This window comes from Elephas maximus, chromosome 1 (genome assembly GCF_024166365.1).
Source record: "Elephas maximus indicus isolate mEleMax1 chromosome 1, mEleMax1 primary haplotype, whole genome shotgun sequence".
NCBI lineage: Eukaryota > Metazoa > Chordata > Mammalia > Proboscidea > Elephantidae > Elephas > Elephas maximus.
Genome location: NC_064819.1, coordinates 17,374,586 through 17,518,764, shown reverse-complemented (window position 1 = coordinate 17,518,764; position 144,179 = coordinate 17,374,586). Strand labels below are relative to the sequence as shown.

The following is a 144,179-nucleotide window of genomic DNA, read 5'->3' as shown; positions in this document are numbered from 1 at the left end:
GGGTTTCTTGAGTGAGTTAGCTTGATTATTTTCACCTTTGGGGCTCTGACATCCTGTCACCAGATGGCTAGAGCTATTATCAGGTATATGAGCTTATGAGCCCATTAACTTTTCTTGTGTGGATTCAGCTCAGGTGTCCAGGTAGCTGGTCATCAACTATGTGGTACAGGCTCTGTCCTAAAGTCTTAAAGGGGCAGGGGTGTTTGGTGTAGGTACCGGTATCTGGTTGCAGCAGGTGGTCACACTCTGAACAAGGCAGGGGGCTGAGAATTGTCCCCCAAGTGTCTCTGAGAAAAGCACGTCCCGGTTCCCTAGAGCGTACACATGGGTGGGTTCTGCAGACGGACCATGGGCACCCAATGCTTTTGGTATCAGTTATCCTTGTGTAACGGGGAGAGCTTGCACTGGGGGGGGAGGGGGCAGGGGGAAGACAGAGAGGAAATAGTCTCTACAGGGGTCCCTGACTTGGCAGTTAAACATTAACAGGGGGAGGTAGGAGAAAAGGGTATAAAGCCCTAAGAAAACGACTGTATCAGGGCACTCAGATTCTCTCTCTCTGAGTAGCCTGCTTGTCACTCCCTGGTCAAGTGTGCTTTCACTACTAACCCTCTGCTAGCTAATAAACCTCTGCTTGCTTGGCAGTATTGTCTCTGTTCGAATTCTTTCCTACACCGAAGACAAGAACTGAGGGCATTTTCTCTGGTAACACTTGGACCCCTGTCACGGGTGGCTCAGTGACCTGAGTGGAGCTACCAGTCCTTAGGTCCCTGATGTGGGTAGGTGAGGACACTGTTTAATAGGCAAAGCAATGTCAAACATCAAACACCCACCTCTCCACCGCACAGCAGAAATGGTTGGAGTTTGCCAGCAAGGACCCATTCCCCTGAAATAGGCCCACACAGGTCCTTGCAGAAGGGAAACGTGCTCAAAATCCACGGACCGCTTATGCCTGGACAGGAGCTGCTTCTGTCCTGAGCTCCCCCGGTTAGTGGAGCTAGCAAATTGTCTTTTCCCCCAACTGTGAATTTATTCCTTCCCCAAGGTTGGGAGGATGGCTCTAGGTGCTCAACAGGGCCTATCTCAGGCCCAGGGATTCAGCTGCTGAAGCCGGCTTGGGGGTGGGGGGTGCGGTAAAATATATGCAAGTCCTTAGCTTTTGCTGAGAGCGCCGCTCTCCTCAGGTTCTGGAGGTGTGAGTGGGCTGTGTGACTGCTGCTTCTCCCTGAGGAAAGTGCGGCCCAACGCTAGGACCAGCCCGCTGCCACCACTGCCACTCTGGGAATGGTGCCTGAGGGCTCCCCGTGATTCAGGTCAGGTAACTCCTCTCCACTTCTGAACGGTCTCTTCCTTCCCCTGCCCCTCAGTTCGTTGTCTAAGCTTGCCTTTGAAGGTCAGAGCTCCTAGCTTGTCACAAATATACTCGTTTCACTTGATTTTTCTGGTCTTTGTTGTAAGAGGGCTCACTGGAAGCATCTGGCTATTCCACCGCCTTGGCCCTGCCTCTCTGCTTATTTACTAATTTGTAGTGAGCAATTTCACACGGGTTTCACGACATCACTGTGAAATTGTTCACCACAGATGATCTGGTAAGCATGGTACTTACTTGCTTACTGGATAATCTACCCCTGGTGTGTAGAGAAGAAATGCGCAGCCCAATTGCATTTGTCTGATCCTCCAAAAAGCAGACGCCAAGATGGATTAAGCGCACAAAGGTTTCGTTAGGGGGAAGTGAGTGTGTGTGAGTCTGAACCCGGGTGAAAGAGACAGGAAGGGAAGGTTGAGTGAATTGTTCTCAAAGTTTCAGCAAAGTCTCGAGTCCTCAAACTGGCATCTCCCAGGAGGGGTTGGCTTTAGTATCCCTGCCACTACCTGGGAGCTGCCCTGGGAGACGCTGCCTCAGCACAAACACAACGATGGATTCCACAGGGCGACAGCCTTGTCTTGGCCAATTACAGCCCTGTAGTTGAGGTCTGCAAGGCATGGCTTAATGGCCACCTCGCCGATGTCATGGCTGGGAGTGTAGGCTTTGAGCCGTGGCTGCCTGACTCAAATCCTGGCCCCATCGCCTCCAGGGTATGTAATCTTGAGCAAGTATCTGCACATTCTCGGGCTCAGTTTTCTCATCTGTTGATTATAGACAAAGAGCCCTGGCAAGGCAAACCATTAAGTGCTTGACTACTAACTGAAAGGTTGGCAGTTTGAACCCACCCAACTGTTCAGCAGGAGAAAAACCTGGGGATCTGCTCCCCTAGAGATTACAGCCTAGAAAGCCCTATGGGGCAGTTCTACTCTGTGATATGGAGTTGATATGAGTCAGAATTGACTCCACAGGACCTAACAATTACAGACATGACCAGAGCATTCGCCTGAGAGGACCCTTGTAATGATAACTCAAGTGCTGAGCACTTGTTAGCAAACCTTTCTTTTGCTAACATCGGAGGCCTCACAACTTTAGTGCATTGTTATGCTAAGAGCATCTCTCTCTCTCTCTCTTTTTTTCTTCACTCAATTTTTCTAAAGAACTGCTTCGAGGAAGGGTGTGGAATGAACACAGTGGTCTGTCACATTGTTACATAACGAAGTAGCAGGAGAAACACCTGGGAAGATGTCTCAGCATGGTTCTCCAGAGAGACAGAACCGGTAGAAGATACACCGATTTGTCTTTGTTGTTAGTGGTTACGGAGTTGATTCGGACTCATGGCGGCGACCCCATGTATTTCAGAGTAGAACTGCTTCGTAAGGTTTTCATGACTGTGACCTTTTGAAAACAGATCACCAGACCATTCTTTAGAGGTGCCTCTGGGTGGGTTTGAACTGTCAACCCCACTATATGCGTGTGCGTGTGTGTGTATGTGTATATATATATATACATATATCCAAGCCCAAGCCCGCTGCAGTCGAGTCGAGTCATAGCTTAGCGACCCTATAGGACAGAGTAGAACTGCCTGATAGAGTTTCCAAGGAGCACCTGGCAGATTCGAACTACTGACCTCTCGGTTAGCAGCTGTAGCACTTAACCACTACTCCACCGGAGTTTCCGTATATATATTTATATATACACACACACACACAACGTAAAATATACGTTGTATGTGTGTGTATATGTATATAGCATATATATACATATACATGACATATATATGTTGTTGTTAGGTGCCGTTGAGTCCTTTCCGACTCATAGCAACCCTATGTACAACAGAAGGAAACACTGCCCGGTCCTGACCCATCCTCTCAATCATTATTAAGCTTGAGCCCATTGTTGTAGCCACTGTGTCGGTCCGTCTCGTTGAGGGTCTTCCTCTTTTTTGTTGACCGGCTACTTTACCAAGCATGATGTCCTTCTCCAGGGACAGGTCCATCTTGTAACATGTCCAAAGTACGTGAGACAAAGTCTCACCATCCTTGCTTCTAAGGAACGTTTTGGCTGTACTTCTTCCAAGACATATTTGTTTATTCTTTTGGTAGTCCATGGTGTATTCGATGTTCTTCGCCAACACCATAACTCAAAGGCATCAATTCTTCTTTGGTCTTCCTTATTTATTGTCCAGCTTTCGCATGCATATGAGACAATTGAAAATACCAAGGCTTGGATCAGGCACACCTTAGTTCTGAAAGTGACATCTTTGATTTTTAACACTTTAAAGAGGTCTTTTGCAGCACATTTACCCAATGCAATACATCATATGATTTTTTGACTTCTGCTTCCGTGAGTGTTGATTGTGGGTCCAAGTAAAACAAAATCCTTGGCAACGTCTAATTTCACTGTTTATCATGATGTTGATTATTGATCCAGTTGTGAGGATTTATGTTCTCATTATGTTGAGGTGCAATCCATTCTGAAGGCTGTAGTCCTTGATCTTCATCACTAAGTGCTTCAAGTCCTCTTCACTTTCAGCAAGCAAGGTTGTGTTATCTGCAGGTCTCAGGTTGTTGATGAGTCTTCCTCCAATCCTGATGCTACATTCTTCTTCATATAGTCCAGCTTCTTGGATTATTTGCTCAACATACAGATTGAATAAGTATGGTGAAATGATACAAATCTGTTGCACACCTCTCCTGATTTTAAACCATGCGGTATCCCCTTGTTCTGTTCAAATGACTGCCTTTTGGTCTACGTACAGGTTCCTCATGAGCACAATTCAGTGTTCTGGAATTCCCATTCTTCGCAATGTTATCCATAATTTGTTTAGATTCAAAGAGTCAAATGCCTTTGCATAGTCAATAAAACACATCTTTCTGGTATTCTCTTCTCTCAGCCAAGATCTATCTGATATCTACATCCTCTTCTGAATTTAGCTTGAATCCCTGGCTGTTCCCTGTCGATGTACTGCTGCAACTGCTTTTGAATAATCTTCAGCAAAATTCTACTTGCGTGTGATATTTATTATATTGTTTGATAATTTCCACATTCTGTTAGATCACCTTTCTTCGGAAAGGGCACAAATATAGATCTGTTAACATATATATACATATCTATAATATAAAGGTTATATATATGTAAATGTTATGTATGTACTTGTATATAAGAAATGTATATATATGCCAGAAAACCAAACCCATTGCTGTTGAATCGATTCTGACTCATAGTGACCCCATAGGACAGAGTAGAACTGCCTATAGGGTTTCCAAGGCTGTGGTCTTTACAGCAGCGGACTACCACGTGTTTCTCTCAGGGAGAGGCTGGTGGGGCCCTGGTGGTGCAGCCGTTAAGAGCTCAGCTGCTAACCAAAAGGCTGGCAGTTCGAATCTATGAGCCACTCCTTGGAAATCCTATAAGGAAGCTCTACTCTGTGCTATAGAGACGCTGTGAGTGGTGATCCACACCATGGCAATGGATTTTTATATACTCGCATATGTAGTCTCATTTCAAGGAAGTGACTTATGCAGTTTTGGGATTGGCAATCGAAAGCTATAGGGGAGGCTGACAGGTGGAGACTCTGGGCAGAGCTGATGCTGCAGTCTTGAAGCAGAATTTTTTCTTCCTCAGGGAAACCTGTTTTTGCTCTTTAAACCTGCAACTGATTGGATGAAGCTCACCCATATTATTGAGGATAATCTCCTTTACTTAAAGTCAGTTGATTTTAGATATTAACCGTGTCTACAAAACACCTTCACAGTGACACCTGGATTAGTGTTTGATTGAATAAGCGGGAACTGTAGCTCAACCAAGCTGACATATAAGACTGACCATCCCAGAAGGTAAGTTTGAGGCCAACGCTGGACAGCAGAGCACACTGTTGTGTAGGGTTGTTGAGCAAGAATAAGGCACCATGGGTTGAGGGGTGTGTGAAGGTTGACGTGGTGGTTGGTGGGGGTGAATCAGAGTGAGGGAGTGTGGGGTGTGGTCAGCCCTAGGATCAGACAGAGGGCCTGAACCAAGGTGCCAGGGAGGAAGTGTGTTGATTTGTGACAGACTTGAAGGGGAAGGAAGAGTTTGTGCAGGACTTGAACCCCAGGGCAGCCAGTATTTTTCTCTCCTCTGGATGAGTGGGCACATCAGGCAAGTCACCAATGGACCCCCGCACCCAGCACCAGCCTCTGCTAGACCTGTTGCTGACCTGTGCTTTCCTTTCTTTCTACAACAGGCTGAGCCTTGGTCATTCCAGGATGACCCTGGGCTAAGTCTTTGCTCCACAGCCTGGGCTTTCTCCCTGTCCTCCTGATGACCCCATCTCTGCCATCCCATGTTCTTTAAGCCAGTGACTAATGCACAGAAATCTCCCCAGGAAGAGCAGAGACCAGGCCAAACTCTGAAATGGAAACCAAGCCCAAAGGAGTGTGGATGGCAACGCAAGCAGCCATTCATCATTGCCCATGGGTGCTGGGAGAAAAGTCTGAGGCCCAGGGAGAGGAAAGAAGGGGATTAAGAGTAAGAAGAGGGGCAGGTGGAGGGAATATTGAGTGGGATGGGGAAAGATTTCCCCATAGACTGGAATCCTCATGAGGGTGGGAACCAGGCTTGTCTCATGCTCCCAGGATCTGACAAGTAACCGGCACGCAGTAAGCATTCAATATTTGTTGATTGATTTTGAAGAAACTCATCTAGAAGGGCTACTTAAACATGAGCACTTTAGATATGACTAAATCAAATTGAGATATGCCGTAAGTATCAAATACTCCCTGAATCTCAAATATGAAAAAAAAAATCTGAATTATTTTTCATATTTAATTATGTGTTGACATGACAATATTTTTAATATATTGGGTTAAGTAAAATTTATTATTAAAATTAATTTAACCTGTTTCTTTTTACTCTTTTAAATGTGGCTATTAGAAAACTTAAAATTATTTACGTGGCTTGCATTATATTTCTACTGGAAGGCGCCGCCCTACACTCTATTCTAAAGCTTGCTTTTTTTCACATGATGTACTGTGGAAATGATTCCAAATCAATACACATGGAGCTGTCTCATCCTTTACGATGGCTGCACAGTATACAAGGTCATAGGGATGCTGTCATGAAGTTTAGACATGGTGAGTTTGCTGCGATTACAGAATCTCCAAGTATTCGTTGCTAGGAACTGTGAGTCTTTCATCACAGAGTTTGAAGCACAAAGGGAATTCCAAGTGGGACCTTCTAGGTTGCAGGCAATGGGAGGTTTTAGGGTCAGATGTAGGGACTTGTGAGCCATCTACACAGAGTGACCTGAATGCAGTTGAAGGGGAGCTTTATGTGCTGAAAGCGAGAACTAAAAACCAGATGTTGGAGAAAGCCCCTAGTTGGGAGGGGAAGAAGGAGGAAGAGGAAACAGGAAATAAAGGACCAGCCAGAGAGTGAGAGAAGAGCCAGGATGGCCCAGGGTTGCAGAGGCCAAACGGTGAAGAGTTTCCTAAAGGAGGAGGAGGTCAAAGATAGGCAAGTGTCACAGGGATATGGAGCTTTGAACTTCCACAAAGGGTCTCGAGATCTGTGATTTTATTATTATTATTTCATCATTATGTGTTTTACAAAATAAAAGCTATTTTTACATTAAATGTGTATTAGTTATTTAACGTGTAGTTATTGAATCCCTTCTGTTCAATTAAGGAGCCCTGATGGCACAGTGGTTAAAGTGATTGACTGCTACATGAAAGGTCAGCAGTTCAAAACCGCCAGCTGCTCCATGGGAGAAAGACGTGGCAGTCTGCTTCCGTAAAGATTTACAGGCTTGGAAATCCTATTGGAGCGCTATGAGTCAGAATTAACTCGGCCAAACCAAAAACCCTTTGAGTTGATTCTGACTCACAGTGACCCTATAGGACAGAGTAGAACTGCCCCACAGGATTTCCAAGGAGTACCTGGTGGGTTTGAACTGCTAACATTTAGGCTAGCAGACGTAGCTCTTAACCACTACTCCACCTGGGTTTCCAAAGCAGTGGATCTTTCGGGTTTTCTGTTTAATTAAGGGTTGAGGTGAATAAGACAGTCATGGCTCCTGCCCTCGGGGAGCTTATATTTTAGTGGCAAAAACAGGTAATAGACAAGCAAACAAATTAATAAGATCTGAGATAGTTATGAGTGCTAAGAAAGAAATGTGGTATTGGGTGACTGGGGTGGGTGGCAGTGTGGCAACATCAAGGAAGGCCTCTCTGTGGAGAGGACATTGTGACATTTGAGTGGAGATCTGAACAATGAGGAGTCAGCCAAGTTACCACTTGAGAGAGAGGTAAATACGAGAGTGCAACAAAGCATTAGAACTGTCATGGGGAAGCATGTGTGGGGTCTACTCTACTCAGGTTACAGGGTGGGAAAGAGATTAAGAAGAACTTTAGAGGGAAAGTGGCCACTGAGGTGAGTCTAATGGGCGAGTTGGGACAGAGACTGGCTGGTCCAGGGAAGTAGTGTTCAGTGGGCTCAAGTATGGGGTACAAGATGAGGTTGACAGCCAAGCAGAATATATGTCCCGGAGAAATTTATAAGCCATGATGAGGAATATGAACTTTCTCCTGAGGGCAATGGGCAGGCATCGAAGGGTTTTAAGCAGGATAGAGACATGATCAGCTTTGAAATAAGGAAGGTCACTTCCACCATGCGGTAGAGAATGGATGGAGTAGATAAGGCTGGAGACAGGTGACAGTTTAAGGGACTGGGAGAGTCATCCAGGTGAGAGAGGAAGGTGGCCCGAGCTAGAGTAGGGTTTGTGAAGACAGAGGATAGGGGTCAGGGAGGGGAGATTTAGTGCCGAATGGGATTGACAAGACTTCTATCTTGTCCAAGTGATTGTTGAGGGTGAATAAAAGAGAATGGTCAAGAAAGGTGTCTTAATTTTTGGCTTGGAACACTGGATGAAAGGTGTTACTCTGTAGGTATAGAAGACAGGAGCAAGTGTAGGTTTGAGATAAACAAAACATGGTATATCCACATATAATGGAATATTATTCAATATTTAAAAAGAAATGAAGTACTGATACATGCTACAACACGGATAAACCTTGAAAACATCATACGAAGTGAAAGAAGCCAGTCGTAAATGGTCTCATATTGTATGACTCCATTTATATGAAATGTCCAGAATAGGCAAATCCATAGAGACTGAAAGATTAATGGTTGCCAGGGTCTGGAGGAAGAAAAAATGGGGGGAGAGACTGCTTAATGGGTACTGGGTTTCTTTCTGAGGTGATGAAAATGTTCTGGAATTACACAGTCGTGATGATTGTGCAACACTGTGGATATACTAGAGACTACCAAATTGTACACTTCAATGGTTCACATGGTGAATTTATGTTATGTGAATTTTATTTCAATAGAAAAATTAAGTCAATTTTTTTTTTTTAAAGAGTAGGTTTGGGATACAATGATGAGTTTGGTTTGGGAGATGTGAGTTTGGAGTGTCTGACAGTGCAGTGTAATGGATCACTTTTGTGTGTGGGCCTTCCAGCCATGGTCTTGTAACTTGCACCCAAGTAATAGGGTAATTGTGGTCCACCAAAGGAATTGGTCAGTTTTGCCATCTCCCTGGGTTTGAAATGAGCCATTACAGGCAGGAAAGAGGGGATACCACCACTGCCAAGGAAGAGCAGCCAGGAGCCAGCACAACCTTTGGACCTGGGATCCTGAGCTGAGACATTCCTGGACCTAGGAGACAGAGAGCTGTAACCTTAAAGGCAGTGAGAAGTGGTGGCAGAGACCCTGTGGCAGAGACCTGGAAGCAGAGAACCAGCAGCAGGAGAGGGCACGGTGGGCTTCCCAGCTCACAGAGAGAGAATGCTGAGTGCCTTTGGACAGAGGCCTAGGGCCAGGGAGAGGTGTGCCTGTGAGCACGGAGGGGAAGAGGTTGTCCTGATGGAAGTACTGTATCCTGAGTGTTCCTGAGCCTGAATTGTAACTGTTTCTTCCCTAATAAACCCCACAACTGTGAGTACAGTCTGTGAGTTTTGTGTGGCCATTGCAATGAAAAATCGAACCCAGCAGAGAAATAGAGATTACTGTGGGAGGGACAGTTGGTGTCAAAATTGGTAAAGATGGCAGAGAGAGGGGGCATGTTTGACTTCTGCTTCATAGGAATCAGCCTTGGGCTGTTGATCTTGATTTTCCTTCCCCCTTGTGAAGAGAGGGGAGGTCAGACACTGTCCCCACACCATTTTTACAGACAGGCATCCAAGTGAACCTACCTAGTAGGTGGTTGTATGTGGCACATGGCCACAGGAACAGGGCCTAGGATGGAGTTATCAACACATGGAACCGCAGAAATACCAACTTCAGCTTCAAGGTGCTCCTCTCCTGCTGGCCTACTTCCACATCAGGAGCCCTCACTGGCTGCATTTCTAGTCCACTAGATTTGTGCCGACGTAGACAAAGGTCAGGTCACCCTTCCATGTTAATTTTTGCTCTTCTTTCCAATGTGAATTTTTGTATTTTCATTTAAGGGATAAGAGAGAAGCAAAGAACGAAGGCTTCCTTCAATCTTCTGTCTAGTGTATGTGGAGTATCACAAAATGAGCTACCAAGGCAGGCCCAGCACACTAAGACTTACAGTTTTTTTTACTGGGCACAACCTCAGTGTCAATCCCCTGGGGCTATAGGTCCAGGCTGCTTCCAGTGTCAACATGCTGATTTACTCTGTTTTTTTCTCTGGGGTCAAATTAAACCCAAAGTCCATCTGAAGGTCTTCCCACATTCACTATATTCTCCAGAAGTGTTTTTACTTTGACTTCGTTGATATTTATGGAATGAGCTTCTTTTCCACATTTCATATCTCCATTTACAATCCTCTCCCCTCGCCAAATGGAACAAAAGTTTACAGTCATTCAGTTAATCACTTACCACGTACTTGAAAGCACAATAAATGTAAATATTTGATCTACTTGTGCGACTCTCATCTCTTTCAGTTGAGTCAGTATCTTATTTACCTAGGGACTACCATAACAGAAATACTACAAGCAGGTGGCTTTAAGGAACAGAAATTAATTTTCCCACAGTTCTGGAGGCTAGAAGTCCAAATCAGGGCATTGGCTCTAGGAGAGGGTTCTTCCTTGTTGGTAGCCCAGGATTCCTTGGCATTTCTCCATGTTCCGTGACATTCCTTGTATTCCTTGACATCTGTCCCCTCCCCTGGCCCGTGTGTGTGTGTGTGTGTGTTTATTCTGCAGTTTTTATAACTCAGACATGATTAGGTTTAAGATCCACACTATTCTAGTATGGCCTCACTAGCATAACAACAGAAAACTCTATTTCCAAACAGCATCACATTCACACGTACAGCGGCCAAGACTTCAATACATATTTTGGGGGGACACAATTCAATCCGTAACAGTTGGTAAAATCCCTATTAGTCATTTCCTCTTCCAAGTTTTACATTTTGATAGAATTGTTTCCTTGTTTCTCTTTACCATTTATCAGGCTATAAGTGTGTTGGTAAATATCCCGCTAGGCTGTGAACTCCTTGAGGGTCAGTGTCCCTGTATACTGAGCACCAGTCAAGGGTCTGGCATAAGGTATGGGGTCATGAAATTACCCAGAATCACACTGGGCTACACCTGATGCCCAGGGTCATATGCATAGTTTTTTCCTTCTTCCCCCTTCAACTACGTGAGTCTGCTTAAAGGCTTTGTTTTGTAACCATGGCTAACTCGCTTTTTCTTTTCCTCCGCCATCTTGTCCAACTAGCTCCCAAAGTGTCTAATGCTGCCCATTCAGAGCTCAGGAGGAAGGACCCCCTCCTAATGCTTGAGTGGGGAAGCGTCAAGAGACAGATCCTAAAACCAGCCCAGGACTCAGAACCAGACAGAGGGGGCTTTGAATCTTCATTCTTCCCCGTTGTAATGAAGTGGCCGTGAGCAGGTTATTTGGATCAGTGCTTCTCAAAATATCTGTGGTTGAAGGATCAGGTTTTTGTTTTTAATCTTTATCTTATTGTGGACTGATATTTTAACAAAATGCAATACCTTCTGGGAAAGGCAAAATTATAGCAGTGGTAGAAGGATCAGTGCTTGCCAGGGGGAAAGGGAAAGGTGAGCGATGAATAGATGGAGCACAGGGGATCTTTTTAGGGCAGTGAACTATTCTGTATGACACTGTAATGATGGATACATGACACTATGCATGTGTTAAAATCCATAGAAACTTACAACATAAGAGTGAACTTTAAAGTCATTGAGTTAAAAAAAAAATCATTTAAGAAACCAAGGAATCCCAGGATAGCACATAGAATGTCACAAAGCAATTAAACTGTATTACAAAGGTATCCAACAAGCTCATTGTAGGGAGTAGAGGGCAATGATGCTGAACAAAGTAACTTTGTAAATGAGTGGAGCCTGTAAGGCTAAAGGCAAAAGAAGGTTTACATAATAAGCGCTGTACCTTGGGCTTGTTTCCCATGGGCATACAGGTTAAATGTTCTGATACTCTCATATATATATGCTGGAATTGAACAATTAGTAAATGGACGACAGATGATGGCAGCCAGGTTTGTTGGAGTGGGAGGTTGTAGAAAAGCAAGGAGAGGTTACAATGATTCATGTGGAAATTGATTAGTATTGGAGACATCAGTATGAACTCATGTTTAGCTTAATCTAGATAAGAAGGGTTGCATGAAAATATTTATAGCTATATGTACATGTATAGGTTAACATACACATATTTTTTTTTTAAGTAACTTTTGTTAAGCTTCAAGTGAACATTTACAAATCCAATCAGTCTGTCACATGTAAGTTTACATACATCTTACTCCCTTCTCCCACTTGCTCTCCCCCTATTAGTCAGCCCTTTCAGTCTCTCGTTTTGTGCCAATTTTGCCATCTTCCCTCTCTCTCTATCTTCCCATCCCCCCTCCAGTCAAGAGTTGCCAACACACTCTCCAGTGTCCACCTGATTTAATTAGCTCACTCTTCATCAGCATCTCTCTCCCCCCCGCTGACCAGTCCCTTTCATGTCTGATGAGTTGTCTTCGGGGATGGTTCCTGTCCTGTGCCAACAGAAGGTCTGGGGAGCATTGCCGCTGGGATTTCTCTAGTCGCAGTCAGACCATTAAGTATGGTCTTTTTATGAGAATTTGGGGTCTGCATCCCACTGATCTCCTGCTCCCTCAGGAGTTCTCTGCTGTGCTCCCTGACAGGGCAGTCATCGATTGTGGCTGGGCACCCACTAGTTCTTCTGGTCTCAGGATGATGTAGGTCTCTGGTCCATGTGGCCCTTTCTGTCTCTTGGGTTCTTAGTTGTCGTGTGACCTTGGTGTTCTTCATTTTCCTTTGAACATACACATATTTTTCCTTGCTCTGACACCCCAGTAGCAATGAGCACACCTAGTGCCCAGATCTTGGTCCCTAATACCATTTTCCAATAAAAAGGAACCAAGGCTCCTTGGAGAAATGGCTGATTCTAGGACTGGGACAAGAAATATTCAGGATGAGCCTGGAGCATCTTGTAGTGGCAGAAAGTAAGGAAGTGCTTAAGAAAAAATAAATAAAGCCACAATAATGGGGATATGTCAAAGAGACATAGGAGCCAACTGAAAGAGCTTCTAATGGCCAAAGCTGGAAGAAACTGAGCAACAAAATAAGTGAAGTAGTATTGGATTATAATACAAAGTATAAAATAAACATCCATGGGACCATACTGGTATAAACTATTGAATAAATGACTAAATGGAAGAGAAAAGACAAATCTCTCATGCAGAATTTTAAATAATTTGCATAGATACTGCTCCTGCAAAGAAATGAAGCATAACTCCCCACCCCTGAAGTGTGAAATGTGCATAGTGACTTTCTTCCGAAGAGTACAATATGGAAAGGATGGGGGGAGTAACTTTACAGTAGAGAAATCTGAAAGGAACTACCTTAGCCAAGTGATCAAAGTCAACATCAAAGGCGATAAGTCATGTTGAACTATCAACAGGTAGTCCCTGACGACAGGGTTCCGTTTCAATGACTCCAACTTAAGTCAGTTCTGACCTAAGTCAAATACCTAATTTTTTTTTTTTAGTTTTTATTATTGTTGCCTTTTATTATCAGTATCTTTATAAATCTTATTTTTATTTGTCTTTGGAGGTTGGAAGCATTACATATAAACTTACACATATATTTTAACACTGTATGTAGTACATATTGCTAATGATAAGATATATAAAAAAAGACAGTTGTAAGTTACGGTTTGTTGTAACTCAAATATGTTGTAAGTCAGGGTCTACCTGTATATACCCTTGATATGATGTTGTGAGAATGGCATTTTATCTTTGGGGTCTTCCTCCCCAGATCCCATAACCCTAGTCTAATCATTAAAAAAAAAAAAAAAAAGACAAATCCCAATTGAAGAGATGCTACAAAATACCTGGCCCGTACTCCTCAAAAATATCAAGATAATCAAAGCAAGTATGAGACTTGTCCTAGTCAAGAGGAACCTAAAGAGACATGAGGACTAAATGTAATGTGATACACTGGATGATCCTGGAACCAAAAAAGGACACGGGGTAAAAATTTTTAAAAAATTGGATAAAGTATGGATAAATACTTTAAACATTAATAAAGTATTAATTTTAGTTAACGTGTCAATATTAGTTCATTAGTTATGACAAATGTACCATATTAATGTAAGATGTTAATAATAAGGTCACTGGGTGTGTAGCATATGGCTCTCTGAACTATCCTCGCAATTTTTCTGTAAACATAAAACTGTTCTTAAAAAAAAGTTACTAAAAAGAATTACTAGAAATATGAAATTTATAAAAACCAAAGATATACGAAATATTAAGCCCCGATTTTTAAATTATAATAGGTTTATTTTACCTTTTACTTATCAAATTTTAGGGTATAATTGCAATTATTCTGTGATTATAAATACACAATGATTAGAGGTGTTTTTTTTTTTTGATAAAAATAAATTATAACATATACACGTTAGGTGTTGTCAAGTTGGTTCCTATTCATAGCAATCCAGTGCACAACAGAAGGAAACACTGCTTGGTCCTGCAACATCTTCACAATTGTTGCTATGTTTGAACCCATTGTTGCAGCCACTGTGTCAGTCCATCTCATTGAAGGTCTCCCTCTTCCTCTACGTTGACCGTCTACCGAGCTTGATGTCATTCTCCAGGGACTGATCCCTCTTGATAACATGTCCAAAGTATGTGAGACAAAGTCTCGTTGTCCTCACTTTTAAGGAGCATTCTGGTTGTATACTTCTTCCAAGACAGATTTGTTGGTTCACGTAGTGTTTAAGTGCTACAGCTGCTAACCAAAAGGTTGGCAGTTCAAATCCACAAGGTGCTCCTTGGAAACTCTATGGGGCAGTTCTACTCTGACCTATAGGGTCGCTATGAGTTGGAATCAACTTGATGGCAACAGGTTTGGTTTTGGTTTGGTTTTCTGGCAGTCCACGATTCAAATGCATCAATTCTTCTTCTACTGTCCTTATTCATTGTCCAGCTTTCGGACTCATATGAGGCCATTGAAAATACCATGGCTTAGGTCAGGTGCACCTTAGTCCTCTAAACGACATCTTTACTTTTTAGCACTTTAATAAAGAGGTCTTTTGCAGCAGATTTGCATAATGCAGGAAACCCTCGTGGTGTAGTGTTTAAGTGCTACAGCTGCCAACCAAAGGGTCGGCAGTTTGAGTCCACCAGGTTCTCCTTGGAAACTCTATGGGGCAGTTCTACTCTGCCCTATAGGGTCGCTATGAGTCGGAATCCACTCGATGGCACTGGGTTTCTGGGTTTTGTATAATGCAATTTATTTTTGTTTGATTCCTAGATTGCTGCTTTCATAGGCTTCAGTGACCTACTTTCCCCCAAAAGGGCAAGATACTTCCTCATCTCAACTTTAAAAGGCCACATTGTAATTGTATAAACTTGAGCCCCTCACCCTTTTCACTTTGGGTGCTCCCTGTGATATAACAGCTCCCTGTGTTATTGAGCTTCTCACTCAATAAACCCTGTTAACTCTAGCCGATAGCTTAATCAGATTTCTTGTTCAACAACACCCTTCACCTAACTTTTCATTTATTCTAATTCAATTATATAGAGCAGAGGTTGGCAAACTTTTTCTGTGAAGGTCGTTATGGACTTTTCACAACTGCTCAACTCTGCTTTTGTAGCTTGAAAGTAGCCATAGACAATAGGTAGAGTGAATGTGCATAATAAACTTTATTTACAAAAGCAGGAAGAAGCTGGATTTGGCCCCATGGGCCATGCTTTGCCAATCCCTCATCTAGAGGATCATTTTAGCCAAAAGTTTGTGTGATTTATCAATTTCCTCAAGAGTATCTTGGTTTACACATCATTATCTTAGGAACCAATCTACTTGTTTTTGTTTTTTTTCTCTTGTGGAATTTCTCTTAAAATATATATATATATATATATTTGTTTCCAATGAATATTTATTGTATTGATAAGTTCTACAAATATGGAAGTGTTTCTAACTATACTATGAAGTAAAATAAGCATCCGTAGAGACATGTTCTATCATCCGTCTCAGTTTGTTGTACTGTGGTGGCTTGCATGTTGCTGTGGTTCTGGAAGCTATACCACTGGTATTTCAAAAACCAGCAGGGTCACCCATGGTGGACAGGTGTCAGCAGAACTTGTGGACTAATATAGACTAGGAAGAAAATCTGTACTTATCTCCTTGTGGAGCAGCAGCAGGGTTGGGTTATCCACATCATCTGTAGTGAACAATTTCACATGAGCTTCACCACATCTTTGACTGATTAGTAAGTAAGCACAAGTCATCTCATGCTTACTTTGCTTACTGAGTCATCTGTCACCGTCAGGGATTGTAAATTTAAAAACGGGCTTTGATTCTGTACAAAGATGCTGTGGTGTTGGGAGATAGACAGATGTCAGCCATATCTAGAAGCCGGATCTTTGATGTGGTGAAAATATGTGCAATTGTTCACTACAGATGATCGGCATTTCTCAAGCTGAAAGAACTGGAGAAAAAATTCAGGCCTTGAGTTGCGATTTTGAAGACTTCAGGGAAAATATTGAACAACGCAGGAAGCATCAAAAGAAGATGGAAGGAATACACAGAACTACTGTACCGAAAAGAACTGGTCAACATTCAACCCTTTCAGGAGGTAACATATGATCAAAAACCAATGGTATTGAAGGAAGAAGTCCAAGCTGCTCTGAAGGCATTGGTGATAAACAAAAGTCTCCAGGAATTGATGGAATACCAATTGAGATGTTTGGACAAACAGATGCAACACTGGAAACACTCACTCATCTGTGCGAAGAAATTTGGAAGACAGCTACCTGGCCAACCAAATCCACATTTGTGCCCATTCCAAAGAAAGGTGATCCAATGGAATGTGAAAATTATTGAACAATATCATTAGTATTTGTCTTAGTTATCTAGTGTTGCTATAAGAGAAATACCACAAGCAGATGGCTCTAACAAACAGAAATTTATTCTCTCACAGTCCAGGAGGCTACAGGTCTGAACTCAGGGAGCCAGCTCCAGGGGAAGCCTTTCTCTCTCTGTCAGCTCTGGGGGAAGGTCTTTGTCATCCATCTTCCCCTGGTCTAGGGGCTTCTCAGAACAGGGACCCTGGGTCCAAAGGACATGCTCTGCTCCTGGTATTTCATGGCCTACCCAAGTTGACACACATTTTTGGGGGACACAATTCATCCATAACAATATTACATGCAAGTAAAATTTTGCTGAAGTTAATACAAAAACAGTTTCAGCAGCACATCGACCGGGAACTGCCAAAAATTCAAGCCAAATTCTGAAGAGGACGTGGAACAAGGGATATTATTGCTGATGTCAGACGGATCTTGGCTGAAAGCAGAGAATATCAGAAAGATGTTTACCTGTGTTTTATTGATTATGCAAAAGCATTTGACTGTGTGGATCATAACAAATTATGAATAACATTGAGAAGAATGGGAATTCCAAAACAGTTGTGCTCCTGAGGAACTCGTACGTAGACAAAGAGGCAGTAGTTTGAACAGAACAAAGGGATACTGCTTAATTTAAAGTGAAGAAAGGTGTGCCTCCAGGTTGTAGCCTTTCACCATATTTATTCAGTCTGTATGCTGAGCAAATAATCTGAGAAGCTGGACTATATGAAGAAAAACACAGCATCAGGATTGGAGGAAGACACATTAACAACCTGAGATATGCAGATGACAACCCTGACTGCTGAAAATGAAGAGGACTTGAAGCACTCACTGAGGAAAATCAAAGACTACAGGTTTCAGTATGGATTACACCTCAACATAAAGAAAACAAAAATTCTCACAGCTAGACCAATAAGCAACATCAAGATAAATGGAGAAATGATTCAAGTTGTCAAGGATTTCATTTTACTTGGACCCACAATCAACACTTACAGAAGCAGCAGTCAAGAAATCAAACGATGTATTGCATTGAGCAAATCTGCATGCAAAAGACCTCTTTAAAGATTTCGAAAGCAAAGGCGTGCCTGACCCAATCCATGGTATTTTCAATTGCCTCATATGCATGCAAAAGCTGGACAATGAATAAACGAGACTGAAGAAGAACTGATACCTTTGAATTATGGTGTTGGCAAAGAATATTGAATATACCATGGGCTGCCAGAAGAATGAACAAATCTGTCTTGGAAGAAGTATAGCTAGAATGCTCCTTAGAAGGGAGGATGGCAAGACTTCATCTCACATAACTTTGACATGTTATCAGGACAGACCAGTCCCTGGAGAAGGACATCGTGCCTGATAAACTAGAGCACCAGCAAAAAAGAGGAGGACTCTTAATGAGATGGATTGACAAAGTGGCTGCAACAATGGGCTCAGGCATAGCAACGACCGTTAGGACGGTGCAGGGCCAGGCAGTGTTTGACTCTATGGTGTACATAGTGATGCTATGAGTCAGAATCAACCTGATGGCACCTGGCAACAAACAACAGATGATCTGAGTCTCAGTCTCCTGTTTTGTACAATAATGTCATAATACCACCTTCCTGTGCATCGGTGGTTCAATGGTAGAGTTCTCACCTTCCATGAAGGAGACCTGGGTTTGATTCCCGGCCAGTGCACCTCATGCACAGCCACCACCCATCTGTCAGTGGAGGCTTGCGTGTTGCTATGGGGTCGAACAGGTTTCAGTGGAGCTTCTAGACTAAGATGGACTAGAAAGGAAGCCCTGGTGATTAACTTTTGAAAATCAGCCAATGAAAACCCTATGGATCACAACGGCCTGATCTGCCACCGATGATGGGGATGGCAGGATCACACAGCATTTCATTCTGTTGGGTGTGGAGTCACTGTGAATCACGGGCCAACTTCTCAGCAGCTAACAACTGCCACCACCATCCTACAGGGTGGCTATGAGCGAAGGTTAAATATGGTACCTCAGGGAGATCACTCTGCACAGTGCTGGGTACAGAGGAGGCTCCGAACTGTGGACCCTTCCATGGTCATTTCACATGGCTGTCACGGGCTGCTCCTCAGGCCCCACAGGAGGCCTCCCTGCTTGGCTGAAATCCCCCATGCTCTGCAGGAGCTCCCAGCCGCTTTCCGTCTTCCCACTCTCCAGTTCCTCTTCCCACTTAATGGCCTCACTGTCCCTGTTTTCAGGTTTAACCCTGAAGCCTTCATCCACCTTGTGTGTGTGGTGGGAGGGTGGCCCTTTCTATTTTCAAAGAGAGTCCTCCTTCCCTGTGTGCCAGCTCTTGCTGGGGGCAGTTGGGATTTGGAGACCCACTTCCCGAAGTTGGAATCCTCCTTTGTTCTTGCAATGGCAACTCGGTAGGATTAAGTCTAAAGTGACTGACCTGCCTATAACCAGACCCCTGTTGACCCACATCCAAGGGCAAGTCTGGAGCAGGTGTAACTTTCCTTGTGGGTTTGATGTGACACCAAGAACTTTGGCACCGAAGCTCCTTGACAACTACTGTATTTTCTAAAATCTACGCCAAACTTTCACTTGTCCAATATCTTCCTGTGTCCTTTCTCCCTCGCTCCCACCCCCTTCTTCTTCCTCTGCCTCTCCACTCCTCAGGCTGTGCTGTCTTCCTGGCCTCCCTCCTCTGTTACATCCTTAGAGCCGTCTCTCCCCCTTCCCTCCCTCCTACTCTTAAAACCAAAAAACCAAACCTGTTGCTGTCGAGTGACCCTATAGGACAGAGTAGAACTGCCCCGTACAGTTTCCAAAGAGCACCTGGAGGATTCAAAATGGCAACCATTTTGTTAGCGGCTGTAGATCTTAACCACTACACCAACAGGGTTTCCTCATACTCTCAAGGCTTCTTTAATTGTTGGTTGTCATTCTAGGATTCAGGAAGCGTCAGCATATTTTTTTACCTGCTGTTTTAGTTATCTAGTGCTGTTGTAACAACAATAACGGCAAATATTGCAAATGGGTGGCTTTAAAGAACAGAAATTTATTTCCTCACAGTTCAGGAAGCTAGAAGTCTGAATTTAGGACATGGCTTTAAGGGGAGGTTCTTCTTTTTTGGTAGCCTGTGAGGTCCTTGGCATGCCTTCATGTCTGTCTTTTCCCTGTCTGTGTTTCTGTGTCTATTCTGCCCTTTTTATAACTAGGAGTGATTAGATTTAGGACTCAAACTACTTGGTATGACCTCATTCACATAATGAAAGAAAATCCTTACCTCCAAACAGGGTCATATTTACAGGTACCCAAAACCCCCAAACCCATTGCCATCAAGTCGATTCCAACTCATAACGACCCTGTAGAACAGAGTAGAACCGCCCCATAGAGTTTCCAAGGAGCACCTGGTGGATTCGAACTGCTGACTTTTTGGCTAGCAGCCATAGCATTTAACCACTACACCACCAAGGTTTCCATTTACAGGTACAGGGGTTAGGATCTCAACATACATTTTGGGGGGACACAATTCAACCCACAATAGCCTCCCCCCCCCCACTTTTTGTCCTTCTCAGTAAGAAGTTGTTCGTGCCATCACCACCCTTAGCCTGTCCATACCTGTCCTCTGCCTCTTTCCCCTCCACTTGCCTTGGGTGCTGCTGTAGGCTGGCAGGCTCATGAGCATACCATGCTGCTGGCACTGTAGATAATTGGACCTCTCACGATGTCCCATCATTTGAAGCTTATCTTCACTCACCTTGAACTTAACTTCCCAGCCTGTTCTGGATTTCCCCAGCTTTTGCCCTTGTGTCTTGTTTCCCTCAGACCTTGCTCCTGGCCCTGCCTCTCTGCATTTGTCAGCTTCACGCTCTCCTGCTGGCTGTGCTATGTATGATCAGCCGCGCTGCCTGCACCGAGCCTCAAGACTTTACTCTCCTTAGAACTACCTGACAGGTGTGTATTCCTTGGAGAGGGGATCACAGACCATCCTGGTTGTCAGGGCTGCACAGGCTTCACCTCCTTCCCTTTCAAACACTGAGGTTGAAGATGCCAGCCTCCTTGTTCCTGGTCTCCACCCCTCAGATAGTTTGATCCCATCCTTCATTTCTTGAGGGGTGGTTAGTAACACAGAATCTTCCACAGCTGGCTAGGGAAGGTGTCATAGATTGAATTGTATCCCCCAAAATACATGTCAAGTCAGGAACCATTCCCAAATGGTCTCCACTAACGTGCTTCACCACCTTGTCTGGTGCTTCATATCACTTAGTCCAAGTAGAAGATGTCCATCATCATATTCTGTGATTTTGTTCAGTTCAATTACCGAGTTACTGATTGTCTCAGTTTCCTAGCACTGCTATAACAGAAATACCACAAGTGGGTGTCTTTAATGAACAGAAATTTATTTTCTCACCATTTAGGAGGCTGGAGGTCTGAATTCAGGGCGCTGGCTCTGGGGAAGCCTCTGTCTTGTCTGTTCTAGGGAAAAATCCTTGTCTCAGCATCTCTAGTGTTCTCTCGTTCCTTGCAGATATTCATGTGCATCTATGTTCCCCCCATTTGTACTTGCTTCCCTGTACTGAATCTGTTCTTTTTATATCTCAAAAGAAAGTAGGTTTAAGACACATCCTACACAGATATGGCCTCATTAACATATCAAAGAAAACCCTATTCCCAAACGGAATTACATCCACAGGTACAGGGGTTGGGATTCCAACACACGTTTTTGGGGGACATAATTCAATCCATAACACTCATCTCTTCTAGGAACTGTGCCAGGTGCTAGGAATACAAAGGTGAGTAAGGCAAAATCCTACCTTTGGGGATGCTCACAGTTTGTGTGGGAAGGTGGAATCACCAGTTGGCTGTATTTCAACCATCATTGGACATCTGTGTAACTTGTGTCTCATCTTATTTAGTAATTTCACTGTAAGATAAAACAAAATGCCTGCAAGCAATCTTGTGATATTGGCTGCCTTCAGTTTCAAACACATTTTCTTCTTTTAAAAAAATGTATTAGCCCACCTTGCAGGATGTTTCTGGTCACTTTGTTTGCCATTGGGGGCCGCTGCCAAAGGTTTGGCCAGATCGCCTTCAGGATTTGAAGAGCTCAACTGAAAGGCTAACAAATTCCAGAAGGTTTACCTCCTCAGATTGTTTGATCCCATCCTTCATTTCTTGAGGGGTGGTTAGTAACACAAAATCTTCCACAGCTGGCTAGGGAAGGTGTCATGGATTGAATTGTATCCCCTAAAAATATGTGTCAATACAGGAACCATTCCCAAAGCCAACTCTTCAGACAGAGATTGGACTGGACTATGGGATAGAAAATGATACTGGTAAAGAGTGAGCTTCTTGGATCAAGTAGACACACGAGACTATGTGGGCAGCTCCTGTCTGGATGGGAGATGAGAGGGCAAAGGGGGTCAGAATCTCCCCGAATGGACACGAAAATAGAGAATGGAGGGAAGGAGTGTGCTGTCTCATTAGGGGGAGAGCAAGTAGGAGTATATAGCAAGGTGTATGTAAATTTTTGTATGAGAGACTGACTTGATTTGTAAACTTTCACTTAAAGCGCAATAAAAAAATTAAAAAAAAAATGTGTCAACTTGATTAGGCCATGATTCACAGTATTGTACAATTGTCCTTCATTTTGTGATATTCCTATGTGTTATAAATCACAATCTTTGCCTGTGGTAAAAGAAGATTAGGGTGGTCACATCTGATCCAATGTAAAGGGAATTTCCCTGGGGCATGGTCTGTACCACCTTTCATATTACAAAAGATCTTAGAAGCAGATAAAAGGGAAGCAAGAGACAAAAGGAAGTAAGCAGAGAGTTCGGGACTTCATACCACCAAGAGAGCAGTGCTGGGAGCAGAGCGCATCCTTTGGACCCAGGGTTTCTGCACAGAGAAACTCCTAGTCCAGGGGAATATCGATGACAAGGACCTTCCTCCAGAGCCGACATACAGAGAAAACGTTTCCCTGGAGCTGATGCCCTGAATTTGAACTTCTAGCCTAATAGACTGTGAGAAAATAAATTTCTCATTGTTAAAGCCATCCACGTGTGGTATTCCTGTTATAGCAGCACTAGATAACTAAAAAGAAAAGGCTATATTTGTCCCAGTTATACTTGCCAAAACAAAATTGTTCTACACTGCCCACAGCCATGCTCACCTGTCTGTCTGGCCAGGTCTCCTCAGCACACCCATACTGGATATTTGCATACACTTCTACCTCTGCCCCACAGCCCTCTCCTTTTTTTGCCTTTAAAGATTCAGCTGAGGCATCACCTCTGGCAGGAAGCTTTCCTTGATGCTTGCCTTCCTGCCAGGCTGGCACAAGATGAGACTACCATAAGGACAGAGACATTGTCTTAGTTAAAGCTTAGACAATATTTGTTGACTGAATAGAAAACAACTTACTTGCAATTTATTTGGCCATTGGTCGGTCTCCTTCTTGGGTCCACAATTCCCTCTACCACATATATTACCTACTGAAGAACAGTTTCTTTGGTTAAATTTATATATTATGAGGATAGGGAGAGACACTCTGAAGTTGTGACAGCTGTGAAAATATGTCGCTCAGATGCCCACTGTGGGCGGTATAATTGACCGACACCCCAGCTGCCACCCTCTATGTCCACCACCACCTTTGCACAGAGACCACACTTGCCCTGCACTGCTCCAGCCAATGACAGAACCAATTGCCGTTGAGTTGACTATGACTCATGGCAACCCCATGTGTGCCAGAGTAGAACTATGCTTTATAGGGTTTTCAATGGCTAATTTTTTGGATGTAGATCATCAGGCCTTTCTTCCATGGCCCCTGTGGATGAACTCGAACCTCCAACCTTTTGGTTAGTAGCTAAGTGTGTTAACCATTTACATCACCCCAGGACTCTGATGAGTGAACATGGTGAGGATATAATGCAGGTACATTCCAGTAAGACATGGGACTCCTCCAATGAGTGACTCTGGCTTGAAGACTCCCTATTGTCCTGGCAGAAACTCTTAGAAATGCACTGCATTCTAAGACTTTTTGTGCCCAGTTTTTCCTTTCCTCTTTCCCTCACAGGGGTCAGATCTGCATCATGGTCTGAAGGTTCTTCCCTCTTTCTCTGGCTTCCTCCTTGGCCAGCCTCCACGATGGCCCGCAATGATCCCACCTCCTGATATTCCAACTCTTATGTAGCCCTTCGTTGTGACAGATTTGGTCTGTGTGATCAATGACAATGGCACAAGTTAGGTTACAAAAGACATTGCAGCTTTCATCTTGGTTGCACTTCTGGATCATTCACTCTGGGGAAAGCCAGTTGCTATGTCATTGAGCAGGCTCGTTTGGGGGCCTACGTGACGAGGAATTGACACCTTCAACCAACAGCCATGTGAATGAGCTTGGATCTGACTGAAGCCCCAACTAGCAGGTTAAAAGCAACCTCATGAAAGATCCTGAGGCAGTACCACCCAACTAAGCTGCTCCCAAACTCTTGACTCTCAGAGACTGTGTAAAATAATAAATGTTTGTTATAACAATAGACAACTAATACACTCCCCCTTTTTCTTCAGAAGCATTTCCTCCAATAAATCCTTTGCATGTCTAATCCTGTCTTGGCCTCTGCCTCTCAGAGGACTGAAACAACACAAGTGTAAACAGAAATAATAAAAATAGCCAACCTTTATTGAACATTTAGTTGTGACAGGCACTTCTAATCATGTATCATTTCAGTTAATCCTCACAGCAACCTGGTGAGATACTATCGTTGCCCCCGTCTTGTATCTTATGGGTGAAGAAACTGAGATGCAGAGACATGAATTTTTTTATTGTGGAAAGGCAACTTAAAATAGCAAAAAGAGCCAGGGTTACTGCAGGGAATTCTAGTTCTGGCTTTGCTGTGTGGCTTTGGACAAGTCACTTTGCCCCTCTGGACCTCAGTTTTTTGTATCTACAATGAGAGTGCTGAAACAACTGGTCTCTGAGGCCCCTATTGCAGGGGTAATGAAGATATAGTAAGTGAGGTGGGGCCAGACACTTCCCATGGTCCCTCTTACAACAAAGACCTGAAAAAACAAGTGAATCAATTATATATGACAATCTAGGAGCCCTGAACATCAAAGGCAAAGTTGAGGAATTGGACTGAGTGGTGGGGGAGGGAAAGACGTTCGGAAGCAGTGAAGAGTTGACAGACCTGACCTGGCAGGAACCAGCGTTCTGTAGGCTGGATTCACTGGCGCGAGCATGGTGAAACAAGCAGTAGTGTTCAGGAAGCGTTTTCCACGTTGGTAGAGACCTAGTAGTGGAGAGTTCACTCATGCCTCCAGAATCAGTGAAAAGCGGCAGTCTCAGCATAAGATAAGTACTGTGTCTAATCTACCATGTGGACCAAAAAACACCCCTTTGGAAAAAACTCTCTCCCAATTAACTGACCCCTCCCCTCCTCGCACCGAGTCCTGAGCCAGCATCAGTGATAGCTGCTTTCCCTGGGCTGGAAGTAAGACCTGTCGCATGCCCTGAGCCATCCTCCTGGCTTTGGAGAAGAAATAAACAAACAGGGGGAATAAATAATCTGCCAGCTCCCCTAAACTGGGAGCTCAAGGCAGAAACAACTCCTTTGCCTGGGGGAAGGCATAAGTGGTCCACAGACTTTGAATGCCTTCCATCCCTGCATAGACCTGTGTGGGCCCATTTCAACAGTGTAGGCCCTCATTAGCACAGTACAACAAGGTATATACCTGAAGTGTAACTTCAACTGTTTCAGCTGTAATGTGGAGAGGCAGGTCTGTGATGTTTGACACTGCTCTGCCCATTAAGCAGGGTCCTCCCTACCCACATCAGGGGCCTGAGGACTGGTGGCATCACCCATGCCACCTAGCCACCCTTGACAGGGGTACAAGGATAAGTGGTGCCACCCAGTCCTTACAGCCAACAGCACTGGGTGCCCATAGTCCAGCTGTAAAACCCACCCACCTAGGTGCTCTAGGGAACAGGGACATGCCTTCCTCACAGACACTCAGGCATTGTCAGTCCTGCCTTGCTCAGTGTGTGTCCCCTTACTGCAGTCAGATACCTGTGCCTACAGCAATCACCCCTGTTCATCTAAGACTGTAGGTGAGAGTCCATACCACACACTTGGTGACTGACTACCTGGACACCTGAGTTGAATCTATACAAGAAAAGTAAAGTCTCCTGGACTTATATACCTAGTAACAGTTCTAACCACCTGGTGACAGGACGTTAGAACTTCAAAGGCACCAATAATCAAACTAGCTCACTTGAGCAGCCTATTTGGGCATATCAAAACAAAACAAAACAAGAAGCTAGGACACAGTAAGCAAACAAAATAAATAAATACAATAACTTGTTGATGGCTCAGAGACAACGGTCAGTATCAAATCACATAAAGAGGCAGACCATGATGGCTTCAGCAAGCTCCCGAAACAAAGACTCAAGGAATATTCCAGATGAAGATAACTTCCTGGAACTACTAGAGGTAGAATACAAAAAATTAATATGCAGATCTCTTCAAGAGATCAGGAAGGAGATCAGGTGAAATGCAGAACAAGCCAAGGAATGCAGACATAGCGTTAGAGGATCTTAAGAATATTAGAGAAAAACATAATGACAAATCTAATAAACCAAAAACCAAACCCACTGCCATTGAGTTGGTTCCAACTCATAGCAACCCTATAGGACAGAGTAGAACTGCTCCTTAGGAGTTCCCAAGGAGCGCCTGGAGGATTCAAACTGCCAACCTCTTGGTTAGCAGCCGTAGCACTTAACCACTACGCCACCAGGGTTTCCAACAAATCTAACAGGCTACAAGAATCTGTAGAGAGACAGTAAGCAGAAATTCAGAAGATTAACAGTAAAATTTCAGAATTAGACAATTCAATAGAAAGTCATAGGAGCAGAACTGAGGAAATGGAAATCAGAATTAGTGAGATTGAAGATAAAGCACTTGACACCAGCATATTTGAGGAAAAATCAGATAAAAGAATTAAAAAAAAAAAATGAAGAAACCCTAAGAATTAGTGGGACTGTATCAAGATAAATAACCTGCGAGTGACTGGAGTACCAGAATGGGGGCGAGGGGGTAACAGAAAATACAGAGAGAATTGTTGAAGATTTGTTGGCAGAAAGCTTCCCCGATATTGTGAAAGATGAGAAGATATCTATCCAAAGGTATAATAAGACAACACTAGGATTCTGAGCGAAAGACTAGTAAAGCTAGCATGTAATGGGTAAGGTTGTACACAGAGGCACATACACATATGTATGTATGCAAATGAGCAGCCCCAGTGGCACAGGGTTCGGCTGCTAAACAAAAGGCTGATCCAGCAGCTCCACGACAGATCTGCTTTCATTAAGATTACAGCCAAGAAAACCCCATGGGGGCAGTTCTACTCAGTCACATGGAGTTTCCATAGGTTGGAATTGACTCAAAGCACCCAGCAACAGCAGCAACAACATGTATACAAGTATATGTTACCCAGAGCTCAATTGGAGTCATCCTTTCCTTGATATCTAGAGATAAGATTGTATGTTCCCCCTGGGTGGGAGGGAGGATGATTTCATGCCACCCTGGCTTCAATTTTCTGCCTCGTGGCTTCTTGGGCACCACAGTCACAAGGCAGTTCTGCCTTATCCTCTGTCAAGGCGAATGTGAGACACAGCCCTTTCTCTCCTTGATCCCTGCCGTCACCTCCACCTCCCATGAGGCATTCACCTACAGCAAAGCACTGACTGAGGTCTCCAGGTCATTGGCCACACTGCAGAGCAAAAGAGTCACCTGTCCCAGAGCTGTGGTCCTTCAACCACCTGCCTCAGGGCCCCCGCTTCCCTGGCACCTTGGCCCTTCTCTTTCCCTGGCTTCTCTTGCCACTGTGTAGGATTGCCAGATAAATACAGAGCTTTAGTCAAATTTGAATTTCAAATAAACAACAAATAATGTTTCATAGGGAGCCCCACGTGTCTGTCAGTTTGTTATACTGTGGTGGCTTGCATGTTGCTGTGATACTGGAAGCTATGCCACCAGCATTTCAAATACCAGCGGGGTCGCCCTTGGTGGACAGGTTTCAGATGAGCTTCCAGACTAAGACAAACCAGGAAGAAGGACCTGGTGGTCTACTTCTAAAAAAATTAGCCAGTGAAAACCTTATGATTAGCAGCAGGACATTGTCTGAGGTAGTGTCGGAAGATGAGCCCCTCAGGTTGGAAGGCTCTCAAAATATGACTGGGGAAGAGCTGTTTCCTCAAAGTAGAGTCAGCCTTGCTGGCATGGATGGCGTCAAACTTTGGGGACCTTCATTTGCTGATGTGGAATGACTCGAAAGGAAATAGCTGCAAACATCCATTAATAGTAGGAACGTGGAATGTGTGAAGTGTGAATCTAGGAAAACTGGAAATAATCAAAAATGAAATGGAATGCATAAACGCCAATATCCTAGGCGTTAAAAAAAAAAGCATTAGTGAGCTAAAATGAACTGGCCACATTTTGAATCAGACAATCCTATGGTTTACTACACTGGGAATGACAAATTGAAGAGGAATGGCATGGCATTTCATTCATTGTCAAAAAGAACATTTCAAGTTCTATCCTGAAGTATGACGCTGTCACTGATAGGATAATATCCATATGCCTGCAAGGTAGACTGTTACTATGACTATTTATGCACCAATCACTAAGGCCAAAGATGAAGAAATTGAAGATTTTTACCAACTTCTGCAGTCTGAAATTGATCAAACATGCTGTCATGATGCATTGATAATTACTAGCTATTGGTAATGCAAAAGTTGGAAACAAAGAAGGGTTGGTAGTTGGAAAATGTGGCCTTGATGATAGAAATGATGCCTGAGATTGCATGACAGAATTTTGCAAGACCAATGACTTTGTTGCAAATTCCTTTTTTTCAACAACATAAATGGCGATTATACATGTGGACCTCACCAGATGGAATACACAGGAATCAAATCGACTACATGTATGGAAACAGAAGATGGAGAAGCTCAATATCATCAGTCAGAACAAGGCCAGGGACCAACTGTGGAACAGACTATCAATTGCTCATATGCAAGTTCAAATTGAAGCTGAAGAAAATTAGAACAAGTCTGTGAGAGCCAAAGTACGACCTTGAGTATATCCCACCTGAATTTAGAGATCATCTCAAGAAAAGATTTGACGCTTTGAACACTAATGACTATAAGACCAGACTAGTTGTAGGAAGACATCAAGGACATTATACATGAAGAGAGTAAAAGGTCATTAAAAAGACAGGAGAGAAAGAAAAGACCAAAATGTATGTCAGAAGAGACTCTGAAACTTGCTCTTGAACCTAGAGTAGCTAAAGCAAATAGAAGAAGTGATGAAGTAAAGGGGTGAACAGCAGATTTCAAAGGGCAGCTTGAGAAGACATAGTAAAGTTTTATAATGAAATGTGCAAAGACCTAGAGTTAGAAAACCAAAAGGGAAGAACACGTTCGACATTTTTCAAGCTGAAAAAAAACTGAAGAAAAAATTCAAGCCTCCAGTTGCAATATTGAAGGATTCTAGGGAGAAAATATTGAACGACTCAGGAAGCATCAAAAGGAGATGGAAGGAATATACAGAGTCACTGCACCAAAAAGAATTGGTTGATGTTCAACCATTTCAGGAGGTAGCATGTGATCAAGAACCAACAGTACTGAAAGGAAGAAGTCCAGGCTATACTGAAGGCACTGATGAAAAACGAGGCTCCAGGAATTGACTGGATACCAATTGAGATGGTTCAACAAATGGCTGCTAACCAAAGGTTGGCAGTTCAAATCCACCATTCACTCCTTGGAAACTCTGTGGTGCAGTTCTACTCTGTCCTATAGGGTCACTGTGAGTTGGAATGGACTCCATGGCAATGGGTTAGTTTTTTGGAATGTTTAGTAGAGCTTCAGTCATTTCAAATAAACAACAAATAATGCTTAGTATAAGCATGTCCCAAATAGGTAACCGTGTGGTGCAAACAGTTGGTGCTCAATTACTAACCTGAAGATTGATTGTTCAAACTCACCCAGCAATACCATGGAAGAAAGTCCTGGCAATCTCCTTCCATAAAGATTACAGCCAAGAAAACCCTATGGAGAAATTCTGCTCTGTAATGCTTAGGGTCACCATGACTCAGATTCACCTCTACAGCAATGGGAACAATGAGACTAATATTATACTAAAAATTTATTCATTGTTATCATTGTTATCAGAAATTCAAATTTAACTGGATGTTCCATATTTTTATATGCTAAATTCAGCTTCCTCTCTTTTTCTAAGACTTCTCCTTGCCCCTCCTCCCAGATCACCCAGACACCCGAAGTTCTGTTCATCGTATTAAAAAAAAAAAAGAAAACCAAACCCGATTCCGACTCATAGTGATCACATAGGACAGAGTAGAACTGCCCCATAGAGTTTCCAAGGAGCACTAGGTGGATTCAAACTGCCGACTTTTTGGTTAGCAGCTATAACCACTATGTCATAAGGGTTTCCATTCATTGTATAAGTCAGAGCAATGCCAGTCTCCCCAGACTCCACCCCAAAGTCTGCCCAGGTCCACACCTGCATTTCTAAATCCCTCGAGGACGTTTGCTCCTTTACTAGCTCAGGGAACCTGCAGTTTATGGGTTTTTCTTTAATTCTGTCAATCTGTTCTTCTAAGCACCATTTCCCCCCTCTGTTGGAGTCCTTGAGTGGTGCCGCTGGTTAATGCGCTCAGCTCCTAAATGAAAGGTTGGAAGTTTGAGTCCACCAAAGTCCCCTCAGAAGAAAAGGCCTGGCGATCTACTTCCACAGGTCAGCCATTGAAAACCCTATGGAGCACAGTTCTACTCTGATACACACGGGGTGGCCACGAGTTGGAATCGACTCAAGAGCAACTGATTTGGTATTTTGGGTTGACGATATAGAAGTCATCTTTAACACAAAAGACTTCTCAAGTTGACATCTGGGTGTAGGAGACCTGCCAGTACCCAGGCAATGCAAATAACACAGCTAAAGAAGGAATTCGTCAGCAGATGCTGGTCAACAAGGAGAACAAGAAAGGGGAGACCAAGAGGCTTAACCGGACAGGGCAGACTGATGCGAGGAGAGAGCCCTGGATGCAGGGACACCAACTCTCCATTCCCCAGAGAAGTATTCTTGGTGGGAGGCCTGGTAAACCACCCTGCAACAGCATAGCATTATCCGTGGGATAGCATTAGGGAGTGTGGGGTCAAATAAATCTGGAAAATTTCTTGTAAAATGCTGTTCATTGAATAAACTGATCCACACAGTGTATTTCCAGGAGGAATTAGCATTCTTCAAAAGTATTTGGCCACAGAGTCCTTCTTTAAAAAGCACACATAGAAGAGTGTTCTGCTTTGGGAATGAGATCTTACCCTCCCCTCTCACCTAATTCTGTATTCAGCTTCATCAAACAATCTAACTTGGGTCTTCAGATACCCAGAAGTTGGAAATGGGGTGCCCTGTCATCAGACACAAGGGTTCAAATCTTTGCAAAGGTACAGCCCCGCTGAAGGCTAATAAACCAGGACCAAAAAATAAAAATGAAACCTGTTGCCGTCAAGTTGATTCAGACTCATAGAGACCCTATAGGACAGGGTAGAACTGCCCCACAGAGTATCCAAGGAGCGCCTGGTGGATTTGAACTCCTGACCTTTTGGTTAGCAGCCGTAGCACTTAACCACTACACCACCAGGGTTTCCAGCCAGCACAGGGGAGAATAAATCAATAGGTAAAGGTAAGCATTCAGCCAGTTTGGGAGTTCTATTTTGTATTTTAAGTTCATAAGCCAGCATTTTGATTTATAAATGAGCAGTTTTCTTTGGACTTGGTAAACAGGAATCACTTTCCAAGAGGTTGGTCATCCCCGGGGCTGACAAGACCTTGCTGCTGGCCTAGGGGTTGAGCGGAGGCACCCGATCAAAGTTATCCTCAGGCTTCCTGCCGCCTCCAGTGGAGTGCCTTCCTGCTGTGGAATTACGAGGATTTAGGAAACACGGATGGCTCGTAAACGCTAAGTTTGCTGAGGGTCCACGGAGTCACTTGGGTGAGTATCTTAGCAATGGGCAAAAGGTCAGTACTGCCCAAGGTGTGTGAGGGAGGAGAGAAGAGAAAAAGGTGACAAGTGACAAAGGAGACGTGAGTCAGGGAAGTGAGAGGTCAGATGGGACAGGAGGCTCTGCAGGTGACCGATACCGGAAGGCCATGAGGGACAGGAAAGGTGTGGGAAGCAGGAGGTCAGAGGAAATAGCCTTCAGAGCAGCTTCCAGCTGAGCCCAGGAGAGCCAGTCAGGAGGGGATGTGTGGCCTGGGGCCTGTGGGAGCCAAGGGACCCCAGGGAGTGGGCTCTGGCTTGGCCGCAGCTGGGGGGCATTTCTGCAGGGGTGGACGGAGCACAGAGAACGGCCAGAACTGAGTCATTATGGGGGAGGCACACGTCCCGAGCTCTCACACCTGGGGAGGAGGGGACAGATGATGGGGCCGGGTTCTGAGTGGTGGCAAGAAAGCTCTGGGAAGTGAAGACTCCCAGCTTCCTGTGCCCCATCTTCCCATGTGGACGTCCCTCTTACCAGCCACTCCCCTAGTCCTGCTCCTCTGACTGGTCCTGGTTGTGAAAAGAGGGCCTGTGGAGTGGGGAGAGACCCATTCCTGAGAGCCCCCTGCTCTGCCAAGACACTCACGGCAGCCAACACCATTGCTTTTGCCTGGCCCAGGGCCTGAGTCCACAGCTGAGGCCTTTCCTCCCCAGCTGACGGGTGCTGGGCAGGCCTGTCACACACAACACTCCCCCCCGCCACCCAGAACACTGTCACGGCAAGTTCCCCACCCAGCTTTCAGAGCAGTAGGAATTGAAACTTAATTTGAAATACCCCCTGACTTCCTTGTTCCTCTTGGCAGCCAAACCACCACAGTCCTGGCCCAGAATGCCAGCCAGGCCAGCGCCCTCCGGAATCAGAGACCCACCCAGGCCACCTCAGAGTCCAACAATGCTAGAACTGGAGGGGATGGCAGAGAAGGGCTAGTTCACAGGTAGGAAACCGAGGCACCTAGTGGGGAGTAACTGCCCCAGGTGACATAGCAGGTGGACCCTGAAGGTTTTGTCATCTTTGGGGCCTCCCTGAACCAGAGCAGTGCCCCCACAGATGTGACAAAAACCCAGAGAGCATTCCTCCCAAGCTCCTGTCTCCAGGGGATCGATGACAGCAGGAATCACTGCTCTCCCATAGCCTGTGGTGCCTGCGATGAACACCCAGCCTCCCGGGCTGCCCATCGACAAGCCCAGCCCAACTCCTCCCTGGGTCCTGGTGCACCAGCACATTTTCCTACTCACTGACATGGGCCGTTGGGTAATGGCTTCCCTTGCTGAGCCTCAGGGTATGCATCAGGGAAAGGAGGAGGACCATCCCAGTGGGATCTGCCTCACAGTGGTACTGTGAAGCCAAAATGAAATTCTAATGCAAAAGCATGTAGCGGAGGGAACGTATGAGGCCTCTGCAAGGTAACCAAAACCCAAAAACCAAACCTGTTGCTATCAAGTCAATTCTGACTCATAGTGACAATACAGGACAGAATAGAACTGCCCCATAGGGTTTCCAAGGAGCAGCTGCCGACCTTTTGCTTAGCAGCCAAGCTCTTAACCACTCCGTCAGCAGGGCTCCACAGTAAAGGAAATCTCTATTGAAGACACTTGGGTCCAGTCAGCCAGTTGGCGTCATGGTTGCTGTGTCCCTACCCGCCTCTGAGCCATGTAAATTCTGGCTCCACTGGCCCATTCTCTTGTCTGGAGGGTGCTTCCTCTGGCCCTCTGTGTACCCACAGCCATCTTCCTTTCAGATTCTTGATAGGCAGTTTCTACCTGCCACAGGGCCTTAGCACATGCCGTTCCTTCTACTGACCGCGGTCTTGCCCTCTGCCTTGCCAACTCATGCTCCTTAGCCCCACCTGAGGTGTCCCTCTGCAACTCTCCCTTCTCCAGCTATAGTAAATGCAGCTGTTGTGTAGCCCTAGAATACTCTACTTTTTCTTTGTAACGCTTATCACGATTGTCATTATTTGCTAGCTTTTCTGTTTAATATTTGCTTCTGGGTCAGACTAATGAGGGCAGAGTCTGGCAGTCTTGCTATGCCTGGCTTTCATCTCTGCTTCCAGCCCCATATCTGGCACAGATAAGGGCTCAATAGACATTGAACAGAAACCTAACTTCTCTGTTTGATTTTCTCGTCTGTCAAATAGAGTAACAGCTACCTCGAGAAGGTTCCAATGACTAGAGATAATATACCAAAACATCAAGCATATGGTGGAAGCTCAATAAAACGTAACTTAAAAAAATAAATAAATAAATAAATAAGACAAATGAGGTGATCAGCACTACAGGCCCTGGCATAGAACGTAACGGTTTGCAGCAAGAAAATTCTCTTGGGTGTATGGTTCCGCTTTGTTCTTGGGTGAGGGGGAAGAGGTTAGTGTGGCCTCGGGCTGCCTGCCAGAGGGACATACGCCTTGTCTGGGAGTCAGGCAGGGCCCAGAGGTGCTGGTGGGCAAGTGGCAGGCAGCCTGGGCGGTGCACAGGGGTCAGTTTATCTCGGCTCCAGCAGAGGGGACTACTGCCAGGGAGTAGACTGTGAGTGCCGCCGCCCTCAGCCAGCCCCATGGGTGAACACAGCTGGCCCATGACAAAGACAACCCATGTCAACTCTTCTCACCCCACTAGACGGGGGCACCCAAAGGCAGGCGCCTCGCCTGCACCTCCATAGTGCCAGGCACAGAGCGGTGCTCAGTTGATGATCACCAAGTGAAACCGTGGATTAATTAATGAGAAAAATGGCCTGGCATGTTGCCCTCAGTCCTGGGTGTATGTGTATGTGTGACCCTTTATCAGTGACCGGGTGGCAGAGAGGAAGGGTATTCTCCGTGGAGAATGAGGGCCTCAAAACCTGGAGGTGGAGGGTGGTTAAGGGGCTGGGTAGGGATGGGAGGAGGCAAGCCTGGATTTGGGGGTGCCATGGCAGCTGCCTTCAAATGTCTGAAGTGCTGCCCCGAGGAGGTAGGAGTGGGGGCCTCCAGAGCGCAGAAGCCAGGTCAATGCCTGGCTATGATGACAAGCCAGAGCTTGTGCCACCAAAAAGCTGCCCGAAGGTAGTGAGTTTCCCGTCATTAGAAGGGCTCACCCAGGGCCAAGCAGCACTTGGTGAGGCTAGCGTAGAGCAGTATTTCGTGAACTTTTTTTTTTTTAACTACTAAAAAAACCAAACCTGTTACCATCGAGTTGATTCCAACTCATAGCAACCCTATAAGACAGAATAGAACTGCCCCATAGGGTTTCCAAGGAGTGGCTGGTAGATTTAAACTACGGGCCTTTTGGTTAGTGGCTGAGCTCTTAACCACTGCACCACAAGGGCTCCTTTTTTGTTGCTTTTAACTACAGCCCATGTAAAAATACATTTCATATTGTGATCCTCTATACATACAATGTTCAAACTGCTAGTGCCGACCTCTGTGGATTTGAGGCCCCACTGTCAGGTGCTTGTCATCAGCCTTGGGGAAGGCATTGCATCTGTTGACCCAGAGGTCCCTTCAAGCCCTTCCCTCCTGGCCCTCCTCTTCCCTCCCAATATCCCTCTTACCCTTTTACCAGCAGTGGTCATCTTCTCTAGCAATTCAAATTCCAGCTATGACTAACCTGAGGAAAACTCACTTAAGGAAATAAACCTTAAACAACTCAAAAAACTTTCACTTTTGTTAATCATAAAATAATACTCAATGTTGAGGTGGTTCAAATACACCCAGAGGTATCTTGAAGGAAGACCTGGCAATCTACTTCCGAAAGGTCATAGCCGTTGAAAACACTATGGATAGCAGTTTCACTCTGAAACATGTGGGGTTTCCATGAGTCGGCATCAACTCGGCAGCAACTAGTTTGATTTTGATTTATTGCTGAAAACACCAACAGGAAAAATAATACAATGAAAGTCACCCATAATCTCACCGCTCAGAAAATGCCAATGTTAACATTTTGGTATATTTCATTTCAGGCTTTTTGCGTATTACATAGCTTTTTAAAAAAAAATTGAGATCATATTGCATAAAACATTTTGTAGACGTTTCACTTCACAATGCTTTATTAACTTTTCCCTGATTGCTATATATTCTCCCACGAGACCATTTTTAATGAATGTATTATATTTCGGTCTGGGTTTGAGTCCACTTGGGCACTTTGGAAGAAAGGGCTGGTGATCTACTTATGAAAAATCAGCCATTGAGGGCCTCTGCACGAAGTCCCCTCAGCACCTTCTAGCACAAAGTGGGAGATGCTGCCCCTGACAAAGCAGGTCCCTGGGATGCTCCGTGGAGCCCCCTGGGATGCTCCGTGGAGCCCCGTGGGATGCTCCGTGGAGCCCCCTGGGATGCTCCGTGGAGCCCCCCAGGGCTCCTCCCTGCAATTTTACTCCTTTCTGAGGCTGCCTCAGCAGCTATTCTGGACTCCAGCTAGACACCCAAAGGATTTTACCCAAATTCGGTGGAATTTTGGGGAGTCAGCCACCAGCACCTCTCGTATTTCTCATAGTGCCACGCAGGTTGGAGCATTAAACAAGGACCAAGCTCTGGTTTTACACTCCTTCTGCCCCCAGGCCTGGGTTGAGTCCGAAGCTGCTAGATCCACCTGGGTCCACCTGGATCAAAATGACTGTTTTTTGGTGTCCGCGGGGACTCTACTCATACCAGCCCCTGGCAGCCTTTCGTGTGTGCCAGGAGTGCAGGGTCTGGTCCGTGTGCTGGAATGTAGCCTGCAGATTTGCTCAGCACGTTTTCTCCTTGTCTCCCTCACTCTCTGTATTTCCTGATGCAAAAGCAGATTTTAGGGCCTGAGAAGGGTAAAGCAAGTCCTTGTTGATCTTCAAATGCACTGATCATTTATGCAGAAATACAGATTCACAGTCTGGATACAAAACTTTAAACAAGTCAGCTTTAATCTTGTCTTTCATTCCTGCCAAGGACTGGTAGGGAAAGAGGAGAGACTCATCAAACAGCAGAGTTTCAGTTTCATGTTCTGAGTACTTTAAGCAAAGTACTCTTGGCAGGGTAGGGGAGGAGGTAGGGGTGTCTTCCAGACAGCAAAGGTCCTCAGAAAGCCGGGTCCCTGCAGGCTGAACGTCAACACCCCATTGCTTTGAAAAGCCCGCCTTCAGGCTGGGCTGCCAGTGGGGCCCGGCTGGGTATGGGACTGCCTTTTGGCAGGAGGGGCCAGAGGTTTGGGGTTTGGCTGTTCCAGCACAAGGATCAGGCATTCAGGGACTCCCCAGGCAAAAACTGCTCATGAAACCCTTTAAAGTATTTTTGAAAAGCCAATCTCACACTTAAACTAGGTTAACATAGTAAAACCTGTGAAAGCTGACACTCATGTAAGGCAGAAACCTGTCAGAGAAGGAAAACGCAAATATTTTCTACTAACAGACAGCAACAGAAAAGTGGTAAGATGCACCCTGTCAAAGGCGGACAACTTGTGAGACTCAGTAAAACAAGGCAGTCCCCTCGAGTTCTGACTCTCACAGGTTTCACTGCAATAAAATAACTATATTATGTAATATGCTATTACATGCTGCAATAAATTTTTACATAACATATATTGATTATTGTAATATAGATATTGGCACCTAAATATGAACTCCCAACAGTCAGGTTGCCCTGTGGGCTCAAATACTCTGGGAGAGATAGCCTAGAGTCAGAATTAAAACAAAAAAAAAAGAGCCCTCAAACAAAAAATGCCTCAGAGACCCTTCAGGGACTCCCCTTCATCCTTAGATGTTATACTTTTTGGTAGGTGGGTTCAACCTTATTGCTTCAAACTTGCTTCTCTCCCCCAATCTCTAAACTATAGTCCCTGAAGAACTTACCAATTTGCACAACCATTGAATAAAAACCTGTTGCGGGTTCAAACTCATGGCAACTCCAGGTGTGTCAGAGTAGAACGGCACCCAAAGGGGTTTTCGGTGGCTGTAATAGGTGGCACAAATGGTTTCCAGTCAACTGCTAAACTAAAGGCTGGCAGTTTGAACCTACAAGTAATACCAGAGAAGACAGGCCTGGTGATCTGCTTCCATCAAGATTACAGCCAAGAAAACCCTATGGAGCAGTTTTGCTCTGTATCATACGGGGTTGCCATGAGTCAAAATCAACTCAGTGGCTATGAGTTTGTTTCTTTTTGGAATCTTACAGCAGTAGATCACCAGACCTTTTTTCCACAGCACTGCTAGATGGATTTGAACCGCCAACCTTTTATTTAGCAGCCAAGCTAGTGTAAACTGTTTCCATCACCCAGGAACTTTAAAACCCATAGCTGTTGAGTCGATTCCAATTCATAGTGACCCTAAAGGACAGAGTAGAACTGCCCCATAGGGTTAAGGCCCCAGTAAAACAAGCTTATCAGCATTTGTTTAACACCAGCTCCAGCCAGGCTAACCAACCCCCAATGTACTAGGCCCCTGCTGGTGCAGTAACCTCCTGCGGCTATACCTGTCCCCCTTTCCCTGAGCTATCCACTCACCAAGAATGGACACTGGTAGCCCCCTCACTTACATGAGCTGCTCCTCCAACCCCAGACTCTGTTTCCAAACAACATCCACCTTCCCTGCAGGGACTAACATTTGTTGAGAGCCTATTATGTGATATGCTAATAGGATTTACTACCATATCCATAGTACCGATGGAAAGACTGAGGTACGGCCAGAAAGTAAGCCTTTGCTCTTCTCCCTAGAGCACACACTCTACCTTCTGGGGCTCAACAACAGACCCTGTCACAAGCTCTCTCCCAGGAGGAAGAGAGGCCAGCGGTTCCTCCCCGCAGGGTCATCTCCCAGACTCATGCTGACAAGACCCCCGGAAGTGGGGCTTTCATTTCAGTGAAAACTTCTTGATGTTATTGTAATCCTAATCCTTTTGCCTCCCTTTTCTCCCACCTGCATTCCAGCTCTGAAGAACTCTAGGGAGTGTGGGTACAGGAACCAACTCAGTGCGTAATGACAGACGCAAAGCCGCACCCTGCTAGGTAGGAGCCGAGGGGAGACATGCCAAGCACGCCTAAAGAAGAAATTTCAAGGGGAGGGGCAGGGTGAGAAGTCACTTTTTCCTATAAAGGGGAGTCTGAGATTGTGTAGGAGAAAGAGAACATGGTCTAGTTCCTCCCCACCCTTGGGGGGCAGTCCTGTGGGGGAGATGGGGCTGACCTGCCCCCGCTGTGGAATGCCCGAGGGCAGGGTGGGGTTTATTTATTCTTAAATACACACTCCTGCTGTCATCTCCCTCGCCCACCTTTGATCTCTTCTTGGGCTCAGAAAGAAACTAGGAAATGTGATACATTCACTCAGCTGTAAAAAGTCAGCCTTTGGGAGAGCAGGCCTGAAATTAGTGAGGGGCGAGCCTGTGTCACAGATACCCTGGTGGCTTAGTGGTTAAGTGCTACGGCTGCAAACCAAGATGTCAGTGGTTCGAATCCACCAGGCTCTCCGTGGAAACTCTATGGGGCAGTTCTACCCTGTCCTATAGCTTTGGTATGAGTCAGAGTCGACTCAATGGCAACGGGTTTGGTTGTGTCAAAGGAGCCCTGGTGCCACAGTGGTTAAAGCACTTGGCTGCTAACCAAAAGGTTATCAATTCAAATCCACCAGCCTCTCCAAGGAGGGAAGATGTAGCAGACTGCTTCTGTGTAAAGATTACAATCTTGGAAACCCCATGGGGCAGTTCTACTCTGTCCTATGGGATCACTATGAGTCAGAATCAACTTGACGGCAATGGGTTTGTTTGTTTGTTTTTTCCAGCCTGTGTCAGCTCCACACCTCAGTCTCAGGACCAGGACCCTCCAACTGGGCCTGCTTTCGTGCCGTCATGACTTCTCTGCCCTCCCTAAAGAGACAGGGCTCGGGACTGTGGGATCTGCTGCTGCCCAGCTTCCAGGCCCTGGGAAGTTTGATCAAGGGCTTAATGCAGGGATTGGTTTCCCTTGTTAGCCTAGCCTGCCTCAGGATGCAGTGGTGACGAGTGCTCATGCCAGGGGATTTCTAGGGCCAACCAGGGAGGCCTGGGCTCACTGGCTGGTCTTCTCCCATAGGCAAGAATCATCCATTGTAATGACCCCTACTCCCCAGACTTTCAAGGAGGACTTCTTGGATTGCCCTCACTGAGCCTCCCCACACTGCCCAACACACACCTGTACCTCAGGGCCACAGACCCAGAGGGCCTCCCATGTCTAGATCCTTCTAGACTGTGACCCTGTGAGGGTGGGGGTATTTCTGGCTCATCTCACCATCCCCTGTTCCGAGCACAGTGTCTGGCACGCAGGTTCACGCAGTAACTTTGCTGTCAAGTTGCCAGGCCGACCCTTTGTCTGAGGCCTGTACGTACATTGGGGTCACTGTACACCAGGGAAGCAGGGCCTGCTGGAACTCCCTGGGTCTGTTCCCCTCCTGTCCCCTTGACCTCTGTCTCCAGCTTCAGCTGGTCCCTCTCCACAGGGACCAGGGAGAGGAAAGGAGAGCCTCAACCTCAGCTAAGGTTTAGATTTCCTCCAGGGCCATTTCCATTTTCTTCTGCTCTAACCCTCTTGCTCTTTCTCTTTCAAATTCCTTTTGCATCGCTTTCTTTAGAAAATTCACCTGGGCTGTGTCAAGGCTCAGGTATTCAAATGAGATACTTGACAGCTGATCACACATGGCTGGAAGCCCACCCAAGAAGGCATCCTGGAAGGACTCCACCCAACCCACCTGCAGAGTCTTTAACCTACCCCATGGCTTTTAGCTCTCCTGAGTAATCATTGTGTTCTACTGTTGATTTTGCCTTTGCTGTTAGGCTGTCAACATTAGGAGATTTAATGGACCCCAAGTGACCAAGAATACGCCCCATGTCCTGTAGATTTAGCTGGTTATGTGCTCTGGCTTCCTGCTGCAGGAGAAGGAAGGTCAGGGCAGCCGGGGAAAACACACCAGGCCTGATTCTATCTTAAGTAAATCAGGCTCAACACGGAAGGAGCTTTAAGCACAAAGACTCCTCCAGTCTCTGTGACACTTGTAATGGGGACATTGGGAACAACCAGAAAGTCTGAATTAAATAAGTTATGGTGGCAGTCCACTCAATGGTATATTATACTGTCTTTAAAAATATGTGAATGGAATGTTGGTAGTAACAGGAGGAAGTGTTTATGTTTTAATGTTAGGTCAAAAAGTAGGAATCAAAATTATATGCATCATATCTATGAGCTGTTCATGGGGGAGTGAAACACTGAAGATACTTTTCTCTATTTTTAGGCACAGTCAATCCTCATTATTTGCGAATTTCTATTTAAGGATTTGCAGACTTGCTAAACGTCAGTCCACCAGTCATTTAGTCTACTGTCAATATTTACTGAGGTTTAAACTAGAAGCACAGATTCTGGGGCGCCGTTGTTGTTGTTAGATACCATGGAATCGGTTCTGACTCATAGCAACCCTCTGTACAGTCGAGGTGTTGGAGTAGGCAAAGACAAAAAGTATGCGGAGGTAGAGTGCTCAAGCAGAAAGAGGGCTGGAGACGTGGGTTCAAGGCCTGCATCTGCCACTTACCAGATGCGTGAACTTGGACACTTCCTGCTTTCTAGGCCTCAGTCTCCTCGTTGGTAGAGTGAAGAGTTTGGATGATTGTCAAGGTCTCTTCCAGTTCTAAACTTGTGAGTCTTTTTTTTTCTTTGAGGATTTAAAGAGGGAAGCCCAACTGTAGGAGACAAATGGCAAATCCAAGGCCTGGGTTACTGAGTTTTTTTGACTTAGTGCTGTTGCTAATTTCCTGGCATTGGTTTTCTTCCCCTTGAAGATGAGAATATAGTTCTTACAAATGGAGTGAATCCAGATTCCTGGGCCTCGAGCCAACACAGCCTACCCCCACTCCCATCTGTGCGCCCAGGATGGCCCCTCCTTGTTGGGACCCCATGCCCGGCATTATGCCCACCTCTGTCTCAGGCGTAAAATGAGAAGGAAAATGAGCTAATGGGTGTGAAAATGCTCAGCACTTGGAGAGAAAGAGGCTGAGAAACCCAATCCTGGGAGAATGACGAGGCCTTTGTGTGGCCCAAATGTCAGGGCCCCTGCGTTTACCACGGCCTGGGGGCTCCTTCTGGAAGCCAAGGCCTCTGCAGTTGGCACCCATACCAACACCCACCTGCTGAGGGAGCAAGCCACTGGGCACTTGGGATCCATCCATCACTTTGATCTTTATCTTTTTTCTAAATAATGTTTTACTGTGTTTTTGATTAAAGTTTACACAACAAATTAGGTTCCCATTTAACTACTCCTACACTGCTCAGTGACATTGGTTACATTTTTCACAATGCGTCAACATTCTGGTTAATTCCACCCTGGATGTTTTGCTTCCAGTAATCTGGTTTCCTTGTCTACTTACACTTTCATCTTTGCTTTAGAATAATTGTTGACCATTTGGTCTTATATAGATGATTTTTTTAGAGTGGCAGTATTCACAGGTAATATACTTTATTATATGAGCCAATCTGTTATTTAGCTAAAAGGTAATCTCAGTTCAAGGTTTAGGGAGTATCTCAGGGTGATAGTCTCAGGGAGTCTTCTAGTCTCAAATGGTCCAGTGTCTGGACTTTTTAAGAATTTGAGTTTGTTCCAGTTTTTCTCTCCCCTTCTATCAGGATCCATCTATTGTGGTCCTGATCAGAATGGCTGGTAGTGGTAGCCAGGCATCATCTAGTTCTTCTGGTCTCAGGGTGGATAAGGTCATAGTTCTAGTAGACTGTTAGTCCTGTAGACTAGTTTCTTCTGAGTCTTTGGTTTCCTTCTTTCTCTTTTGCGCCAGATGAAAGGAGACCAATAGTTGTATTTTAGATGGCTGCTCACAAGCTTTTAAGGCCCCAGATGCTACTTACCAAACCATATAGAAAATAACTTTATGAACTATATTATGCCAGTTGACCAAGTTCTCCCATGAGACTATGGTCCTAAGGCTCCAAACTCAGAAAACCAATCTAGCGAGGTGTTTGGTTATGTCTAAGATGTATCCATAACTGTACCCCCTATGTGCTTTATTATATATATGACTATATATGCATGCACATACTAAAACATAGGTATATATTAAAAAAAAAAAAATCACTGCCGTCGAGTTGATTCTGACTCCTAGTGACCCTATAGAACAGAGTAGAACTGCCCGATAGAGTTTCCAAGGAGCACCTGGCAGATTCAAACTCCTGACCTCTTGGTTAGCAGCCATAGCACTTAACCACTACGTCACCAGGGTTTCCCATGTATATACATATACATATAATACCAAACCAAACCCATTGCCATCGATTATGACTCACAGCGACCCCTATAAGGCAGAGTAGAATTGCCCCATAGGGTTTCCAACCAATGGCTGGTGGATTCGAACTTCTGATATTTTGGTTAGCAGCCATAGCACTTAACCACCATGCCACCAGGACTTCACATATGCATATAAAAAAAAAACCTGTAGCTGTCGGAGTTGATTCTGACTCATAGCAACCGTATAGGACAGAGTAGAACTGCCCCGTAGAGTTTCCAAGGAGCACCTGGTGGATTCAAACTGTGATTGACTTATTTCACTCAGGATAATGCCTTCCAGATTTACCGAAATTATCAGATGTTTTGAGGATTTGAACATTCTTTTTATGACTGCGCAGTATTCCATTGTAGGTATATACCACGTTTTGTTCATCCATTCACCTGCTGATGGGCGCTTAGGTTGTTTTTATCCTTTTGCTATTGTGAACAGTGCTGCCATGAACCTGGGTGTGCTGGTCTTTATCTTTTGTAGTGTGAGGCTCTTGTCTGCCCAAGCAGATCACCCACTTCTCGCAGGCAAGGACCATGTGTAGCAGGGTGCCAAGCCCACCAAGCCCACATCCTTCCTTGCTGAACTATTGAGTATGACAGAGTAGGAAGAGGACAGGCTTCAGAGTTGTGTAGACCTAGGTTTGAATCCTAGCTCCGAGGGCCAGTTTCTGTATCTGTAAAATAGTGATCATCTTTCTGGAAGCAAACACAAAGCTGGAGTTAGGGCTACAAAGGTTTATTGGGGAGTAACACCATTCAGTGGTAGAGTTCTCTCCTTCCATATGGGAGACCCAGGTTCGATTCTTGGCCAAAGCACCCCATGTGCAGCCACCACCCGTCATTGGAGTTTTATGTGTTTCTATGATGCTGAACAAGCTTCAGCAGAGCTTCTAGACTAAGATGGACAAGGTGATCTACTTCCGGAAATCAGCCAGTGGAAACCCTGTGGATCGCAATTGTCCGATCCACAACCCATCATGGGGATGGTTTTGGACTAGGGGGCATTTCATTCCATTATGCACAGGATCTTCATGAGTTGGGGGCTGATTCTAAGGCAGCTAACAACAATGCCTGTGAAAGGGAAAGGGAGGACGCAGGACTAGGCAATTGTGGTGTGGGGGAACCATGATGGAGAACTGACAAAGTCACAAAATCTCTGCCAGCCCTACAGGGTGCTCTGGGGCACAGGTGCCTGTCAGAGGAGTCCATGTTATGGGGAAATGTCTGGGTCCCAGCACCACTGCCTCTCTCAGTCATTGGCCTAAGGTTTACCCCAGAAGAGTGTGATCTCAGCTTGGAAGGTGAGTTACACCCTGAAGGAGCTAACAGCTGGGGAATGTCAACCACCTACTCTTCTTGCAGCTGGGGAGCGAGTTGGTTCTTGAAGGTGCCCCTCTGTGTCTGTCACAGGGAAATCACATGTGTAAACGGTCTGGCATACAGTTGGCATTTGGCCAGTGTGAACTCCCTTCTTTTGCTTTGAAGCCAGGCTGGTCTGGGCTCCAATTCCAGCTTAGTGACTTGCTCTGTGGCTTAGGGCCAGTGTGATCAGGGGAGTCAGCTCCTTCGGTTTCACCTGATCACCCAACCTAGCACGTGGCTCAGTGTGGCTGGAATATATGTTCATCTCCCTGAACTTCCGTTTCCTTGTGTGAAATGGGGAGGGTGATACACAGGCAGAATTAAGTGAAATGAGATACACAGGTCCTGGCCCTCCAGTCACTAGTCTTTTATTAATGACTTAATAGATCAAACTTAATAAATGTCTGACTTCCTGCCTACCTTCTCAGTTCAGGCATCTTAAGTCTGACCAGAAGTAATTTACTAGCAGCATGGGGTTCTATTGGGGCATAAATTATATGGAGATAAGGAATTTAGCAAACCCAAAACACTAGGGATTCCCATTTTGGGTAACAGAAATCTCTTCAAGATCTTGACTTCACTGTCCAGAACCCAGGCTGAGTCTGTTGAAGCCACGTCTGTTTCTTCCTATTTACTTATACCTCAAGTCCAGATTGAACTCTCTTTGTCCCCTATGGATATTAACTTGAACTTGATTTCCGATTCCCCCCAGCAAACCTGGCAGTCTGCAAGCCTAGGTGGTCTCCACCTGGGGATCTGACAGAACTCAAGGAATCCACTTGCCTCTTCCCCTCTCTCTGTCCCCTTCAAGGCCCCTGGGTGGTACAAAGCATTTGTGCTCAACTACTAACCTAAAGGTGGGCAGTTCCAGCCCACCTAGTGGCTCCACGGAAGAAAGGCGTGGCTGTCTACTTCCATAAAGATCACAGTCAAGAAACCCCTATGGAGCTGTTCTATCTACTCTGTAACACATGGGATTGCCCTGAGTTGGAATCAACTTGACAGCAACAGGTTTGGTTTTGGTTTTCTCTGTCTCCATCAGATGCCTTGGGAGGGGAGATGGATATCCTACGACCCACCACAGATAAAAAGAGAGCCAACTTTCACAGAGACCTAGAGGCATCCTGAAACTCTCAAAAATGGGCAAATTGAGGAACTGGGCTCAAAGAGAAACTAAGAAGGGAATTGGAGGTGGGCAGGGAGAAGACGAGTTAGTATCAAGCATGCCCTCATTAACAAGTTCTCATACTCCTAGTCAAAAAAAAAAAAAAAAGTATCTTAAAATTCCAGGGGTACGGAAAGGTCCTTTGTATGCAGAGGCTCTAGAAATCCATTTCCAGATTCCTCTTCTTAGTTGATTTTGAGCAAGTTACTTAACTTTTCTGAGCCTGGCTTCCTTCTTTGTATCTACCTTTTAGGGTTGCTATGAGTTGGAATCCAGTCAACAGTGATGGGTTTGATTTTGGTTTGATCAGGGGTGATGCCAGGATGAAATGAGGAGCCAAGTTCCCTCTACATGTATCTTAACATCTAGAAGGCAACATACATTAGCTCATTTCAGCCTCACCACCTTGTGGGTAGGTGTTGTTATCCCCATTTTACAGATGAAGAAGACTCAAAGAGGCTGTGACTTGCCTCGGGTCATACAGTGGCAGTGCTGGGGATTCAAGTCCAGGTATCTTAAGATCCCCTTGGAGTCTTGGCCACTCCAGCAGCCTCCAGAGAACCCTCTGGGTCTCTGGTCTATCCTTGCATTGGAAAGTGGGAGGTTATCTGTGTTAGGTTGACAAGACAACTCTTAGTTTGCTTAACGTGGAATGCTTTTCTTTTCTCTGTAGATGGATTCTCTGCAGTCCAGAGAGTGTCACCAAAAAAAAAAAACATCCAGCAAGTTAATAGGAGAACTCATGATCAAGAACTGACACATAAAAATGATCAAGAAGGCCAAGTTGGGCCTTAGTGTCTATATAATCCTCTTCAGTGGTGTCTTCCTTCTCTGTGCCTGAAGTCCCTCTTTACCTTATGACTTTCCTGCCCCCCCGGAAAGAATGGGATAAACTGATAAACTAACTCATCCACACAGGGGTGGAGGGACAGTAGGGGTGCCACTCTACTTCTCAGTAGTATCTGCATCATAACCAGAAGGGCTAGCCTTTTGACTTCAGCCATAAGTGGACTTTTAGCTTCAGAAAGCCAGTGGCCAACACGGTGGAGTGTTACTGGGTGGTGGGGCCTTCGTGATGCTCTGAGATGACACCATAGTGCTGGCTGCCTACTTCTCCTTGGGCAAGGTCGGCTGTGCCTGGGAGCGAGGTAATGCGATTCCTCTTCTGGGCTCAACGGCACCTAAGAGCCTGATCTCCCTGCTCTGGGACCACTTACTACACAGACACCACACACCCAGGGGATCAAATCTTGAGGAACCAGAAGCAGAGATTCCGGCTATGGCAGAGGGTGGGGAAAACTTCCATTGTTTTCCTTTGCAGAGCTCCAGCAACTAGCTTCCTTCACCTGCAGAACCCCACCCAGCACAATGTGCCTGGGGTTCCTGTTCCTGCTCGATTGTGCCTGCGAGTCTCAGGAGGTCAAAATGGGGTGACCTTAGCCCCAAGGTCTCCAAGAGCAGCCCCCACTTCCTCCTAGGTCATGGTTACTCATGTCCACCTATGTTCTGCCTTCAACCCCACTACCCAGCCCAGATCCCTCGGGCTACTTTCCCAGCTTGGCTCAGGCTCTCTGGACCCTGACCCTGAGCTCCCTCTTCTAGAAAGAAGGAATCTATCATTTGGTGAGCGTCTTAGTCATTTAGTGCTGCTATAACAGAAATACCACAAGTGGATGGCTTTAACAAGCAGAAATTTATTCTCTCACAGTTTAGGAGGCCAGAAGTCCAAATTCAGGGTGCCAGCTCCAGGGGAAGTTTTTCTTTCTCTGTCAGCTGTGGGAGAAGGTCCTGGTCATCAATCTTCCCTTGGGTCTAGGAGCTTCTCAGTGCAGGGACTCTGGGCTCAAGGGACTTGCTCCACTCCTGGCTATTCTTTCTTGGTGGTAATAAGGTCTCTCTCCTCTCTGCTCGCTTCTCTCTTTTATATCTCAAAAGAGATTGAGTCAAGATAGAACCTAATCCTGTAGATTGTGTCCTGCCTCATTCACATAACAGCTCACTCCCAAATAGGATCATAACCACAGACATAGGGGCTAGATTTACAATGCATAGGATAATTACATAAGATCGTAGAATGGATGACAACCACATAATACTGGGAATCATGGACTAGCCAAGTTGACACATAGTTTTGGGGACAATTCAATCCATGGCAGTGAGGGTCTTAGTAGTTTGCCTGGTACTGAGCAAATATTCTAAGCGTTTCAAAAGACCTCATACAGGGTATTTCTGATTCCTACCCCTTACCCAGTCCCCATCTGCCCTAGGGTGTCCTCAAATCTCACTCCTTTCTCCTATTTGTGCAGTCCCAATTTCACTCCCCTTCAGCCCCTTTTCTCCCCATTCTCCCCTGCCCCTCTTTCTGAAGAGACCCAGCTACTGCCCCCTCTAGCAGCCCCCTCAGAAGTATAGGGGAGCCCTGGGGGAGGGAGGAGGGCCCAGGGGTCTGGGCAGGAGAGTGGCCCACTCATCTCCTGTGTGTCCCAGTTTCTATTTCTCAATACCCCCTTTCTATGCCTCCCCACCTCCCCCTTTCTGAGCTTGGCTCAGGGTGACTAAGAACAGAGCAATGGGTGTATTGGTATTTTTTTTGTTTTTGTTTCACTGGTGGGGGAAGGGGGTGGAGATGGAGGAAAGAAAAGACGGGGCAAGGATGATTGACACGGGGCCCCGCCTTCTTTTGTCCTCCTTCTCTGGTTCTCTGGCCCCTTCAGGGAAATACACCTGTTTCAGGCCAGCAGCCAGTGGCGACAGGTTCACCTCTGCTCCTCACACACGCTGCATCGGCTGAAGAGCCTCCCCGGGAGTCTGAGGGACTCTTTCCGGAGCCATGAGGGGGGCCTGCTGGAGGAGGATCACCTGGGTGTCCCTCCTTTGGCCAGTGGTCCTGGGTAAGTGATGCCCCTAGGGACAGCATTCTGGGGCAGGGGGTGGCTGGGCTTTGGGGAGCTTGTTAGGAGAGGGGGACAGGGGAGTTAGAGAAAGGAAGGGAGAGAGAGAGAGAAGTGTGGACAGGAAGAGATAGGGCAAGACGAGGGAGAGATGGGGGAGAGGGAGAGTGTTAGAGAGACAGAGAGGGAAAGAGGATACAGGGACAGAGAGAAGCAGAGAGAGTTCTCGGAACAGGTGACCTGGTTTGGCGGACTCATTGGAGAGCCAGGGCTTATTTTGTGGAGAGGAGGGAACAGGCGGGCAGAGGTGGAGAGAGAGAGAGTTGAGGAAAGAAACGGAGACAGAAAAGCAGAGAAGCTGAGGAACAACAACAGAAGAAAAATAAAGATAGAGAGTTAGAGAAAAAGGCTGGCTAGAAATAGAGGAGCCAAAGCAAAACGGATATGCACAGGGAGAAAATCAGAGGACGTCATGCAGAACTGAAAGGAAGGGATCAAGGAAGCCAAGAACAGGCAGGCTCAGAGAGTGGTAGAGAGGAAAACCAGGCAGGGATAAGAGAGCAAGGGAGATGCTGGGAATGGTCAGGTTTTTTGCCTTTGGCCTTAGGTTTGAAAACCTCCTCTTGGGTTGATGCCCTCAGGGCATGACTCACAGCCCTGGAACTGACCTTGGCTTCCTTCCACACTCCCCTTCCCCCTCCATGTACAGAGCTGGGGTGCAGAGGTGGGGTGGGCAGGGCATGGGAGCAAGGCCTGTTGGAGAAGTGACCCTCTGGGGTTCCCCAGACCTCTCCCCACCACCTCCCAACTGCCCCTCTGACTCCAGGAACAGGTCTCATTCTGAATTTCTGGGTGTCTGAGTCTGCTGGGGAGTCCCTGGGTGCTTGGCTGCTACCTGAAAGGTCAGAGATTCAAGTCTATTCTGAGATGCCTTGGAAGAAAGTCCTGGCCATTTACTTCCAAAAAAAATCAGCCATTGAAAACCCTATGGAGCACAGTTCTACTTGACACACGTGGGGTCGACATGGGTCAGAGTATATTCAATGGCATCTGGGTTTGTTTGTTTGTTTTTTAGTCTTCTGGGAGGGTCTGGAGCCTGGGGAGAGTGAAGCTATTCCTGGGACAATGAGGAGCCAGGAGCCCAAAACAAAGATAGAATTACAGCCCCTTTACCCCTGCAACAGGTCTGGGGAAGATTTGCAGAAAGAAATCTTTTCTCGAGGAGCGGGTCAGAAGGAACACGCCCTCTTACAGATAGTAAAAGACAAAATGCTGGTTAGGTGGAATACTCCACTTTCCTTGAAATATTGAAGAGCTTGGCTAAGAGCAAATGAAAGAAACGCCACTCCCAGCCCTCCAGCCCTCCCACCAGACCCCCCCCACCCCCATCACACAGTGAGGACCCAGAGGTCAGAAGGAACCTTTAAAGCCTGCAGTGGCCAGCCACTCAGGGTCTTGTCCTGGAGTCAAAGAAAGGGATGTAGACGAAAATGTTTCCATGGGAATCATGACGCAGGGCAGTGGGGAGAAGGTGGCTTTGATTTAGGAGGGGCCCTGGGGCTCTGTTCTGGAGCTCCTGGTGATACAAACAGTCAACTGCTCAAGTATTAACCCACCCACAGGTCACGGCCTTGAAAACCGTATGGCGCGCAGTTCTTCTCTGCAACACATCTGTTGCAATGAGTCGGGATTGACTTGATAGCAACTGGTTTGGTTTGGGTTTAGGTTTTCCTGGGATGGCCCTGTCCTGGCTGTACCACTAATAATTCTGGCCCAGTGCCCAGTCCTGTTTGATATCTCCAGGCTCAGCTCCCTGCTGTAAAAAGTGGGAGTGGTAAATGACCTGACCTCCTGATCTCCACATTCTTGAGTTTCAACGTTCTGTGATTTAAAGTCCATCCAAAAGGGTTAGGTACCAGCTCAGCCCTCAGCCCTTCGTTAAGGTCATCAGGCTCAGGTTGGGTTGGGGGGAAGCAGGGTCCGTAAAGAGGAGCCCGAGGGTGAGAGAGCTGGAGTGGGAGGGGACCACGAAAGCGGAGGTGAGGAGGGATGGGGTACACCGAAGAGGAGGCTGAAGGCCGAGGAATGTGGAAAGGGGTCCCCACCCATATGACCCTGAAGAGGCGCAGGTATGCCCTGGAGCTCTGGCCTCCTGGGTATTGTTAAAGGAGCAAAGTGAAGTGGGGGAGCTAGGAGAGGTGGGGGTGTGGGCTGGGGAGATGCGCCCCAAGCATCTGATGGGGCAATGCCGGATGTTGGAGGAGAAAAGTAGTCACAGAGGGCTGGGCAGTCGCCCCCCTCCTCTTCTCTGAGGGAAGCTTCTGGGGTGTAGAAGTCGGCCAGTCCTGTCCCCCTGCCTCCCTGATAGAGGCTTATGGTGACCTGCCTATATTTGAGTCTAGGGTCTTTTTCTAGACCTGGTGGCAGGACCCTCTCCCAGGCCTGGGCCATCACTAAAGCAGGTATCAGAGCCTCCTCTGCCTCAGGAGGAAGAAAGAAACCCCAGGATTTCCAGAGAAGAAGCTGCAGTGCTAAAGGCTTCCTTAAGAAAAAACTCTGGCTCCGGAGGATGAAGGGGAGGAAGAAGGGGTGAATGGAGGTGGGCTGGACATGGAGCTAATGGAAACTGGTGACTCCTGGTAGCTCTGGGCAGCAACGACTCAGGATGATGCTTGGCAACCGTGACTTCACCCCTCACAGTGAGGGAACTGGGTCAAAACAAGCCTCAGTGGCCCAGTGGCAGAGGGGCTGCAGTCCTGACAGGTCCTCCGAGGTTACAGGACTAAAGCTAGTATACAGGCGGGGAGGAGATTCACAGCCACAGGGGCCCAGAGAGAAGGGTGTCCTGCTCTCCCTCTCCCAACAACCTCCAAGCTGTCTGTCTGTCTGGGAGACGCTTCCACTGACCTGCCGCTGAGGGCACCAAAACACTCTACAGGCCCACCTGCCCACCCTCCCAGGAAGCCCTCTCTGTGCTTGGAGACACGCACAAGGAGAGGATCCCAGTACAAGAGGTCCTGCCAAGAAAATCAATCAAATTTAGGCCAACAGCTCAGCAAGATATTCAGTAATGATCATGGACTTAAAATCAGTAGAAAACCAACCAAAAAACCAAAACTGTTGCCATTGAGTCGATTCCAACTCATAGCGACCCTATAGGACAGAGTAGAACCGCCCCATAGGGTTTCCAAGGAGCAGTTGGTGGACTCCAACTCCTGACCTTTTGGTTAGCAGCCCGATGCTTAAACAACTGAGCCACAGGCTCCAAAATCAGTAGCACTGGTGTCGATTTTACCGCTTAGCAGCCAAGGGGGCATAGGCAAAAACCCGTTAGCCCTGGAGTTTTGGTGTCTTTGTCCGGGGCTACGTCATAGCGTCGCTGTGAGGCTAAAATGCAACAGCGTCTGGTATAAAGTCAGGGAGCCATTGTTTGAGATCAGGCCCTCTCCACTTCAGAGGAGAGCCAGGTGGTGAGGAGGGTGTTGGAGCCAGGAATGGAACGGGAGCTTTGGTTGGCTCAGAGGCATTTCCATTGACCCAAGGCTCCTTAGGAAACCCTGGTGGCATAGTGGTTAAGTGCTACAGTGGCTAGCCAAAAGGTTGGCAGTTCAAATCCATCAGGCGCTCCTTGAAAACCCTACGGGGCAGTTCTACTCTGTCCTATAGGGTCCTTATGAGTCGGAATTGACTTGACAGCAGTGGGTTTTTGGGTTTTAAGGTTCCTCATGCCTTTACCAAGCCACCCCTATGCTTCCTGTGGAGCTCACGTGGCACAGTGGTTAAGTGCTCAGCTGTCAGTGGTTCAAACCCACCAGCAGGTCTGCAGGAGAAAGATGTGGCAGTCTGCAAATCCAAGTCTAAATGCAGTGCTTCCTGCGGCCTTGTGAGAGATGAGTTGGTTTATTCAGAATGTGACTTATCACATGCGCTGGCCCTGAGCGCCAGCTTCGTCTGCTCCATGCTCTTGGTTTTTGTGCTTCCCTTCAGCAGCAGAGGCTGGCCTGTCACTGTTTGAAGTGTGAGTGGTTTGCCTTCCTTGCCAGGAGAGGCTGACAACCAGTTGGCCTTTCATGTCCTCAAGCAAGTGGTGTTGCTACTGTGTGTGTTTGCTGGTCTCATAGTGTGTTAAGTGCTTCAAGTAGGCCCAGAATGTAGCTCTCGGAGGCAGGCCTCTGAAGGTCAGGACTGAAGACCTCACAGGAGGAGGTAGGAGCTCTCTTCCAAGCTCCAACCCTTTGCCCTGCACATACGTTTTTCCCTCTGTTAGGCTGAGTTCATTGCAAGCAGGCACTTGGTCACTGCCAAATCCGCCTTCCCCAGCCCAGTGCTGAGGGACTGAATTTGTCGTCACTGTATACAACAATGCATAAAATACTCAACATTTTCCTTGACACTCTGAAGAGGCCCCAGAACCGGGCATCTGCATTTATGTGTGAGGTCAGACTCATATGGAGGCATGGGGCCATGCATTCTTAAGGACCGCATGGACATCCATCCTATATACAGACATTTCCCAGTTGACGTTGCTGTTTGAGCACCAGAGGTCCAATCAACAGTGGGATTTTGGGAATTCAGAAGAGGAGGAAGCTCAGACTGTGGAGTTATTTATTACCTTGCTGAACTTTCATGTGTGCCAGGCGCTCTGAACACTAAGACGATCAGTCGTGGTTCCTGCTCTCAGAGCTCTCTAAGTTAGGGTCACACAGCTCACAGATATGGCAGCTGGGACTAGAAGCCAGGTCTCCCGACTCCTCGTTCACTGTGTTTCCTTCCACTGCAGCACACGAACTTTGACAAATAGTTTGACCAGCTGAGCCCATCCATGATGGGAAAGACAGAAGCACTCACCACCCCTGCTGAAATATTCATTAATTCACGCATTTGCTAATTCAATAAATAGTTAATGTCTACCATGCATCTGGAAACCCTGGTGGCGTAGTGGTTAAGTGCTATGGCTGCTAACCAAAGGGTCGGCAGTTCGGATCTACCAGGTACTCCTTGGAAACTCTATGGGGCAGTTCTACTCTGTCCTATAGGGTCGCTATGAGTCAGAATCGACTCGACGGCACTGAATTTGGTTTTGGGTTTACCATGCATCTGACCCCCACTTGTCCGTCAGTTTGTCATACTGTGGGGGTTTGCATGTTGCTGTGATGCTGGAAGCTATGCCACCAGAATTCAAATACCAGCAGGGTCACCCATGGTAGACAGGTTTCATCTGAGTTTCCAAACTAAGACAGGCTAGGAAGAAGGACCCAGCAGTCTACTTCTGAAAAGAATTAGCCAGTGAAAACCTTATGAATAGCAAAAGAACATTGTCTGATATAGTGCTGGAAGATGAGCCCCTGAGGTTGGAAGGCATTCAAAATATGACTGGGGAAGAGCTGCCTCCTCAAAGTAGAGTTCATCGTAATGACCTCATGCTTGGTAAAGTAGAGGTCATTGAAAATGAGGAACACTCAATGAGATGGATTGACACAGAGGTTGCAACAATTGTGAGGATGGCACAGGACTGGACACTGTTGCTATGAGTTAGAACTGACTGGACGACACCTAACAACGACAACAACAATCATGCCTCTGACGTCGTTCTAGGGCCGCACTGTGTATACGGTGAGGGATGATACAGTTGTGGCCCAGCCTTCCAGAGCTAAGCTCCAGTATGCAGAGGGACATAAAATAATTACCAGAAGACTGCCAACTACAATTGTGGTAAGGTTGTTGAAAAAGTACAGAGTGAGATGAGAGTAAATCAGGGACTTCGTTTAGATCAGGAAGTCTGGGAAGGCCTCTCTGAGGAGGTGCTGTGAGCTGAGATCTGATGGGTAAGTAGTAAACCAGGTGGAGAGTGTGAAGCAAAGCATAAGCCAGGCAGGCAGGAGGAAGAGTCAAAAGAGAGCCTGACCCTTTGGAAGACTTGAAAGAGGTAGGAAGGTACAAGATCATGTCTTGTAAGCCATGGAATGGATTGCGGATTTTAGTAACTGTCCCATTTTTATAGATGAAGACACCGAGCCTTAGAGAGGTCACACAGTGAATGCTGGTCAGTCTGGCTCTAGAACCCATACTTTTAAACACTCTGTGGCCTCACCAGATGCATTCTGCCATTACTTGTCCATGGCAGGCTCAGAGGGAGCCTTTTTTTATTTTTTAATTTTTATTGTGCTTTAAGTGAAAGTTTACAAATCAAGTCAGTCTCTCATACAAAAAAAATTTTTTTGATGATTTTTATTGTTCTTTAAGTGAAAGTTTACAAATCAAGTCAGTCTCACACTCAAAAACCCATATACACCTTGCTACACACTCCCAGTTACTCTCCCCCTAATGAGACAGCCTGCTCTCTCCCTCCACTCTCTCTTTTCGTGTCCTTTTCACCAGCTTCTAACCCCCTCCACCCTCTCATCTCCCCTCCAGGCAGGAGATGCCAACATAGTATCAAGTGTCCACCTGATCCAAGAAGCTCACTCCTCACCAGCATCCCTCTCCAACCCATTGTCCAGTCCAATCCATGTCTGAAGAGTTGGCTTCGGGAATGGTTCCCATCCTGGGGCAACAGAAGTTCTGGGGGTCATGACCACCAGGGTCCTTCCAGTCTCAGTCAGACCATTAAGTCTGGTCTTATGAGAATTTGGGGTCTGCATCCCACTGCTCTCCTGCTCCCTCAGGGGTCAGGGCAGTCATCGGTTGTAGCAGAGCACCATCTAGTTCTTCTGGTCTCAGGATGATGTAGTCTCTGGTTCATGTGGCCCTTTCTGTCTCTTGGGCTCATAATCACCTGTGCCCTTGGTGTTCTTCATTCTCCTTTGATCCAGGTGGGTTGAGACCAATTGATGCATCTTAGATGGCTGCTTGCTAGCATTTAAGACCCCAGAAGCCACTCTTCAAAGTGGGATGCAGAATGTTTTCTTAATAGATTTTTTTATGCCAATTGACTTAGATGTCCCCTGAAACCATGGTCCCCAGACCCCTACCCCTGCTACGCTGGCCTTCGAAGCATTCAGTTTCTTCAGGAAACTTTTTTGCTTTTGGTTTAGTCCAATTGTGCTGACCTCCCCTGTATTGTGTGCTGTCTTTGCCTTCACCTAAAGTAGTTCTTATCTACTATCTAATTAGTGAATACCCCCCCACCCTCCCTCCCTCCCCCTTCTCGTAACCACAAAAGAATGTTTTCTTCTCAGTTTAAACTATTTCTCAAGTTCTTATAATAGTGGTCTTATACAATATTTGTCCTTTTGCAACTGACTAATTTCACTCAGCATAATGCCTTCCAGGTTCCTCCAGGTTATGAAATGTTTCACAGATTCCTCACTGTTCTTTATTGATGTGTAGTATTCCATTGTGTGAAAATACCGTAATCTATTTATCCAGTCATCTGTTGATGGGCACCTTGGTTGCTTCCATGTTTTTGCTATTGTGAACAGTGTTGCAATAAACATAGGTGTGCATATATCTGTTCGTGTAAAGGCTCTTATTTCTCTAGGATATATTCCAAGGAATGGGATTGCTGGATCATATGGTAGTTCTATTTCTAACTTTTTAAGGAAGCACCAAATCGATTTCCAAAGTGGTTGTACCATTTGACATTCCCCCCAGCAGTGTAGAAGTGTTCCAATCTCTCTACAGCCTCCCCAACTTTTATTATTTTGTGTTTTTTGGTTTAATGCCGGCCTTGTTGGAGTGAGATGAAATCTCATTGTAGTTTTGATCTGCATTTCTCTAAAGGCTAATGATCGTGAACATTTCCTCATATATCTGTTAGCTACCTGAATGTCTTCTTTAGTGAAGTGTCTATTCATATCTTTTGCCCATTGTTTAATTGGGTTATTTGTCTTTTTGCAGTATCACGTAGATTTTAGAGATCAGGCGCTGATCAGAAATGTCATAGCTAAAAACTTTTTCCCAGTCTGTAGGTAGTCTTTTTACTCTTTTGGTGAAGTCTTTGGATGAGCATATAAGCGTTTGATTTTTAGGAGCTCCCAGTTATCTATTTTTTCTTCTATGTTCTTTATAATGTTTTCTATACTGTTTATGCCATGTATTAGGGCTCCTATTGTTATCCCTATTTTTTCTTCCATGATCTTTATCGTTTTAGATTTTATATTTAGGCCTTTGATCCATTTTGAGTTAGTTTTTGTGCATGGAGTGAGGTATGGGCCTTGTTTCATTTTTTTGCAGATGGATATCCAGTTATGCCAGCACCATTTGTTAAAAAGACTGTCTTTTCCCCATTTAACTTTTTTGGGGCCTTTGTCAAATATCAACTGCTCATATGTGGATGGAGTTATGTCTGGACTCAATTCTGTTCCATTGGTCCAAGTATCTGTTGTTGTACCAGTACCAGGCTGTTTTGACTACTGTGGGGATATAATAGGTTCTAAAATCAGGTAAAGTAAGGCCTCCCACTTTGTTTTTCTTTTTCAGTAATGCCTTATTTATCCAGGGCCTCTTTCCCTTCCATATGAAGTTGGTGATTTGTTTCTCCATCTCACTAAAGAATGTCCTTGGGATTTGGATTGGAATTGCATTAAATGTATAGATCGCTTTTGGTAGAATAGACGTTTTTATAATGTTAAGTCTTCGTATCCATGAGCAAGGTATGTTCTTCCACTTATGTAAGTCTCTTTTGGTTTCTGGCAGAAGTGTACTGTAGTTTTCTTTGTATAAGTCTTTTACATCTCTGGTAAGATTTATTCCTATTTTATCTTCTTGGGGGCTACTGTAAATGGCATTGATTTGGTGATTTCCTCTTTGATGTTCTTTTTGTTGGTGTAGAGGAATCTAACTGATTTTTGTATGTTTATCTTGTATCCTGATACTCTGCTGAACTCTTCTATTAGTTTCAGTAGTTTTCTGGAGGATTCCTTAGGGTTTTCTGTGTATAAGATCACATCATCTGCAAATAGAGATACTTTGACTTCTTCCTTGCCAATCTGGATGAACTTTAATTCTTTATCTAGCCTAATTGCTCTGGCTAGGACTTCCAGCACAATGTTGAATAAGAGCAGTGATAAAGGGCATCCTTGTCTGGTTCTTGATCTCAATGGGAATGTTTTCAGGCTCTCTCCATTTAGGGTGATGTTGGCTGTTGGCTTTGTATAAATGCCCTTTATTATGTTGAGAAATTTTCCTTCTATTCCTATTTTGCTGAGAGTTTTTATCATGAATAAGTGTTGAACTTTGTCAAATGCCTTTTCTGCATCAATTGATAAAATCATGTGATTCTTGTCTTTTGTTTTACTTATGTGGGGGATTCCATTAATTGTTTTTCTAATGTTGAACCATCCCTGCATACCTGGTATGAATCCCACTTGGTCACAGTGAATTATTTTTTTGATATGTTGTTGAATTCTATTGGCTAGAATTTTGTTGAGATTTTTGCATCTACATTCATGAGGGATATAGGTCTATAATTTTCTTTTCTTGTGGTATTTTTACCTGGTTTTGGTATCAGGGATATGGTGGCTTCATAGAATGAGTTTGGTAGTATTCCATCCTTTTCTATGCTCTGAAATACCTTTAGTAATAGTGGTGTTAACTCTTCTCTGAGAGTTTGGTAGAACTCTGCAGTGAACCCGTCCGGACCAGGGCCTTTTTTTGTTGGGAGCTTTTTGATTACCTTTTCAATCTCTTCTTTTGTTATGGGTCTATTTAGTTGTTCTACCTCTGTTTGTGTTATTTTAGGTAGGTAGTGTGTTTCTAGGAATTCATCCATTTCTTCTAGGTTTTCAAATTTGAGTATAGCTTTTCATAGTAATCTGCTATGATTCTTTTAATTTCATTTGGGTCTGTTGTAATATCACCCATCTGATTTCTTATTCGGGCTATTTGCTTCCTCTCCTGTTTTTCTTTTGTCAGTTTGGCCAATGGTTTGTCAATTTTGTTGAGTTTTTCAAAAAACCAGCTTTTGGTCTTGTTAATTCTTTCATCTCATACGAAAATTTATATACACCTTGCTATATACTCCTAACTGCTCTTCCCTAATGAGACATCCTACTCCTTCCCTCCACTCTCTCTTTTTGTGTCCATTCCGCCATCTTCTGGCCCCCTCTGCCCCCTTATCTCCCCTCCAGATAGGAGATGCCAACATAGCAGAGAGAGCCTTTTAGGGAGTATCAGAAGCAGGATGTCTGACTTGAATCATGGCAAAAACAAACAAACATCAAATTGCACTAGCTACTACAAATCACTTTCCTGCTTCATTTCCTTCTTCCCCAAGTTAAAGACCAGCTGATCTATGTTCTGGAACTCAGGTATCTGAAACATCACTGGTATCGCTCTAGCTTTCTCAGGCTCTCCTTCCTTCCCCTTATCAGTAAATAGAGCTGCCTCCTCTGGGCTGACTTCAAAAGCCTAGGTCAGTAACACTGAGGAAAATAATTTATAATCCACCTGCCACAGCTGGCTCCAAGGCAAGGACTTTATCTCTTCTTTAGAACTCTACCTGCTGAAGTCAAATCCCAAACAATGTTTGTCACTGGGCATTTCATCACCTTGGATATCACTACAGTCAGTTGACCTAATTTCTCCTCAGCAGCTGGTAAAGGACCAACACAAGAGGTGTTAGAACCCAGCTTCGACCACATACTCACACGAGCAAGCTCCAACTTTCTTTTTCTTCGTGCCTTCCTCCCCTCAGAAGAAGTTCAATCTCAAGGTTCCATCATCTTGGCTTTGAAGCTCATCTCTCCCCACCTTCCAACCAAGGCAGACCCACCTTCTCCCGCCAGGGTCGCCTTCAGGACCTTGACTACCTTCTGCTGCAGTGGTGGTCACAGCTCTCTGGCTGCTATGGTCTCTATGGCCTCCTTCTGGCCCAGGCTCACTTTGCACAGGAAAAACAGACGCAACCTCAGCTGAAGGAATCAGAGACCAGGGGGCAGGGGCACATGAGTTCATTCATCAACAAATGTTTGCGATGTGATTACGCTATGCCAGGCACCGTTCTAGGAGCTGGAGATACCATGAGATCAGTTATCCTAAGGGCATTTTGAATCAGTATCTTTCCTCGTCTTGAATTCTAGGAGCAATGCAGGAAAAATACCCAGCTGACACAACACTGGGCCACAGTTTTTGTTTTCACTAAGGTTACCCGTAAAAACCCATTGCCGTTGAGTCGATTCCAACTCATAGCGACCCTATAGGACAGAGAAGAACTGCCCAACAGAGTTTCCAAGGTGCGCCTGGTAGATTCGAACTGCCGACATTTCGGTTAGCAGCTAAGCACTTAACTACTATGCCACCAGGGTAGCAGGAACATAATGTGTAGCTACGGCCTTCACTGTCACCTGTGCCACATCACAGGGTATTTGTGCCGTCTACAGCAGTGGCTCCAATTACTAATGGACACATTACCTTCCACTAACCCATCATCTTGAGGGGCAACTCTGGGAACTGTCTGGCCCCCAAACCCTGACCACAGAGAAGCAGAAGCCTGAAATCACCCACAGCCCAGGAACAGTTCAGAAAAGTCAGCCTTTGGTCACCAAGAATAGCCAAGGGAGCAACCATTCTCAATCTGGGGCAGCTCAGTCCAGCTGTGTGTGAGCAACAGTTCCCACAACCTGCTTCCTCCTCTGTGAGAGGCCTGATCCTGAAGCACAGTTACAGCGATGAGGTAGGAGGGTGTCTGGCACTGACATGAGCCAGGCTGATTCTGAGGCTGATACCCACACAAACAGCTTTTGGCTCCTCACATGGGTGGCCAGGCTGGTGGGTTTGCCTCCCTTAACTTCTTCACATCTCTCAGGGCACCTGCTGCCCATTTGTGAGTAAATTTCTCTTCAAGACTGTCCTGCAGTTGGTGAGGTAGAAAGGAGGCTTGTCCCTCAGGGCATGTTCCCTGGGCTCTGCACTGCCCTAGGCTCAGCCTGGCCAACAGCCCCACCAACCAGGAAATAACAGCAGAAAAGTGAAACTTCGTGGGTGAAAGGACTCATGGGTTCCTCACCTTCAGTTCCAGGAATAACTCAAGACAAACAGACCAAAATAAGCTTAAACCCACAAGGGCACAGACTTTATTTTCTCTTCAGGGAGTGACTCACCGCTCCATGGGACTGTTATTTCCCACCACCACTTCTGCCACCACGCCTTCAGCCAGGTCAATAACACACCCATCACCTCCACATACCTGCTGAGTCACCAGATGGCCAACAGGAGAAACGTTGCCTAGTGACACCATCAACCTTGCCATTCCTGAAGCCCTGAAAAGAATAAGACAACTGCTGAGCATCTCCCACCTAACACAGTTCAAAGGGAGAAAAGCCACCTTTCCTGATAGCTCTCTGACTGAGATGGTGGCAGAGAAATCCACAGAAGTTTCCAGGACTCAGCTGTGAGGAATATCCCCACCTCAGTGCCAGCTTCAGGTCCTCACTCTCCCTGGACGAAGACCTCCTCTGAGAAAACTTCTTAAAAACTATCTATTTTAAGTGATATCACACATGTCATGTCACCCTAAGTGGTTGACAGCCATCACATCGTACTCTGACTTTATCACAAAAAAAGGAGATGCCAGGAAAATTGGAAGAAACGTCCTGGTGCCACACATATAAACAAAAACAAAAAACAGTTGCCGTTGAATCAATTCTGACTCACGGCGACTCCAGGTGTGTCAGAGTACAGCTCTGTTCCATAGGGTTTTCAATGGCTGGATTTTCTGAAGTAGATTGTCAAGTCTTTTTTCCAAGGTCCCTCTTGGTGGGATCGAACTTCCAACCTTTTGGTTAGCAGCCAAGCACATTAACAATTTGCACCTCCCAGGAACTCCCGTGTCACATCAGTTGCCCCTAAAAATGTAGCTGACTTGTCTGTAGGCTCAGACACCTCAGTATGTGGTAGATAAAGAACTTGGGCCAGATCAGTCACCATTCTCCATTCCTTACTTGCAGTCTTCCTGAGGTAGTATTAGAAGAGCCCAAAATGTCGGTAGGCAGTCTACTTGGTGATAGTCCCACAGGTGAGTAGTAGTCCATATCTTCTGAGTCTTGACTGTTATTTTTGAGTCCCAATTCTGCCACTAACAGGGTGTGTGATACTGGGTGAGTCACAAAAATCTCAGTTTCCTCACCTGTAAAATGGGGGCACTATTAAATAAAATAAGCTATAGAGCACTACATAGATATGAGGTATTAACATTTTTATTATTCATAGAGTCAAAATGTGCCTACTCAGAGAAGTACAAAAGAAGCCCCTATTCCCAGCTATCTGGGTCAATTAATCACAAAAGTCAGTTGACACTTAAGAACCCAAAGTAAAAACAATGTCTCCCATAGGCTAAATGGTAGAAATGCCTCAGTTATGTTCATTCCTTATTACAGAAGCCATCCTGCATTGCACACAGATCCATTGACACTGCTTTTGGTCGTCTCTCTTCCAGCTACAACCAGAGTAAAGTAAAAAAAAAAAAAAAAAAAAAAAAGACTATTGCCATTGAGTCAAGTCTGACTCATAGCGACCCTGTAAGATAGAGTAGAACTGCCTCATAGTGTTTCCAAGGAGCAGGTGGTGGATTTGAACTGCAGACCTTTTGCTTAGCAGCCTGAGCCCTTAATCACTGCACCACTAGGGCTCTGGAGTAAGGTCAGCCATCACCAAATGGTCACCTCTGAGGAGCTGTGCTTCAGAACCCTGGTTTCTGGCCCCTTTAGCACAGTTGTGAGGGGGTAACAGGAGCAATTCCAGTCAGCAGTCTCCATGGTTCTGATAAGACAACTAGACCCAGACCCTTAGAATCTAAGAAGCTTCCTCCCAAGGCAGGGCCATTCTTCAAAGCAATTCCTGCTAAGGAGACAATAGGAGAACTCTCCTTTCTGGTCCCCATAGCTGAAAATCAATCCAGATATGGTATGATGAGAACTAGTTCAGAGTGAGGGGAGGGGACTGGAATCAGGAGGGGCAGCTGAGCAGTTAAGAGGCTGCTGGAATAGTTAGAGTAATGAGGATGCTGCAGCTAAGGCGAACAGGAAGCCTATTACGTATAATGGGAAAAATAATTTGGTCGTTAGGTGCTGTGGAGTCAATTCCAACTCATAGTGACTCTATTCACAACAGAACCAAACACTGCCTGGTCCTACACCATCCTCAAAATCCTTGCTATGTTTGAGCCCATTGCTGCAGCCACTGTGTCAATCCACTTCGTTGAGGGTCTTGCTCTTTTCTGTTGACCCTGTACTCTGCCAAGCATGATGTCCTTCTCCAGCGACTGATCCCTCCTGACAACATGTCCAAAGTATGTAAGACACAGTCTCGCCATCCTTGCTTCTAAGGAGCATTCTGGTTGTATTTCTTCTAAGACAGATTTGTTCATTCATCTGGCAGTCCATATTCAATATTCTTTGCCAACACCATAATTCAAAGGCATCAATTCTTCTGGAGAAATAATAGTTGGTGCCAAACCGTGATGTCAAGGACAAGGAAGAGGAAGGAATCAAAGATAACTGAGAGGTTTCTGGCCTGAATATCTGGGGGGCTGGCATTACGATTACCAGAAGGAAGGAAGATAGAAGAAACAGTTCAAGGAAAAGTTCAAGTTGGACAGTTTACATTTGACAGGCCAGGGTTAGATTTCACACTCGCTGGGAAAAATAAGTCGGGAAAATGGGTGAGAAGTCAGGATAGAATGATAGACTTGTAAGGCATGAATGTGATGCAGTTCAGCCAGGGAGAGAGTATAGAAGGGGGAGAAAAAGGGGTGCAGATGGTACCTGGAAGACTGACTTCATCTGGGAGCTGAGGGGAGAAGAGCAGCGGCAGCAAAGGAAACAGAAGGATCAGTGAAAGTGTTGGCAGGAGAATAAGAATTGCTCAGGTTCTAGGAGGGAAATACCATGCAAATGTCAAGGAGGAAAGGTTGAGATAGGTGCTGAACACATATTTGTTGAGTGAATAACTTTCACAGAGACCCCTGAGGAGAGACTCTGTTTTTGGTGATTATCGGTCACCATCGAGTCAATTCTGACTCAGGGCGACCCCATGTGTTTCAAAATGGTACTGTGCTCCATAGGGTTTTCAATGGCTGTGACCTTTCCGAAGCAGATCACCAAGGCGTTCTTCTGAGGCACCTCAGAGTGGACTCGAACAGCCAATTTTTGGTTAGCAGCCAAGCATATTAAGCGTTTGTACCATCCAGGGATTCTTTTGGTGACTAGGAAGGAGTTTTGGGTGACCTTTGAGGTATGTCATTTCAGTGAGGTGATTGAAGTGAGGGTGGAGCGTAAGGAGTAGGCGATAAAGAAGAGGTGGACAGTGTAGACCCCTCTCTGGAGATACTTGAGGGTGAAACAAGAGATAGAAACAAGATGGGCACAAACTGGATGAAAGTCTTTCATTTTAGATCAAAAGTGGCCTAAACGAGATTGTTGGCAGAAGAGAAGGAGCAAAGAAGAAGGAAAGATCACAGAAAGGCACACTCGACAGAGAGAACTGAAAAACTAAGCCTTCTGTGGAGGGAGAAGGGAACAGACCAGGATGAGAGGAAGGAGAGTTAGCCTCTCACCTGAGATGGGACATGGGGCCTGGTGAAGGTAGAGATGTTTCCTGGCACAAAGGGTTCTGGGGCATCGAAGGAGGTCAGGTTGGATAATTTTGACCTTTTCAGTGAAGTAGAAGATGGAGTGTCTTAAGGAGAGAGAGAGGAAAGGAGGGGGAAGACAGGACTAAACTTGTTTTTCTCAGATAGCAGCTCTTTACAGTCATCTCCTAGCTCTCCGCTCTGCAAATACGGTATATGTTTGGCTAGGGTGAGAATGACAGGCTTCAGCTGTCTAACCACCTGATGGAGCCTGAACAGCCTGACTTGCATTCCCGTACAAGACAAACCAAAACCAAACCAAACCCAGTGCCGTCGAGTCGATTCCGACTCATAGCGACCCAATAGGACAGAGTAGAACTACCCCATAGAGTTTCCAAGGAGCACCTGGCGGATTCAAACTGCCAACCCTTTGGTTAGCAGCCGTAGCACTTAACCGCTACGCCACCAGGGATACCCGTACAAGACAAGGCCAGCTCATTTCAGCAACACTTGAGCAGCAGAAACAAGGCTGGAAATATTGTGTAGAACAAAACTTGGCCAAGAACTCAAGCTTGTGTGCCTTTTAGGAGCAGGTACTGTCATTTTATTTCCAGGACAGTGTTTCTTAAAATGTGGTCCATAAACCACCTGTATCAGGCTCACTCTGAGCACATGTTAAAATACAGATTCCTAGACCCGACCCCGGGCATAGGGAACCGGCCCAAGCATCTTCTTCCATTTTACAAGTGTTCTGGTTTTTGAGAGCCAATTTCTTACCAAAAAGAACTTGTCTTTAGCCCCCTACTCCCCAGGATTTCTTCCTTGAGAATAGCCTATTGAAGTTTAGATATATCTGCAAACTGTTTTCCTAAATAGCTGAATAACTCGTTGGAGGCATGGTTTAAGATTTGCCGTTTAAACGGTGGTGAAGGGCAAATACAATAACTGTAGTTTTGAAATAATCAAGGCTAATCTCTTCCTTCTAACAACAATGGCGCTAACAGATTTAGAGACTTGTTAAGGCTGTGCCTACTTCCCTAGACATGTCACTATCAAAACTGTGTCATCAACCCGAAGGAACGCAAATATCTGAAGATAGGCTCACAATGTGGTTGCCTGGGTAGTGGGATTATGGATTTTTGGTCTTTCAGCTGTCTGTAAGTTCAAAGTATATATAATGTATGTTTTCTTTAGTATGTTTCGGTGAAGCTGTGTACCTTTGTCCATAAAGGTTAACCCCAACTTTTGTTAGATATATTCTTACGTACTTTGTATTTTTTCTCACTATCAGGAGCACTCCCTTTTTAAAAAAAAAAAAAAATGTATTTGCTTTTGCTAATGCATAAGAATGCAGTTATTTTAAAAATTTTGATCTTGGAAGAACCTTGCTGCTAATTTATAAATTTGGGGAACTTTCTATGTAAGCAGTTATATCACCCAAAAAGAATGACAAGTTCAGAAATTTTGGCACATAAATAGCTTCTGTCTATTTACTCATAGTCCCTGGGTGGCACAGTTAATGTGCTCGCTACTAACTGAAAAGTTAGTGGCTTGAGTCTACCTACAAGCACCTTGGAAGAAAGGGCTGGCAGTGAAAAACCCTATGGATCACAGTTCTACTCTTACAACACACCTGGGGTCGCCGTGAGTTGGAATAGACCTGATGGCAAATGGTTTTTGGTTTTTTGGTCTGTTTGCTCAAAGCCTGATGATCGAGCTCTTAATTCAGTTCTTAGGAAATTAAAATAAGGCTAGCAATGGTTGTGTAGAGAATGTTTTACAATCTAAACCGTATTTGGAGAAATTGAGTTTTTATTGAGGAGAAAGCAGGTATAGAGTTTGGAATCCAACAAGAAGACCTACCCCTGATTCTGAATAAAGGAAGGAAGTCCCCTTTTCAAGTTGGGGCAGAGTCATTCTGGGTAAAGGTGGGGGCCCAAGGGCCTCCTAGCACAGCTCGGCAGCTCAGTCCATGTGTTTGTCCACAGCAGCTAAGAAGTCTGTCACCAGTAATTAGTTACTATTAATAAAGTACGGAAGCTTTCCAGGGAGTCACTTACTTTTTAATAAATCAGAGCTGATTCATAACTGCTCCCATTCACTTGAAAGCCTCAATTGTTCTCTTAAGAAGGAAAGTGATAGATGAGAGCTAGCTCCAGGAACAGACCTTAAACCTGTGTTCTTCCCTGGGAGTCTGTCCTGTCTGTGAACTCCATTCATCCTTCTAACTGCTTGTGAGCACTGAGGTTAAAGGAAAAAAAAAAAAAAAGTGAGAGCAGCTGAAACCAAAAAACGAAACTCATTGCCATAGAGTTGACCCATAGTGACTCTGTAGGACAGAGTAGAACTGCCCCACAGAGTTTCCAAGGAGCGGCTAGTGGCTTTGAACTGCCATTAGCAGTTCGGTTAGCAGCCGAACTTTTTAACCACTACACCACCAGGGCTCCACACAATCAGCTAGGGGGCTAATACAAAGCAGAAAGAACAGATTCCTAAGAAAAAGTTTAATTTAGAAGACTCAAGGGCTCTGAAATACATCTAGGAGGAAGGTATGTCCTATTGACCGAGGTTTTGTCCGTAGCTGGTACAGAGGTCATCTAGTATTTTGAACAACATGGATTGGTATTTAAACATTCTGCCTAGGAAATAAATGAATTTTTAAAAATGGCATAATCAATTAAATTAAATCATCATCTGGTATGATGTGATCAGGGCTAGAGGGTATACAGTCACTCCTAGGTCTCTTCTAGATTGGGACAAATGTTTAAAAAGAGGAGGGAGGAGGAAGAGATAGAAATTTAATTTAATTTACTTAAAAAAGAAAATAATGCTATAACCCAGGCCAAAGGAGTTAACACAGTATATAGCAGGGGTTTGGACTTCCACCTACCATGGAGTTTTAAACATGGTCTCTCACTAGTCTAGTCTCATGTCGCCTTCTTCCTCATGAGGAAGACAGTTGTGAGTCAGAGTCATTATATTCCTGGAATTATTATTATTATTTTTAACTCTTCAAAGCAGCCCTGGTCAGGGAACTCCTCCCTCTGTGGGAGTCCTGTACTGCCATCCCTTATTCTTTATCATGGACTTTTCCCTTGAAGCATCCCTCCAGGCAAATCTCTAAGCCTCTGACCTGGAGCAGGATGTATTGGCCAGACCCAGCCCTCAAGGGGAAACCCTGGTGGTGTAGTGGTTAAGAGCGACTGCTGCTAACCAAAAGGTCAGCAGTTCAAATGCACCAGGTGCTCCTTGGAAACCCTAGGGAGCATTTTCACGCTGTAGTATAGGGTTGCTATGAGTCGAAATCCACTCGACGGCAAAGAGAACCCTCAAGGAGCCCTGGTGGTACAGTGGTTAAGTGCTTAGCTGCTAACCAAAAGGCCAGCAGTTCGAATCTATCAGCCCTCCTTGGAAACCCTGTGGGACAGTTCCACCCTGTCCTATAGGGCCACTATGAGTCGGAATCAACTCGATGGCAACGGGAACCCAGGGCCCATTGGCCTGGCCATCCGGGGATCCACACCTTGCTGGGAAGCTGAATGATTTCCTTCCATACCAGGTACTGTCTAACCAACTTCAACTCATGGCAACACCATGTGTGTCAGAGTAGAGCTGTGCTCCATAGGCTTTTCAATGGCTGATTTTTCCAAAGTAGATGACCAGGCATTTCTTCTGAGGTACTTCTAGGTGGACTTGAACCTCCAACATTACAGTTAGCAGTCAAGAGCATTGAACGTGTGTACCACCCAGGGACTCCTTTCCTTCTACACTATTCTCCATCATGAGGGAACTTGTCTTCATCTTCTTGTGCCTCTCAGAGTTTTTTTCAGGGAAGGAATACTTGGAAACTTTAGCAAGAAAGATGGGCCACTTCAAATCAAATCAAACATATTAAAATTCAGTTTTATTTCTAAATTCCTTGGGGAAAAAAAAAGACACTTTTTCATATAAAAAGAACCTTTACATTACGGGATTTTTTTGAAAAAACTAGTTGTGTAATTGGCAGATTTACTTTTGAGGCCCTGAATGTAGATGTCTGAGCCCCGGAGAAATACTTCCTTCTAAATATTCACCATATTAATATTCTGCAGGTTTTGAATTTAGCTAATCATGTAAAATCTTCTTTGAATTGAATATTTTAAAACTGGCTACTGTCACCTTGGAGAAAAGCGTTTTCTTCGAAGAAATAGTGGTTTAGGCTTAATATTCACATTCCTTATTAAGAGAACCCTGGTGGCGTAATGGTTAAGTGCTATGGCTGCTAACCAAGAGGTCAGGAGTTCGAATCCACCAGGTACTCCTTGGAAACTCTACGGGGCAGTTCTACTCTGTCCTATGGGGTCGCTGTGAGTCGGAATCGACTCGATGGTCGTAGTAGTAGCTGTGAAGAGAACAACAATGGTTTTCAATAAAGAACCAAATGCTCCAAATTTGTTGAAATTCGATTCGTCGTTGGTTTTCCATAACTGTGTGGGAACTTTTTTAGTACCCGCATAGGGGTTGAGTCAGAAAGAAGCTATCTCTGGTTTTCTAGTGAACATTTTACATTTTTGGACGTTAAAGATAGCTTCAGCTAGGGGGGATCAATATAGGTTGTCCAATACGATGCAAAATATAAAGTAAAATTGGATTGTCATCAACGAATTTTTTTAATAATATTTTACTGTGTTTTAGGTGAAAGTTCACACAGCAAAGTAGGTTCCTATTTCACAATTTTTATACAAATGGTTCCTTGACATTGGTACAGATTTCACAATGTGTCAGCGTTCTCATTATTTGCATTCTGTTTGTTCTGTTTCCATTGATCTGGCCTCCGCTCGGCTCTTTGCCTTTGCATCCTTGCTTTTGGGTAAATGCTGACTGTTTGGTCTTATATAGTTGATTGTTCAAGGGAGCATATTACTCGTGGGTGATATTGCTTATTTTATGAGGCAATCTATTATTTAGCTGAAAGGTGACCTCCAGAAATAGCTTCAGTTCCAAGTTCAAAGGTTATCTTAGGGCGATTAAATGAATAATTGATTTTGTAAGAATCAGCACAAAGCTGGTTCCTACGAGGCAGAGGCTAAAGATGTCCCAAATGTCCAACTTTTCCAAACTGCTGTCCCACTCCATCATCTCTAACACCAACTACTCCCTCTCCCCTCAGCACCCTCCCTCCCAACTTCGGGTTCGGTAATTCTCTGCCACCTTTCACAGAACTCACGAACCATACTTACAGCGAAATGGTTTATTAGGGAAGTAACAGGGTACAACTTGGGATCATGATCAACTTGGAAGTAACGAGAATGACTCAGGAAGCAGTTCCTCAATCAGGATAACTTCTTCTGCTGGGCCCTGCTAGGGGCCTTCTTGAGTTACTGGTACAACTCTTAACTCTGTGAGTCGTGGGCCTGCAAGCCCCACCACAGCTGTCTCACACTGCCACAGCTCTCGCTACTGCTGTGCCAGCGTCTCTTGCTGTCTTCCATACGACAGCTCCCTCTCTCTGTCTCCTGGATCTAGGAGCGTCTCAGTGCAGGGATCCCGGATCCAAAGGACACGCTCCACTCCTAGCTCTTCTTTCTTGGTGGTAGTGAGGTTCCTCCTGTCTGCCTCTGGGATGGTTTATTTTAAGCCTAGTGGGATGGCAAAACTGACAATTTCCTTGTTAGGGTTCCATATACTTTATTTGCATCATCCCACCCCCGCAAGGATGCAGTGCACCCTATTTGCATTATTAGCAAACTGTCCAACCCCCTTGGTGGGCCACAAACACCTTATTTCCATGATCTCACCCAATCATTTGGTGAGAGTTACAATACCATGGTGAGAAAGGCCACGTAAAAGCAGTTCATCCCACAGCGATTATCTTGGGGTTCCTCCAGGCTCTATTGATGCATTAGGCCTGACCTTTTTTTAGGAGCTCGAATTTTGTTCTACATTTTTCTGTCATTCTATCCAGGACCTTCTATTTCTGGTCATCTGTCCTTCCAATATAATCTGTAGCGGTGACTAAATGTTAACAGAAAGGTAATTCATTGCAGTGTTATTTATGAGCAGGTGTCTGCCCTGTGATGGCAGAATTCTTAGCTGATGTTAAATAAATAAATCAGTCTCTGCAGCCATTCATCCTTCTACATTGTGACATAGGATAGTACTTTACAAAATAGTTGTATAAGTGTCTCATACAGTCTTTGTACCTTACGTTTAAAGTCATATCCTCCATATTTAGAAAAACCTTGTCTACCATTTTGTGAGATCTAGACAGGACACCTAGTCAGAAACTATGAAATACAAATCCAAACACAAAACTTACAAAAAAAAAAAAAACACTGTGATAATTCTGTGAAAATAAATTTTGCATGTGTAGGGAAACTTAGATGAATGCACAGAACAATCAAAATAGTATGTATCATTAAGCAGTTGGATTTTTACACACACAATGCCAAGAATGACAGATTGAAGAAGAATGGCATTGCATTCATCATCAAAAAGAACATTCAAAGATCTACCCTGAAGTACTATGCTGTTGGTACCCGTTGCTGTCAAGCCGATTTCGACTGATAGCGACCCTACAGCACAGAATAGAACTGCCCTGTAGAGTTTCCAAGGAGCACCTGGTGGATTCAAACTGCCGACCTTTTGGTTAGCAGCCATAGCTCTTAACCGCTACGCCCCCAGGGTTTCCACAATGTTGTCAGAGATAACATAATATCCCTACACTGACAAGGAAAACCAACAGTTGGATTGTGGGTATTTGCTCTTCCTTTATATCTTTTGTATTAAAAAAAATCATACAATAAGCTCATTATACTTTTTAAATCAGAATGTTGTGATGTTAGGTACCGTCAAGTTGGTTCCACCTCGTGGCAACCCCATGTACAACAGAACGAAACAGCGTACAGGCCTGAGTCATCCTCACAATCATTGCTATATTTGAGCCCATTGTTGCAGCCACTGTGTCTATCCATCTTGTTGAGGAAGCTCCTTTTTTCCCTGGTCCTCTACTTTACCAAGCATGATACCCTTCTCCAGGGACTGATCCCTCTTGTAACACATCCAAAGTATATGAGATGAAGTCTCCCCATCCTCATTTCTAGGGAGCATTCTGGCTGTACTTTTTCCAAGACTGATTTGTTCATTCTTCTGGCAGTCCATTCAGTATTCTTCACCAATACCATAATACAAAGGCATCAATTATTTGTCCATCTTCCTTCTTTATTGTCTAGTTCTCACATGCATACGAGGTGATTGAAAATATCATGGCTTGGGTTAGGTGCTCCTTAGTGACATGCGTGCTTTTTAATACTTTAAAAAAGGTCTTTTGCAGCAGATTTGCCCAGTGCTATACATTGTTTGATTTCTTGACTGCTGCTTCCATGGATATTGGTTATGGATCCATGTAAAATGAAATCCTTGAAAATTTCAATCTTTGCTTTATTTGTCATGATGTTGCTTATTGGTCTAGTCGTGAGGATTTTTGTTTTCTTTATGTTGAGGTGTAATCCACATTGAAGGCTTTAGTCTTTGATCTTTTTTTTTTTAATTGTACTTACAAAGCAAATTAGTTTCTCAGTAACAATTAATATACATATTGTTTTGTGACATCGGTTGCCAACCCCATGACATGTCAACGCTCTCCCCTTCTCGACCTTGGGTTCCCCATTACCAGCTTTCTTGTCCCCTCCTGCCTTCTTGTCCTTGCCCCTGGGCAGGTGTGCCCATTTAGTCTAATTTTGTTTTATGGGCTTGTCCAATCTTTGGCTGAAGGGTGAACCTCAGGAGTGAATTCAGGACTGAGTTAAAAGGTGTCTGGGAGCCACACTCGTAGGGTTTCCCCAGTCTCTGTCAGACCAGTAAGCCTAGTCTTTTTTTGTGAGTTAAAATTTTGTTCTACATTTTCCTCCAGGTCTGTCCAGGACCCTGTATTGTGATCCCTGTCAGAGCAGTCAGTGGTGGTAGCTGGGCACTATCTAGTTGTGCTGGCCTCGGTCTGGTGGAGGCTGTGGTAGTTGTGGTCCACTAGTCCTTTAGACTAATCTTTCCTTTGTGTCTTTGGTTGTCTTCATTCCCCCATGCACCAGAAGGGGTGGGACCAGTGGAGCATCTTAGATGGCCGCTTACAAGCTTATAAGACCCCAGATTCTACTGACCAAAGTAGGATGTAGAATATTTTCTTTATAAACTATGTTATGCCAACTGAGCCACATCTCCCCCAAGACCATGGTCGCCAGCCCTCAACCCAATAACTCAGTTCCTCAGGAAGTTGGGGTGTGTCTATGAATCTTCCATGACTTTGCCCTGGTCAAGATGTGCTGACTTCCCGAGCATTGTGTACTGCCTTCCCTCCATCAAAGCTACCCCACTTAACTATTATCTGGTTAGTGTTTTTTCCTCCCTACACTTCACCTCTCTCTTAACCATCAAAGAGTGTTTCCTTCCATATGTAAACCTTTCCATGAGTTTTTATAATAGTGGTCTCATTCAGTATTTGTACCTTTGTGATTGACTTATTTCAGTCAGCATAATGCCCTGCAGATTCATCCATGTTGTGAAAACTTTTGCAGATTCATCACTGTAATCTTTGATCTTTATCAGTAAGTGCTTGGAGTCATCTTTGCTTTCAGCAAACACAATTATGGCATCTGCATATCGCAGCTGGTAAATCAGAATTGGTGTTTGAAATATTTTATGGAATATGACACAGAAAAAATATATATACAATACATATAAACATACATGCATATATAATTTTTAAAAAGCATTGTTATAAAACATGTTTCTTCCAGAAGATTGTGTCATCTAGATTAAAACAAAGACATGAGACCAATTTCCACAATGCCAAATACAATGACACCAAAGTACCTCTGAAAAGACAGAGCACCCAGGGTCATGAATCAGTGTACATATTTTGATTGCAGTCATTTTCATCTTACAGGGGCAGTTACACTGAGCAGTACTACAGGAAAAAGTGTAGAAGACACGAGTACAACAACACAATCTACAGAAAACTCCATGGACAATAAAACAACCCAAGCAACAACAACCAGCCTTGGCACGACCATGGGAAACTCAGCTACATCTACAAGCACAGCTTCAATGACATTTTCAGGATCTAGTACTTCACAACCAATCACGAGCTACACCTCTGCTCCCATGTCTACAGCTCCAGTGTCCCCATCCAGGAACACTACCAAAGCAACAGAATTGGGGTCTAGTACCACCAGCCTTGTCACCAACCAAGGGAATCCAGGAGACATATCAGATACTGTCACTAGTGCCACAACCTCTGATGGCTCCACAACAGAAGGCCCTACAAGGCAGTCAACACCAATCTCTATAGGCACCTCTGTTCAGCAGTCATCGGCTGTTTCCCAGAGAGGTCACACTCTTGGCTCACATTCCACCCAAGAATCTCAAATCACAGGTTCTGTTTCCCCCATGACTGACAGTATCAATACGGTCACAACTCCAACTTCTCCGTTCAAACCGAGTGGGCCCTCACCCTCAGGAACATTTCCTCAGGATACATCGGCCACAAGTGAAGGAACAATCTTCACCACAGCGCAGCCCACGGATATAATGAACAAAACCCAGGTGACAAGAGAACTGCTGGCAACACCAACCAGCCCTGACACCACCCTGGGAACCTCAGCAGACACAGCCCATTCCATAGCAAGCACCACACCTCAAGTCACCTCCCTATTCTCCACATCAGGGGGGCCAGCAGGACAATCAGCAGGCCCTTCTACCACAACCTCCCCGGATGCAACGTCAGCCTTTTTCCAAACCCACCAAACTCAGAGCATAGAGACCACTGGACAACCTGACACCAACAAAGCAGCCTCCTCAGTGACACACACAACCTTAGAGGGCACGACTACCTCTTCTTCATCTACCACAAACAGCCCAACAGCTTCAGGAAGGGCTTCCCCAGAAACAGCCACTCCAGGTAAGGTCACAGTCTTCTCAGCAGCTCCCTCCGTTAACAGCCACATAACGCAGTCAACAACCGATTCATTGTTTAGTGTGCCTAGTCTTGTCACTACCCCAGAAATCATGGGAAATGTGTCCAAGCCTGTCGCCAGCACCATTTTGCCCACCGTCTCTGAGGTCTCTACAACAGGTGGACCAACAGAACAGTCAACCCCAACCTCCTCCAGCTCCTCTCCTTGGGAAACGTCAGCCATTTCCCACATGGCTCAGACTACAAGGAATATAACAACCAGAGGTTCTGAAACTTTCACTTCAGTCTCTCAGGTGACTGACACCTTCTCAACAGTCACATCTCCACCTCCTTCACCACCAACAAACGGACACACATTCCCACAAACCATGGCAACCACCACATCACCTTCAGGCACTAGCACAACATTTCTCTCATCCTCTGTCACCAACGGCCACACAAGTCAGACAGGTAAAGAAACTTCATCAGTGGGGGAAACTGCAGGGCCAACGACGGTCATTTCAACCACCCTGAGTGATGTGACCTCAAGTTCTCCTCCCAAAAATTTATCCACGAGTGGAGAAGTTCTGGACACAAGCTCAAACTCAGACTTCCATAAAAACATCACTACAGCGATCCTTATGCCGACAGCTGGTCCTCGCAATGACTCCAAAAAACCCACACAAGCATCCACTTCCTCCGTGGGCATATCAAACACATCCACCCATGAGCCTTCTGCAACTGTTGAAACACTTACCTCTACTAGCAACCCCACGACGAGGACAAACTTTGTAAGTTCTACAAACACCCCTAGCAGTGCAGCTGGCTCCACACTTACTGTATCACAAGAACCCGTATCCCACCCATCTCTCGGCACCACCTCTGCGACCTCTTCAGAAACCACTACTCCACAACCAACCTCGAGCTATACCTCCGCTCACATGCCTACCTCTCCAGTGGCCCCAACCAGTAACACTAACAAAGCAACAGAATTGGGATCTACTACCACCACTCCTGTCGTCACCCGAGGGAATCCAGTAGCCATATCAGATGCTGCCACTAACAACACAACTTCTGACGGCTCCACAACAGAAGGCCCTACAAGGCAGTCAACACCAATCTCTATCCGCACCTCTGTTCAGCAATCATCGGCTGTTTCCCAGATAGGCCACACTCTGGGCTCACATTCCACCCAAGAATCTCAAATCACAGGTTCTGTTTCCCCCATGACCGACAACATCAATACGGTCACAACTCCAACTCCTTCCTTTAAACCGAGTGGGCCTTCACCGTCAGGAACATTTCCTCAGGACACATCGGCCACAAGTGGAGGAACAACCTTCACCATATCGCAGCCCACGGATATAATGAACAAAACCCAAGTCACAAGAGGACTGCTGGCAACACCAACCAGCCCTGACACCACCCTGGGAGCCTCAACAGACACAGCCCATTCCATAGCAAGCACCACACCTCAAGTCACCTCCCTATTCTCCACATCAGGGGGGCCAGCAGGACAATCAGCAGGCCCTTCTACCACAACCTCCCCTGATGCAACGTCAGCCTTTTTCCAAACCCACCAAACTCAGAGCATAGAGACCACTGGACAACCTGACACCAGCAAACCAGCCTCCTCAGTGACACACACAACCTTAGAGGGCACGACTACCTCTTCTTCATCTACTGCAAACAGCCCAACAGCTTCAGGAAGTGCTTCCCCACAAACAGCCACTCCAGGTAAGGTCACAATCTTCTCAGCAGCTCCCTCCATTAACAGCCACATAACTCAGTCAACAACCGATTCATTGTTTACTGTGCCTAGTCTTGTCACTACCCCAGAAATCATGGGAAATGTGTCCAATCCTGTCACCAGCACCATTTTGCCCACCGTCTCTGAGGTCTCTACAACAGGTGGACCAACAGAACAGTCAACCCCAACCTCCTCCAGCTCCTCTCCTCGGGAAACGTCAGCCATTTCACACATGGCTCAGACTACAAGGAATATAACAACCAGAGGTTCTGAAACTTTCACTTCAGTCTCTCAGGTGACTGACACCTTCTCAACAGTCACATCTCCACCTCCTTCACCACCAACAAACGGACACACATTCCCACAAACCATGGCAACCACCACATCACCTTCAGGCACTAGCACAACATTTCTCTCATCCTCAGTCACCAACGGCCACACAAGTCAGACAGGTAAAGAAACTTCATCAGTGGGGGAAACTGCAGGGCCAACGACGGTCATTTCAACCACCCTGAGTGATGTGACCTCAAGTTCTCCTCCCAAAAATTTGTCCACAAGTGGAGAAGTTCTGGACACAAGCTCAAGCTCAGACTTCCATAAAAACATCACTACAGCGATCCTTATGCCGACAGCTGGTCCTCACAATGACTCCAAAAAACCCACACAAGCATCCACTTCCTCCGTGGGCATATCAAACACATCCACCCATGAGCCTTCTGCAACTGTTGAAACACTTACCTCTACTAGCAACCCCACGACGAGGACAAACTTTGTAAGTTCTACAAACACCCCTAGCAGTGCAGCTGGCTCCACACTTACTGTATCACAAGAACCCGTATCCCACCCATCTCTCGGCACCACCTCTGCGACCTCTTCAGAAACCACTACTCCACAACCAACCTCGAGCTATACCTCCGCTCACATGCCTACCTCTCCAGTGGCCCCAACCAGTAACACTAACAAAGCAACAGAATTGGGATCTACTACCACCACTCCTGTCGTCACCCGAGGGAATCCAGTAGCCATATCAGATGCTGCCACTAACAACACAACTTCTGACGGCTCCACAACAGAAGGCCCTACAAGGCAGTCAACACCAATCTCTATCCGCACCTCTGTTCAGCAATCATCGGCTGTTTCCCAGATAGGCCACACTCTGGGCTCACATTCCACCCAAGAATCTCAAATCACAGGTTCTGTTTCCCCCATGACCGACAACATCAATACGGTCACAACTCCAACTCCTTCCTTCAAACCGAGTGGGCCTTCACCGTCAGGAACATTTCCTCAGGACACATCGGCCACAAGTGGAGGAACAACCTTCACCATATCGCAGCCCACGGATATAATGAACAAAACCCAAGTCACAAGAGGACTGCTGGCAACACCAACCAGCCCTGACACCACCCTGGGAGCCTCAACAGACACAGCCCATTCCATAGCAAGCACCACTCCTCAAGTCACCTCCCTATTCTCCACATCAGGGGGGCCAGCAGGACAATCAGCAGGCCCTTCTACCACAACCTCCCCGGATGCAACGTCAGCCTTTTTCCAAACCCACCAAACTCAGAGCATAGAGACCACTGGACAACCTGACACCAGCAAACCAGCCTCCTCAGTGACACACACAACCTTAGAGGGCACGACTACCTCTTCTTCATCTACTGCAAACAGCCCAACAGCTTCAGGAAGTGCTTCCCCAGAAACAGCCACTCCAGGTAAGGTCACAATCTTCTCAGCAGCTCCCTCCATTAACAGCCACATAACTCAGTCAACAACCGATTCATTGTTTACTGTGCCTAGTCTTGTCACTACCCCAGAAATCATGGGAAATGTGTCCAATCCTGTCACCAGCACCATTTTGCCCACCGTCTCTGAGGTCTCTACAACAGGTGGACCAACAGAACAGTCAACCCCAACCTCCTCCAGCTCCTCTCCTTGGGAAACGTCAGCCATTTCACACATGGCTCAGACTACAAGGAATATAACAACCAGAGGTTCTGAAACTTTCACTTCAGTCTCTCAGGTGACTGACACCTTCTCAACAGTCACATCTCCACCTCCTTCACCACCAACAAACGGACACACATTCCCACAAACCATGGCAACCACCACATCACCTTCAGGCACTAGCACAACATTTCTCTCATCCTCAGTCACCAACGGCCACACAAGTCAGACAGGTAAAGAAACTTCATCAGTGGGGGAAACTGCAGGGCCAACGACGGTCATTTCAACCACCCTGAGTGATGTGACCTCAAGTTCTCCTCCCAAAAATTTGTCCACAAGTGGAGAAGTTCTGGACACAAGCTCAAGCTCAGACTTCCATAAAAACATCACTACAGCGATCCTTATGCCGACAGCTGGTCCTCGCAATGACTCCAAAAAACCCACACAAGCATCCACTTCCTCCGTGGGCATATCAAACACATCCACCCATGAGCCTTCTGCAACTGTTGAAACACTTACCTCTACTAGCAACCCCACGACGAGGACAAACTTTGTAAGTTCTACAAACACCCCTAGCAGTGCAGCTGGCTCCACACTTACTGTATCACAAGAACCCGTATCCCACCCATCTCTCGGCACCACCTCTGCGACCTCTTCAGAAACCACTACTCCACAACCAACCTCGAGCTATACCTCCGCTCACATGCCTACCTCTCCAGTGGCCCCAACCAGTAACACTAACAAAGCAACAGAATTGGGATCTACTACCACCACTCCTGTCGTCACCCGAGGGAATCCAGTAGCCATATCAGATGCTGCCACTAACAACACAACTTCTGACGGCTCCACAACAGAAGGCCCTACAAGGCAGTCAACACCAATCTCTATCCGCACCTCTGTTCAGCAATCATCGGCTGTTTCCCAGATAGGTCACACGCTTGGCTCACATTCCACCCAAGAATCTCAAATCACAGGTTCTGTTTCCCCCATGACCGACAACATCAATACGGTCACAACTCCAACTCCTTCCTTTAAACCGAGTGGGCCTTCACCGTCAGGAACATTTCCTCAGGACACATCGGCCACAAGTGAAGGAACAACCTTCACCACAGCACAGCCCACGGATATAATGTACAAAACCCAGGTGACAAGAGGACTGCTGGCAACACCAACCAGCCCTGACACCACCCTGGGAACCTCAGCAGACACAGCCCATTCCATAGCAAGCACCACTCCTCAAGTCACCTCCCTATTCTCCACATCAGGGGGGCCAGCAGGACAATCAGCAGCCCCTTCTACCACAACCTCCCCGGATGCAACGTCAGCCTTTTTCCAAACGCACCAAACTCAGAGCATAGAGACCACTGGACAACCTGACACCAGCAAACCAGCCTCCTCAGTGACACACACAAACTTAGAAGGCACGACTACCTCTTCTCCATCTACTGCAAACAGCCCAACAGCTTCAGGAAGTGCTTCCCCACAAACAGCCACGCCAGGTAAGGTCACAGTCTTCTCACCAACTCCCTCTGTTAACAGCCACATAACTCTGTCAACAACTGATTCATTGTTTAGTGCCCCTAGTCTTGTCACTACCCCAGAAATCATGGGAAATGTGTCCAATCTTGTCACTAGCACCATTTTGCCCACCGTCTCTGAGGTCTCTACAACAGGTAGACCAACAGAACAGTCAACCCCAACCTCCTTCAGCTCCTCTCCTCGGGAAACGTCAGCCATTTCCCACATGGCTCAGACTACAAGGAATACAACAACCAGAGGTTCTGAAACTTTCACTTCAGTCTCTCAGGTGACTGACACCTTCTCAACAGTCACATCTCCACCTCCTTCACCAACATCCAATGGACACAGGTCTCCACAAACCATAGCCCCCACCCTATTACCTTCGGACACTAGCACCACGTTTTTCCCAACCCCAGTTAGCAACGGCCACACAATTCAGACATCAATACAAGCATTGTCAGTGGGGGCAGCTGCTGGGCCAACCACAGTCATTTCAACCACCCTGAGTGATGTGACCTCAAGTTCTCCTCCCACAAATTTGTCCACAGGTGGAGAAGTTCTAGCAATAAGCTCAAGTACAGTCATCCTTGAAAACATCAGTGCAGCGATCCTTCCTCCGATAGGTGGTCCTCGCAATGACTCCACAAAACCCACACAAGCATCCACTTCCTCCGTGGGCATATCAAACACATCCACCCATGAGCCGCCTGCAACTGTTGAAACAGTTGCCTCTACTAGCAACCCCATGACAAGGACAAACTTTGCAAGTTCTACAAAAACCCCTAGCAGTGCAGCCGGCTCCACGCTTACTGTTTCACAAGAACCCGCATCCCACCCATCACTCGGCACCACCTCTGCGACCTCTTCAGAAACCAGCACTTCACAACCAACCCCGAGCTATACCTCCACTCACATGCCTACCTCTCCAGTGGCCCCATCCGGGAACACTAACAAAGCAACAGAATTGGGATCTACTACCACCACTCCTGTCATCACCCGAGAGAATCCAGTAGCCATATCAGATGCTGCCACTAACAACACAACTTCTGACGGCTCCACAACAGAAGGCCCTACAAGGCAGTCAACACCAATCTCTATCCACACCTCTGTTCAGCAATCATCGGCTGTTTCCCAGATAGGTCACACTCTTGGCTCACATTCCACCCAAGAATCTCAAATCACAGGTTCTGTTTCCCCCATGACCGACAACATCAATACGGTCACAACTCCAACTCCTTCCTTTAAACCGAGTGGGCCTTCACCATCAGGAACATTTCCTCAGGACACATCGGCCACAAGTGAAGGAACAACCTTCACCACAGCACAGCCCACGGATATAATGAACAAAACCCAGGTGACAAGAGGACTGCTGGCAACACCAACCAGCCCTGACACCACCCTGGGAACCTCAGCAGACACAGCCCATTCCATAGCAAGCACCACTCCTCAAGTCACCTCCCTATTCTCCACATCAGGGGGGCCAGCAGGACAATCAGCAGCCCCTTCTACCACAACCTCCCCGGATGCAACGTCAGCCTTTTTCCAAACGCACCAAACTCAGAGCATAGAGACCACTGGACAACCTGACACCAGCAAACCAGCCTCCTCAGTGACACACACAACCTTAGAGAGCACGACTACCTCTTCTTCATCTACTGCAAACAGCCCAACAGCTTCAGGAAGTGCTTCCCCACAAACAGCCACTCCAGGTAAGGTCACAATCTTCTCAGCAGCTCCCTCCGTTAACAGCCACATAACTCAGTCAACAACCGATTCATTGTTTACTGTGCCTAGTCTTGTCACTACCCCAGAAATCATGGGAAATGTGTCCAATCCTGTCACCAGCACCATTTTGCCCACCGTCTCTGAGGTCTCTACAACAGGTGGACCAACAGAACAGTCAACCTCAACCTCCTCCAGCTCCTCTCTTCGGGAAACGTCAGCCATTTCCCACATGGCTCAGACTACAAGGAATATAACAACCAGAGGTTCTGAAACTTTCACTTCAGTCTCTCAGGTGACTGACACCTTCTCAACAGTCACATCTCCACCTCCTTCACCACCAACAAATGGACACACATTCCCACAAACCATGGCAACCACCACATCACCTTCAGGCACTAGCACAACATTTCTCTCATCCTCAGTCACCAACGGCCACACAAGTCAGACAGGTAAAGAAACTTCATCAGTGGGGGAAACTGCAGGGCCAACGACGGTCATTTCAACCACCCTGAGTGATGTGACCTCAAGTTCTCCTCCCAAAAATTTGTCCACAAGTGGAGAAGTTCTGGACACAAGCTCAAGCTCAGACTTCCATAAAAACATCACTACAGCGATCCTTATGCCGACAGCTGGTCCTCGCAATGACTCCAAAAAACCCACACAAGCATCCACTTCCTCCGTGGGCATATCAAACACATCCACCCATGAGCCGCCTGCAACTGTTGAAACAGTTGCCTCTACTAGCAACCCCATGACAAGGACAAACTTTGCAAGTTCTACAAAAACCCCTAGCAGTGCAGCCGGCTCCACACTTACTGTTTCACAAGAACCCGCATCCCACCCATCACTCGGCACCACCTCTGCGACCTCTTCAGAAACCAGCACTTCACAACCAACCCCGAGCTATACCTCCACTCACATGCCTACCTCTCCAGTGGCCCCATCCAGGAACACTAACAAAGCAACAGAATTGGGGTCTAGTACCACCAGCCTTGTCACCAACCATGGGAATCCAGGAGACGTATCAGATACTGTCACTAGTGCCACAACCTCTGATGGCTCCACAACAGAAGGCCCTACAAGGCAGTCAACACCAATCTCTATCCACACCTCTGTTCAGCAGTCATCGGCTGTTTCCCAGATGGGTCACACTCTTGGCTCACATTCCACCCAAGAATCTCAAATCACAGGTTCTGTTTCCCCCATGACTGACAACATCAATACGGTCACAAATCCAACATCTCCCTTCAAACCGAGTGGGCCCTCACTCTCAGGAACATTTCCTCAGGGCACATCGGCCACAAGTGAAGGAACAACCCTCACCACAGCGCAGCCCACGGATATAATGAACAAAACCCAGGTGACAAGAGAACTGCTGGCAACACCAACCAGCCCTGACACCACCCTGGGAACCTCAGCAGACACAGCCCATTCCATAGCAAGCACCACTCCTCAAGTCACCTCCCTATTCTCCACATCAGGGGGGCCAGCAGGACAATCAGCAGCCCCTTCTACCAGAACCTCCCCTGAAGCAACGTCAGCCTTTTTCCAAACCCACCAAACTCAGAGCATAGAGACCACTGGACAACCTGACACCAGCAAACCAGCCTCCTCAGTGACACACACAAACTTAGAGGGCACGAGTACCTCTTCTTTATCTACCACAAACAGCCCAACAGCTTCAGGAAGTGCTTCCCCAGAAACAGCCACTCCAGGTAAGGTCACAATCTTCTCAGCAGCTCCCTCCATTAACAGCCACATAACTCAGTCAATAACCGATTCATTGTCTACTGTGCCTAGTCTTGTCACTACCCCAGAAATCATGGGAAATGTGTCCAATCCTGTCACCAGCACCATTTTGCCCACCGTCTCTGAGGTCTCTACAACAGGTGGACCAACAGAACAGTCAACCCCAACCTCCTCCAGCTCCTCTCCTTGGGAAACGTCAGCCATTTCCCACATGGGTCAGACTACAAGGAATATAACAACCAGAGGTTCTGAAACTTTCACTTCAGTCTCTCAGGTGACTGACACCATCTCAACAGTCACATCTCCACCTCCTTCACCACCAACAAACGGACACACGTTCCCACAAACCATGGCAACCACCACATCACCTTCAGGCACTAGCACAACATTTCTCTCATCCTCAGTCACCAACGGCCACACAAGTCAGGCAGGTAAAAAAACCTCATCAGTGGGGAAAACTGCAGGACTAACGACAGTCATTTCTACCTTCCTGAGTGATGTGACCACAAGCTCTCTTCCCCCAAATTTGTCCACAAGTGGAGAAGTTCTAGCAACAAGCTCAAGCTCAGACTTCCATGACAACATCACTGCAGCGGTCCTTCCTCCTATAGGTGGTCCTCGCAATAACTCCACAAAACCCACACAAACATTCACTTCCTCCGTGGGCATATCAAACACACCCACCCATGAGCCTTCTACAACTGTTGAAACAGTTGCCTCTACTGGCAACCCCATGAGAAGGACAAACTTTGTAAGTTCTACAAAAACCCCTAGCAGTGCAGCCGGCTCCACACTTACTGTTTCACAAGAACCCGCATCCCACCCATCACTCGGCACCACCTCTGCGACCTCTTCAGAAACCAGCACTTCACAACCAACCCCGAGCTATACCTCCACTCACATGCCTACCTCTCCAGTGGTCCCATCCAGGAACACTAGCAAAGCAACAGAATTGGGGTCTAGTACTACCAGCCTTGTCACCAACCAAGGGAATCCAGGAGACGTATCAGATACTGTCACTAGTGCCACAACCTCTGATGGCTCCACAACAGAAGGCCCTACAAGGCAGTCAACACCAATCTCTATCCGCACCTCTGTTCAGCAATCATCAGCCGTTTCCCAGATAGGTCGCGCTCGTGGCTCACATTCCACCCAGGAATCTCAAATCACAGATTCTTTTTCCCCCATGACTGACAATATCAATACAGTCACAGATCCAAATTCTTCTTTCAAACCAAGTGGGCCCTCACCCTCCGAAACATTTCCTCAGAACACATTGCCTACAGGTGAAGTGACTTTCACCACAACACACCCTGTGGATGTAAACACAACCCAGGTGACAAGAGAACTGGTGGCAACACCAACCAACCTTGGCACCACCCTGGGAACCTCAGCAGACACTGCACATTCTATAGCAAGCACCACTCAAGTCACGACTCTAGTCTCAACATCTAGGGGCCCAGCAGGACAATCAGTAGCCCCTTCTACCAGAATCTCCCCTGATGCAATGTCGACCATTTCCCAAACCCACCACACTCAGAGTTTCGAGACCACTAGACAACCTGACTCCAACAATCTGGTCTCCCCAGGAACAGACACCACCTTGGACGGCACAACTACCCCTTCTTCATCCACCACAAACAGCCCAACAGCTTCAGAACGTGCTTCCACAGGAACAGCCACTCTGGGTAAGGTCACAGTTTTTACATCAACTCCTTCCAGTGACGGCCACAGAACTCAGTCAACAACCGAATTGCTCTCCACTGTCACGAGACTTGTCCCTACGCCAAGAACCATGGGAAATGTGTCCATTCTTATCACCAGCACCATTTTGCCAACCATCTCTGAGATCTCTACAACAGGTGAACCAAAAGAACAGTCAACCCCAACCTCCTCCAGCTCCCCTCCTCAGGACACATCAGCCATTTCCCACATGGCTCAGACTACAAGGAATATAACGACCAGAGGTTCTGAAATTTTCACTTCAGTCTCTCAGGTAACTGACACATTCTCAACAGTCACATCTCTACCTCCTTCACCAACACCAAATGGACACACGTCTCAACAAACCATGGCTCACACCCTGTTACTTTCAGACACTAGCACAACATTTATCTCAACCCCAGTCAGCAACGGCCACACAACTCAGACAGCAATACAAACATCGCCAGTGGGGGCAGCGGCTGGGCCAACCACAGTCATTTCAACCACCCTGAGTGATGTGACCTCAAGTTCTCCTCCCACAATTTTGTCCACAAGTGGAGAAGTTCTAGCAACAAGCTCAAGCACAGTCATCCATGACAACATCACTGCAGCGATCCTTCCTCCTATAGGTGGTCCTCGCAATAACTCCACAAAACCCACACAAACATCCACTTCCTCCGTGGGCATATCAAACACACCCACCCATGAGTCTTCTGCAACTGTTGAAACACTTACCTCTACTAGCAACCCCATGACAAGGACAAACTTTGTAAGTTCTACAAAAACCCCTAGCAGTGCAGCCAGCTCCACACTTACTGTTTCACAAGAACCCGCATCCCACCCATCACTCGGCACCACCTCTGCGACCTCTTCAGAAACCAGCACTTCACAACCAACCCCGAGCTATACCTCCACTCACATGCCTACCTCTCCAGTGGTCCCATCCAGGAACACTAACAAAGCAACAGAATTGGGGTCTAGTACTACCAGCCTTGTCACCAACCAAGGGAATCCAGGAGACGTATCAGATACTGTCACTAGTGCCACAACCTCTGATGGCTCCACAACAGAAGGCCCTACAAGGCAGTCAACACCAATCTCTATCCACACCTCTGTTCAGCAGTCATCGGCTGTTTCCCAGATAGGTCACACTCTTGGCTCACATTCCACCCAAGAATCTCAAATCACAGGTTCTGTTTCCCCCATGACTGACAACATCAATTCGGTCACAACTCCAACATCTCCCTTCAAACCGAGTGGGCCCTCACCCTCAGGAACGTTTCTTCAGGACACATCGGCCACAAGTGAAGGAACAACCTTCACCACAGCGCAGCCCACGGATATAATGAACAAAACCCAGGTGACAAGAGGACTGCTGGCAACACCAACCAGCCCTGACACCACCCTGGGAACCTCAGCAGACACAGCCCATTCCATAGCAAGCACCACTCCTCAAGTCACCTCCCTATTCTCCACATCAGGGGGGCCAGCAGGACAATCAGCAGCCCCTTCTACCACAACCTCCCCGGATGCAACGTCAGCCTTTTTCCAAACGCACCAAACTCAGAGCATAGAGACCACTGGACAACCTGACACCAGCAAACCAGCCTCCTCAGTGACACACACAAACTTAGAAGGCACGACTACCTCTTCTCCATCTACTGCAAACAGCCCAACAGCTTCAGGAAGTGCTTCCCCACAAACAGCCACGCCAGGTAAGGTCACAGTCTTCTCACCAACTCCCTCTGTTAACAGCCACATAACTCTGTCAACAACTGATTCATTGTTTAGTGCCCCTAGTCTTGTCACTACCCCAGAAATCATGGGAAATGTGTCCAATCTTGTCACTAGCACCATTTTGCCCACCGTCTCTGAGGTCTCTACAACAGGTAGACCAACAGAACAGTCAACCCCAACCTCCTTCAGCTCCTCTCCTCGGGAAACGTCAGCCATTTCCCACATGGCTCAGACTACAAGGAATACAACAACCAGAGGTTCTGAAACTTTCACTTCAGTCTCTCAGGTGACTGACACCTTCTCAACAGTCACATCTCCACCTCCTTCACCAACATCCAATGGACACAGGTCTCCACAAACCATAGCCCCCACCCTATTACCTTCGGACACTAGCACCACGTTTTTCCCAACCCCAGTTAGCAACGGCCACACAATTCAGACATCAATACAAGCATTGTCAGTGGGGGCAGCTGCTGGGCCAACCACAGTCATTTCAACCACCCTGAGTGATGTGACCTCAAGTTCTCCTCCCACAAATTTGTCCACAGGTGGAGAAGTTCTAGCAATAAGCTCAAGTACAGTCATCCTTGAAAACATCAGTGCAGCGATCCTTCCTCCGATAGGTGGTCCTCGCAATGACTCCACAAAACCCACACAAGCATCCACTTCCTCCGTGGGCATATCAAACACATCCACCCATGAGCCGCCTGCAACTGTTGAAACAGTTGCCTCTACTAGCAACCCCATGACAAGGACAAACTTTGCAAGTTCTACAAAAACCCCTAGCAGTGCAGCCGGCTCCACGCTTACTGTTTCACAAGAACCCGCATCCCACCCATCACTCGGCACCACCTCTGCGACCTCTTCAGAAACCAGCACTTCACAACCAACCCCGAGCTATACCTCCACTCACATGCCTACCTCTCCAGTGGCCCCATCCGGGAACACTAACAAAGCAACAGAATTGGGATCTACTACCACCACTCCTGTCATCACCCGAGAGAATCCAGTAGCCATATCAGATGCTGCCACTAACAACACAACTTCTGACGGCTCCACAACAGAAGGCCCTACAAGGCAGTCAACACCAATCTCTATCCACACCTCTGTTCAGCAATCATCGGCTGTTTCCCAGATAGGTCACACTCTTGGCTCACATTCCACCCAAGAATCTCAAATCACAGGTTCTGTTTCCCCCATGACCGACAACATCAATACGGTCACAACTCCAACTCCTTCCTTTAAACCGAGTGGGCCTTCACCATCAGGAACATTTCCTCAGGACACATCGGCCACAAGTGAAGGAACAACCTTCACCACAGCACAGCCCACGGATATAATGAACAAAACCCAGGTGACAAGAGGACTGCTGGCAACACCAACCAGCCCTGACACCACCCTGGGAACCTCAGCAGACACAGCCCATTCCATAGCAAGCACCACTCCTCAAGTCACCTCCCTATTCTCCACATCAGGGGGGCCAGCAGGACAATCAGCAGCCCCTTCTACCACAACCTCCCCGGATGCAACGTCAGCCTTTTTCCAAACGCACCAAACTCAGAGCATAGAGACCACTGGACAACCTGACACCAGCAAACCAGCCTCCTCAGTGACACACACAACCTTAGAGAGCACGACTACCTCTTCTTCATCTACTGCAAACAGCCCAACAGCTTCAGGAAGTGCTTCCCCACAAACAGCCACTCCAGGTAAGGTCACAATCTTCTCAGCAGCTCCCTCCGTTAACAGCCACATAACTCAGTCAATAACCGATTCATTGTCTACTGTGCCTAGTCTTGTCACTACCCCAGAAATCATGGGAAATGTGTCCAATCCTGTCACCAGCACCATTTTGCCCACCGTCTCTGAGGTCTCTACAACAGGTGGACCAACAGAACAGTCAACCTCAACCTCCTCCAGCTCCTCTCTTCGGGAAACGTCAGCCATTTCCCACATGGCTCAGACTACAAGGAATATAACAACCAGAGGTTCTGAAACTTTCACTTCAGTCTCTCAGGTGACTGACACCTTCTCAACAGTCACATCTCCACCTCCTTCACCACCAACAAATGGACACACATTCCCACAAACCATGGCAACCACCACATCACCTTCAGGCACTAGCACAACATTTCTCTCATCCTCAGTCACCAACGGCCACACAAGTCAGACAGGTAAAGAAACTTCATCAGTGGGGGAAACTGCAGGGCCAACGACGGTCATTTCAACCACCCTGAGTGATGTGACCTCAAGTTCTCCTCCCAAAAATTTGTCCACAAGTGGAGAAGTTCTGGACACAAGCTCAAGCTCAGACTTCCATAAAAACATCACTACAGCGATCCTTATGCCGACAGCTGGTCCTCGCAATGACTCCAAAAAACCCACACAAGCATCCACTTCCTCCGTGGGCATATCAAACACATCCACCCATGAGCCGCCTGCAACTGTTGAAACAGTTGCCTCTACTAGCAACCCCATGACAAGGACAAACTTTGCAAGTTCTACAAAAACCCCTAGCAGTGCAGCCGGCTCCACACTTACTGTTTCACAAGAACCCGCATCCCACCCATCACTCGGCACCACCTCTGCGACCTCTTCAGAAACCAGCACTTCACAACCAACCCCGAGCTATACCTCCACTCACATGCCTACCTCTCCAGTGGCCCCATCCAGGAACACTAACAAAGCAACAGAATTGGGGTCTAGTACCACCAGCCTTGTCACCAACCATGGGAATCCAGGAGACGTATCAGATACTGTCACTAGTGCCACAACCTCTGATGGCTCCACAACAGAAGGCCCTACAAGGCAGTCAACACCAATCTCTATCCACACCTCTGTTCAGCAGTCATCGGCTGTTTCCCAGATGGGTCACACTCTTGGCTCACATTCCACCCAAGAATCTCAAATCACAGGTTCTGTTTCCCCCATGACTGACAACATCAATACGGTCACAAATCCAACATCTCCCTTCAAACCGAGTGGGCCCTCACTCTCAGGAACATTTCCTCAGGGCACATCGGCCACAAGTGAAGGAACAACCCTCACCACAGCGCAGCCCACGGATATAATGAACAAAACCCAGGTGACAAGAGAACTGCTGGCAACACCAACCAGCCCTGACACCACCCTGGGAACCTCAGCAGACACAGCCCATTCCATAGCAAGCACCACTCCTCAAGTCACCTCCCTATTCTCCACATCAGGGGGGCCAGCAGGACAATCAGCAGCCCCTTCTACCAGAACCTCCCCTGAAGCAACGTCAGCCTTTTTCCAAACCCACCAAACTCAGAGCATAGAGACCACTGGACAACCTGACACCAGCAAACCAGCCTCCTCAGTGACACACACAAACTTAGAGGGCACGAGTACCTCTTCTTTATCTACCACAAACAGCCCAACAGCTTCAGGAAGTGCTTCCCCAGAAACAGCCACTCCAGGTAAGGTCACAATCTTCTCAGCAGCTCCCTCCATTAACAGCCACATAACTCAGTCAATAACCGATTCATTGTCTACTGTGCCTAGTCTTGTCACTACCCCAGAAATCATGGGAAATGTGTCCAATCCTGTCACCAGCACCATTTTGCCCACCGTCTCTGAGGTCTCTACAACAGGTGGACCAACAGAACAGTCAACCCCAACCTCCTCCAGCTCCTCTCCTTGGGAAACGTCAGCCATTTCCCACATGGGTCAGACTACAAGGAATATAACAACCAGAGGTTCTGAAACTTTCACTTCAGTCTCTCAGGTGACTGACACCATCTCAACAGTCACATCTCCACCTCCTTCACCACCAACAAACGGACACACGTTCCCACAAACCATGGCAACCACCACATCACCTTCAGGCACTAGCACAACATTTCTCTCATCCTCAGTCACCAACGGCCACACAAGTCAGGCAGGTAAAAAAACCTCATCAGTGGGGAAAACTGCAGGACTAACGACAGTCATTTCTACCTTCCTGAGTGATGTGACCACAAGCTCTCTTCCCCCAAATTTGTCCACAAGTGGAGAAGTTCTAGCAACAAGCTCAAGCTCAGACTTCCATGACAACATCACTGCAGCGGTCCTTCCTCCTATAGGTGGTCCTCGCAATAACTCCACAAAACCCACACAAACATTCACTTCCTCCGTGGGCATATCAAACACACCCACCCATGAGCCTTCTACAACTGTTGAAACAGTTGCCTCTACTGGCAACCCCATGAGAAGGACAAACTTTGTAAGTTCTACAAAAACCCCTAGCAGTGCAGCCGGCTCCACACTTACTGTTTCACAAGAACCCGCATCCCACCCATCACTCGGCACCACCTCTGCGACCTCTTCAGAAACCAGCACTTCACAACCAACCCCGAGCTATACCTCCACTCACATGCCTACCTCTCCAGTGGTCCCATCCAGGAACACTAGCAAAGCAACAGAATTGGGGTCTAGTACTACCAGCCTTGTCACCAACCAAGGGAATCCAGGAGACGTATCAGATACTGTCACTAGTGCCACAACCTCTGATGGCTCCACAACAGAAGGCCCTACAAGGCAGTCAACACCAATCTCTATCCGCACCTCTGTTCAGCAATCATCAGCCGTTTCCCAGATAGGTCGCGCTCGTGGCTCACATTCCACCCAGGAATCTCAAATCACAGATTCTTTTTCCCCCATGACTGACAATATCAATACAGTCACAGATCCAAATTCTTCTTTCAAACCAAGTGGGCCCTCACCCTCCGAAACATTTCCTCAGAACACATTGCCTACAGGTGAAGTGACTTTCACCACAACACACCCTGTGGATGTAAACACAACCCAGGTGACAAGAGAACTGGTGGCAACACCAACCAACCTTGGCACCACCCTGGGAACCTCAGCAGACACTGCACATTCTATAGCAAGCACCACTCAAGTCACGACTCTAGTCTCAACATCTAGGGGCCCAGCAGGACAATCAGTAGCCCCTTCTACCAGAATCTCCCCTGATGCAATGTCGACCATTTCCCAAACCCACCACACTCAGAGTTTCGAGACCACTAGACAACCTGACTCCAACAATCTGGTCTCCCCAGGAACAGACACCACCTTGGACGGCACAACTACCCCTTCTTCATCCACCACAAACAGCCCAACAGCTTCAGAACGTGCTTCCACAGGAACAGCCACTCTGGGTAAGGTCACAGTTTTTACATCAACTCCTTCCAGTGACGGCCACAGAACTCAGTCAACAACCGAATTGCTCTCCACTGTCACGAGACTTGTCCCTACGCCAAGAACCATGGGAAATGTGTCCATTCTTATCACCAGCACCATTTTGCCAACCATCTCTGAGATCTCTACAACAGGTGAACCAAAAGAACAGTCAACCCCAACCTCCTCCAGCTCCCCTCCTCAGGACACATCAGCCATTTCCCACATGGCTCAGACTACAAGGAATATAACGACCAGAGGTTCTGAAATTTTCACTTCAGTCTCTCAGGTAACTGACACATTCTCAACAGTCACATCTCTACCTCCTTCACCAACACCAAATGGACACACGTCTCAACAAACCATGGCTCACACCCTGTTACTTTCAGACACTAGCACAACATTTATCTCAACCCCAGTCAGCAACGGCCACACAACTCAGACAGCAATACAAACATCGCCAGTGGGGGCAGCGGCTGGGCCAACCACAGTCATTTCAACCACCCTGAGTGATGTGACCTCAAGTTCTCCTCCCACAATTTTGTCCACAAGTGGAGAAGTTCTAGCAACAAGCTCAAGCACAGTCATCCATGACAACATCACTGCAGCGATCCTTCCTCCTATAGGTGGTCCTCGCAATAACTCCACAAAACCCACACAAACATCCACTTCCTCCGTGGGCATATCAAACACACCCACCCATGAGTCTTCTGCAACTGTTGAAACACTTACCTCTACTAGCAACCCCATGACAAGGACAAACTTTGTAAGTTCTACAAAAACCCCTAGCAGTGCAGCCAGCTCCACACTTACTGTTTCACAAGAACCCGCATCCCACCCATCACTCGGCACCACCTCTGCGACCTCTTCAGAAACCAGCACTTCACAACCAACCCCGAGCTATACCTCCACTCACATGCCTACCTCTCCAGTGGTCCCATCCAGGAACACTAACAAAGCAACAGAATTGGGGTCTAGTACTACCAGCCTTGTCACCAACCAAGGGAATCCAGGAGACGTATCAGATACTGTCACTAGTGCCACAACCTCTGATGGCTCCACAACAGAAGGCCCTACAAGGCAGTCAACACCAATCTCTATCCACACCTCTGTTCAGCAGTCATCGGCTGTTTCCCAGATAGGTCACACTCTTGGCTCACATTCCACCCAAGAATCTCAAATCACAGGTTCTGTTTCCCCCATGACTGACAACATCAATTCGGTCACAACTCCAACATCTCCCTTCAAACCGAGTGGGCCCTCACCCTCAGGAACGTTTCTTCAGGACACATCGGCCAAAAGTGAAGGAACAACCTTCACCACAGCGCAGCCCACGGATATAATGAACAAAACCCAGGTGACAAGAGAACTGCTGGCAACACCAACCAGCCCTGACACCACCCTGGTAACCTCAGCAGACACAGCCCATTCCATAGCAAACACCACTCCTCAAGTCACCTCCCTATTCTCCACATCAGGGGGGCCAGCAGGACAATCAGCAGCCCCTTCTACCAGAACCTCCCCTGAAGCAACGTCAGCCTTTTTCCAAACCCACCAAACTCAGAGCATAGAGACCACTGGACAACCTGATGCCAACAAACCAGCCTCCTCAGTGACACACACCTCCTTGCAGGGCATGAGTACCTCTTCTTCATCTACCACAAATAGCCCAACAGCTTCAGGGAGTGCTCCAGAAATAGCCACTCCAGGTAAGGTCACAGTCTTCTCACCAACTCCCTCCAGTGACAGCCACAGAACTCAGTTAAAAACCAAATCCTTGTCTACTGTTCCCCATCTTGTCATTACCTCAGGAACAATGGGAAATGTGTCCAACCTTGTCACCAGCACCATTTTGCCCACCATCTCTGAGTTCTCTACAACAGGTGGACCAACAGAACAGTCAACCCCAACCTCCTTCAGCTCCTCTCCTCGGGAAACGTCAGCCATTTCCCACATGGCTCAGACTACAAGGAATATAACAACCAGAGGTTCTGAAATTTTCACTTCAGTCTCTCAGGTGACTGACACCTTCTCAACAGTCACATCTTCACCTCCTTCACCAACATCAAAGGGACACACATCTCCACAAACCATAGCCCCCACCCTATTACCTTCGGACACTAGCACCACGTTTTTCTCAACCCCAGTTAGCAACGGCCACACGATTCAGACATCAATACAAACATTGGCAGTGGGGGCAGCTGCTGGGCCAACCACAGTCATTTCAACCACTCTGAGTGATGTGACCTCAAGTTCTCCTCCCAGAAATTTGTCCACAAGTGGAGAAGTTCTAGCAACAAGCTCAAGCTCAGTCATCCATGAAAACATCACTGCAGCGATCTTTCCTCCAATAGGTGGTCCTCGCAATGACTCCACAAAACCCACACAAGCATCCACTTCCTCCGTGGGGATATCAAACACACCCACCCATGAGCCGCCTGCAACTGTTGAAACACTTACCTCTACTAGCAACCCCATGACGAGGACAAACTTTGTAAGTTCTACAAAAACCCCTAACAGTGCAGCTGGCTCCACACTTACTGTTTCACAAGAACCCGCATCCCACCCATCACTCGGCACCACCTCTGCGACCTCTTCAGAATCCAGCACTCCACAACAAACCTGGAGCTATACCTCCGCTCACATGCCTTCTTCTCCAGTGTGTCCATTGAGTAACACTAACAAGTCAACAGAATTGGTGTCTAGTACTACCAGTCCTATCATGACTCACGGGAATCTAGGAGACATCTCAGATACTGTCACTTATGACACAATGTCTGAAGACTTTACAACAGAGGGCCCGTCAAGGCAGTCAACACCAATCTCTATCAGCACCCCTGTTCGGCAATCATCAGCTGTTTCCCAGATAAGTGACACACATAGCTCACGTTCCACCCAAGAATCTCAAATCACGAGGTCAGTTTTTCCTAAGGCTGACTATATCAAGACAGTCACAACTCCACGTTCTTCCTTCAAACCAATTGGGTCTTCACCCTCAGAAATGGTTCCTCAGGATGCACCGGTCACAAGTAAAGTAACAACCTTCACCACACCACACCCCACCGATATGAACACAACCCAGGTGACAACAGTACTGCTGGCAACACCAACTAGCCCTGGCACCACCCTGGGAACCTCAGCAGACACAGCACATTCCATAGCCAACACCACTCCTCAAGTCTCCTCTCTAGTCTCAACATCAGTGGGCCTGAGTAGACAATCAACATCCCCTTCTACCAGAACCTCCCCTGATACAATGTCAGCCATTTTCCAAAACCTGCAGACTCAGAGTATAGAGACCACTGGACAACCTGACACCAGGAAACCAGCCTCGCCGGGGACGGACACCACCTTGAAGGACACAATTACCTCTTCATCCACCACAAGCAGCCAAACAGGTTTTGGAAGTGGGTCCCCAGAAAGAGCCACTTCAGGTAAGATCATAAGCTTCTCACCAGCTCCCTCCAGTGACGGCCTTTCAACTCAGTCAACCACTGAACCTTGTCCAGTGTGCACAGTATTGTCACTCCCCAGAAATCATGGGAAGAGTGTCTGATCTTGTCACCAGCACCACCTTGCCCACCATCTCTTAGGTCTCAACAACATGGGGACCAATTGCTCAGTCAACCCCATTCTCTTCCAGCACCTCCCCTCAGAAAATATCAGCCATTTCCCAGGTGTGTCAGATTACTAGTACAGTAACAATCAAAGCGTCTGAAACTCTCACTTCAATCTCTCAGGTGACTGACGCCTCAACAGTCACATCTCCCTCTCCTTCATCAACACCAAATGGACACACGTTTCTCCAAACCATGGCCCACACTCTGTCACCTTCAAGCACCAGCATATTTTTCTCAACACCAGTCAGCAACAGCCACACAACTCAGACAGCAACACAAACCTTGTCAATGGAGACAACTGAAGGCCAAAGATGCTCACTTCTACCACCCTGAGTGATGTGACCTCAAGTTCTCCTTCCACAATTTTGTCCACAAGTGCAGAAGCTCTGACAACATGCCCATGCTCAGTCTTCCATGAAAACATCACTGCAGCGGTCATTCCTCCAATAGGTGATCCTAGCAATGACTTGATAAAATCCACGCAAACGTCATCTTCCTCATTTGTCATTTGAAGCACACCCCGCTCTGAATCCACTTTCTCTGGTTATGTAAGCTTGCTCATACCATGTCATGTTTCTATATTTCAAGTGTAATTCTTCATTCTCTCAATCAGCCCCTGGTCCTGCAGTCACGTGCAGCTCCACCACTGCATTCACAGGTCACACAAACCCTCTGCCTTATGTCAATGCTTCCACATCAGCCACAGCTTCCTCAGGCTCCACTGTTAAGCCTCAGACCCCAGGTATGTGGGAAGTCTAGATCATGCTTGAGAAAGGACAGTGTCTTAGTGTTAATCTGCTAGGGTGGGGGTGACACACTATCCATCTGTCCCAGCAGAATACTATCTGTAGGAAGTGGGTTGGTCATGGCTCTGCCCTGCAATCACAGGACAGGAGAAGGGGGGTTTCTAGCTTTCTCTTTCATCTCCTGAATTATTTCATTCTCTTTGACTGCAAGACCCATTCTTTTCTCCTCTTCTTACATACCCAGGAATGATGACAGCCTCACTAAGGACAAGCAGTGAGAGAAGCACAGCAACGTCACTACCAACAACATCCTTATGGACCCTTACAACCTCAACTCCCAGCACATCCACAGTCACCCACTCAACAGCCCCCCCAGTCCCTAGCAAGCCTGACAGAGGCAAGTGATTCCATAGAGCTGGGACCTCTCCACCCTGAGATTGAGTTAGATGCAGAGGTTGTGGTAACTGGAGCCATGGAACTAGGATTGGATCTACACATGAGGATCCATGTGGGAGAGTTGGGGGAACTGGATCTCCAGCTTGTGGGTTTCTCTACTGCCACATCTGGGCCATGGGAAGTCTAACTTGCTCCCCACCTCCTGTTTATAACCTATTGCCATCAAGTCGATTCCAACTCATAGTGACCCTATAGGACAGAGTAGAACTGCCTCACAGGGTTTCCAAGGAGCATCTGATAGATTGGAACTGCTGATATTTTGGCTGTCAGCTGAGCTCTCAACCTCAGCGCCACCAGGGCTCCACCTCCCCTTTATAGGGGTGATATAACTGAGTGTTCAGTCTCTGCCTGCTTGCTCACAGGCTCTGCCCTTTCAGGTTAGAAAGGCCTTATCAGAGTCACTGGGTGGTGTAAAAGGTTAAGCACTCAGCTTCTAACCAAAAGGTTAGCTGTTCAAATCTACCCAGTGGCACCGCAGAAGAAAGGCCTGGTGGTTTACTTCCAAAAGAGCACAGCCATTGAAAACTCTATGGAGTGCAGTTCTACCCTGACACACATGGATAGGGCCACCATGAGTTAGAATCAACCCAATGGCGAAGGGCATAGTGGTCAGCGAGACAACATCAGAGCTGGGTGCTAAGGGCCTGCCTTGGGCTGGAGAGAGAGATGATCAAGGCACAGTCCTTGCCCTCAAGAAGCTCAGTTTAGCCCAAGAGACAGATCAACAAAAATATAATTATTAGAGCTCTGATAGGTGTAGGTAGAGAGTCAAGCCCGGGTATTAGGAACATACAATGGCAAGCACCTGGGGCATTGGGGGGAGGGTTTAAGGTGAACCAGGGGCTCGCTGGCAAAAGTGAATAGAATCTGGGGGAAGGGGAGCATTCTAGGCAGAGAGGAGGCCTAGACAGCGGGAATAAAGGTATGGAAGTGGAAAGTAGTCCTACAGTATTACAGGGGGAGGAGATCCCCAAAGTATTTGGGGTTGCAGGAAGTAAAGGTAGGGAGTGGTAAGAAATGAGGCTGGAGCACGAGGGAGTCCTGGAGGTGATGGGAACCAGGGAGCACATGATTAGCTTTGCATTTTATAACCAGTACTATGGTGGTGTCCCTGGCTCTAAAGGGGAGCAAACGGTTAAGCACTTGACTTGTAGTTGAAAGGCTGGTGGTGTGAACCCACCCCCAGAGGCACCTCAGAAGAGAGGTCTGGTAAACTATTTCTGAAAGGCCTTGAAAACCCTATGGAGTAGTTCTACTCTACACACATGGGGTTGCCATGAGTCGGAATTGACAGCAACTGACGACACCACTGTGGTGGCTGATTTGGAGGCTAAATTTGCAGGAGGTGAGTGAGGAGGCTAGGAGAACAGTTTGGTGGCCTCTGCAGTATTCCAAAAAAGACCAGGTCAGGGCTCCAATGGGTCCTTGGCAGCAGGTATGGAGAGGAGGAGACCCATTTGAGAAATAGGTAGGACAAGTGTCCTCAAACTGGAGCCCAATGCCGTCAATGGGGGCCCTAGGACAAATTCTAGGAGTCTTCAAGTTTATCTAGAGAAATACCACCTTAGGAAACAAGTCTCATTCTATGAAAAGGTCTTTCAATTATGAATTTTCACTGCATCAGAAAATTTTTATCATTTAATCCTTAAAAGAATTATAACTACCATAGCAGATGCAGGACCTGTTTTCTACAAACTGGAATTGAAGTTCTCAAGGACAAGAGTGCCAATTCCAAGGGTAAAATAAGGAGGTGGGTTAAATGTGAATGGTGAGGAGAAGGAGGAGTCCTCAATGGCCCCCAGGTAGAGCCTACTGGGGCCACTTGAGGAATAAAGGACAAGGATGGAAGAGCAGCTTGGGGGAAGCTCTCTGGGATTCTCTTTCAGCCCTAAAGATCAAGTCCCATGAAGATTTCCTATCTTTCTTTGTACTTCCCAGGTGTTCCCCTCTTTCCTTACGGGTTGAATGTTAGAGACCAAGAGTTTGTCAAGAGGACCGTGGACTTTACCTCACCCCTCTTCAAGCCCGAGATTGGCTTCCCCTTTGGCTCCTCTCTCCGGGATTCCCTCTACGTGAGTCCCCAGCTGCAGCCCAAGCCATAGGGCCCTGTTTCTCTCTCCAGCACAGTTATCTCTTAGAGAAAGAGGAAGGGAGAATGGAAGCACCACTGGTAGGCACCTACTGTGTCCCTGCCATGGGCTACAGTGACATTCACAATCTTCTTTAATGTCAGGATGCTAGCAATGACAGGGAGCAAGACAAGGTCTTGCTAACAGTATGGATGGAAGTGTCTTTACCAAGTAAAAAACTCTCCACTGTTTTCACTAGGCCTTTTTATGAGTAGGAAGCTATATTTGGGAAACATGACTATTTCATGCCGTTGCCTTTTCTATAATTATTTCTTAGTTCCCTGGTCCAAGTACCTCATGTCTCCTGGAATAGGGTGGAAACAACAATCCTGGCCCCTCTTGCTCTCAGAGAGGGGAGGCTTAGCCAGGACACACTTGTAGAGAGGGCTAACAGCAATAGGGTGAGGGTATAAATCTTTTTAATCCCACCTGATGTAGCCCAGAGAATTTACTAAGACAGTCAGCTGTGTGAAGGGCTGGTCTATAGTTAGGGATGTGGGGTGGGCAGGATTGTCTACCACTGAAGCAGGACAAAGCATATAGTCTTGGGAAGGATTTAGGGCACGAGGAATGTCTGGAGGGTGAAGAGATTACAGTGCAAAGGGGGCTCATCCTGAAGGTGGGGAGATGGATGAGATGACCTTCCAGGGGTCACTGGCATCTCTGACATTCTACCCAGAGAGGCCCTTGGGGGCCATGCTCCTGAAGAGCTGGCTCCAAAATAGGAAGTTCCCTCCCTGCCCCACTCCCTAAATGCTAACCAGAAGGTCTCTTATGATCAGTTCACAGACAACGGCCAGATCATTTTCCCTGAGTCCGACTACCAGATTTTCTCCTACCCCAACCCATACCATAGAGTGTTCACGAGCTGGGACCCTGTGGCCCTGGTGGCTCCCTTTTGGGATGATGCTGATTTCTCCGGCCACCGAGGAACCATGTTCTACCAGGTGGGTCTTTCAAAGCCTAGCATTGGGGATCTCCTGGCAGCTAGCAAGGAGAGGCGAAAGGGCTGTGCCAAGTGCTACTCCTGCCAGACCCTGGGCTCAGGGTGGGCAGGGCGCTACTGCCTTAAATGTGGGGGTGGGTAGGGCTGGAGGTGGTGTTGTAGGGAGCAGAGAGGAAGCAGATAAGGAATATTAAACTATCAGAGACTCAGGAATACCCTGATGCAACCATGAGAAGACCTACCAGGCGACAGGGATGAGTTGGCAATTCAGTGTTTGATTTTAAAATAAGGTTGTAGGGAGTATAGCCTACCAAGTCTGAGACCAGTCAGGATCCCCACCTGTGCTCCTAGAATGGGTATTTCCCATTAGTGGACACACTAATAAAGCTACTGCCTGCAAATGTGTATTGCGCGCCTGCCATGGGAAGGTACTGCAGAGGGTCTAGAGGTGGAGAAACATGGCTCTGTCCTCAAGGAGCCTCCAGTCAGACACAGGAGGTAAAATGTGCACAGTTGGTTCACCGTATCTGAGCCAGTTTGTGCTATGAGGTGCGTAAGTGGACAGTCCAGAGGAGTGCAACATCTGTACTGGCTGGGATTTCTGGGCCTCAACCCACCACTCCACACATCCCCAAGCTTCCCGACAGTCAAAATTTGAACTGATCTCAAGGTCAGAGATGCAGATTGTGAAAATGCAGGCCTGAGAGAGGGAAGGATGGGCCATACGGGTAGACTGAGGTGAGCGAGATCACCATGCAGAATGTGGGGGTCTCTTGGGGGTGCTGAGGTGGGGCCCTCATTCCTTTGTCCTTATCTGCCTTCCTTTCCTAGGAATACAAGACGTTCTATGACGAATACAACCCGCTAGTCCGGCAGGTGGAGTCTTGGATTGAAAAGTTTGCAAACGTCTGGTACTACAAAGCCAGGTGGACCCTAAAGATCACCTGGGTCGATGTTCCTGCCTATCCTGCCGGCTGGACCCTTGGGGTGAGTGGACCCAGGGGCAGCTGCCTGTGCACCCTGCAGGTCAGCCATCCTAGAGCCCCAGGCAGGGGCCATGCTTCGAAAATCCTCTGACTTGAGAGCTTGTTGGTTACACCCACCCACTGCCACCATTCGCTAAGTACTCACCAGGTGCTGGGCCTACCTCAGCCCCTAATGGCATAACTAGGGGGAGGTGACAGGTGCGGACCACACTGGGTGACACTCTCAGAGGGGGTGACACCGAAATAGCTATCTATAAAATTTTTGTGCAGTGTTTCAGCAGAAATTTATTTTTTTTTATAATAATACCCCTATGAGGCCAAAACTCTATACTAATTTACTTTTTGAACCTTCTAATGCGCTTTGGTCAGATCTGTCATTATTACACAATTATAGTGATGCTTCGAATCTCACAATTTCATCTGCTCAAGCTACAAGCACACGCTATGCTATTGTTTTTGTTGCTGCCCTTGTTTTTATAGTTGCTGATTTTGTTAAATTTTCTGGTGCTTTAGCTACGATACTGTGGCAATTAGCATTTGTGAACCTATATCAATAACTTTTTAAAGAATGAAGTAGAAAATAAAGGAAAAGAAGGAATGATATATGAGAGTTACCATTTACAAGTAACATTAGTACAAAAAACATTACTAAGGATTCTATATGATCTGGCACGGGAGGAGGCCCATGGGGTGGGTGACACCAAGAGTTACCGCACCGGCTGACACGAACCTAGTGAAGGAACTGTCAGCGCCCGTTTATATTATCTCACAGTGCCGGGCGCAGGAGGTAATATAAGGCGGCAACAGGAAATGGAAATTTTGTAGGTCAAAAACGACTGTCTACTGGCAGTTATGGTTCAACCTGATATTACTATCCAACTTGTAATTTTGGAGATGAGGAAGATGACAGTTAAAGGGGTTAAGGAACTTGTTTGAGGTCACCCAGCTAGTAAATGGCCAAGCCAGGCCTGCAACCAAAATTTTTTTGACTCCAAACTCTGGCTCTTAACCACAGTGCCACTCAATGGAAGTGGGGCACGCCACACCAACTGGGGGCTCACAAATCTCAGTCACAAAGTTCTTCCTTGTGTCTTGTCTAAAGTCACTCACTTCTTCATTCATTCGACAAAAATTTGTGGACTATCTACTTCATACAAAGCACTCTGCCTTCAGAGAACCTCCAATCTCACCTGTCATGTGTCCTCACACACCAGGTTGAAGGGACATTGTCCTTAAATATCGCTGGGAAACTAATTAAACCTCTCTCAGCTGTCTGGTGTCTTGGCTAATCTCTCAGATTCCTGTAGCTTTCCCTCACAAACCCTCTTTTAACTTGATTGTAACCCAGAGCCCTTTATCTCTCTTCCTTTGAAATAAATCACAAAGAAGGCAAATCCACCATGTTTGGTGCTTTGACACCGAGGGGAAAAGCTGCCCTAGACAATCCCAAATTTGCTCTGGGTAGACCAGAACAGTTGATATGTGCACTGGGGCAGTGGTGTTGGGTACATGGTGGGGCATCAGGGCAGAGACCCCAGATCTCTCACAGGCATCCCTGTGTTTGTCTCCAACCAACCCCTAGACCAACACCTACCAGGCCATCCTCTCCACGGACGGGAGCAAGTCCTATGCTCTGTTTCTCTACCAAAGTGGTGGCATGCAGTGGGACCCTGCCCAGCACCAAGACAACTCGGTCCTCATAGGCTTCTCCAGGTAGGATGGGAGGGGCTGTCAGCACAGACTAAATAACATGAAGTGGTGCAGAGCAGGGTTTCGAAACACACACACACACACACACACATCTCTTATAACAAGGCACGAATCCTCCTTGCCAGTGGTTTGACTCACACTGACTCCAGTTCCCACTGGAGCCACACACTGACTTGTTTCAAATGAAAACAAAAGCAATCCATTGCCTTTGAGTCGACCCCAACTCATGATGACCCCATGTGTGTCAGAGCAGAACTGTGCTCCATAGGGTTTTCAGTGGCTGATTTTTTGCAAGTAGATTGCAAGACCTTTTTTCCAAGGTACCTCTAGGTAGACTTGAACCTCCAGCCCTTTGGTTAGCAGCCGAGTGCCTTAACTGTTTGTACCACCCAAGGACTCCATTTCAAATAAAAAGGTGCTTATTTGCCTGTCTTTGTCTTTCCTATCCCAACCAACCACGAACTATGCCTTCGCTCACATGCCTAACGACTCACTAACTCTACAGTGTCCCAAATCTGACATACCGACAAAGCAACACAACTGTGGTCTAGCCCCACCAGCCCTGTCACCAGTCAAGGGAACCAATCCCTGTGCCCTGTAATAATTCCCAGTTTTGACTTTCCTGATTTCCACTGACATTAACTGACTTCTCTTGACTTCTCAAATATCATAATAAAAACACCAAACTACCAAACCAAACTCATTGCCATCGAGTCATTTCCAACTCACATCCACCCTACAGGACAGAGTAGAACTGCCCCATAGGGTTTCCAAGGCTGTAATCTTTACGGGAGCAGATCACCAGATCCTTCTCCCAAGGAGCAGCTGGTGGGTTCGAATCACCGACCTTTCAGTTAGCTGCTGAGTGCTTAACTACTATACCACTAGAGGTTCTTCTAATTAAAAATAGCCAACATTTATTCCACTAGGTACTTTATATGCATTATTTTGTTCGATTAGCAGAAAAATCCCATGAGGTATACACTACTTATTATCCCCATTTCACACTTAAGAAAACTGAGGTACAAATGGGTAAGTAATTTACCCAGTCACAGAGCTAGGAAGGGACAAAGCAAGGACTTGAACCCAGACATCTGGGGCTGGGTTCTGCCTCCCTGACTTTCAAAATTAGTCTTAGAATTAACCACTCACCCAGGGGCACCCAACAGCTTATGTGGGTTAGGGTGAAGAGGAAGAGTGGAGGGACGGGGCTGTGGATGGGTGAAGTGTGGGTTTCCACACGTGGATGGAGTTCAGCCTCTGACGCAACAGTTTTCAGCCATCGTGTCTCCAGCTGCTGCTGTGTGGTAAGAGTCACGTGTAGTTTATTACTGGTAATTTGCTGCAAATAGTTTTCTCTTATATTAGGGTATTCAGGATTGCTGGTATAGTTACATTGCCTTCACTTGTGTTTTGCCGTGCTGTGGAGAAGAAAGGAGAGGAATTATTCAACCAGTTAGGAAGTTCACACCATCCTGAGTACACACAGTCATCTGTTGTGTCAGAGGGGAGAGAAGACAGGGAGTCTGCTCTGAGGCTGCTGCTCCAGGTTTTCCGCCTTCCTAGAGCAGTGCTTTGAACACGGAAACTGAGGATGGTGATGGTGGTGACAGTGGTGGCAGCTCCCATTTATTGGGTCCCCACACAGTTCTGAGGAACTTACACATGTTACTGCATTTAATCCTCACAACACTGTGAGGTGGATGCTACTATAAGCCTTTTTACACGGATGGGAAAACTAAGACTCAGAGAGGTTAAGTAACTTGCCTATGGTAACCAAGCCAGTGAGTGCTGGAATCAGGAGTTGAATCCCTGACTGCCCAACTCCAGAGACCAGCTCTTAACCAACACAACATACTGTTCCCTACAGAGCCCTTCCCCCCACCAATCTGTGAAAAACAGTTGCCGGGGAGTCAGCTCCGACTCATGGCAAGCCCACGTGTGTCAGAGTAGAACCGTGCTCTATAGCGTTTTTATGGTTGCTTTTTCTGAAGTAGATTGCCAGGCCTTTCTTCCGAGGTGCCTCTAGGTGGACTTGAACCTCCAACATTTAGGTTAGCAGCCAAGCATATAAGCCATTTTTACCACCCAGGGACTCTCTTAAATCCCTAGTTTAAGGGAAACCAATGGAAGGCGGCCTGAACGGTTTGTTGTTTTCACACCCCTGTCTCATGACCAAGTGGAACTGCCAGTTCCTTGCAGTTAGCAAACAGATATGGAATAAGTTGGAGCCATTCCTGTCTCCTCCATCTCTTCTCTCTTGCTCATTACTGGAACTCAGTGATTCTGAGTGGCCAGTCAGCCAACAAACTGACTGACCAACTGACCGATGGTTGACTGACTGACTAGCTGACAGAGTGACTGACTGGATAATTGACAAGCTGATGACTGATGACTGACTGGACTAAGGGAAGTAAGTGATCAAAGGGAGGAGGAAGGAAGGAAAACTAACCTCTCTGAGTCTTAGTTTTCCCATCCGTGTAAAAAGGCTTATAGTAGCATCCACCTCACAGTGTTGTGAGGATTAAATGCAGTAACGTGTAAGTTTCTCAGAACTGTGTGGGGACCCAATAAATGGGAGCTGCCACCACTGTCACCACCATCACCATCCTCAGTTTCCGTGTTCAAAGCACTGCTCTAGGAAGGCGGAAAACCTGGAGCAGCAGCCTCAGAGCAGACTCCCTGTCTTCTCTCCCCTCTGAAGGAAGGAAGGAAGGAATTGTTGACCGAAATAGAATTCCCTGTGTGTGACAGAGACCTAAGATTCTTTCCTTTGCCTGCAGTGGAGATGGACATTTCCAAAACAGCCCACTGACATTCCGGCCAGTGTGGGAGAAGTATCGTCCAGACCAATTCCTGAATAATGACTCAGGTAAAAGCGCCACCTTCTCTCACTTGAGCTGGTCTCAAATTCCCTTTTGTCCTCCACTCTGTATGCTGTGGCAGTCCTAGAGGGCAGCTCCCTAGCATCTCCACCATTCCCAAGGGTGTCACCAGCACAGTCTGACCTCCTATAGGAGAAATCGGGACTTGGCACTGGCCAGAGAGGAGCTGCTGCTTTCTGCTCCCTCACACACAGTACAGTCTCATCGTTGGCTACATCTCCTGCCCAGGATGACCCAAACCCAAGAGATCTTTCAATGAGGGACTAGATCCTAGAAATAAAGGCAGGAGTATTATGGGAGGTAGGGACGTGAATGGACAGTTAGGACAATACTCCAAGTATCCTGTCCCAGGGCTAGGATGAGAACCCAGATGCGGTCCTTTAAGGGAACCTACCAAAGAGTTCTAGAGGTCCAACATTGATTCATTCAACATTTATGGAGTACCTACTGTGTGCTGAATAGTGTGCTGAGAGCCAGGAATATGAAAGAAGGGAAAATGATCCACTAGGTTTGCTCTCAAAGAGCTCGCCCTCAGGTAAGCAGGCTGGTACTTTACTAACAGGAGACAAATTATGTTACCCCCTCCATGACTCAGTGTCATGACCCAATGCCCCAAAGGGAAAGAAATCATGGTTTCCAAAATGTAATAAAACAAAGGACATTTTAACATTGGAAATCAGTCATGTAAATTGTGAAACTCAGGTCCAGTTCTATTTTTTCTGTGGCAAAAAGTTTGGTAATCAGAAATAGAAGTCAAGTCAAATCATGGCTGCCATTTTGTGGAGAGAGCTGCTGAGTCAGATTAGTGCCCTTCTATCAAGATGCATGTGCTGTGACCTAGGGGTAGAATCATGATGGGGTGTGTGTGTGTGTGTGTGTGTGTGTGTGTTGGGGGAGTGTTTGATGTGTTTCCCCTAACACCAGGTCATTGCAGAGAAGACACGCAAATAATCATAAACAATGATTTTTCTCAAAATCTTAACCAATTGCAGTTATCTTGGCAATTTATGCATTTGTATGGGTTCAAATTTTTTTTTTTATGGGTTCAAATTAGGCCAAAACCTAATATACAATGTTCTATAACTGATCGTATTGGGCTTGGGGGTCCTCCTTCTTACCTGAGGCAGCTGCGGTGGGCAATGTGTAAACTTACAACCAATTAAAGGTCTAGTGAAAGCTCAAACCCCCGTTATGGTTTCTTCTCCCAGTTCCTTCTTCCTCCCAAAGATGGCATCTAGGCACAAGGGACACCTTACTCAGCCTCATGGTTTTGGAGCAAGCCCCTACTTTGCATGCTGACCTTCGCTATGGCTCCCAGCTGGCCCCTGGGCATCAGCCTCTGTCTTGGCTACTTTGGCCACTGGAGTCTGTGCTGGGAGATGGGGAGGGTAAAGGAAGTGTCTGATGGAATGACTGGATGGATGGTAGCGTCACTGGCTGAGAGAAGGTACAGGGGGACGAACTTGTTTGGGGATGAGAAGGTATTAGAACTTAGAGTAACAGGACAGGGGGGTGGAGGATGGGTGGACTGAGGGTCAGGTCTGGCTCTGAGTTGGGTGCAGGTGAGGCTGCCCTGCACTGGACTTGACCCAGATTTTGCCTAAGATCCAAGCTGTGAGGGTTTTTGGAGCACACGTCAAAGGGGTTTTAGGGAGAAGCCACTGCCAATCTACACTGCGTGAAGCCATCCCTGGAAGAGCTGCCCAGAGAAGGGAGAGTGAGGTGCGAAGATGCACTTCTGAACTTTGGTTGCCCCAAAAGCTAAAACCAAGCCTGCGGTCCAGGCTCTGTGATGACCCCTTTTTTCTTTTGCTCCCCAGGCCTCCGGGGACTGCAGCTCTATAGGCTACACAGGGAAGAAAGGCCCAACTACCGTCTCAAGTGCCTTCAGTGGTTGATGAGACAGCCTCAGTGGCCCAGCTGGGCCTGGAACCAGATCTCCTGCCCTTGCTCCTGGCAGCAGGGACTATGGGACTTACGATTTCAGCCCACCAACATAGGTGACACCTTCTTCCTGTCTCTTGGGGCATCCCCGCTGCCCCTGTACATCCCCTGGGGTAATGCCTGACCTGTCCTTTCTAAGGCACCCTCAGCTTCTTCTGAGAATCCCCGCACATGCTCCTCCCCCATTCTTGCCCTACCACAGGCCTCCCCCAGCCTGGCCTGAGTATGTCTGAATTTGTTGCAGGCTGGTGGGGCCTTGGCAATAGACAACTGTGCAGCTTCTCCTCCTGGCGAGGGGGCGTGTGCTGCAGTTACGGGCCCTGGGGAGAGTTTCGAGAAGGCTGGAGAGTGCAGCATCCTTGGCAGTTTGGTACGTGTGTCCACAGAGACCTCAGCCCTACCTTCTCTAAAGCCCACTGCCCTTCCCAGTCAGAGACCAGCCCTGGGCACTGCACCTGGCAGTAGGACCCTCAAGAATGAGCCTCCTGTCCCCATTTCTTCCCAGCTCCTTCCCCTTTCTGGACCTCAATTTCCCAATCTGTAAAGTTAGGAAGCTTCCAATGTCCCTTCTGGCTCTAACAGCCTAGAAATTTATGAGTGAGTGCCCTCTTGCCCCATCTCCAGTTGGCCTTGTAGCCCCAGCTCAGAGTGAAGGCATCTTTCTAGGGAAGAGGAGGGGGCCTAGTCTATCCCTCAACCCTCTACACCACCCAGATTAGCAGGCTGTTTGGGGGAAGACTTAGAGTTAGCTACTCCCAGAGACCCTGAAAAGGAGCTAGAGAGTACAGGGTCACGTGTCTGGGAGCCAGGTATGTCCGCCCATTCTTCTCCTCCTAACACTGCAGCCTCCTTAGTCCCCAAACCACGCACCACGTCCCCCCCCTCCCCGTCCATTTCAACTACTTTGAGAGGAGTGGAACTCAGCACTCAGTCTTCACGAAAGGAACTTCCTTTAGCTCCCACCTCCATGTGCCAGGGCCTCAGCTGCACAACGGTTTATCCAATGAGCCTGCAAGGGAGACAGTAACTGGGTAGGCCAATTGCCTAAGATCACCGAGCAGGGCAGGATTCGAACTGAGGCGTACTTGACTCCAAAGCCATGCTATTGGCATGATATCATCCCATCATACCAAGCCTTCCAGCTGAGTTCTCCACTTCCTCCATCTCCCTCAACACTCTTCTCTTCTCCACAGTCCAGGAACTAGAGCCGCAGAATTGGTGTTGCCGCTGGAATGACAAGCCCTTCTTCTGCACCCTGTACCACCAAAGGCAGCCCCGTGTCAGCTGTGCTGGATACAGGCCCCCACGACTGGGTGAGGCAGAGCATCTGGGGAGGGGTAGCCTCTTGGCCACTGGGACATGGAGGCTGGATCATGGAAGGGCTAGCTTGTAGGGCAAAGCTATAGCAACAGGGAAGATGGAGATGCTTCCAGTGTGGTGCTCATGGCCAATGGAGGGGCTTTGTACCTGGGGTTGGGGAACGGGTGAGAAAGGGGCCCAAAAGTTCAAGAGGACTTCTGGGGAGGATTCCATACTCCCATGAACATCTCCCCAGGCTTGAGTCTAACAGCAAATGCTCTGCTTGGGGAGTGAGGGGCCAGGTGGAAATCTCAGTCCCTACAAAAGCTGAACAATGAGAAAGGAAGACAGAAGAATTGATGCATTCGAACTGTGGTGTTGGTGAGGAATATTGGGTATACCATGAACTGCCAAAAGAATAAACAAATCGGTCTTAGAAGACATACAGCCAGAATGCTCCTTAGAAGCAAGGATGGCAAGACTTTGGCTTGCTTTCTTTGGACACATCATCAGGAAAGACCAGCCTCTAGAAAAGGACATCATGGTTGGTAGGGGGTCAGTGAAAATGAGGAAAACCCTCAAATAGATGGATTGACATAATAGCCACAACAATGGACTCAAACATACCAACAATCATGAAGACGGTGCAGGACCAGCCAAAGTTTCGTTCTGTTATACACAAGGTCGACTTGAGTTGGCACCAACTCAACACCAGCTAACAGCAACCACCACCCCTGGTTTTCCATGCTAATGTGGCATCTCCTTTTTTCCAGCCTGGATGTTTGGGGACCCTCACATCACCACCTTGGATGGTGCCAATTACACCTTCAATGGGCTGGGGGACTTCCTGTTGGTCCAGGCCCAGGACGGAAACTCCTCCTTCCTGCTGCAGGGACGTACTGCCCAGACTGGCACGGCCCAGGCCACCAACTTCATCGCCTTTGCTGCTCAGTACAACTCCAGCAGGCTGGACCCCATAACGGTGAGCAAGGGGGAGCCCAGGACATCCTGCATCCCCCATAGACAGCCCCTGAGGGACATTCTGCTGAAAATTAAGGTCCAGGCGGAAGGAGAGAACAGGAAGGGAAAGGAGAAAGGAGGGAGGGCACACACTGCTAGTGTAGTGGCTTTGAGAGCAGGCTCTGGAGACGGCAGGATTAGGGTCCTGGCTCCATCATTTACTAGTAGTGTGACTGAAGAAATTACTTCTCAGTGCCTCAGATAATAACATGACCTACTTCTCAGGGCTGTTGTGAAATTTAAATGAGCAGAGAAATGTGCCTTGCACAGAGCCTGGCCCGTGCTAAACACTCAGCAGATGTTAGCTATCAGAACCTCACTGTCATATTGTCACCTTCATCTTCATCCCTGGGTCAGGTTCTAGCCCTGAGTTGCTCTCAGGTGCCTCCTCTCTGAACCTCTGGACCTACCTACGGGCCAGACTTAGGCTTCCTCCAATTCCCTTCCAGGTTCAATGGTTCCTTGAGCCCAATGACAAAATTCACGTTCAGCTCAATGACAAGAATGTGACATTTGAAGCCAACCGTGAAGATGCAGAAGGTAGGCTGGGGACAGTGGTCAGCCACCCTCTTCTGCTTCCCTGGGTTGGGGCTCAGTGGGGTGCTCAGTGCCCTGGGAGCAGTGTGTGTTGGAATGTGAAGGTAGAAACAGGCGGGGGCGGGGGGGAGGCAGAAGAGAGGGGTTGCCACCCCGTCCCTTCAGCAGCTGTAACGGAGCAGCTTCTTCACCCCATGAGCAAGGCATTAAATGTCCCCCCCCCCACTTCTGTCCCGCCTTCCAGTGCTGAGTCTTCTCCTTTGATAACCATCTTTAGTCCCCAAGAAGGAAGTGGTATGGGTTTTGGAGGTGTCCTCTGTGCCGCTAGAGATAGTGCTCCCAGGACATCACAGAGCTGTTCTCAGAGTCTCCTCTCTGCACAGTGACCCTCCAACTAGCAGGTCCTAGGCCTTCAGGGCTCCTGGATGGTTTCTTCTCCTTTTGCTTCTTCTTAGTCTCCTCCTTTTTCTGTAACACCTTTATTGAAATACAGTTCACATACTATACGATTCACCCCCTTGAAATAATAATTTGATGGGTTTTAGCACATGTATTCACAGATACGTGCAACCATCACTATAGTCAATTTTAGACCATTTTCATCACCCTAGAAAGAAACCCCATATGTTTTAGCTATCATTCCCCAACCCCCAAGATGCCTATGATTTCTTCATCTGTTTCCCAAAGTCCTAGGCCAGGAGATATTCAACACCACTGGAATCATACTGACCCGCAATGGCTCCCTGGTCTCAGCCAACTTTGATGGGACAGTGACCATCTCAGTGATAGCTCTCTCCAACATCCTCCATGCCTCCTCCAGCCTTCCAGAGGAGTATAAAAACCGCACAGAGGGCCTCCTGGGTAAGAAGCAGGTCAGACCCTGCCTCTGAGGCAGTGGCTGACACAGGGGCCCAGACCTCCAGGTGGAAAGCAGCTCCCTCTCCTGCTGGCCTATGGACATCCCAAGCTGTTTCCCTTTCTCAACCTCCTTGGAGCTGAACTCTCAGGGCACAGGGCTGGTGGGTGAGGGAGGAGGGGCTTCTCTCAGCTACTTTTGAGGCTCGCTTCCTGTCCTTCTCCTAAATCTCCAGATTTCAGGGCAGCCAAGGGAGCATCCAGAATGGGCTCTGGGGAGGGTGGGGGGCAGCCACCCTCTCCTTCCCCTCTTATCCCCTTTCTGCCCCAAATCTTTCCCCTCTTTCTGCTTGCATCCCCACATTCCTTCTCTTCCTCCATTTCCTCTTCACTTTCTTCCCCCCTCGCTAAAGGAGAGGGGCGAGGTATGAGGTCATGGTCCTCTCCCCTCTTCCTGGCGGACTGAACCAAGAACGGATGCAACTGAAGGAGGCTTCCCAGGCCCCCTCCTACCCCTCCTTACATATTGAATATCACTCTTTGGGTGCTCCCAAGAAAGAGGAGAGCCACAATCCCAGGACGACCAACTTCCTACTCTGTTCTTCAGGAGTCTGGAATGACAATCCAGATGATGACTTCAGGAGACCCAATGGCTCCACCGTTCCCCGAGAGAGCTCTGAGGAGATGATTTTTCACTATGGAATGAGCTGTAAGTCTGGGCCTGAGTCCTCAGGGCAGATGGGGTAGGGGCAGGATGAGGGAAGGGAGAGATGTTTTTCCCTCAGGCTTATGGGGCCCAGACCTCTGTCCTTTGTAAGAGCAGGGTAAAAAGGTCAGGAGGAGACTCTGAGGCACCTGATGCCACCCCAGATTTGCCCCACCCCTACCCCATCCCACCTGCATTTCTCTACTTGGGAGATAGGATGTGAAAACTGGGTAACCCCTCACTCACTGAACGGGGATCTCTGGACCAGAAGCTGAAAGCCATTCAGTCCCTCCACACCTCCCTCCCTCTGCCCCAAGTCATATAAACTGAGGGTAAGGGGTAGACACAGCAAAAATACAACTGGAGCCCCACCCCTGGTACCATTACCATCATATCTCATATGTTACAGGGAAAATCAATGGAACAAGTATCCTTGGCAAGAGGAGTGACCAGCTGCCTTCCAACTTCACCCCTGTCTTCCTTGACCAACTGAGAAACACCTCCTCGAATCTGAGTTTGGCCTCTGAGTGTAATGAAGATCCACAATGCATCTTTGACTCTCTGGCCATGCAGAATGTAAATGCTGGACTGCATACTAGGATGCTCTTTAGAAGATTCCAGGAGATTAATGCCACCCTCAGTAAGTGGCACGAGACCCAGAGAGGTGTTTCTAGAGTTAGGGAGCAGATCAGAAGCCCCCATTCCGTAAAACCCCCCCTTTTTTTTTATTCATTTAACAGATATTTTTGCTTGTGTTACTCCTCTGCTCAAAATCTTCCAATGACTCCCCAGCTCACTCAGTCGTGATGACCTTCAAGACCCTGTCAACCCTATTCACTGCCTCTCTGAACTCTTCTCCTGCTACTTCTTACTGCTGTCACTTCAACCAGCTCTACCAGCTTCTTCGCTGTTCTTCACACATGCCAGGCTTGCTCTCAACTCAGAGCTTTTACACTTACTGTCCTCTTTGACCGAAATGCTCTTCCCTCAGACAGCCAAAGGCTCACTTCCTCACCTCCTTCAAGTCTTTATTCCAATGTCACCTTCTCAGCGAGGCTTTTCTTGGCTACCCTATCTAAAACTTCACACTCGCCCACACTTTCTATTCACCTTCCCTGCTTTATTTTTTCTCCTTAGCATTTATACCTGTCTAACAGTTTTATAATTTTTTATATGTGTCTTTTCCCACCCCACCCCCCTCAAGACTGTCAGCTCCATAAGGGCAGGGGTTTTCATCTGTTTTGTTCATTGATATATCCTCTCTACCTAGAACAGTGCCAGCCACACACACACACACACACACAAAAAACCAGTGCCACTAGCCACATAGTAGGTGCTTAATAAGTGTTTGCTAAATAACGAATGGGCAAAAAATGAAATGGAAATAGCAGGTCTCACAAAACAGAGACCAGTGAAAAGTTTTTTACTTCTGTATTTCCTGACAAATGCAACGTTCATCTAGGTTTTCAGCCCTTTTCCAAAGGTAAGACTCTGTGATGGCCTGAACAACCTGGCTCTCTGGTTCATTTTGTGCCACATCCAATATAGCAGCATGCTGTTCAGGAAAAAACTTGAAGTGTTTGAGGAGGAGGTAGAAAAAGGGAAGCTAAAGATTTGGCCCCTTGGGCAATTCAACCCCAACAAGCAGGTACACAAAACAATCCCTGCTCCCGGAGGTGGGTCATAGCCCTGGGAATGCTTCACACAAACCAGAGGACTGGAGAAAGAGAAAAGAGGCTGGTAAGGAAGATAGTGCCCTGCCTCAGACCCCGAGCCTCCTCTTTGTGTTTCAGATCAGTACCCGCCGTCTATCAAGGGGGCTCTTGAGATTAAAGCCTTCAAGGGGCAGACCGAGTGGATTCAGTATACCAGCTCCTCGGAAAATGTCACGTTCTCTCTCAGACACAACTCTACTGACTTCACACTCTTTGGTAAGAATGTTTGGCTGGGGAAGTAGGAGATGAGGTCAGAGTCAAGCTTTGGATAATTTTGCATCTATATACCCTGTGCAATTACTGTCACTTCCATTTGATATCCAGGGTCAGGATTTCATAGAAATGATTCCTATGATTCAAGTAGGTGCCCTCCAGTGAATAGTAGTGATGGATTTATGGTGATTTGGTCAACTAGCTAGGCTGACTCTGAACATGTACAACTAATTCAAAGAGCATTTAATCTCAATATAATATAATAGGGTCTTTATACAATCACCATAGTTTTAGAATAATGAAGTACAACAATTAACAAATGCTAGTTTAAAACATTTCCATGTCTGTTTAAAGGATATAATGTGGAACAAGATTTAAAGAAACACAAATGCCTTTGATACATTTCTCACTATTTTTATGTGTTTGTTAACCATGTTTACCTAGCTTTGTCTCTCGTCGCCTGATTTTCAGTGCTGGGACCAACCAAAGCTTCGTTTCTCAATCTCAGTAATGGCATCAGAGACCCCAGGCCCGCACCCGTGATCTGGTCCACAGATCAAAGCACAAAGAGTGCAGTTTTTCTTCTGTTGTCAGCACCAATTATGCTGGCAACCCTTCTCTGCTAAACCAAAGCCCTTACATAACCTTATTCTGAGTTCTGATCACCTCTCTGCCTCTGTTTCTTTCTCTGTGCACAAGAAGGGATTGTTTGTTTCCCTTTTGCTCCATGTGGCATTCTCTCAGATGAAAGGTAACACTATTGAAAGACTTTTTTCTCCACTAGATTCCTCTCTGGAAGAGTGATGGCTAGAAGTTATTCTCATCTATTCCCTACTATCAGCTCCTTTCAACCTGCTGGAGGCTTTCCCATTTTCTTCAGATATATAAGACAGGCTTGATTAAAAGACTATATATACATATATATATATATATATGTGTGTGTGTGTGTGTGTCCCCCATGTCTGTCAGTTTGTCCTACTGCGGGGGCTTTTGTGTTGCTGTGATGCTGGAAGGTATGCCACCAGTATTTAGATACCAGCAGGATCACCCATGACAGACAGGTTTCATCTGAGCTTCCAGACTAAGAAAGACTAGGAAGAAGGACCCGGCAGTTTACTTCTGAAAAGAATTAGCCAGTGAAAACCTTATGAATACCAGCAGAACACTGTCTGATATAGTGCAGAACATGAGCCCCCCAGGTTGGAAGGCATTCAAAAGATGACTGGGAAAGAGTTGCCTCCTCAAAGTAGAGTCGACCTTAATGACGTGGATGGAGTCAAGCTTTCGGATCTTCATTTGCTGATGTGGCACGACTCAAAATGAGAAGAAACAGCTGCGAACATTCATTAATAATTGGAACATGGAATGTATGAAGTATGAATCTAGGAAAATTGGAAATAGTCAAAAATGAAATGGAACGCATAAATATCAATATCCTAGGCATTAGTGAGCTGAAATGGACTCGTATTGGCCATTTTGAATCAGACAATCATAAGGTCTACTATACTGGGAATGACAACTTGAAGAATGGCGTTGCATTCGTTGTCAAAAAGAACATTTCAAGATCTATCCTGAAATACAACGCTGTCAGTGACAGGATAATATCCATATGCCTACAAGGAAGAACAGTTAATATGACTATTATTCAAATTATGTACCAACCACTAAGGCCAAAGATGAAGAAATTGAAGATTTTTACCAGCTTCCTCAGTCTGAAATTGATCAAACATGCAATCAGGACGCACTGATAATTACTGATGACCGGAATACGAAAGTTGTAAACAAAGAAGAAGGATAGGTAGTTGGAAAATAGGGCCTTGGTGATAGAAATGATGCTGGAGATGCATGATAGAATTTTGCAAGATCAACAGCTTCTTCATTGAAAATACCTTCTTTCACCAACACAAACAGCAACTATAAACATGGACCTTGCCAGATGGAACACACAGAAATCAAATTGACCACATCTATGGAAAGAGACGATGGAAAAGCTCAATATCATCGGTCAGAACAAGGCCAGGGGCCAGCTGCGGAACAGACCATCAATTGCTCATATGCAAGTTCAAGCTGAAACTGAGGAAAATCAGAGCAAGTCCACAAGAGCCAAAATATGACCTTGAGTATATCCCACCTGAATTTAGAAACCAACTGAAGAATAGATTTGATGCATTGAACACTAGTGACCGAAGACCGACGAGTGGTGGAAGGACATCATCCATGAAGAAAGCAAGAGCTCATTGAAAAGACAGGAAAGGAAGAAAAGACCAAGATGGATGTCAGAGGAGACTCTGAAACTTGCTCTTGAGTGTCGAGCAGCTAAAGCAAGAGGAAGAAGTGATGAAGTAAAAGAACTGAACAGAAGATTTCAAGGACGGCTCAGAAAAACAAAGTAAAGTATTATAATGACATATGTAAAGAGCTGGAGATAGAAAAACAAAAGGGAAGAACACTCTCGGCATTTCTCAAGCTGAAAGAACTGAAGAAGAAATTCAGACTTCGAGTTGCAATAGTAAAGATTCTATGGGGAAAATATTAAACAACACAGGAGGCATCAAAAGAAGATGGAAGGAATACAGAGAGTCACTATACCAAAAAGAATTGGTGGATGTTCAACCATTTCAAGAGGTAGCATGTGATCAGGAACCAATGGTCCTGAAGGAAGAAGTCCAAGCTCCACTAAAGGCACTGGAGAAAAACAAGGCTCCAGGAATTGACGGAATATCAACTGAGATGTTTCAACAAATGGATGCAAGTGCTCACTTGTCTGTGCCAAGAAGTTTGGAAGACAGCTACCTGGTCAACGGACTGGAAGAGATTCATATTCATGCCTATTCCCAAGAAAGGTGATCCAACTGAATGCAAAAATTATCAAACAATACCATTAATATCACACGCAAGCAAAATTTTGCTGAAGATCCTTCAAAAGTGGCTGCAGCAGTATATCGACAGGGAACTGACAGAAATTCAGTCCAGATACAGAAGAGACGTGGAACCAGGCATATAATTGCTGATATCAGATGGATCCTGGCTGAAAGCAGAGAATATCAGAAGGATGCTTACCTGTGTTTTATTGACTCTGCAAAGGCATTCGACTGTGTGGATCATAACAAATTATGGATAACATTGCAAAGAATGGGGATTCCAGAACACTTAATTGTGCTCATGAGGAACCTATACATGGAGGAAGAGGCAGTTGTTTGAAGTCAGGAAAGATGTGCATCAGGGTTGTATCCTTTCACCAGACCTATTCAATCAAATAAGTATGGTGAAAGGATACAACCCTGATGCACAACTTTCCTAACATTAAACCATGCAGTATCCCCTTGTTCTGCCCCTTGGTCTATGTACACATTCCTCATGAGGACAATTAAGTGTTCTGGAATTCCCACTCTGCACAATGTTATCCATAATTTGTTATGATCCACGTAGTCAAATGCCTTTGCATAGTCAATAAAACACAGGTAAACATCTTTATGGTATTCTCTGCTTTCAGCCAAGATCCACCTGACATTAGCAATGATATCACTTGTCCCATGTTCTCTTCTGAATCTGGATTGAACTTCTGGAAGTTCCTTGTCAAAATACTGCTGCAACGGCTTTTGAATGATCTTCAGCAAAATTTTACTTGCACGTGTGTGTGTCTTAGGTTGGGTTCTCTAGAGAAGAAAAACTAGTAAAGTGTATAAATATATATAGAGAGAGAAATTTATATCAAGGAAATGGCTCACAGGGATGTAGAGGCTGAAATGTCCCATGTCCGTGGGTCAAGCTTCTCCTGATGCACATAGTCACAGGGGCTGGTGAACCCAAGATCAGCAGGTCAGAGTGCAGGGCTCTTGTTCACAGGCTGTGAAGATCAATGAATCCCAAAGATTAGCAGGCAAGACCACAGGTAAGCTGCTAGCTCAAGTCCTAAGAACTGGAGATCAGATGAAAAGGAGCCAGCTGCAGGATCCAGAAAGAGTGAACACCCACAGGCCTTGCCAGAATGTCCACTTATATTCAATGCAGGCCACACGCCCAAGTAAACTCCCTTTCAACTGATTGGCTACTCACAGCAGATCCCATCATGGAGGTGATCACATAATATCAAATCTTATCGTGGAAGTAATTACACTATCATATGACTGATCAAATCACTGAGGATCATGGCCCAACCAAGTTGACACACAGTCATAACCATTACTGTGTGATATTAATGATATAAATCAATAATTTCTGCATTCTGTTGAATCACCTTTCTTTGGAATGGGCACAAATATGGATCTCTTCCAGTCAGTTGGCCAGGAAGCTGTCTTCCAAATTTCTTGGCATAGACAAGTGAGCAATTCCAGCACTGTATCCATTTGTTGAAACTTCTGAATTGGCATTTCATTAACTCCTGGAGCTTTGTTTTTCACCAATCCCTTCAGTGCAGCTTTGACTTCTTCCTTCAGTACCATCGGTTCTTAACCATATGCTGCCTCCTGAAATGGTTAAACATTAACCAATTCTTTTTGGTACAGTGACTCTCTGTATTCCTTCCATCTTCTCTTGATGTTTCCTTTGTCATTCAATGTTTTCCCTGTAAAATTCTTCACAATTGCAACTCAAGGCTTCAATTTTTTCTTCAGTTCTTTCAGCTTGAGAAGTGCTAAGTGTGTTCTTCCTCTTTGGTTGTCTAACTCCAGGTCTTTGCACATTTCATTATAATACTTTACTTTGGCTTCTCAAGCTACTCTTTGAAATCTTCTGTTCAGTTCTTTTACTTCATTCCTTCCTTTCACTTTAGCTACTCTACATTCAAGAGCAAGGGTCAGAGTCTCTTCTGACATCCATTTTGGTCTTTGCTTTCTTTCCTATCCTTTTAATGACCTTTTGCTTTCTTCATGTATGACATCCTTGATGTCATTCCACAACTTGTCTTCGGTCATTAGTGTTCAATGTGTCAAATCTATTCTTGAGATGGTCTCTAAAGTCAGATGGGATATACTTAAAGCCATATTTTGGCTCTCGTGGACTTGTTCTAATTTTCTTCAGCCTCAACTTAAACTTGCATGTTAGCAATTGATGGTCTGTTCCACAGTCAGCCCCTGGCCTTGTTTTAACTGACTATATTGAGTTTCTCCATCATCTCTTTCCACAAATGTAGTTGATTTGATTCCTGTGTATAGTCGCCATTTATGTTGTTGGAAAAAAAAGGTATTTTCAAGTAGTCGTTGGTCTTGCAAAATTCCATCATTCAATCTTCCGTGTTGTTTCTATCACCAAGGCTGTATTTTCCAACCACTGATCCTTCTTCTTTAGTTCCAGTTTTCACATTCCAATCGCCAGTAATTATCAATGCATCTTAATTGCATGTTTGATCAACTTCAGACTGCAGAAGTTGGTAAAAACTTCAATTTCCTTATCTATGGTATTATTGGTTGATGCATAAATTTGAATTATAGTCATTGTCTTTGTTATCTAGTGCTTCTATAACAGAAATACCACAAATGGATGGCTTTAACAAATAAATTTATTCTCTCACAGCTTAGGTGGCTAGAAGTCGAAATTCAGGCAGCCATCTCCAGGGGAAGGCTTTCTCTCTGTGTCATCTCTGGGGGAATGTCCTTGTCATCAATCTTCCCAGGTCTAGGAGCTTCTCAGTGCAGGAACCCCAGTCCAAAGGATGCACTCTTTTCCTGGCACTTCTTTCTTGGTGGTAGGACTTCCCTCTTCTCTCTGCTTGATTCTGTTTTTTATATCTCGAAAGAGATTGATTCAAGGTACGACCTATAGGGTCCAGCCTCATTAACATAACTGGCTCTAATCCTGCCTCGTTAACATCATAAAGGTTAGGATTTACAACACATAGGATAATCACATCAAATCACAAAATGGTAGGCAACCACACAATACTGGGAATCATGGCCTAGCCAAGTTGATGCACATTTTTGGGGGACATAATTCAACCCATAACAGCCATATTAAGTGGTCTTCCTTGTAGGTATATGAGTATTATCCTATCACTGACATGTTCTTTTTGACATGAAAGTGATGCCATTCCTCTTCAATTTGTCATTTCTGCCATAGTAGACCATATGATTGGCTGATTCAAAATGGCCAATACCAGTCCATTTCAGCTTACTAATGTCTAGGATATCTATCTTCAAATGTTCGATTTCATCTTTGGCAGCTTCCAATTTTCCTAGATTCATACTTCATACCTTCCATTTTCTGATTATTAATGGATGTTTGCATCTGTTTCTATTCGTTTTGAGTCGTGCCACCTCAGCAAAAGAAGGTTTCGAATGCTTTACTCCATCCATGCCATTAAAGCCAACTCTACTTTGAGGAGGCAGTTCTTCCCCAGTTGTATTTTGAGTGGCTTCCAACCTGAGGGGCTCATCTTCCCACACTATATCAGACGATGTTCTGCTGCTATTCGTAGGTTTTCACTGGCCAATTTTTTTCAGAAGTAGACCTCCAGGTCCATCTTCCTAGTCTGTCTAGTCTGTCTTAGTCTGGAAGCTCCACTGAAACCTGTCTACCATGGATGATCCTGCTAGTATTTGAAATACTGGTGGCATAGCTTCCAGCAGCACAGCAACACACAAGCCACCACAGTATGACAAATTGACAGACACATGGGGATATATATATATATATATATAACAGTGTTTCACTGCAGTCTGGTGTCTGACAGGGCGGCTGGTCAAAGATCCAGGAAGTGACAGGGGTGGGCAAGAAATCAGGGTAAGGGATGAAGGAGAAGTGTTGGGAGGATCCTAGTCTTTATCCTGCATTCCCCCACAGGATGACCCTACCTGGTGCAGGCCCAGGCAGGGTTGCCCTTTGAGGCCTTCCCCTCTGTGGACTTCCATCCTGTAATCAGTAAGTTGGGCTGGTGCTACCTCCAGCTTAGAGCATGACCAGGGTCATCCTTAAGGAAACACCTGATAATATTTAGAGGGTGGTCTGAAAGAAGTGGGGAAAATCCCAGCATTAGCAATCTGGGCATTAAATACCATAAAACCAGCTCCAGGATGTTTCAGACAGCAGAGCAGAGATCTCCAAGTTCTCAATGGTCTTGTCTTCCCTGGGACAGAGAATGGAACATTGCTATGGACACCAAAGTCGCCAGAACCATTCACTCTGAAGATTTTAGCAAGAAATGCCAAGAATGGCTTGTCTTCTGAACTGCAGCCCAGCACTGTGGCCTGCTTTTGCAGTACACAGCGACAGTGTTTATACAACCAGACCAGCCGGGCGGGCAATTCTTCCCTCGAGGTGAGTGTTGGGTGGAAGGGGGGAGGGAGGTTTCAGAGTAGGGAAAACAGATGAAAATCGATATATTATTGTAGATTGCCCAAAATATCCACTTTTGGGAGTAGAAATCTGAGTGCTGAAGGGTCCTATATTAGGGGAAAAGAAATGGGAATTGAAGGGATACTGTAATTCAACCTCTCCTGGGTAATGTCCACATTGGGGGTGGGGTAGAGCTGTGGGAGGTGAGTAGAACAGATACCAAGCTCAGGCCACAAGCTCACATCTGTAAGGAATATAACTTTATTGCTTAGAGCCCAACCTTATCTCCAAGCTCCCATTCTGTCTGGCTGACAGGAAACTTTTTCCTCAGCCTGTCTTAGAATTCCCTGGTGGTTCCTAGTTCCACAGCTCTGGGGTCCAATCCAGAGCATGGCCTTGAGGCGCAGGGTGGGAAGGTGTCCATGTCTTCCTTGGGTATGAATCTATACAGCTGTCCATCACAAGTAGCCCAAGGAGCTGGTCTGCTGCTTCAGTGCCTTCCTCAGACACAGGAGACCTTTTCTAAGGCTGCTTCAGGTCCCATCTGTCTAGAAGCACCACACTGCCATTTCTCTTTGGGGCCTCATCTTCATGGTGTCAGAAAGAGAAGTGCAGGTCCCCTCTGATCTTGGAAGCCCAAATCTCCTTGATTCTCTCCTTCCTCTCCCCCTGCAGCTAAAAGAGACATCTCTACAGTTTGAAGAAAATCCTTCTCCATTTGAGTTTCTAGTCAAGATACTTGGCCTAAGGCCATGAATTTTGTCCTACCTGCTTTTTATGGTTATAAAGGGGGAGCTAGGAAGGAAAGTATTTGGCTGGCAAAGCCCTGCCACCCCTTCGTTTCTTTATATACGTGGGCACGCATACACACGCACACACTTTTCCTGAGGCTTGAGCAGGGAACGGCTACTTGAAAGTGGTAGAGGTGGGGGAGGCCATGGAGCAGAAAAGGAAAAAATACAGAGTAGGAAAAACAGAATTAAAACCAAAGTATTATTCTAGAGATCCCAAAATATCCACTTTTGGAAGTTGAAATCTGAGTGCTGGAGGGCTGCGTATGAGGGAGCTTTCCAGAGTCAGCTCAGTAGGAGAATCAGAAAAAAGCGATGGAGATGTGAGATTTCCAGAAAGTTTTACTTTCCTTGGGTCGTAATTTTGGTTATTGCCTGTTCCTTCCTTGTGCTTAGCAGTGGCTGAAAGCCAGCAAGGGGAGGTGGAGTGAGGAAAACACAGCTTATGTGGGATCCAGTTTTCTAGAGATAGCAGAATATGTATGTAGGTACACATGTATGTATGTATGAACTCAGACCCTATCTTACTCTAGAAAGGATTTCAGGCAAAAAGGTCTGGTGTGGGGAGGGGTATGAAAAGAGAGGGATGATGGCTGAAATTCTGGGGTTGAATGGCAGGGGGTTGAATGGCAGGGAGCCTGAACGGCACCGGACTGTGTGCCCTCTGAGGCAGGGACTTGAAGGCCCAGGGCCTGGTCGAAGAAGGTGCTCAGTAGATGATGGTTGAGCTAAGACAAAGACTCAGGGTTCACGGGCTCTCAGAGCAGAGAGGTCAGTACTGGGACACCAAGCAGCTCTTAACGCCTCAGCCTCATGGCTGCCCCAGTGACTGGCTCTCCATTGCAGGTGGCCGCCTGCAGTTGTGATGGGGACACCTTCGGTCGGTACTGCGAAAGCTTCAGGGACCCCTGTGAGCACTGCTTTCCAAATGTAAGCTGCATTCCTGGGAAGGGCTGTGAGGCCTGCCCCCCGCACATGACTGGGGATGGACGTCACTGTGCAGGTAAGCTGCAGCCAGGGCCCTGGTGGGATAAGGTTCTGGAGACAATGGCCCTTTAAGGGCCCAGGAAAGCCAAAGGCAAACCCTTTCCCAGCAAGTCTTTAGAATGTTCAATAGGGGTGGGTGGGTGAGGAGGGCTTGGAAAGTGTGGCTTATGGTGTGGGGCTGAGAGAGAAGGGGTTGTACTGGCATGGGGGAGGGGCCTGGGCAGAGCCACTCTGAGGCATTGTTGGGGGAAAAATCCATGCAGAAGACTGAAGAGGGGCTTGACCAGGAGAAGAAAGAGGGAAAGAACTTCCTACAGCACCAATGACCAGAGGCAAGCTGGGCCCTCAGGCTCGTTCAGGTCTCCTGCTTCAGAAGTCAGGACAGGCTGTCATGGGGGTTGAGTGGCAGGAGTGCCTCAATTTCCCTCTGAGTCCTCCTCCCAGTCTCTGTTCCTGCACCTCTGAGCCTCCGGAGGCCATGTGGTGAGGCTTCCACTAAGCTCTCTCGGATGCCCAGCTAAAATCTAGAGGCTGCTGTGTCTTCTGAGTAGAGTTCAGAAGGGGTTGAATCACAGCTTATCAAGGCAGAAAAGGAGGTGGAAGTGAGGGAGTGAGGAAAACAGCCGGCAAGTCCTTCTCCCACCAGCCTTCTGGGTCCTTCTCTGACGCGGAGGGTCTGATAAACACTTAACTCCCCTCAGCAGACTGGGAGAAAACCTACCTGGCAAAGGAAAAAGGGTTGCCAGACAGAGAAGTAGCTGGAGAAAGGGAGAAGGATAGTTTTGGGTTCGGAGTGGCCCGCAAGCAGAATGCAGACTGAGTGGGTGTTCAGGAAAGAAGGCAAGTCTTTCAAGGGAGCAGGTTTCCATGGGCCGGACGCTCCATCTCTCCTGCTGCTGTGGTGTTGCTGACCTCCCTGCTCCCTCTACAGTTGTGGAGAACCCTTTCCTCTGTCAGAACAAGTCCTGCCCTGTAAATTACTGCTACAACAATGGCCACTGCTACATCTCCCAGACTTCAGGCTGCCAGGCCAGATGCACATGCCCCCCGGCCTTCATCGACAGCCGTTGCTTCCTGGCTGGGAACAATTTCACCCCCACTGCCAGTCCAGGTACAACCAAATGGCCCACCATCTCCACCTCCACACTTCTCTCGTCTTTGGGGAAGATGGGGAAACTTACAGGTCCTCAGCTAAGTTCTTCAAACTCACAGGGCAGAACTCTAGGTTCCCCTTAAACCAGCTGCTATTGAGTCGATTCTGGCTCATGGTGCCCCCATGTGTATCAGAGTAGTACTGTGCTCCATAGGATTTTCACTGGCTGATTTTTCAGAAGTAGACCAACAGGCCCTTCTTCGGAGACATCTCCGGGAGAACTCGAACCTCCACCTTTCAGTTAACAGCAAAAAAAGCGTGTTAACCATTTGCACCACCAGTGGTAAATTGTAGGATACGGGGGCTGGTGGTGGCAGCTGTCACATCACAAACCACTGGCCTGTCCTGTTTGCTGAGGAAAGATTGGAGGTGACCTCGCCTCTCAGCAAGATGAGAGTCATGGTAGAATGAGTACTAGGGGAGAGTCAGAAGGCTTGGTCACTTCTCCTGATTCCTCCAGTGACCTCCTGTAGAACGGGGTGGTCTCCTTGGGCTGGACTACCTGGGAATGGCTGGGAAAAACCATGAAGTGATTATGCTTTTGCTTCTCCTATCTCCAGAGCTTCCCTTGAGAATCATCCAGCTCTCGCTCAGTGAAGAAGAAAATGCCTCCATTGCAGAGGTCGACGCCTCGGTCAGTGCTGCAGGCCAGGCTGGGCAGGCGAGGAGGTCTTGGCAGGTTCAGGGCCAAGGCTGAGCCGAACTGTGTGTCCTGCAGTCTTGTCATTCATCTAGATTCATCCATCCAGCCCCTTGCCCCCAGATGATGCTGATAGAGCAGGAGGTCAGGAAGCCCCAGGACATGGATGTCAGAAGGGACTGGAATGACCAACTCACCATGAGCTGAGTTGAGGGTGGCCAAGTCACCCCAGGTCCTCCCTATGGGGGTCCCTTAAGACCTGCCCTTCTTGGTACTATATGGGAGAAGCACAAGGGGGCATATCACCTCCAGGAAGCCTTCCTTGACTTCTCAGACAGAACTGGGGGCTCCCTCTCGTAGGCTCCCATGCCCTTGTCCACACCTCAGTCATAGTCAGTAAAGCATAGTTGCTGAGGGTGTAGGCTCTAGACTCCTACACACCACATTCAAATCCCTGCTCTATCACTTACTAGAGATATGACCTTAGATAAATTATTTAATGTCTCATCTAGAAAAATAGGGCTAATAATAGTACTTGTGTTAATGGGTTATGTCAAGGTTTAAATGATAATGTATGTAAAGCACTAAGCACAGTGCCAGGAACACAATAAGTGTTTAAAATAATAATAATATTACTATTATATTTTATAATAACATTATTACTCTTACTACTATAGAACGCCACACTCTGTATGGAATAATCTGTTGGCATTTGTCTACTGCACCAGACTGTGGGCCCTTTGAATAAGGCCCAGCACCTGATTACCGCCTCCGCCAACTGGCTAAACATAACAGATGTTTAATAAACACGTGGTGAGAGAAAGAGTAGGTGAGACTGGGATCTGAGACAAGGTAGGGGCCATTCATTTCAGATTCCCTTCTTGTAACATTAGGCAGAGGTGGGGCAAAAAGGACCTAAAGTCCTTCACTCACCAGCAAACATTAACAGGAAGCCACGCCAGTCACTGGGTTAGGTTAGGGTGTAGGGATACAGCTATGGGTGAGAAATATTCTAGGGGTCCTAGGCTCACGTTCAAAAAAGAAAACAGACAGGGGCAAAAAAATGCATTAAAGTGGGGAAGAGTCTCAGAAGAGGTTGCAATGACCCACCCCCACCACTCGCATCATCTCCACCCCCCATTCTCCATCCTAGGTGGCCTACAGACTGAGGACCCTGGATGTGCCAGCCTTTTTCCGGAACAGCCTGGTGGAAGCACAGTAAGTGGGACTTTAACTGGCTGGGCGCCTGGTTTTCCCCTTATCCACCCCCACCATTAAGCCCTCACTGTCTCCCTCCCTCACAGTGATTCCGCCACGCTGAGCCCAGGACGCTTACTTCGACGCTGGAGGGTCATCTCTGAGTTCCAGTACCGCCCTCGGGGCCCTGTCATCAACTTCTTGAACAACCAGCTGCTGGATGCTGTGGTGGAGGCCTTCTTACCCCAGCCCCCGAGGAGAAGGTGGCGGAGGAGTGAGGATCCCAGGCACGATGTGGTCTTCCATCCCATCTCCAGAGATGACATTCACAACCTGAAGAGTCGTGAGTACAGGGATAATGGCAGGGCACGGGGAGGCCAGAGGGAGTCTGTCACAGATCTTCAGCCCACACAAGCCCATGGCAGAAAAACATTCTGGTGAGGCCACACACAAGTACGAAGTTAACTTAGTTTTTGTTGTTGTTGATAACTTTTGAGAGACATTTTAAACATTTTACCCACCAGCTTTTTAGATTTGATTTTTATTTTAACAATAAAGGGATCAAATAGTACCTAATGTTTGATAAACTCCTCATTGGTCAAACAACTGTGAACATATGACCTTGTATATCACGTATTCCTATTTGATATTTCATAATGATGTTTTCATTCAATAAATCATTTCCAGTTAATTTTCTACCACTTAGAAAACTTAGTTTCTGTGGAGCCCTGGTGATACAGTGGTTAAGAGCTCAGGCTGCTAACCAAAAGGTCGGCAGTTCAAATCTACCAGCCACTCCTTGGAAAGCCCATGGGGCAGTTCTACTCTGTCCTGTAGGGTCACTATGAGTCCAAACTAACTCCGTGGCACCTAACAACAACAATAATGTTTTAATAAGTGTATTATATTTTAAATATCAAAATCATTGTCATCAAGTTGATTCTGGCTCATAGCGACCCTATAGGACAGAGTAGAACTGCCCCATAGAGTTTCCAAGGAAGGATTCAAACCACCAACCTTTTGGTTACAAGCCGTAGTCACCACTAGGGTTTTCATTTTAAATACAGTGCCATAATAATAAAACCAAAAAACAAACCCATTGCTGTCGAGTCTGGCTCATAACGACAGAATGGAACTGCTCCAGAGGGTTTTCAAGGAGCCGTTGGTGGAGTCAAACTGCCGACCTCTTGGTTAGCAGCAGAACTCTTAACTACTGCACCATCAGGGCTCTGCTGTAACAACAAAAACCCACTGTTGTCGAGTCAATTACTGACTCACAGCGACTCTGTAGAACAGAGTGGAAGTGCCCCATAGAGTTTCCAAGCAGTGGATTCAAACTGCTGACCTGTTGGTTAGCAGCCGCAGCTCTTAACCACTATACCACCAGGGTTTCTGCCATAACAATAGTTACTGTTTATTGAGTCCTTACTATATGTCAGGCACTGTACTGTGTGCTCTGGATATACTATCTCATTAAATCTCACAGCACGGTAGGTGTTATTATAATTTTCTTTTAAACATAAGGAAACTGAGACTGTGAGAGTTAAGAATTTTCGCTAGATCATACAACCAGTTAATAAATGAGTTTGAGTTCCAACTTAGGTCTGACTGCTTCAGAGCACTTGCTCTCAACCACTGCTTTTTCTATACCATTGTATTACTGGTTGCACAACATTCCTTTGGTAAGGTTATATAACAATGAATTTAACAAGACCCCTCCTGTTAAACATTAAGGTTATTCGCCCCTCCCTCTCCTTGCTTTTTGCTATCATAAGCCATACTGACCTGGACATCCATGCACATAGGTGTTTGTGCACTTTCAAATTATTCCTGAGGTTAAACCCCCTGAAAATGGAATTATTGACTCTTTCTTTCAAGACCCAATTATTTTCTGCTTTGAATTGTTTATTGATACCATGTGTTTTCATTAATAGAAGCATGCTAAATCATTGAGTGCTGTTGAATTTCTGGAAGGTAATAAGGATTTTTATTTTATTTTTTTGGCCCCCACCAACGATCTGACCCAAGGGACATACGTTGCCCTGCTATTCTAGCCCTGGACGACCCTTAGAGTTCAGGGGGACATACGATGTCCCAAAGAAAATTTTTCAAAATTTCTGTTTCCTACCAAAAATGCACACATCCCATACAACGCCCTGTAGAAACAGCAATTTGCAGCACACGCCTGTTTTTTTTTTTTTTTTCGGTTTCAAACAGTCATAAAGGCCCCTGCCTTGCAGCAGCATGCACGATCAATGGGAAAACAGCTTCCCAATGAACCTGAGAGGTAGAAAAAGTGGGTGGGCAACAGTCTATCCCAAGGGGCATGAAAGGATTCAAAGGTATTGATTCGTTGTTAGTTGATTTTGGTGTTCATCTGTGTCCTACCTGACAGTGAACTTGAGCACACTGGAGACTTACTTCAACTGCAGTGGCTACAAGGGCTACCACCTGGTCTACAGCCCCCAGAACGGCTTCACCTGCGTGTCCCCATGCAGTGAGGGTTATTGTGAGAACGGAGGCCAGTGCCAGCACCTGCCCGAAGGGCCTCAGTGCAGGTGAGTGGGGTAAGGGACAAGAGGCACAAGGACAGTGCTGAGGAATCCAAGCTGGTTCAAGATACTGCAAAGTGTCCAGGAATACCATGGTACCTCATGGTATGCGAAAATTAGGATGGTTTGCTTTGTAATCGAGTGAGAACAAGAATCAGAGAAAGGGGGACAATGGAAAGGATTTGTGAGTGCCTCAACAAGAACTAACAACAGCAACAACACTGTGTGTGAGAACTATGCCCATTGCCATCCAGTCAATTCCAACTCATAGTGACCCTATAGGACAGAGTAGAACTGCCCCATAGTTTCCAAGGAGCACCTGGTGGGTTAGAACTGCTAAACTGTAGGTTAGCAGCCGTAGCACTTAACCATTACACCACCAGGTTTTCCTTATGAGAACTATATTACCTCTAAAATGCAAACAAACGACGGGGTGAATATTATTATGACCGTTTTAAAGATAAGAAAACTGCAGCTTAGAGATGATAAGTAACCTGTCCAAGGGACCCAGGAAGTTAAGTAGGGTAGGGTTTGCAAAGCCAAAATCCTTACCCTCTTCTGCGTGATTTTGCTTCTTCGATGAGCACCCTGCTGTCTCGGCGTGGAAAAGGAACCAACCAGCTTGTGGCTAGGCCTAGCCCTGCCGCTCCCTAAGAGTACTCAGTCAGGGGAGGTCATCTGAAGCTGGTGCCCTAGGACCTGTTTGTTCATTCACAGTCTGAGGGTTCCCAGGAGTGGAGTGCAGTATGTCCGCAGGCTAGGAGGGAGATGGGCATCACCACTCCTTTGCCCTCTCTGACGGCTTGCCCAGGCTAGGGCCCCAGTGCAGCCTCCCTCAACCTGCCCGGTCCCCAATCCCTTCTGCCTCAGTCAGGCAAAGGATGGAGTGGGTGGGGCTGAAGGCGGGGCTAGCTCTCTAAGGCAGGGCCAGTCTCCGGGGGCAGGGCTCAGCAGCCTGAGGCAGGCTGAGCTTGTTCATCTGTGGCTAGCCAACCCCCATCCCTGTGTTCATGGACCTGTCTCCAGGTAAATTCACACGTTTTTAAGGCCCACGCCTGCCTCCTTTGCCCAGTGGCCTCATTTCAGCATGGCCTCAGGGCTGATTCCGGCCTCTCGCTAGTGGGTGAGCCTAGCCTGTCAAGCCATCTCAGCTCCCTTTCCAAGAACCAAGGAGAACCGCCTCTGGCCCCGCAGAAGAGGAGAAGGTGGGGAGGCTGAGGGCGGGCTTTCCCCCATTCCTGATCGTGCCCCTCTCTCTGTCCCCAGCTGTGTGCCTTTCTCCATCTACATGCCTTGGGGCAAGCACTGTGAGCATCTAAGCATAAAGCTCAGAGCATTCTTCGGGATCCTCTTTGGGGCCCTGGGCGCCCTCCTGCTACTGGGGACTGCCGTGTTTGTGGTCTTGCGCTTCTGGAACTGCTCCGGGACCTTCAGCTCCTACCCTCTGGACTCGGAGAGCTGAAGCCTCACCCCAGTGGGGCAGCCGTGGCCTAGAATACCTCAGGACCGCCCTCAGGACCATCCTCAGCTGCACACCTCCCAGCATCCTTGTTTTGGGGAGATTGGAAAAGGGAAGATGACTAAAGGGGATTCAGGACTCTTTAAGGAGAATGAATAGCCGGAACAAGACTCCAGCACACCCTGTCAGTACACGGAGATCAAAAAGACATACTACATAAACTGGTGGGTCCTCCACAGACACTCATACAAGGGTGGACACCAACCTACACACACACACACACACTCAGATCGTACACATCAGAACTAATATGGGGTGATGGCTCTAAGTTAAAAACCAAGATGCTTTTTTGCACACAAAACTCTCTGATTTAGTTCTAATTAAAATCTGTTTAAATAAAGTCCCTCTGACTTTGTGTCTCTGAAGCCATAGATTCCATTTGTTCTTTTCCTCCGGTGGCTGAAGGGCTAGCACAGGCCTTTTCTCAACTATCAAAAGGCACAGGGTGTGGGGATTAAGTGCTGGGCAGGTGGTAGAGGAGCAGGGGTGGGCTGGATCCAGTCCTACTTTGGCCCTCAGTTACTTCATATTGGGAAGCCTTCAATTGTTCCAGCCCCAACATGGGCCCTTGCCACAGCCTCCATATCACCATCTTGTTCCCCTGCCCTAACACACACCAAAGCCTGGCCCTTTAAAGAGAAAGACAGAGATACTCCCCATATGAGGTATCCCAGTCTCTTTCTCCCAGAGCCTGCCTAGCTGATCTCTGTCCATCAGTGTCACAAAAAAATGACAAAAGGATAAATATGTGGTGCCTTTTTCTATTCTGGTTCCTGTCCCCACTGCCTGTGTTCCTTGGAGAATGGATTGAGCCATCAGCTCCTTTTCCAGGAACCAACTTGAGAAGCATGCCATTCACCCCATCGGTAGATCTGGGGTATGTACCCAATGCCTGGAACACTTTCTCTGCTCTTTCCTGGGCTCCACTTTATCTCTGCTTGTTCCCAGCAACTTGACCAGCTTCCACGTCATCATTCTCTTTCAACAGGCAGGGCATTTATCTGGTCATAACTGGCCCACAGTTCCTGTGTCTAGGGAACCTCAACTCCAGCTGTATGCAGAAACTAGGTAGAGGTCTTGGTCCTAAAGCCAAGAAAGAAGGATTGGTCCTGAAGAGGAAATCCAATTGGCTCAGCTTATGTCAGTTGTCCATTCTTGGTCCAGTCAAATGTGGCCATAGGGTGGGAAGGGCAGTCACGTGATATAAACCTGGCTGTCCAGGCTCACTCTTGTGGGTGGGTGGGTGCTATTGTGGGAAGTTCTCTGAGAACTCAGATCTCTGATCTGAGAAGACACTCCAAATGTCTGCTTTAGATCGAGAATGACTTCTTCCAGCAGGTGAAGCCTCACTGTCATGTCCAGAGCTGTGGCTTTACCCTCCTAGACCCCAAAGTGTTATCAGGTCTCAGTATAAAATCACACTCACAACATTCATTTAGCAAGGATGGAGCACTCATGGCACTGGGGTGAGGTGGGCAGGAGGACGCAGTGTCCAGCAATTACAAAGAGGGGGATGTAAAACAAGGAGGGACTGGTTGGACTGCCCTTGCCGCTGACCTTGTAGTTCCAAGACTAAGTTATGCAATGAGAACTTTGTTATGTGACTCGAATTCAGGAAGGGGGAGACACTCTTGTAGCATAAAGTCCAAAAGTTACACCAGAATCAGTCTCATCCTAACCCCAGTGAGACCTCTTGGCAAGAGACTAACTCATGCTGTGCAAGATATATGATTTTTTTTTTGTTGTTAACTTTTATTGAGCTTCAAGTGAACGTTTACAAATCAAGTCAAACTGTCACATATAAGTTTATATACACCTTACTCCGTACTCCCACTTGCTCTCTCCCTAATGAGTCAGCCCTTCCAGTCTCTCCTTTCGTGAACAATTTTGGCAGCTTCCAACTCTCTCTATCTTCCCATCCCCCCTCCGGACAGGAGATGCCAACACAGTCTTAAGTGTCCTCCTGATATAATTAGCTCACTCTTCATCAGCATCTCTCTCCTACCCACTGTCCAGTCCCTTTCATGTCTGATGAGTTGTCTTCGGGAATGGTTCCTGTCCTGTGCCAACAGAAGGTTTGGGGACCATGACCACCGGGATTCCTCTAGTCTCAGTCAGACCATTTAGTATGGTCTTTTTGTGAGAATTTGGGGTCTGCATCCCACTGATCTCCTGCTCCCTCAGGGGTTCTCTGTTGTGCTCCCTGTCTGGGCAGTCATCGATTGTGGCCAGGCCCCAACTAGTTCTTCTGGTCTCAAGATGATGTAGGTCTCTGGTTCATGTGGCCCTTTCTGTCTCTTGGGCTCTTAGTTATCATGTGACCTTGGTGTTCTTCATTCTCATTTGCTCCAGGTGGGTTGAGACCAATTGATGCATCTTAGATGGCCGCTTGTTAGCATTTAAGACCCCAGACGCCACATTTCAAAGTGGGATGCAGAATGTTTTCATAATAGAATTATTTTGCCAATTGACTTAGAAGTCCCCTTAAACCATGGTCCCCAAACCCCTGCCCTTGCTCCGCTGACCTTTGAAGCATTCATTTTATCCCGGAAACTTCTTTGCTTTTGGTCCAGTCCAGTTGAGCTGACCTTCCATGTATTGAGTATTGTCCTTCCCTTCACCTAAAGCAGTTCTTAAAGCAGTTCTTAGCTACTATTTAATCAGCAAAAAACCCTCTCCCACCCTCCCTCCCTCCCCTCCTCGTAACCACAAAACTATGTGTTCTTCTCAGTTTATACTATTTCTCAAGATCTTATAATAGTGGTCTTATACAATATTTGTCCTTTTGCCTCTGACTAATTTCGCTCAGCATAATGCCTTCCAGGTTCCTCCATGTTATGAAATGTTTCAGAGATTCGTCACTGTTCTTTATCGATGCGTAGTATTCCATTGTGTGAATATACCACAATTTATTTAGCCATTCATCCTTTGATGAACACCTTGGTTGCTTCTAGCTTTTTGCTATTGTAAACAGAGCTGCAATAAACATGGGTGTGCATACATCTGTTTGTGTGAAGGCTCTTATTTCTCTAGGGTATATTCCGAGGAGTGGGATTTCTGGGTTGTATGGTAGTTCTATTTCTAACTGTTTAAGATAACGCCAGATAGATTTCCAAAGTGGTTGTACCATTTTACATTCCCACCAGCAGTGTATAAGAGTTCCAATCTCTCCGCAGCCTCTCCAACATTTATTTTGTGTTTTTTGGATTAATGCCAGCCTTGTTGGAGTGAGATGGAATCTCATCGTGGTTTTAATTGCATTTCTGTTATGGCTAATGACCGAGAGCATTTTCTCATGTATCTGTTAGCTGCCTGAATATCTTCTTTAGTGAAGTGTGTGTTCATATCCTTTGCCCACTTCTTGACTGGGTTGTTTGTCTTTTTGTGGTTGAGTTTTGACAGAATCATATAGATTTTAGAGATCAGGCGCTGGTCGGAGATGTCATAGCTGAAAATTCTTTCCCAGTCTGTAGGTGGTCTTTTTACTCCTTTGGTAAAGTCTTTAGATGAGCATAGGTGTTTGATTTTTAGGAGCTCCCAGTTATCTGGTTTCTCTTCGTCATTTTTAGTAATGTTTTGTATTCTGTTTATGCCTTGTATTAGGGCTCCTAAGGTAGTCCCTATTTTTTCTTCCATGATCTTTATCATTTTAGTCTTTATGTTTAGGTCTTTGATCCACTTGGAGTTAGTTTTTGTGCATGGTGTGAGGTATGGGTCCTGTTTCATTTTTTTGCAAATGAATATCCAGTTATGCCAGCACCATTTGTTAAAAAGACTATCTTTTCCCCAATTAACTGACACTGGGCCTTTGTCAAATATCAGCTGCTCATATGTGGATGGATTTATATCTGGGTTCTCAATTTTGTTCCACTGGTCTATGTGCCTGTTGTTGTACCAGTACCAGGCTGTTTTGACTACTGTGGCTGCATAATAGGTTCTGAAATCAGGTAGAGTGAGGCCTCCCACTTTCTTCTTCTTTTTCAGTAATGCTTTGCTTATCCGAGGCTTCTTTCCCTTCCATATGAAGTTGGTGATTTGTTTCTCTATCCCCTTAAAAAATGACATTGGAATTTGGATCGGAAGTGCATTGTATGTATAGATGGCTTTTGGTAGAATAGACATTTTTACTATGTTAAGTCTTCCTATCCATGAGCAAGGTATGTTTTTCCACTTAAGTATGTCCTTTTGAATTTCTTGTAGTAGAGCTTTGTAGTTTTCTTTGTATAGGTCTTTTACATCTTTGGTAAGATTTATTCCCAAGTATTTTATCTTCTTGGGGGCTACTGTGAATGGTATTGATTTGGTGATTTCCTCTTCGATGTTCTTTTTGTTGATGTAGAGGAATCCAAATGGTTTTTGTATGTTTATCATATAACCTGAGACTCTGCCAAACTCTTCTATTAGTTTCAGTAGTTTTCTGGTGGATTCGTTGGGGTTTTCTGTGTATAAGATCATGTCATCTGCAAATAGAGATAATTTTACTTCCTCCTTGCCAATCTGGATGCCCTTTATTTCTTTGTCTAGCCTAATTGCTCTGGCTAGGACTTCGAGCACAATGTTGAATAAGAGCGGTGATAAAGGGCATCCTTGTCTGGTTCCTGTTCTCAAGGGAAATGCTTTCAGGCTCTCTCCATTTAGAGTGATGTTGGCTGTTGACTTTGCATAGATGCCCTTTATTATGTTGAGGAATTTTCCTTCAATTCCTATTTTGGTGAGAGTTTTTATCGTAAATGGGTTTTGGACTTTGTCAAATGCCTTCTCTGAATCAATTGATAAGATCATGTGGTTTTTGTCTTTTGTTTTATTTATGTGGTGGATTACATTAATGGTTTTTCTAATATTAAACCAGCCTTACATACCTGGTATAAATCCCACTTGGTCGTGGTGAATTATTTTTTTGATATGTTGTTGAATTCTATTGGCTAGAGTTTTGTTGAGGATTTTTGCATCTATGTTCGTGAGGGATATAGGTCTGTAATTTTCTTTTTTTGTGATGTCTTTACCTGGTTTTGGTATCAGGGAGATGGTGGCTTCATAGAATGAGTTAGGTTGTATTCCATCATTTTCTATGCTTTGAAATACCTTTAGTAGTAGTGGTGTTAACTCTTCTCTGAAAGTTTGGTAGAACTCTGCAGTGAAGCCGTCCGGGCCAGGGCTTTTTTTGTTGGGAGATTTTTGATTACCATTTCAATCTCTTTTTTTGTAATGGGTCTATTTAGTTGTTTTACTTCTGAATGTGTTAGTTTAGGTAGGTAGTGTTTTTCCAGGAATTCATCCATTTCTTCTAGGTTTGCAAATTTGTTAGAGTATAATTTTTCGTAATAATCTGATATGATTCTTTTAATTTCAGTTGGGTCTGTTGTGATGTGGCCCATCTCGTTTCTTATTCGGGTTATTTGTTTCCTTTCCTGTATTTCTTTAGTCAGTCTAGCCAATGGTTTATCAATTTTGTTAATTTTTTCGAAGAACCAGCTTTTGGCTTTGTTAATTCTTTCAACTGTTTTTCTGTTCTCTAATTCATTTAGTTCAGCTCTAATTTTTATTATTTGTTTTCTTCTGGTGCCTGATGGATTCTTTTGTTGCTCACTTTCTATTTGTTCAAGTTGTAGGGAGAGCTCTCTGATTTTGGCTCTTTCTTCTTTTTGTATGTGTGCATTTATCGATATAAATTGGCCTCTGAGCACTGCTTTTGCTGTGTCCCAGATGTTTTGATAGGAAGTATTTTCATTCTCGTTGCATTCTATGAATTTCCTTATTCCTTCCTTGATGTCTTCTATAACCCAGTCTTTTTTCAGGGGGGTATTGTTCAGTTTCCAAGTATTTGATTTCTTTTCCCTCGTTTTCCTGTTATTGATTTCTAGTTTTATTGCCTTGTGGTCTGAGAAGATGCTTTGTAATATTTTGATGTTTTGGATTCTGCAAAGGTTTGTTTTATGACCTAATATGTGGTCTATTCTAGAGAATGTTCCATGTGTGCTAGAAAAAAAAGTATACTTTGCAGCAGTTGGGTGGAGAGTTCTGTATAAGTCAATGAGGTCAAGTTGGTTGATTGTTGTAATTAGGTCTTCCGTGTCTCTATTGAGCTTCTTACTGGATGTCCTGTCCTTCTCCGAAAGTGGTGTGTTGAAGTCTCCTACTATAATTGTGGAGGTGTCTATCTCACTTTTCAGTTCTGTTAAAGTTTGATTTATGTATCTTGCAGCCCTGTCATTGGGTGCATAAATATTTAATATGGTTATATCTTCCTGGTCAAATGTCCCTTTTATCATTATGTAGTGTCCTTCTTTATCCTTTGTGGTGGATTTAAGTTTAAAGTCTATTTTGTCAGAAATTAATATTGCCACTCCTCTTCTTTTTTGCTTATTGTTTGCTTGATATATTTTTTTCCATCCTTTGAGTTTTAGTTTGTTTGTGTCTCTAAGTCTAAGGTGTGTTTCTTGTAGGCAGCATATAGTCGGATCGTGTTTCTTTATCCAGTCTGAGACTCTCTGTCTCTTTATTGGTGCATTTAGTCCATTTACATTCAGCGTAATTATAGATAAGTAAGTGTTTAGTGTTGTCATTTTGATGCCTTTTTATGTGTGTTGTTGACAATTTCATTTTTCCACTTACTTTTTTGTGCTGAGACGTTTTTCTTTGTAAATTGTGAGATCCTCATTTTCATAGTATTTGACTTTATGTTTGCTGAGTCGTTACGTTTTTCTTGGTTTTTATTTTGAGTTATGAGTTGTTATACCTCTTTGTGGTTACCTTAATATTTACCCTTATTTTTCTAAGTAAAAAGCTAACTTGTATTGTTCTATATCGCCTTGTATCCCTCTCCATATGGCAGTTGTATGCCACCTGTATTTAGTCCCTCTTTTTGATTATTGTGATCTTTTACATATTGACTTCAATGATTCCCTGTTTTGAGCATTTTTTTTTTAATTGATCTTAATTTGTTTTTGTGATTTCCCTATTTGAGTTGATATCAGGATGTTCTGTTCTGTGACCTTGTGTTGTGCTGGTATCTGATATTATTGGTTTTCTGACCAAACAATTTCCTTTAGTATTTCTTGTAGCTTTGGTTTGGTTTTTGCAAATTCTCTAAGCTTGTGTTTGTCTGTAAATATCTTACTTTCGCCTTCATATTTCAGAGAGAGTTTTGCTGGATATATGATCCTTGGCTGGCAGTTTTTCTCCTTCAGTGCTCTGTATATGTCATCCCATTGCCTTCTTGCCTGCATGGTTTCTGCTGAGTAGTCTGAACTTATTCTTATTGATTCTCCCTTGTAGGAGACCTTTCTTTTATCCCTGGCTGCTTTTAAAATTTTCTCTTTATCTTTGGTTTTGGCAAGTTTGATGATAATATGTCTTGGTGTTTTTCTTTTTGGATCAATCTTAAATGGGGTTCGATGAGCATCTTGGATAGATATCCTTTCGTCTTTCATGATGTCAGGGAAGTTTTCTGTCAGCAGATCTTCAACTATTCTCTCTGCGTTTTCTGTCCTCCCTCCCTGTTCTGGGACTCCAATCACACGCAAGTTATCCATCTTGATAGAGTCCCACATGATTCTTAGGGTTTCTTCATTTTTTTAAATTCTTTTATCTGATTTTTTTTCAGCTATGTTGGTGTTAATTCCCTGGTCCTCCAGATTTCCCACTCTGCATTCTAATTGCTCGAGTCTGCTCCTCTGACTTCTTATTGCGTTGTCTAATTCTGTAATTTTATTGTTAATCTTTTGGATTTCTGCATGCTGTCTCTCTATGGATTCTTGCAACTTATTAATTTTTCCACTATGTTCTTGAATAATCTTTTTGAGTTCTTCAACTGTTTTATCAGTGTGTTCCTTGGATTTTTCTGCAGTTTGCCTTATTTCATTTCTGAGGTCATCCCTGATGTCTTGAAGCATTCTGTAAATTAGCTTTTTATATTCTGTATCTGATAATTCCAGGAATGTATCTTCATTTGGGAAAGATTTTGATTCTTTTGTTTGGGGGGTTGTAGAAGCTGTCATGGTCTGCTTCTTTATGTGGTTTGATATCGACTGCTGTCTCCGAGCCATCACTAAGATATTGTAGTGATTTATTCTGTATTTGCTCACTGAGTCTTATCTTGTTTTGTTTTCTTTCAATATACTTGGATGGGCTACTAGATTGTGCTGTCTTGATTGTTGTAGCCCTTGATGACCTATTACCAGCTGGTTTGGGCTGTTGCCAGATATATATGCCTGAGTCTATTCACTATTCTTGAGTAGAATCTGATTTTGGGTCATCAAGTGTGTGCTGCACCCTAACACCTATCCACCTTGAGAAGTAGTAGTGATAGTTGTGTGCACCAGATTCTAGTAGCAGCTGGGATTCACACTCCGAGGAGGGGGGCAGGATGCTGGCAGGCTTCCCCCAAGTGTCAGTGAGGTAGGTGTGTCTCTATTCCTAAAGCACCTTGGTGGGAGGGCTCTGTAGCTGTACCTTAGGCCCCCAATGCAAGTACCTCTACAGATTGGTAGGTGTTACCCTCCTTAGACCCCTAAGGCAGGAGGCTAGGTGGTCTGGGGGGAGCTTCAGCCCTCAGTTCCCTGTTGTGGGTCAGTTAGGGCTCTGTTGAATAAGCAGAGATATCAGACCTGGGAAACTTGTTTTTCCAGTAAATCCCCTAAATAAAAAATGCAGTCAGATCCCTATCAGAAATGCCTTTGCATTATAATAGCCACCTTGTTCCCTGTAGGGATGAAAGCCCGAGATATGGATCATATATGCTTGGCTGGAGCTGGTTCTGTGTTTTTAGTCCAATTAGGGAAGGATTTTTGGTCCCTGGGTTTTTTGTGGTTGCTTCTCTCAGGCCAGAAGAATGGGTTAGGAAAATACCAAAAAAAAAAAAAAAGGGAAAAGCAAAGCCGTGGAGCCGTTCTCCCTCTGGCTCAGGAAATTCCAATGTTAATGAAGCCACCTGGGAAGGGGAGGGGAGGGTTCAGATAAACAGGAGAGAGTAGCACCCCGGAATATAGCCAAAGTTGCTTATCTTGCTTGGGATGACTATTTTATCTGAGATACCCGAGGGGCGTGTTGCCTATGTGTGCTGGCTGTGTAGAGATTGCCCCCTAGGGTCAGGCCCGCAAAAGCCGTGGTCAGTTCCTCCGCTGCCAATCCAAAGCCTGGTGCCAAGGTTCCCCACCTGGAACGCTGCACTTCTGGCTCGAAAACCAGTCGCTGCCTCCCAGGGACTTGTCCTCCTGCCAGCAGCGTCGCCACGCCACCCGTGCGGATGGCTGGGCCCCCTCCCGAGGTCAGTTCAGGGGGGTAGGGCTGCGCCCTGTGTTTGTGCAGTGACAGGATGCCGTGCTCAGCTCCCCTGTGCCCAATCCTAAGCCTGGCGCCAAGGTTCCCCAGCTGGGACGCTGTACTCCCGGCTCCAAGACCAGTCACTGCCTCCCAGGGACTTCTCCTCCCACCAGCTGCATCGCCGCGCCGCCCGCTTGGACCGGATGGGCCCCCTCCCAGGGTCAGTTCAGGGGGGTAGGGCTGCGTCCTGTGTTTGCGCCGTCACAGGATGTTGTGTTCAGCTCCGCTGCGCCCAGTCCTAAGCCCAGCGCCAAGGTTACCTGACTGGGATGCTGGCTCCAGGCTCTGAAAACAGTCACTGCTTCCCCGTAGTTGTTTGTTCTCCGTCTCTGTCACTCAGGTCAACTCTTTAAATCTGTGTTTGTTGTTCAGGGTTCGTAGATTTTCATGTATGTGATCGATTCACTTGTTTTTCCGAGTCTTTGTTGCAAGAGGGATCCGAGGTACCATCTACCTAGTCAGCCATCTTGGCCCCCCCCCAAGATACATGATTTTATAGGTACTGTGTCTCGACAGCACTGGGTACTGGGTTTTGGGTGTATCAACAGGAGCCTTGGTGGCACAGTTGTTAAGAGCTTGGCTGCTAACCAAAAGGTCAGCAGTTTGAATCTACCAGCTGCTCCTTGGAAACCCTATGGGCCAGTTCTACTCTGTCCTATAGGGTCGTGATGAGTCAGAATTGACTCAACGGCAATGGGCTTGGTATAGGTGTGTCAACAAATGTGGGGAAGGGAACTGGAAAGAATAGAAGCAAGGTGGCAAACGGGGAGCAAGACCACCCCAACCCTGAAGTTCTTTCTCCTCTCACACATCTCCAGATACTTCTCCACTGAGCAATGGAAAAAAAAAAAAAAAATGGAGGAGGATGGAAAGACAATATGTTTGTGGCAGACTGCCCACGCCAGAGGCAGTGGAGATGCCCAGAGCCCATGAAATATTTGGGACATCCTTACTCTAAGAAAAAAAAAAAATCATTGTTTATCTGAAATTCAAATTTAACTGGATGTCCTGTATTTTATCTGACAACACTACTTGAAAGGGCTAAGGCACTGGGTGTATAGGAAAAGACAGTCACAAGAAAGGAAGAAAGGGTTTGTGTGCCTTCCTGTCAACAGTGCAATTAGATCAAGGACACAGCTCCAAATTTTCATCAATTCACGTGGTTTGGATTCTGTCCCTTTGGCACCTGGAATGAAGAACTGACCAGCCCTTCTTCAGGGTACCAGGCCTGTGTTTGCTTGGCAGAGAGAAGGAAGCAGATCACCCGGACTCGTCCCCAGTTGATGGCAGACTGCTGAGACACTCAGTGGGCACTGAGGAGGCTAAGAGAACAGTCTGGGTTGATTCTGGGCCAGAGATGCAGATTTCCTTGCTCACCCTTCCCTGCTCTCAGAGGAACCTTCCAGAAACTGCCCATGGGCCTAAGGTAAGGATCTTAATGACCAGGATACAAATAATAGTTAACTGGAATGATATACCAATTTAAACGTTTATTGATACTAAGAGATGATGCCCACTCATTTAAATTTAGAGCACAGATGGAACTCATTACCATTCACTGTTTTGCATGAGTTGATGGCCAATCCCTCTTACAAGGAATGTGGCAGAAGCTTCCATTGGATTCTCTTGTCCGTATAGCTCCACCTCATGTTGTCCTCTTCGTGGCCTCGAGTGCTGCTTTCTCAGCATTGTGCTGAGTCACAGGTGGCTTTAGATAGACTATCTAGTTTAGACCCACACCCACCTTTGTCATTATGAAATATGTGGCACTTTCACTTCATATGCAGAAGCCTCTATAATCTTACATAACTGGTGGATTTTCTCCAGGTACTTGTGGTTCACACTGGTTTGGTGACATTACTTCTGCTAAATTTTGGTCATCTCCAGTAGTTCTCACAGATACAACACCCAGACACTCATCTATACAAGCATAATTATATTACACACTTGAATTCTCAAATGCTTCTGAGTGCCATAGCCCATGTTTTGCAATTTTTTTGACATCCAATGATAACAGTAATCAGCATTGTGTATACGTGTGTATGTCCTTATATGTATGTAATTAAGATTAAATTATCCACTTGTTATAGATTGAATTGTGTTGCCCGAAAAGATACGTTGAAATCCTAACCTTTCGTACCTGTGAATGGGACCTTACTCAGAAATAAGGTCTTTGCAGATGTAATCAAATTAAAATGAGGTCATCCTGAATTAGGGTGAGTCCTAATTCAATATGACTGGTGTCTTTACATGAAGAGAAGAGACTCAGATATAGATGCAGAGAAGAGAGAAGATGGTCATGTGAAGAAAGAGGCAGAGATTAGAGTAAGGCTGCCACGGCCTAGGGAACCCTGGGAGGACTTGGAGGGAGCATGGCCCTGCCGACACCTTGATTTTGGACTTCCAGGCTCCAGAACTCTGAGAGAATAAACTTCTGTTATTTTAAGCCTTCCAAGTTTGTAGCAATTTCCATGACTACCCTAGGACAGTAATATACCACTGTTGTAAAGATGTACAAAGCAAGAAAAGAAAAACCACTTAAAATTGGGCTTATATAACAGCAGTATCATAGTCATTTATGCAAACTGTTCTTCACTCATGCCTAATTATGGTGCAGCATAATAGCAATTAGAGCATAAAATTCGCATCCAATTAACCTTTTCATTTTGTCTGATTATAACACTGAATGCCATTTTTTAAAGGTTCAGAGCTGAGCACACATATTTCTTGATTGTCTGCTCACCTAGCCCGTCATTCAGCAGATGTTTGAGAGCCTTCCGTGTGCAGGGCTCTGTGCTAGGTTCTGTGGCTGCAGAGATGAATAATACATGGTGCTTGTCCTGAACCACTCATGCTTTAGCAAACTTGCAAATAAATAAACTATAATATAGCATGGTAGTGCCATACCAGAGACAGAAACAAAGTGTGAGAGGCACACAGGAGGCTGAGAAACCAGCCTCGCTGTAGGTGATATGAGAAAACCACCATGAGGAGGTACCATCTGATATGGGCTTCTTATGAATAGAAGTTCTCCAGGTGAAGCGACCAGGGACAGAGAGAACATTCTGGGGGAGGAATTGTGATGTGCACTCAGGTGTGACTGGGAAGTGAGAAGAAGTTTCCTGTGGAAGGAACATAAGATATAGGAGATAGGGCCTGTCATGGATTGAACTGTGTCCCTCAAAATAGGTATCAAGTCGGTTAGGCCATGAGTCCCAGTATTGTGTGGTTGTCCTCCATTTTGTGATTGTAATTTCATGTTAAAGAAGAGTAGGGTGGGATTGTAACACCCTTACTAAGGTCATATCCTTGATCCAATGTAAAGGGAGTTTTCCTGGAGTGTGACCTGCAGCACCTTTTATCTTACAAGAGATAAAAGGGAAGGGAAGCAAGTAAGAGTGGAGACCTCATACTACCAAGAGAGAAGCACCAAGAGCACAATAAGTCCTTTGGACCTAGGGTTCCTCCTGCATGGAGAAGCTCCTAATCTAGGGGAAGGTTGATGAGAAGGACCTTCCTCCAGGGTCAACAGAGAGAAAAAGCCTTTCCCTGGAGCTAATGCCCTGAATTTGGAGTTGTAGCCTACTAGACTGTGAGACAATAAATTTCTCTTTGTTAAAGCTATCCACTTGTGGTATTTCTGTTATAGTAGCACCAGAAACTAAGACAAGGCTGTAGGGCACGAAGCTGAGAAAGATGGCCAAGGCTATATCACGAAGATCCTTGTATACTAAGCTAGGAATTTTATCCTGTAGGTAGGGACAGGACTGGCCTTGATCTGGGGGAGAAAAATTCTGGAGGCAATGTGAAGGGTGATTTGGAGTTTAAAAAAAAAGGACTGTTCCATCTTAAGAAAATAAGAGAGAACAAAATAGTATTTCATGAGCTTCTTTCCATGTTCATAAATACACTTCTCAACAATACTTTTATAGACTTATAAAATAACTCTATACTTAATCAAACTGCTATGTTGGGATGTTTTAGGTCATTTCTGTTTGGTTTTGTGTTTTTCTTTTTTTGGCTGTTATATTCTGTGATGAACATATTTATTCATTGGTTTTTGCACAGATCCTTAATTATTTCCTTAAGATAAATTCCTAGGAATAAAATAGCTGGGTGTCTTAGTTATCTAGTGCTGCTATAACAGAAATACCACAAGTGGATGACTTTAACAGACAACTATTCTCTCACAGTTTAGGAGGCTAGAAGTCCGAATTCAGGGTGACAGCTCCAGAGAAAGGCTTTCTGTGTCAGCTCTGGGGGAAGGTCTTTGTCATTAATCTTCCCCTGGCTAGGGGCTTTTCAGCACAGGGACCCCAAGTCCACAAGACATGCTGTGCTCCTGACTCTTCTTGCTTGGTGGTAATGAGGTTCCTATCTTTCTGCTCGCTTCTCTCTCATTTTATCTCTTGTAAGATAAAAAGTGATGCAGGCCACACCACAGGGAATTTCCCCTTACAATAGATCTGGGCTGTGACCTGAGTAAGGTGCTGTATTCCACCTAATCTTACGTCATTAACCACAGGCAGAGATTAGGATTTACAACACCTAGGACAATTACATCAGATCACCAAATGGAGGACAACCACACAATACTGGGAATCATGGCCTAGCCAAGTTGACACATATTTTGGAGGGACACAGTTCAATCCATGACACTGGGTTAAAGGGATACACATTTTTAAGGCTTTAGATTACTGGTTGCCATCAAGTTGACACTGACTTGTGGTGATCCCAAATGTGTCAGAGTAGAACTCTGCTCCAAAGGGTTTTCAATGGCTGGTTTTTCAGAAATAGATCACCAGACCTTTCTTCTGAGGCATCTCTGGGTGGACTCAAACCTCCAGCCTTCAGTTAGCAACCAAGCACATTAACTGTTTACACCACCCAGGGACTCCAGGCTTTAGATAATGAATCAAATTGACCTCCTAAACAGTTGTACCAGTGTACATCCACACTAGCAGTGTTTGAGAGAGCTTGTGAGGTTTACATTAACTTTACCCAAAGAATTTGTTCTTTGTCCTTGGCTCCTGAGAAATACACTTTAAAACCTTGGAATTTCCCCAGTGATGGAAGTGCCTTTGATGAGACCTCAGAACACACCTAAGGGTTTATGCCAACAAAGTGACTCAGGGGGACTGGCCAGGCAATATCAGCCCACTTCAGGGAGTAAAGAGGTGGGACTGTTTCAATCAATCATGCCTAAGTAATGAGGCCCTAATAAGGCTCTGGACATGGAAGCTCCTGGTTGATGACAGACATTGATGCTGAATGAGTGGGCAGGACTGATTCAATCATGCCTATGTACTGAGGCCCCAATAAGGCTCTAGGCATGGAAGCTCCTGGTTGGTGACAGACATTGATGCGCATGGGAGAATAGCATGTCCCTTTTTGGGACACGGAATCTCTCCATTGGAAACTCTCCAAGGCCTCACCTTATGTGTCTCTTCATTTGTATCCTTTTTCTTATAATAAAACTGTAATCATAAGTATAGCATGTTCTGTGAGTTTTGTGAGTCATCCTAAGTGAGCAGTGGGAGCCAGCAGGTCAGAAGTGAGGGGGCCTGGGGACCCCTGAGCTGATGGCTCATATCCCGAGGAGCTTGAGAGAACCTCTGAACTTGTCACCAACAGAAGGGAGAATGTCATGGGGATTCCCAAGCTCGCCACTGGTGTCTGAGGTTGTGAGCAGAGCTGGCCGTCTGGAGGGCCGTGTCCTTGGGTTTATGAGATC

General features: G+C 46.2%; 1 protein-coding gene across 9 annotated transcripts; it reads left to right on the top strand.

Annotated features, from left to right (window-relative positions):
* The first annotated feature begins 48,262 nt into the window (after positions 1–48,262).
* On the top strand, positions 48,263–130,235 carry MUC4 (mucin 4, cell surface associated). Of its 9 annotated transcripts, none has more exons than XM_049879233.1 (29): positions 48,263–48,496; positions 72,925–73,812; positions 89,383–89,508; positions 91,132–91,538; positions 94,533–94,683; positions 95,483–95,611; positions 95,860–96,012; positions 98,010–98,143; positions 98,983–99,147; positions 99,978–100,133; positions 101,715–101,845; positions 104,626–104,714; positions 106,548–106,727; positions 106,916–107,041; positions 107,865–107,984; positions 108,744–108,952; positions 109,440–109,530; positions 110,215–110,388; positions 110,990–111,091; positions 111,498–111,728; positions 112,882–113,019; positions 120,086–120,267; positions 121,923–122,079; positions 122,995–123,174; positions 123,777–123,850; positions 125,010–125,074; positions 125,161–125,396; positions 127,449–127,611; positions 128,872–130,235. In XM_049879233.1, exons 1-29 carry the CDS (start codon positions 48,436–48,438, stop codon positions 129,065–129,067), a joined length of 5,214 nt encoding a protein of 1,737 aa, XP_049735190.1. In that variant the 5' UTR covers positions 48,263–48,435; the 3' UTR covers positions 129,068–130,235. The 9 variants fall into 9 exon arrangements, with proteins under 9 accessions (XP_049735190.1, XP_049735198.1, XP_049735204.1 ...); XM_049879241.1 differs by lacking the exon at positions 89,383–89,508 and adding an exon at positions 82,468–82,593; XM_049879247.1 differs by lacking the exons at positions 48,263–48,496; positions 72,925–73,812; positions 89,383–89,508 and adding an exon at positions 76,337–77,400.
* The last annotated feature ends 13,944 nt before the right edge of the window (positions 130,236–144,179 follow it).

What these genes read in the sequence shown, in the direction of transcription:
- MUC4 (XM_049879233.1), top strand. Translation starts at nt 48,436, where the DNA reads ATGAGGGGGGCCTGCTGGAGGAGGATCACCTGGGTGTCCCTCCTTTGG. An exon ending in ATACAGGCCCCCACGACTGG is followed by an intron (nt 107,985 to 108,743) that starts GTGAGGCAGAGC and finishes CCTTTTTTCCAG; the next exon opens with CCTGGATGTTTGGGGACCCT. An exon ending in CCGCACAGAGGGCCTCCTGG is followed by an intron (nt 110,389 to 110,989) that starts GTAAGAAGCAGG and finishes TCTGTTCTTCAG; the next exon opens with GAGTCTGGAATGACAATCCA.